The sequence below is a fragment of the Mesoplodon mirus genome, assembly GCF_964341445.2.
Source record: "Mesoplodon mirus genome assembly, chromosome: 11".
Lineage (NCBI taxonomy): Eukaryota > Metazoa > Chordata > Mammalia > Artiodactyla > Ziphiidae > Mesoplodon > Mesoplodon mirus.
Window position 1 is genome coordinate 49,217,887 of NC_138987.1, and position 109,079 is coordinate 49,326,965.

General features: G+C 37.8%; 1 protein-coding gene across 3 annotated transcripts; it reads right to left on the bottom strand.

Moving 5' to 3' along the window:
• Window positions 1-9,300: 9,300 nt before the first annotated feature.
• YAF2 (YY1 associated factor 2) lies at window positions 9,301-75,242 on the bottom strand. 3 transcript variants are annotated; one of them, XM_082635028.1, is made up of 5 exons: window positions 75,007-75,234; window positions 74,436-74,561; window positions 50,623-50,694; window positions 10,872-11,024; window positions 9,301-10,081 (listed from the first exon to the last, which is right to left on the bottom strand). In XM_082635028.1, the coding sequence occupies exons 1-5, from the start codon at window positions 75,030-75,032 to the stop codon at window positions 9,844-9,846; spliced, it is 615 nt and encodes a 204-aa protein (XP_082491154.1). In that variant the 5' UTR covers window positions 75,033-75,234; the 3' UTR covers window positions 9,301-9,843. The 3 variants fall into 3 exon arrangements, 2 of the variants coding, with proteins under 2 accessions (XP_082491154.1, XP_082491155.1); XM_082635029.1 differs by lacking the exon at window positions 50,623-50,694 and having other exon boundaries at window positions 75,007-75,231; XR_014295260.1 differs by lacking the exons at window positions 9,301-10,081; window positions 10,872-11,024; window positions 50,623-50,694 and adding exons at window positions 50,707-50,755; window positions 72,472-72,849 and having other exon boundaries at window positions 75,007-75,242.
• Window positions 75,243-109,079: the final 33,837 nt, after the last annotated feature.

Sequence of the window (109,079 nt, forward strand, 5' to 3'; positions counted from 1 at the left end):
TATTTTGCGGGATAAGAGGTTAGCTTGACCTGGGTCACTTTTTGCTTATGCATGTGAAAATCATAAGCAGACCTTAAATAGTTCCCGAAAATTGGTATGAGGTAACCACTAACCAATTCCCTTTCATTTAAGAAAAGTCTAGTAGGGGTGGGCAAAATGGGTGAAGCGGGGGTGACTTACCTGATGGTCCAGTGGCTAAGACTCTGCACTCCCAATGCAGGGGGCCCGGGTTGGATCCCTGGTCAGAGAACTAGACCCCGCATGACTCCACTAAAGATCCCGCACACGACTAGGAAGATCACGTGTGCCACAACTAAGACCCGGAGCAGCCAAATAATTTTTTTTTTTTTTAAATGGGTGAAGAGGGTCAACTGTATGGTGATGGATGATAATTAGACTTGTGGTGGTGATGACTTTGCGGAGTATATAGGTGTTGAATTATAATGCTGTACACTTGAAACATATAATAAAAAATAATTTAAAAAAAGAAAGAAAAGCAGTTGAATACTCAACGTTTGAAGTTTACACTGCAAAAAAAATGAAAAGAAAGGAAAAGAGAAAATTATAATATTTTAACCAGTCACTGTAAAGAATACACACTCACAGTCTTCACAGAATATACCCCTGAGCCTCATTCCATATTTTGGTTTGAGTGCTCCCAGTTTGCTGTCTTTTTGGTGTACACACAATAAGCATTTACTAATAACTATGTAAGTGACTCATAGGTTTTACTTCTGTTTTTTGTGAACTTTTGACTGTAGCAATAGTAGCCCTAGAGTCTAGGGTGTGGTAAGAGAAGTAATTCCAGGCTGAGGAATCAGGCTCTTGGGTCAGGGAGCTGTGAGAAGTTTGATATCACCAGTTAAGTGATTGCAAAAGAGGAGAGGATGAGCTATAAGACTAGAGGTTGAAGGGGCCAGATATCGGAACGCCTTATTTAGTACACCAAGGAGTTTGAACATAATCTGGCAAGGGGTTTGAACGTAAAATGGTGAACCATTGAAGGGTTTTTAAATTAGGAAATAACATGATCACATTTGTCTTTTGGAGAGCAGATTCTGGCTGCAGTGTAGAGGCTGGGACAGATTGAGATTGGAGCCAGAAAGCAGCTACAGTGCCAAAAAGTGAGGGAAAGGAGGCTTTAAACACACACACACACACACACTCTCTCTCTCTCTCTCTCTCTCTCTCTCTCTCTCTTCATGGAGTAAAATCATGCTGTTAAACTGTACAAATCGCAGTTGGAGCTTTGAAGAGTTTGGCCATGAGAAACAAGATAGGGAAATGCTGTATAATTAGTGGTAGTTCTTCATTTGGAATCCCTACACCAAATAAGTGCTGGCTCTGTGACCATGGGAAAGTCACTGAACAAATTTAAGCCTCAGTTTCTTACCCTATAAGGATTAAATTTCTTGCCTTACTTGACAAAAAATGAAAACTAGCATGCTATCAAGCTGTGAATAGAATGAAAACATAACACTTATTCATTCAATAAACATTTATTGAATATATTCTACATGCCAGACAAGGGGCTATTCTGTACTGCCCCCAAAACTGGAGATAGGCAAGTAAAAACCACGACAATATGAAGTTAATCCTTTCACTACACCTTACAATTCTTAGAGAAATAAAGATAAACTTAATGAGGTACAAAGATGGATAACAAAAGCATTTATAAGAACAGAAAATAGATTTTCAAAGAGAAAACTAAAGGATATGGTACCAAGAAACTAGAGTAAGAGCTAGCACTCAAAGTACGTTTAATTTAAAGAGATGCTAACTACAATTGCTTCTATTTCAACAAACTAAATTTAATGAAAATAAAGAATAATTTAATGACCCAGAGATTATTAAAGTACTAGAATGGCAGTATTCATTTCTGTGACAATATATGAGAAGAGCATATCCGGAAGAACAATCATCCATTTACTTGACATCAGGGTTCTGGACCATATCATCCCTTTACGTTCCTTTTAATCCTGTAATTAAAAAGGAAATTCTGTTGAAGAAATATGTAAGGCATTCCAAAAATAGAAATGATTTTTGTATTACCCACACACTGTCCCAACTGGTTATCCTGGAGTATAAGGAGCTGTGTGAATACTTCTGATCATTTCCAGGATTCACACATTTTGATATTCCTAAAATTAATTGTAAATTATTGAAAATATTTTTTTGCCATAATGGTTAGGCATTTCTTTCACTTACTGTGTGTATGTATGTGTTCTTAAGTCTATTTTTTCATCTCTAGACCACCCTCTTAATTCTCTAGTGACAGGCTGGCTACATCCAAATTTTTAATCAATATTGATCATCTTCCCTTCATTCTGTCAAAAAAGGTAAATTTAGGTGGACAAAAAGAAATTTAAAAGTAGCAACATTAGTTGTTTAAATTATGGAGATAGAGACCTTCTCCATGACCTGGAAAACTCTCGGATTCAGGATAATCCAAATCTCAACAATCGTATATTCAAAAGATTAATCTTGATTTTTCATATGGCTCCTAGTACAGGCTGAATATATGGTAGACATTCAATTAATGAGTTTTGGGGTTTTTTTTAATGTCTTTTCCAAGACACTCTAGAGCAAATTTAGGTCCTGCTCAGCATTTCCTTCCCAATTCTACCTTTTAGTACTTCTTAAAAAAAAAAAAAAGACATCCTGTGGGGGAAAAGGTAAATTCTATACCTTTTCATAGTAAAGTTCAAAGACTTTTTAAGATAATTTCCACTTTATAAAGGTCTATGCATAATCTAACTTAATCCTGATAACAATTATACTTTATTCTTTTAACAAACAAGGAACCTGAAATTCAGAGAAGTTTGTTAACCACATGGCTAATAATGAAGATCCATAATTCAAACGGAAATCTTTGAGGATCCAAAGTGCATGTTTGTTTTTTCCCTTATACCATGCTATCTCACTGTGAAAAAATAAATGCTAAACTGAGTGATGCAAATTAAAAGTAAAAGCAAAAAAGAAAAAAAGATGTTATATGAAAATCTCTTAGATTGGTCTTGGGGATTAAAACAAGTTAAACTTGAAATCACAGAAATACAAATCACGGGGTTTCCCTGGTGGCGCAGTGGTTAAGAATCCGCCGAGGGGGATGGGGGTTCGAGCCCTGGTGCGGGAAGATCCCACATGCTGTGGAGCAACTAAGCCCCTGCGCCACAACTACTGAAGCCCGGGTGCCTAGAGCCTGTGCTCTGCAACAAGAGAAGCCACCGCAATAAGAAGCCTGTGCACCGCAACGAAGAGTAGCCCCCGCTCTCCGGCAACTAGAGAAAGCCTGCATGCAGCAACAAAGACCCAATGCAGCCATAAGTAAATACATTTATATTTAAAAAAAAAAAAGAAATACAAATCAGATTAGTTGCAGAGCACAAAGAATCAGAAATTTACACTAAAAGTGAAAATCATTCTCTCCTCTTGTTGGCCTCTAGTGAAATTTCTTCATTTTTCACAGTCCATTTCCTAGAGACCTTGTTGGGCTGGAGGAAAAAGTTGGAAAAGTATGTTGTCAGTTGAAGCAAAGAGTATTTCATTTTAAGTGTTCATTCAGACTAGTAAATGTGGCAAAAGGGTAGGGTAAGGGGGAAGACGAAAGAGTAAACTGATCCTCTTCATGCTCAAAAAACTCAGCTATAGATCGTTAAGATTAGAAAAAAAGTGGCAGTGGAAAACTAAGTGGGGACACCTTAACTCCTAATCATCCTAGAATTCAGCTAGTATTTCCATCCACAAAGGAGAGAGATTATGAAGCGGGCAGAGTGGGGAGGGAAAGAATGAATATCCTATGGACCATCCTTACATTTCTTCCTGGTTCAATCTTCAGGAACCCTCCATTCCCATTAATAGATTATAACCTATTATTGTTCTTTTTAAAAAATACTGTCAGTGAAATTAAAAGCTAGATTTACAGGGAAATTTAGTCATGGGGAAAATTAGAATTAAAACATATATGCACAAGTTCACCAAAACCTGCCATCAATCAAGGTCATGATTATAATAATATTAAGTAACAGATAAGTCTCTGGACCCAGATTCCCCAAAATTGAAAAATGAAAATAATTAAGAATTCTGATACTATTACACTTCAGAAATACAGTACTTAGTTGAAAAATAAAATCAGAATTCTTGTTATCTATATTCCTTTCTGTATAGAAGTTACATCCTAAATAGTCCTATGTTATGTTTGGTTTTTCTTTTTTTAAAAATATTAATAGGTTTTATTATTAATAGGTTTCATATGTTGAAATGGTTTTTCTTTTCACGTCTATATTTTATTTTTAATAAAGTAAAAAAAATTCTTTTTCTTTCTAATTAAGTTAAAGTGTCCCTTAAATTATTTATCTTATCCTATACTGGAAACATCATAGGCTTTTACATTTTCTCTTATTAAAGACCAAAAGCTACCTCTTGGACCTAAGGCCAGATCACTCTGTTTTTTAATTCTGAAAACAGCCTACTTTTCTTTTTCTTTTTAATGCTTTCACTACATTTTTGTCCTTTAGGAGTCTTCTTCTCCCAAACTGGTTTTATACAGTATCCCAACTCTTCTCAATCTTGCTGACTCCAAGTGAACACAGGCTAATTTCATTGTTGCTATTAGTCTGAATTAAAAGAGGTTAGTGAAAATAATACATATACAAAGTCTAAATTAGTAAATCTTGGTACCCAGTTTAGTTTCTGAATTCTCTCGATAAAAGAGTTAATGAATATATGAAGATGAGATGGTAGCTTTCATCCACATTCCCTACTTCCAGGTAAGTCAGAAGATCCAGGTTTACCTGCATGTAATTCAAGACCTGCCAAACTTGTGTATTATTTCCACTCCTCAGGAATTCCAGTTGGATCCATTTTACTGGATCCTTGCACTGAAAATTTCACATTGGGGCTTATCCTCACAACTAAAATAAAGCAGTTTTTTGAGATTTTTTAAAAAAGTATTACTATTTAGCCTTATGTACAAAAGAGATTTGAGGAACTTTATAAGAACACAAGGAAAAACGTAAGTAGATAAAAATTGTAGTTAGATGAAGTTAAAAATGTACTTAGATGAAGAATAACAAGTTCGAATATGGATATGCAGATGACTGAGTTCTACATAATTATTAACAGTATGCCTAATTTTAATCTGAGATTTCCCACAACTAAAGCAAAAACTGAGGACAATCGATGATTTGCATTGTTCACAAGAAAAAGGTAAACTGATTTCTCAGGTTGAAGTAAAGCTTTTCCTGAAACAGGTCTGAATAAATTTCCTCATTTGGATTCTGAGTGATGTAATGTTTCCTCAATATCCTCACAAAAAGGCAACAGGAGACCTCATTCAGCTGTTCACTAATTTTTAAAAATTAGTGTAGGAAAATGATAATCTCACATTACATGCCTTAAAGTCTTTAACTTTTGAAAATTCAAACTGGAGTAATGAAATGGTAGCTGGCTAAAATTACTAGTGACACCCAACATTATCAGCTGCAGCTATCAAGATGAGATCCTAACATCTCCACTGTGGACTTACAGTGGATACTCAGGCCAAGCTGAATTTTCTAGGGGGAAAAAAAAAAAAGGAAAAAGAAAAAAAAAAAAAAAACAAAAAACGGTGGCAAGCACTCCCTCTTCTGTTACTTCTGTATCTTATATGTATTTTTATTGTTGAAATGATGGCATTTGTATTTACAGATCTCTCCTCTAAGATGTGAGTTCCACATCTTTGTCCTCTTTGCAACCAACCCCCAGACCAGTGCCTAGCACACAAAACATACTCAATAAAGGTTCACTGAATTGAAAACTGACATAAAGAAAATCTAGATCAGGAAAATACTGAAAGTATTACAGCAGTCAAATAGCTACTACAGTCTACAATTCCTACTGATGGGGAGGAATGAAATCACCACTGAAAAACAATTCAGAACATGAAACATGTCCCAGAGAACTAAAAGCTTTCAGAGCTCTACTTGATTTTTCTATGTAAGTACCTAGTCTTATCGTGGCATTTCATATGCTCCAGAATTGGCCCATTCCACAAAGGCTGGAGTATCTGCACTGGCTAAACACAAAGCCACATTAAAAACATAACATTTAAATTATCTGGGCTAGCAGGGCTGTGCATTCAGGAAGGTAAAGTGTTCATATAATTCAAGGTAGATCTCTATGACAACTTCTAAAAATGAACTGGTTTTGAAGAAAATCCTTTTGTAGTGATTACACATATTGCTGCTCTAGTAAACAGTCTACTAAACACAACTGAAAACTTAATGACTGAGTCATTACAAAGATGATTTATCATAGCATGTTTCTAAAATTTTCTCAAGAGACCGAGATGCTATACATTCTATTTGTTCTCTCTCTCCCTTCTGAGCGATTCTTCTCTATCATCGACTACAACACAATGCCCCATTTTCTAATTTCTGCTACTATCTTTGCTTTTTCTCCTTCCTCCTCCCTCATTTTTTTCCCATTTCTATCCTTCCTTGCCTTTGTTATTAGGGCATCTTCTTTTTCATCACTCTCAATAGCCAGGGAGGGTGTTCTTTTCCTTCTGCTTTCACAAATGATCAGTCACATCCTGTATTCTGCAATCTTCACTGTCTCTTCAGCTATTTTTGTCACTGATGACTTTTCTACACTTCAGGTTTTCTACATTTCAGTTGTTCCAGACACCTGCAGGTGCCTGTGGTTGAAGAGGGGAGCCAGTGATAGTAAGTCGATTATGATTATGATTTATGATTACCCTTCTTACACACACATTCACTCTTCTGTTTGCACTTAATTTTCAAAGTACAGTACAGAAATTTCTATCAATGGCCCAGTTCCTACTTCAGGTCTTCAAAAGATTCCAGAAAAGAGATGTGGCAGACCAAGAAAATAAGTAAAATAAGGGTTTCAGTGGAAACTAAAACGTCTAGACCACTCAGCATGAATGTATATAATATGAATAAACTATATTCTTTTCAGGCAATAAGAACTTCTTTCTAAAAGAAGGGTAATAAATGTTATCAACTTAGAAAAGCAAAGGTTTTTCTTCCTTTTTTAATGTTTTCACTTCGTCTACAGTCATCACTATAATTTTAGGAAAGCATTTAATAAAAATAAAACCTTTAAGTTACTAAGTCAACTATTTCTACTGTGTAATATAAAAGGTTTAAGAATATGTATTCTTGTATGCCTCAAATTATATCTTCACTCTTACTTATATCAAAATAAGCTAATAAACTCTGAAAAACATCCAAATGCTCTTTTTGTATAGAATTTGGCTAAAAGAACCCACTATTAAAACCATAGGGTAAGTTGATGAACCAGAGCTAAAAATATACCCTAAGCCCAGGCTCTGAATCTTTTTGCATATTTTAACATTAGGTGTATTTATGGAATTTGAGTCTGTTTCCTGGTTTGGAAGTGTATTTGAGGTAGGGTGAAATGAAGACAGGTAAAGATAACTGTGATTAATGAAAGGAAAACAAAATATCAAAGTAGCCAACTCAGCTCATTTCTCCTGTCTCATACTGCATACCATCAGGTTCTTTAATTATAGAAAGACAGCTGGTCTGGATCAGAGCAAACATCTGATGTAAAAAATTCAGTTTAACCTACAGAACACAATTCCTTTCGGGCATCCAAGAAGGCATGAAAACAATTTTTGTTAAGGAAAAAAATATGTTTCTGTAATGGGATTTTACCTATAAAGATAGTAAAGGCTCACATTTACTGAGCATAGAGTATGTGTCAGGTAGTTGTTAAGAATTTTATATGGATTGACATTTAATCCTCCCAACAACCCTATGAGTTAGATATGATTACCATTATCCCTGTTTAATAGACGGGAAATGACCTTGAATGACTTACTCAAGCTCACTTAGGTTCTACAACAGAGATTCAAATGCCAGCCATCAGTTAGCATTCTCAAATTCCATGCTGTCTCCCTACTATTTAGAATGACTATGCCCCGTTCAGGTAAAATCCCATCTTCTGTCAGATTTTTCTCTCTTGCAGTCCATTTAAAATATATCCAGAAAGTATTTGATCATCATCATAAGACCCAGTACCTCCAAAGAGTAATTTTGACTTAAAAATTAGAATATTTTCCCTATTACAGTTAGTACTTGTAGTTTTTACTATGTCTAAAAATGAATATATATGTATATATATATAAAACATTTGGAACATGTGAAAAATAAAATAAGAGAAAAAATTTTTCATGTTTTAAAAGAACATACCAGTCATTTGGGGTTCCACTGAAAGTATCTTAAAAACAAATAAAATTCTTTCATTTAACAACACTAAAGAATGAGGTATATAAATGTTTTAATCACAGACTTTTACTGTATGCAATTAACTGTATTTCACAACTTGCATCTTACAAAAAAGACAGTACCATTGTGCCTGTAAAAAGTACTGCAATTAAACAGAAAATTACATTACCACATGAAACCACCAAATATCACAACTGTCAGGGTCTACAGTTTTATTTCTTCCTTCAAATGCTATCATGATGTTTTTATGTGATATTCTGTAACCAAGTTATGATTTAAAGTTCATTTATAGTTCAAAAGTCTCCTATAGGTGAATACATATTAAACAAATGGCTAAGAGAAAGCAGGAGACCCTAGAATTTAAGTACTGTGTGGTTTCTAAGTTGGATTTTTAGAAACAACAAAAAACACTTTTATTAGTTGTAAACAAAAATGCAAAATCTGTAGTCATAAAAATATTTTATTGGTAAATTTACATAATAGTAAGTGGGGCTGTAAATACTTCTTAAATTTTAGGATATTGATAAATGCATAAACTGGCAATTGTTTCTGAAAATAGGGTACTATAATTTTTATAAGAATTGTTATATTTAATAAGAGGCCAATTAAACTGATTAAAGATTAGTTATTTCTCAGTTCTGTGCAACAGTTCCCATTTCTGTATTAATTAGATTCACACTTCTATGACCCTGGATAAGTTTGGGGCAAGGAAACAGTGATAAAACTATTAAGTTAAAGCTTTTCCAAAACTGCAGCTTTCAAAATATGACAGGTTTCTTCTCTTCTGTTTTTGCCAAATGCTTATAATTACTTGAATTTTAATGTTCTATATAATACAGAAAATACCAGTGTTCAATGACAATAGCACTAAATCTGAATTATAAAGCCAAGTAATCAATGTTTTATTGTTTACTAGTCTGCTAGTAAACATTACAATAAATGAATGTTTTGAAAGATAAGCAAAAAACCCCCCAAAAAACAGATAAAACCTAAAACATAATTCAGGAACAATAATTTAGTAAAATGTGTCAAAAACATTGGCAATGGTTCATACAAATTCTTTATTTAATAACCATCTTCCTATTTAACCACACCAAGTACCAGCAGGTGTATTTAAGAGGATAACCATTAAGAAAATTCTGTTGTATCAACAGCTGATTAAGTTGATTTTTGACTTGTATACATATAACTATTTGTTTCACAATTCTCAAATAATACATATTTAGGCAGCTTGCACTATGTTATAAAAATTTAAATTCGTTACATGCCAATAGTAGAGAATTCAAGAATTATGTGTTAGAATTCACTAAACTAAAAGTGAAAATAGACTTACCAATAACACTGCATAATGAGTAATTCAACCACATTTTCATGGCACCTTTAACTGTGGAGACCAAAATGTTAAGTCTGGAAATGTTTGGTAGGCATAGATTGCAATAAAATCTAACAAATTTCTATTTTATGTAAAATGCAAATTATGGATTGTGCATGAGTATGTTTGTCATGAAAATGTGGTACTTCTTGGCATAATCTGTGTATTTGCATGGTATGACAGAAGTGACTAGGAAATTGGAGAAAATAAACTTTAATGAGATTCTCCGTTCAATGATGAGGCTTCTCCTCTGGGTGAAGATGACCTGGACATTCCCCTCTCTGTGTTATCAGAACTGGAGCCACTCTGACTGTGTTGATCTGCAGAAGCAGCACTAGATGCGGGCGGTGACTTCGTTTTCTCCTTAAAGTCTGTAATAATGACTGTCAGATCTCCAACGGTAACTTCCAAATGTTGAGCACTACTCCGATCCACATTTTTCAATCTTGGCCTAAACACAAAAGATGATAAAATTTTAAACTAGCTTTTCTCTCTACCAACTTTCTGAGCATGTAATGCATATTAAATTAGGTAAAAATAACAAAACAAATACATCTATCTTTAAAGCTCTATATTCATGTGTAACTAGCCACAAAAATATAATTAAATGTTTGAAATCATTAACATTGATCAAGCCAATCATTCCTGAATCTTCCTCAACATGACAAAAAACTCTGAGAGTAATGTTCTCTTAAATGTGCTTTTATAGCTTTATCATAATTTTGCAGACAGCTTATCAATTTTACTAAAATAAATGTTTTAGAACAGCAGTGATATAGCTGAATCACAGAGGAAGCTGACAACAGCTAAGGTTGAGTTATATGCAGGGCTGTTACTCCACTGATGTGCACTTATGTAAGAGCGTCATGACTGTCTGTTCTGCCTGGACCCATGACCATTTTGATTGGTTAAAGCTCATGCAAATATCTGTTCAGTATTGTGAACATCACTCCTGGCTTTATGAGTGAAAAACAAACATTTCAAACACAAATGTCTTGTAATCTAGTAAAACAAAAACAAAAACAAAAAACAGCAAGTGTCCTCACACTTAAGCTTGTATTTGTGGCCTCTGTGTTTAATTTCTAATATACCTTCAACTAAGAAAAACACTTTCATGATATAGTAAAAGAGATGAAATCTTTTATTTCTACTTTATATACTTTATATATTGATGTTAAAAGACAGTATTAAATGGTTAATTTTATTACGTCAAAAGTGCCATTAAAACACTCTAAATTTACCTGGTTTTCTTATGACTGTTCTTTTTGCTAGTTGTTTCCTTTTCACTTTTTTCTTTTTCTACTTTATCTTTTTTCTCTTTCTTTGACTGTGTAGGGGGCACAAACTGCTGAGTAACCTGCTGTGCAACCAACTGGGAGACAGGCCGAGGTTTCCTGTGTGCATGTTAAAAAGAAAGTTTTTTTTATTACTATAATTTAAGAAAGTATTTTTTATGCGAGAATAGCTCAAATTATGAGAATAGATATATGATTTCACATATAAAAATTTCTCATATGTAAGGTAATTCAGATGTGCAATTTAACAGATATATATATATACACACACATACATTACTGTCTTTCCTATCCAACAAAAATAGAACTATAATAACAGTTAAAAGTTATAGCCCAAGATATATGGTCAAACCATTAAAATATAACTGTTACATAAATCGACACAAAAATTATTAAAAATGTATATCAAACTGTGCTTATGGGGAAGCACACATATAAATAAACACGAATTTTTAAAATTAAACTTGAAAGTTCACACTGAAATAAAAGTTAAATTTATCCCTCTTCTCTCAGAGAAGGAAATACCTCACCATCTGTTACAATGGCTATTCTTTTCTTTAAAATCTTTCATTTATTCACTGAATAAATATTTGAGTGTCAAAATTTCTCACTTCTTACTGCTCAAATCTTTGAGGTTCCTTATGTATCCAGCCACAATTTCACTGTGGTTTTTTGACCTTGGAGATCTGTCCAGTCCTTTGAGACTTGCCTAACTTACTCACTTACTCAATAGAAAAACATTTATTGAGAACCTACTGCAGAAACTGTGCCGAGATAGATGAAATGTTGCCTGACTACAATCTTTGGTACCAGTTGTCACTTTTGGTACCAGTTGTCACTTTTGGTACAAGTTGTCACTCTATTAGCCCAGGGTCAAGGATGCCTCCAGCTTTATGGTTGAACGTGGACAGCTGAGGTCAAGATTCAAAGTAAATGGTCTCTAAGTTCTTAAAATGAGAGAGAGAGAAAGACAATTGAGGAGGGAAAAAAGGTGGGAAGGAAAAAGCAAAGAAGAGTAAGATAAAAATACATTTAAAAAAATACATTTTAACAGATGGTCTATAAACAACTGTAATCTGTTGCTTGGAAAATCCTGACCCTACTTTGGTCAGTAGAGTTATTAAAAAATCTTTTCCTTTGTTTCTCTAAAGCAAGACAAAATAGAAAGCAAAGAGAAAATACTGCATAATCTAGGATTCAAAGCTGCAAGGAGGAAACCTTTGAAGGAGGAAATAGGAAACGCAGTAAATAAAACATCTTAATAGACGGGTACTGAATTTTGTTTAGAACCTACAGAGTCTGAAATACAGGAAGGATATCCAGGAAAGATGTCCAATACACAGTTTAAAAAGCAGGACTGACACAGATACCAGGGTCAGTGATGTAAATTAAGAGTTACACAAATGAAAATGATATTGAAAGTATGGTAATTAATGGCTGAGCTTGTTAAGGAAATGAACTTTAAAAAAAAAAAGGACTAAAGTAGTGATTCTCAAATTTAAGGTACATCAGGATTACTGGGAAATCTCGTCTAGCTTGCTTAGCTCTGCTCCCAGGGTTCTTATTCAGGCCTATTTAAAATTTGCATTTCTAAATAGCTTCCAAGTTAAGGGGAAGCCTGTGGTCCAGCCACCACACTTAGCAGAGAAGCTTGAAGAAGTGCAATATATTGATACTATTGCAGCATAAAGTTTGAGATGGAGAGCAGGGAGTGGCAGAGAAAAAAAAAAAAAAGGCTGGACAGATAGGAAGGAACCCGACAATGAAAAGCAAAGGAGTCTGATTTACCTTTAAAAGACAGCAGATCACTGAAGAAATTCAGACTTGAATTTTACAGAGATTACTGGTAGCAATCTGGAGGGGAAAGGTAGCACAGAGGCAGGGAAAGCTGCTTTAATAGATCAGGTAAAAATAAAAAGGGCTTGAACTAAAAGGAAGCAGCAGTGGGGTTATTTAAAGACAGGCTGAAGAAGCAGAATCAAGGGGACGTGGTGACGAATTAAACGTGCCTTTCTCACTTCTCAACCAAAAAATATTCCTTTAGCAAAACATACAGAAATTCTTGTTTGTCCTCATGTAACCAACGTTCTGTGGATGAAATCAAACAAAAAATAAAGTCTCAGATGTTGATAAATGTTACGGAAAAAAATAATAAAGTAAGGAATAGAGGGAGTGTTAAGGAAGGAGTTACTGTCTGTTTCCTCATCTAGGATATACACTCCACAAGGAAAGGGATGGCTTCAGGTTTATACACCACTGGATAACTAGTACCTAGCACAGTACTGAAAAAATACTAGATATTTAATATTCGTTGAAAAATGAATGAATGATAAAATCAGGTTTAATGAGGAACGAAGATGTTTTAAAAGACAAGGAATACTGTCTCGATGCTTACTCACGGACCAGGATCAACCACTCACTACACAGACGTAAACAAGCAGTGAAAAGTAAGAGCATCAAGAATTAATTCCTCTTTTAATTATGCTGGAATATGGAAAGAGAAAGAAAGTTCAAAGGTGTGACAGGTTGTGAAAAGGTTTGGTTAGACTAGTGCCTGGTGAACAGTGAGTCACCTAAAATTAAGAGTCACTCCAAGCTATACAATGGAATTGAGGGATAGTCATCATTTGTCTCCTAAGGTATTATGGGTCTCTGAATGTCTTCCTGCCATAACAAATGAAGGTTTGACAACATCCTTTATTATAGTTTGTACTGTCGTTCCCTTCGTCCCAAAATTTAATGCAAAATGAATTTATAAAAATGTTAAACTAAATTACAAGAAAATTGCGAACATTAAAATAAATTTACATTCTAGAGTAGAAATCCTGAAATTCCTAGCAATAAGTTGACATTAATTATTTAGAGGCCATTATCACTAACTTAAGATATATAATAATTTATATTCTCTTTATTTAGTGCTGCCTTTTTTAAGTAAAATTGAGTATTTTTCTAGGTTTTTCTAGATTCATTAATAACCTCAGTACTCAGTGCTGTTTTTCCCATAAGATGTAAATGTCTTAATCATGGATTCTCTGATCAGCTTTTTAGGAATACAACGATTGTGTTGTGGTTAGGTACAGAATATTTTTATAACATTATCAATCACTCCCCCACCCCTCCAGCATTTGTCTCCAAGTTGGTGCCCATCAATTATGTGACACAGTTCCTCAATCACTCCCACTTTTATGTGAGAGAAGGGATAATCCTAATTCCCCAGCTTCATGGATCTTACAACTGCTGCCAAGTCTTTTTCATATTTAACAGGTTTTCTCTCTCCAGAATCTTCCTAGAATCATTTTCCCTTTTTATATGGCCCATAAATCTGAAAATGAGGGAACGCCCTGGTGGTGCAGTGGTTAAGAATCCACCTGCCAATGCAGGGGACATGGGTTCAATCCCTGGCCCGGGGAAGATCCTACATGCTGCAGAGCAATTAAGCCCGTGCACCACAACTACTGAGCCTGTGCTCTAGAGGCCACGAGCCACAACTACTGAGCCCGTGTGCCACAACTACTGAAGCCCATGCAGCTAGAGCCCGTGCCCTGCAACAAGAGAAGCCACCGCAATGAGAAGCCCGTGCACCGCAGCAGAGAGCAGACCCTGCTCACTGCAACTAGAGGAAGCCTGCGTGTAGCAACGAAGACCTGATGCAGCCAAAAATTAAAAAAAAAAAAAAATCTGAAAATGAAAGCATATCAGTACAGCATGATTTGCTCCATGAAACCACGAGGAGAGTTAAATAAATTAACATTTTTTTTAAGATTTATTTACTTATTTATTTTTGGCTGTGTTGGGTCTTTGTTGCTACATGGGGGCTTTCTCTAGGTGCAGCGAGTGGAGGCTACTCTTCGTTGCAGTGCGCAGCACAGGCTTCTCATTGTAGAGCATCAGCTCTAGGTGTGCGGGCTTCAGCAGTTGCAGCACGTAGGCTCAGTAGTTGCGGCATGTAGGCCCTAGAGCACAGGCTCAGTAGTTGCGGCACACGGGCTTAGTTGCTCCACAGCATGTGGGTTCTTCCCGGACCAGGGCTCGAATCCATGTCCCCTGCATTGGCAGGTGGATTCTTAACCACTGCCCCACCTGGGAAGTCCCTAAATTAACATTTTGAAACAAGTTATGAATCTAGAATTCTTCTCAGTGGTAAGAACAAAATACTCAGTAAATGTACACTCTCTTACAAGGTAAAAACCAATACAGAAAGAACAATTAGCTGACCTGGTCAGGTGAGAGACTGCAGTCTGGAGACAAACTAGAAGACTACCACTTCATACTATAAACGATGGTGCTGGTCATGTTGGGTTTGTGGATTTTATAAAATCTAAGCAAAGGTGTCCCTTTGGACAAGTGGAAATGTGAGACTAGTGCTCTGATAAGCAACCAGTAATTTCTGTATGTGGCATTGTTTGTGGTTGATTTTGTTAGTTTTTAATCACTAACAAATTTTCTATAGTGGTTCTCTTCTGCCTCAAGAAAAATATTATTTTTGTTTTTCAGTAGTTGTTATGTCTTTCTCTCTCTTTTTATCCTAAATTTTCCTAAATGTGTAGTAATTCATTCTTTTTTCACTTAAAGATAACAACTTTGCTCTTCTCTTCTAGGATTATTTGATCTGGTTCAACTTTGGGAGAAAAGAAGCACAAAATATGTGTTTCCATGAAGCTTAACTATTGAAATAAAGTTCTCTGCTGCTCTCTAACGGCCTGAATGAGTTTTAAAGATTCTTCAACGAAGGCAGGAGGAACACAGCTTATGACGATCTTTGTACCCTATCATAAAGTGACTCACCTTCACCATGCTCTATTAAAAAGAAAGCCCTCCTAGCTCTAGGGATCTTAAAAAAGTTTAACTGTGATCCTTTTTCTACTTAGTGAGAAAAATCTAGAGGATAGTAGGGAATTTTAGAGGCGGGAGATAGTTAACTTAGGATATAAGGGGCAGGGTATTATTTACAAGGTGTGCCTTTTTTATGTTGAGCGATTTGTCATTCATGATTTTGACAGTACCCCTACAATGCTAAAGGTTCTGCGATAAGGAGGACAAAAAGGTCATCCAGTGCTATCCAGACATATCCCAACTGCACTCTATTGTCATCTACTTGTTCACATACGTCATTATTAGCTGTAACTTGTAAAATATGGTGTTCCAAAATTTTGAGATCCCTATGTGTCCCTACGTATCCTTCATAAATAGTTCAAACAGACTGTCTGTGTAAAGTGTGGCAGGTCTGTTGACTTACTGTGACATGAAAAAAGGGGGGGAACATTTCAACAACCATTTCCGGTTAACTATTATTCATCAGATATAGTTTCTAACTGTGTGTCTCCCCTCCACCCCACAACAAAAATCCTGTATGCTAAATACTATAAGAAAAATGTTTTAAGCTTGATTAACCTCATCACAACAATTTAGCTTTGTCAAGTTGGACAGGCAAAACAAATACGATACAAAACCATTGCTGATTCTTTTCTAAAGGAGGCAGCATTGTTCGTAGCTCAGAAAGAGGCAATCTGCTTCCCAACACTAAAATATACATAGTAAATTGAAGCAGTATAAATCTCAATGAGTTAAAAGGCTGAACTAAACCCAAACCTGTTGTGAGTCTGCTAATACACTGCTAACAAAAGTCCAGAAATCTAACCAAGCAAGATTTTTATAAGCAAGCCCCCGGTTTGACAAATGTATTACACACTTAACACGTGTCAGGCACTAGATAAGGTGCCGGAGACTCACCATGAACAAAACAGACACAGTGCTCACCCTCACAGAGTTTGCTTAGTGCATGGGATAGAAGCCGCACAAAAGGAAACTAACTAAATAAAAGTAACTTTTGTCAGAAGCCCTAAGAAGGAAAAAACAGTGTGCTGTGATTTTAAAAATTAGACAGAGGACTTACTACAGGGTGGAAAGCACTTTAGTTCATGTTTAAACTGTCAGCACACCAAGAAAAACAGCCATCACCATGGGCTGCCACCCCCCTTTTAAGTCATTTTATGAATAATTTACAGAAATAAGAAACAAAGGAACAATTAATATTAAAAATTTTAATAAGACTTTACAGTGTAGTTAAACCCAATTTTTTATTCCATTTGAAGGTATATAGACCTGATATAGATTAATGTAACTAATTCCTCATCAGCTGTTAGGCCTAATCCTAGGAACATATCTAATCTTGTAAACAGTGAGTGATTCCTGATTTCAAATACATCTCTAATAGACTGTGGCTTATCTTTACTTCCACTTCTTGCACTTGCATCATCAAAACACTTTACTTTGAAAACCCTGATGGCTCACAATTTTTTGAAAAGGGGACAGCCATTCCTTGTTCCAAAATTATCAAACATTGCCATTTCCAGACTAGGTATACATCCCTACCCTTCAGCATCTGTCCACTTATGAATCGTATCAAATAAATTTTGATGCCAAATATCAGTGAAGATGAAAGAAATCCATCATTTGTCCTAATCCTAGGATAAAACAAAGATGGTTCAGGTTCACGGTCACAAAATACTGTATGATAAAGTCCTTTCTGTTGAATGACTATTCACCTCGTGAGAAACCATATTCCCTTCTTAAGTTCTTAAAGATACATTGTTCACGTAACGATTCTTGACTTTGTGGAAAAACTCGTTCAGGATATTCTCATTTGAAGGTTCAGAGAGCTCTAGCACCATGCAGCCTATTAACAAGCATGAAGGGCTGTAAGTTACTCAGCATGAATTCCCTGGATTTCTCCTCCCCAGGCCCTGGGAAGTGCTTTCTATGGCCTGGCCTGCTCAATGTATCTTCCCTTCCCAGGATTCCTGAGGTAGATCTTATCTGATAGATCCATTTTTGAGATTTTGTGATGAAGAATCAGAAGGAAAGGAAGTTAGGAAGAACCGCTGAAACAGGGTTTGCTTTGTTGTGGGGCCTGGAGAGGTGTGAGGAGTGTTGACTTGGGGGCCAAACTCCTCCGGGAGGGCAGAGGTGGAAGAGGGAAAATGATGGCCAAAACGTGTTGCTGGTGCTACGTGACTTTTTTCAACGGCTTCGAGAAATACAAATAAAGGATCTGCTACTTTATTTTGAAATGGTAAAAAAAAAAAAAAAAAAAAAAAAAAAAGAGTGAATTAATCTACAAAATAAATTAATGAGCTTTAGTGGTCGTCTTCCTTCTGTGCACGTTAATATTTGGTGCATAGGACACTTATTTAATGGGTTATTTAATATTTTAAAAAGAAATGTGCATCACATATCTGTGGAACCCCTGCAGCAGCTCTGCAAAGTCGTGGTCTTCTACGCTCTTCTGCAATGCTGTTGATCTTTTTATGGCTGTGTTCTATTTCCCCATCTGGACTCTAACCCCTACGTGGGAAAAGATCACATCTTGCCTGTTTCTGTATCCCCAACACCTAGTACAGTAGATCTTACGTGTATTAGATGCTCAATAAATGTCTCTTAATATTAACAATTATAAATACCAGTTAAATATGATGCATAAATACAACTATAAATCAATTGTGTAAACCCCTGATTTAACTAGGTGCCAACTTTCAAGGATTCACTGTCTTGAAAAATTTGCTGATGTCATTTTGCTTTTGAGCCATTTACTTCCTTTTTCATGAAAATAAATGAAGGGCTTAAGGTACGACTGCTTTCCATAAAAACTGATGACTGAATCAAAGGATAAAAGAGGCCTTTCTAAGTGGTTTTCCCCACCTCCAAACAATGAAATAATCTACTCTGATAAAACCAGCACTATCTGACTTACCAGCAAAACTCAAATGTTACCTACACTAGTGATACTCAAATGCTTTCTGTTATTGTTTCTGCAGTAGAATCACCATGCAAATAAAATCTTACGAGGAATCTCAGTGTATAAAACTGAAAACAAACTAACTTCTATTGAAGCTGATGTGGAGACTCCACAGCCCCCATCCGCTCAGTGCTCATCCGTGCATCTCCCAGTTAGCCCTGAGGTGTGGCTCTGAGAAAAACAGTTCAAAATCTGCTGACCCAAGGTATTCACACTAAACTAATTAAATTTACACCTCAGGTTCAATGCACTCTTTCTCGTCACTTGCCTTAGTTTGCTTATAGAATGCAGTGAATAGTATCCTTCAACATTTCAAGAATCTATGTTGAGTATTTTGAAGCGTTCTTACTCCAAGGTCTACATACATTTAATTTTCAACATCTAACACTTCCGCAGACGCCCAGAACACAATTTTCCCTAAACTCCTGGGAGGTGGTGGCAGGAGAGACTTGATTCCTTGGCAGCTACAGAGATACTTTCTGGTAAGTACAGACAAAATAGATGACTACATCAGCTTTATACAAACTAGGTTGGAGTGCTCAGCAATTAAGTCTCTGAAAAATCCCTCAAATCATTGAACAACATCACAGTCCACTTCATTTGAAAGACTAAGGACATGCTCCAGAGCTACAAACAGGTCATACTCAACCTTTCCTTCCCCTTAGCCAAATAAAAATCAAGTCCTTTCACTTCTTCTTCCATATGACTGGAACAGTTTCCCTCATCACTCCCAGGAGCACTGCTCTCGCCTAACCCGACAGCCACCTCTGCGCTACCTCACTTGCCTCCTTGTCTCCTCCCCTCCAATCCAGGGTTACTCTTCCTTACATTCATTTATTTAACAAACATTTACTAAGCACTTACTACGTTCAAACCACTGTTCTAAGCACTGAGGAGAGAGTACTGAACAAAACTTTTATTGTGCTCTGTTTATTTATTATGGGGTGACCTTGATTCTTATTTCAGAGAAAACAGAAGCTATTTAATTAACATTTCTACAAGCTGCCATCCATGCCCATACACTCTAACTTCCCTCTCCGTATTCCTATTTAAGGCCATGACTCTATATGCCAACTGGATCCCTTCTCCAGGACACCACTCCTGCTACTGGCCTCTTGCTCTCCTGCTCCAACCATATTTCCTTCTCTAAGTTATCCCTGTCAGCATACAGACACATTATGATAGTTCTTACCTTAAAAGAAAAAAAAAAGAAAACCCATCCCTACTTCCACATCCCCTTCTAGCCACTGCCCCATTTCTTTGTTCTCTTTTCCACAATAAGCATCAAATGATTTGTCTATACTTACTTTCCTCCCTTCTTTCATGGGCTCACCTCAATCAGGTTTTTGCCCTGACTGGACATTCTACCAAAAGTATTTCTTTCAAGGTCATCAACAATCACTTTACCATATCCATTAGTCAACTGTAACTCACATCTCGCTTGGTCTTTTCCAGCCATATTTTACAGAGTTTATCATGCTTTCCCTCCTGCAAAACTATCTTCACGAGCCTCTAGAACACCACACTCTTTCGTTTTTCTCCTGCCTCACCTGCTATTCTTTTTTTTTTTTTTAATTTATTTTTGGCTGTGTTGGGTCTGCATTGCTGTGCGCGGGCTTTCTCTAATTGCGGCGAGCGGGGGTTACTCTTTGGTGCAGTACGCGGGCTTCTCATTGTGGTGGCTTCTCTTGTTGCGGAGCACCAGCTCTAGGCACATGGGCTTCAGTAGTTACAGCACACGGGCTCAGTAGTTATGGCGCACAGGCTTCAGTAGTTGTGGTGCGCAGGCTCAGTAGTTGTGGCTAGCAGGTTCTAGGGCACAGGCTCAGTAGTTGTGGCGCATGGGCTTAGTTGCTCCGTGGCATGTGGGATCTTCCCGGGTCAAGGATCAAACCCATGTCCCCTGCATTGGCAGGTGGATTCTTAACCACTGCGCCACCAGTGAAGTCCCACCTGCTATTCTTTTACAGTCTTATTTACTGGTTCCTTCCTCTCCTTCCCAATTTCTAAACTTTGGAGGGGCCAGGACTTAGTCTTCAGGTATCTCTTTTATCTACACTAACCCTCTAGGACAGGCTACTCAAAGTACGGTCCATCAGTCCAACTGAGGGTATCAGTACCTGGGAGCCTCATAGAAATACAAGTTCTCAGAACTTGCCCCAACTACGGGTATTTTTACGCAAGCAAAAGCTTGAGAAATGGCTGCGCTAGGTGCTCTCATTCAATCCTTGGCTTTAAATACCATCTGTACAATGGTTCTCAGCCTTGGCTCCACGTTAGAATTAACCTGTGTTGCTTTTTAAAAATAATTACACCTAGGGGGCTTCCCTGGCTTCCCTGGTGGTGCAGTGGTTGAGAGTCCGCCTGCCGATGCAGGGGACATGGGTTCGTGCCCCGGTCAGGGAAGATCCCACATGCCGCGGAGCGGCTGGGCCCGTGAGCCATGGCCGCTGAGCCTGCACGTCCGGAGCCTGTGCTCTGCAACGGGAGAGGCCACAACAGTGAGAGGCCCGCGTACTACAAAATAATAATAATAATAATAATAATAATAATAATAATAATAATAATTACACCTAGGAAAAAAGAACTTAAATTTTGCTAAATCTTATAAACTATATATTTAAACTGAAATTAATAAATTGAACATTAATTTTAATAATGAAAATAGTGTCTGAATAATCTTTTCTGGGTATGAAAGTTTTCCTCAAGGACATACATACACGCACACACACACACATACAAAAACCCTCATGTTGAAACATATGAAAAAATGTGATCCATACGATCCAGCTATTCCACTCTAAGGTATTTATCCAGAGAAGGAAATACATGACTACACAAAGACTTGTACACAAATGTTCACAGCAGCTTTATTTGTAGTGGCCCAAAACTGAAAACAACCCAAATGTTCATCAACAGCTGAATAAAGAAAGAAGTTCATACAATGGAATACTACTCAGCAACAGAAAGGAATGAAGTACTGATACATGCAACAACATAGGTGAGTATCAAAACAATTATGCTTAAAGAAGCCACATAGAAGAGTACACACTGTAAGATTTCATTTACAGAATTCTAGAAAATGCAAACTAATCTACACAGAAAGCAGATCAGTAGTTGCCTAGTGACTGAAGATGGGAGGGAGGGAGGGATAGTAGGGAAGAACTGAAAAGGGGTACAAAGAAACTTCTGGCGATGATGGGTATGTTCACTACCTTAACTGTGGTGATGGTTTCACGGATGTATTCATCTGTCAAAACTTATCAAATTGTACACTTTGTGCGTAGTATATCGTATGTTAATAATACCTCAATAAAAGCTGTTTAAAAAAATGTTTAACCTAACCACTAATCAAATTAAAACAGGAATACCTGAGCCCCACCCCCACGTTAAACAAGAATATACAGGGGTGGGACCAGGCTCAGAAATTTTTTGAAAATTCCCAAGCTGATTATAAAGTGTAAACAAGGTTGAAAACTACTGATCTATACGCTACTCCAAAATTTGCATCACCAGCCCCAGTGTCTCCCCTGAAAGACTCCAGACTTATATAACCAACTGCCTACTTACATCTTCATCTGGATATTCAGTAGCAACTCAAAATAACTTATAATTTTGATTGCTCCCTCCTCCCATTCTTCCATTCTTTGACAGTCTTCCTATCTTAATAAATAGAACTCCATTTTTTCAGTTGCTTTGACCAAACACTTAAGACACAATATTTCATTCCCCACTTTCTCACACCCACATCTAATTCACCAGCAATTTCTCTCCACTCTACCTTCAAAATATGTCTAGATTTGGATGATTTCACACTACTCCCACTGATAACCACCCTTGCAATAGTTATAAAGATAACTAACGTCCCTGACTCCTCAACTGTTTTGCTACAGACTATTCTCCCACAAAGCAGCCAGTTGATCCTTCTAGGTATAAATCAAATTATACCACTCCTCTCCTAAAACAGTTCAATGGGTTCCTCCTCCCCACCCAAACCCCTTCCCTAGTTATACTCTGGCAACCAGAGTATATGGCAACTCAGAAGAAAATCCAAAGTTCTTGCTCTAGACTGCAGCCCTACATGATTGAGTCCCTCTTCCTACCTCATCTCCTATACTCCCCCCTCTGGAACCCTCTGTTCCTGCAGTCTTAGTTGGCCAGGGCTGCCATAACAAGATACTGCAGAGTGGGTGGCTGAAAGAACAGAAATTTATTTGCTCGCAGTTCTGAAGACTAGAAAGTCCAACATCAAGGTATGTCGGTGTTCAGCTTCTGGTGCCGAGTGCTCTCCTCCTGGCTTGCAGAAGGCCTCCTCACTGCTCCTCACATGGCAGACAGAGGGAGAGAGATCTTTTTCCTCTTCTTAAAAGGTCACCAATCCTATCCCATTAGGACCTCATCCTTATGACCTCATTTAACTTGCATTGCCTCCTAAAAGCCCTATCTCTAAATACAGTCACACTGGGGATTAGGGCTTCAATATACAATGGGGGGTGGTGGGGGGCAGTATGTGTGTGTGTGCACAGTGTAGTCCACAGCACCCAACCTAATTGGCCTGTGCCTGCCTGGGCGTTTCCCCTGTCATCTCCTCTGCCTACTCACTCCCTCACTTCTTCCAGGTCTCTGTACACATGCCAACAGTTAGGGAAATCCCTCCTAACCTGACATAAAGTAGCACTCTCCTCTCCAACTCTACTCCCCTTCTCTGCCTATTCCTGTCTCCCTCATTATGCTTTCTTTTCTTTTTCTTTTTCTTTTTTTTTTTTTTGCGGTACGCGGGCCTCTCACCATTGTGGCCTCTCCCATTGAGGAGCACAGGCTCCGGACGCTCACGGGCCCAGCCTCTCCGTGGCATGTGGGATCTTCCCAGACTGGGGCACGAACCCGTGTCCCCTGCATCAGCAGGCAGACTCTCAACCACTGCGCCACCAGGGAGGCCCCTTATTATGCTTTATTTTCTTCAAAGCATTTGTTTTTACTTACCAAATTATGCATTATTAGTTTATTGCCTGTCTTCTCCTACCAGAAAATAATACAAGCTGACTTTCACCCCCATAATGTAAACAGATACCTTTTTCTTGTTTTATTTTGTTCAACGCTGTTTGCCCTCTTCCTGTGGCATAAAAACAAAACACATCCTAATGTGTTTTTAATGGATGGGTGAATATGAAACCCTCCTACTCAAAAATTTCCAGGGACCTTAGGTGATCCTACAGCAGTTTCCCAACCCTGGCTGCACATCAGCATCACAGGAAGTCTTTTAAAAATTACAATACTTGGGCCCCAACCAGACCAACTGAATAAAATTCTCCAGGGGTATTTATCTGGAGATAAAAATACCTGAAAAATCTCCAGGTATTTTTCAAAGCTCCTCAGTTGCTCTTGTGCAGCTACTGGCCTACAGAATAAGATCCAAGTGCTAGCTAAACTGTCAGATTTCTCCAAGTCAGACCCTAGGATCTGTCAAGTGAAGCAAATTACTGCATTTCACCTTGTAATACTTTCCTAACGTACCCAGATCCCATCTCTTCCAAATCGCATTATCTACTCTAGCCTACATTCATCTCTCCTCTCTCTGAAACCCTACAGCACATGGACTGTCTCCGATAACCATAGTAAATACATATATACCATGAAGTATAGCTTAGTATACTTAGTATAGCTTAGTCCCGTTTTAAACTACTTATATGTATATTTTTAATCCCCCACATGTGCTACGCACATACTGGACACAATAAATACATGTTGAATAAAGAAAGTTTGTTCATAAAATTATTTCCCTTTTCAATTTGTACTAAACCTGAGAAAGGGTGCATGCTTGAATCTTTCCATTAAGAGCCACTTAAATCAGTGGTCCCAAACCTGACAACAGATTGGAAACACCTGAGGAGCTTTTAAGACACTGTATCCTTGTCTGGACCCCACCTTTAGGAGCTGTGATTTATATAGCCTGGGATAGAGCCCAGTTATCCTTTTGTATTGATAGTTTGGTTTTTCAGTTTCTAAGGTGTTTCCAATGTGCAGGACAGCTGAGAACCAATGACTGAAATGCATCAAATTCAGAAGCTCTACCTTTTCTAAATATAGAGATTTGGCAGCATTAAAAAGATGTTAAGTTACAGTCTACAGAAAACAGCACTCATATTTTCCAAGCCTTTATGATATTGATGAACTCCTAGTGTACTTACTGATCAAAATGTCTATTTTAAGCTAAAACAAGTCTAATCCAGAGATTAATTTTCTCTTTTATGGTCCAGCTTCCCTTCTAGTAATCTGTATTTAGGGAGGACTTACTAGTACAAGCAATTTTTCTTAAGTTTCTCTTCTTCCCTTCATTCATTTACTCATTCATGAAAATGTCTATTGTGGCAGGCAGCCTTCTTCTAAGATGTCCCCAATAATCTCACCCCCTGGTATTCCTGTTCTTGTCTCATGTCCCTGGGAGTGACTGGACCTCGTTAAGTGCTTCTAAGGAATAGAATATGGCAAAATTGATTGATGCCGCTTCCAAAATCAGGTTACCAGAGGACTCTAGCTTCCATCTCTCTCACTTTTTCTTGCCTTGTTGTGAGCGCCTCTGTAAAGTGGCCCACATGACAAAGAAGCCTCTGTTCAACACCCAGTGAGGAAGTGAGGCCTGCCAACAGCCACCTGAGTAAGCATGGAAGAAATTCCTCTCCCACCAATGCCTTTAGATGACCACAGCCCGTGAGAGACCCTGAGTCAGAAGCCCCAGCTAAGCTATACCCAGATTCTTGGCCCACAGAAACGGTGAGGCAGTTTATGTTTGTTGTTTTAAGCAGCTGAATTCTGAGGTAATTTGTTATGCAGCAACAGATAACTAATATACTTATTGACACCTATTATATTCCAAGTATTGAGATGTCATTCTTCGTTACAGAAAATCTGATACCCATACTGGAGGATGGGCTCTCTGAATCTTTATATATTACATAGAGGTTATGGTACTGACTTAGCTCACCAGGGGACTACAACAAATCACCCATCAGATTAGAGCACCTTCAGCGTGGGACAAGTTGTCCTGTGCTTGAGGTTACTCAAGTAAATACTTGATTTGTTCTTCACTTAATGTTCTCATACAGCTGTTCCAACTGGTATTTCTTTTCACTCCTTTGTAATGTTCACCTTTATTCTGTGCTGTCAGTTATTCTTGTTACGCAGTTTACTTTGTGTTGTCTATCCTTACTCCTTGCTCTAGTGCTTTTCCTCTGCTTCTTGGCCTGGTGTGGGTAAGACAGTGGTTTTCAGAGTCATCACCAGGCAGCAGTACTGCTCCTTTCATTTTTCTCTCTCCTTTACCTTTTACCAGCCAGACCTGTTACTTATGTAATAATCAGATCTGTGGCTGTTTTAATAACTGCTCCTGGAACAGCTCAGCGCCATGTTTTCAAAGCCTGGTTTATGTACCACCAGTGGTCCCTGTCATCTGCCTGCTCCACAGGCAGCCTGGTTTAATCATAAATTTAAAAGGTAAGATCAATTATGATTTTTCACTGAAAACTTGTTATTTTGTAATGTATAATCCAAACTCATAAAAGTTGTTTTAGCTCATAAAAGTACAGATGAAAATAATTCCAGAAATGCCAGAATTCACTGAACAGGGCTTCATTAGAATACAGAATGTCAATCAGTATGACAGGTAAGTGAATCTGCAAGTATTGATGTGTATGCACAAGCACTTGGAAAAGAAAAGTATGAATGGAAAGCATACTGATAAATATCTAAAAACTGTTTTTTTTTTTTTTTTTTTTTTTTTTTTTTTTTTTTTTGCTGTACGCGGGCCTCTCACTGCTGTGGCCTCTCCCGTTGCGGAGCACAGGCTCCGGACACACAGGCTCCGCGGCCATGGCTCGCGGGCCCAGCCGCTCCGCAGCATGTGGGATCTTCCGGGATCGGGGCACGAACCCGTGTCCCCTGCATCGGCAGGCGGACTCTCAACCACTGCGCCACCAGGGAAGCCCTGTTTTTTTTTAACAAACCAGCATCCTGTCACCTTTCATAATCACAGTATAATCCTCTTTCAAATAGTGGCATGAGCATTAAAGCTTTTAAATTATTTTCAAAAATATAGTACTTTTCTGGCAAACCAAGTAAGTTTTTATAAAACAAGGGCAAAATATGCTCTTTGATGTAAAATCAATGCACTCTGTCACCAAAAACAGGTAAGTCAAAAACTACAAAGGCAGAGTTCACAGTTGTACTCAATATCAAAAATATTATAAAGAGAAGCTTTTTAAAAAAAATTCACAAAGTCAATGACATGTTTAAAGGGAAAGGAGAAGGCATAAATTCTTGTAATATATGATATAGTTGGGCATTATATAATATTAATAGCATACAATATAGCAGAGTTAATACTATTACATGTGCATGCTAGCAGGTATTTTTGTTTCACAGTTGGAAAAAACCATAAATGTGAAAAAAATCAAGCAGTTCTTACATCATTATAGACAACCTATTTCAGAGAGAAATGATCAATGATTTTGTTTGATTTATCACTGACATCCCAAGCTACAGAAAAGTTACTTCCAGTAGAGTGAAACTATATTAAAAACTGTGAACCACAATGTCAGCTGCAAAAGGTGGGTTGGGGTCAGTACTGATAGAACACCAGCTATTTGTGTAGATATCAAGCTATAAAAGAGATTGCAGTTGACTGCCTAACCTACACGTTGCTTTAGTGTTCAGTGTATAGCTGGCAATCAAAAATACACCTCCCAATTTTGATTCAATGTGATCAGAATGGTCATAAGGTTTTTTGCTATACAAAGAAAACATTACTGAATATACTGAATTTTCCACCTTAATATAAACTGTTGCAGTAAAAAGTATTTACATTTCTTTAAGAAACTGGTAACATCTGAAATGATCATTTCTATGATTTCTAGAGACTTGCTCAAGTAGTATATGTATCTGAGCAATATGTTTAAAGTCTTGAATAGCATGAATATGTTGATTTAGGGTACAATACAATAAATTTAATTTTTAGTTTAAGAAAAAGCCAAATATGGTATATGGGGTTGATCACCGAGAGATTGACTTTCCCACTAAAAATAACGAGGAAGTTAATTAATATTACATTTACCACTGACTCGATTTGAAATATGCAAACTTTCAGCATTTTAGTGAGACAAAGTTGATCAAGAGTCTGAGAGTTCAAGAAACAGCTTAAGATACTATCTGTAATTTTGGGGTCATGTTCAATTTTAACATCCAGAATTATCTGAGCAAGCCAGTGCTTGTTACCATTTCAGCAACCTATAATTGTAAGTTAGCAGAAATTAAGCAGGAAAAGAAATATACAATAGGGGGAACCTGATCTAGAGTTCAAGCTCACAAGCCCTATAGAACATCCAGTAAACAACATCTCTTTCACAGATGTGACTTATTATAAATAACTATTAGTCTTACTTAAAATCTCATTTCTCATTTATAAAACCATAACTGTGAGAAGTAAATATTGTGGGGAGTAAAAGTTGTGAGCATGAAAATACATTAACACATTGTCTTATACATAATAAGTATTAACAAAGAATAAGAATAAACTTATTTTTTCTTATTCTTTAGAGGTTATTCAAACAATTGAGTATATAAAAAATCTGAAAGCTAATATGTGAAGGTACTACTAAAATATGATTTAGGAACACATCCTTATAAGAGTTTAAGTTTTTCATACTTTGTCATCTTCAAACAAAATGGTAATGCTACACTATAAAATCCCAATTTGGAAAAAACTAAAAGCTATTTGGTTTATTCACTTCACCTCTGTGTTTCCCAGTTCCAGAGCTGGGTTAGACGACTGCTGCTAGCCTCCAAGATGGTCTCACATCTCTTGGCATTCATGCCCTTGAACAGGCTCCTCCTACAATGAACAGTGCTAATTTGTACCAACAGACGGATACTGCAGAAATGGCTATAAGTGGGACTTTTGAGGCTAGGTCATAAACAACACTGTGCCTTCTATCTTGCTCACTCTTGATCACTCACTCTGGGGAAGCCAGCTGCTATGTCATCAGAACATTCATGCAAGCCTAGGGGGAAGTACACGTGGCAAGACACTGAGGCCTCCTGCCAACAACAGCCAGTGTGAGCGCACCGTCTTGGAAGCAGATATTGCAGCTGAGTCAAGCCTTCAGATGACTGAAGCCTCAGTTAACATCTTAATTGCAACCTCATGATAAACCCAAGGCCAGAACTACCAAGCCAAGCTGCTCCCAAATACCTGACTCACAGAAACTGTAAGAAAATAAATGTTTTGGAATGCCATTACACAGAAATATATAATAAATCTGTTTGCCAAAAATCCAGGTGAAAAGACAGTGGTTTCTGGTGTGGGAAAGGGGAACATGAAAGAGGGAGAGGAATGGGAATAGACCTAATCAAAGTGAACAGAATAAAACAATGCAAAGTGTTAAAAATGTTTTAGGCTGTTATCTCTAGGTTTCAAAGATCATTTTAATTTTCTTCTTTGTCCTTTTCTATATTGTCCACACTTTAAACAATCTATCTTACTTTTTAAAATAAAAACAGAAATATGCTTTTTAATTCTAAAAACTTTCTAAATTTCATGTGTATAATCTTATTAGGTAATAATCTACTTGAAAATAACTGAAGGTCAACTGTTGAGATCACTACTGACTTTAAAGCTTCACCTATTATTTGTAGTGAGGTGGATGGACCTAGAGTCTGTCATACAGAGTGAAGTAAGTCAGAAAGAGAAAAACAAATACCGTATGCTAACACATATATATGGAATCTAAAAAAAAAAAAAAAAAAAGGTCATGAAGAACCTAGGGGCAAGACGGGAACAAAGACACAGACTTACTAGAGCACGGACTTGAGTGGCATGGACGTATATATACTACCAAATGTAAAACAGCTAGCTAGTGGGAAGCAGCCGCATAGCACAGGGAGATCAGCTCGGTGCTTTCTGACCACCTAGAGGGGAGGGATAGGGAGCGGGGGAGGGATAGGGAGGGTGGGAGGGAGGGAGACGCAAGAGGGAAGAGAGATGGGAACATATGTATATGTATAACTGATTCACTTTGTTATAAAGCAGAAACTAACACACCATTGTAAAGCAATTATACTCCAATAAAGATGTTAAAAAAAAAAAAAGCTTCACCTATATGCAAGGCACTGTGCTAAATGTAAGAAGAGACTAAAAGATGAAGATGACATGGCTCCTAACATCATGGAGCCTCAATTTAGTAGGAGAAACTGTCAGGAAGAATTCAATTATGGCCTAGAACATGGTATATTCTCAAAAAATATTTGTTGAATAAATATGAGGGGTAGGAAATACTAAAAGAGCACACCTACAGTTGGGAGAGTCAGAGTGGAAAAGAAACGTGTCAGGAAAGCCTTCCTGAGGAGCTGGTAAGTAAAGTGAGCCTTACGTGTAGAGACAAAGGTGGAACGGCAAGTTGGAACCAGGCTATGGAGAGTTCTGACAGAGTCAGTGGTCTGGAGTCTGGATTTCATTCTGAAGGAATAAGGAGTGATCACAAGTTCAATCTATATGCTATTCTCTCTAGCATGTTTGAAATTTTACATAATGTTATAGAAATAGAAGTTTAAAAGTTGAATCTTTTTTTGAATCCTCACTGCTGACAATGCAAGGGCATCAGGGTCAGACTGGAAGCAAGGAAAATCATTAAGAAATCATTACTATAGTTGAGAGAGAGGCGGTAAGTGTCTAAAGTAGGGCTTTAGGGGCTATGTGAGAGAGCATATGTAAGGAAAATACTCAGAAGTCTCTTTGGATTTGGGGGTGTCGAGACAGAGGAGAGGAGTAAGCAATGACATCAAGGTTTACAACTGATGCCTAAGGGCATGATGATGCCACAATATCAGAGACATACTTAACATTTCCTATTTGGCCTTACATATGTATATATGTACTAACACATACATATATCCAAGTTATCTATATATTATCTGATGTTTAAATGTTACATACATTATATATTACAAAAAGTATATACAATATATAACATTTGCAGCAGATATAAGATCCTTAGAAATTTTATTCTTATTATGTTTCTTAGGTTAATATTAATATTAGATGAGATTTCATAAGTACCAACTGATGGTATATGCTACAGATAGACAGGGAAGGTAAACAAACCCACTCTAAGTATCAGAAGAAAATTATCCTAGTATAAGCACATTTTGTTGATAATTCATATACAAATAAGCAGTTCAAGACAAAAAATAGGTTATATAATATATATATCACTGTAGCATATACTTTCTAAATAATAAAAACAGCTACATTTAATTTTGAAAATGTTAATCACAAATTGTGATCAAAATTGTCTGTTTTAATATATTATACAATGCCATACAATTTGCTTTTGTCATTTTCTTTAGATTGTTTGTTGTATTTAATTCAAGATGCCTACAGTCACAGAGATCTCATTCTAATTTAAAGAATGTTCTTTTAAAGATACCTATCCTGTAATTAGAAAGATTTTAAAAATATTGAGCTCAGTAATATAAATCACTGCTAGTCTGTTTCCTTTTCATTATACTACATTTTTCAGAGGCATAAGTAATCAACAAATGGTTATTATCTTCTGTCTGCTAACAGAAGATTTAATTCATCCTTTGTAAAGTTCTCCAAAATTTGGATTAATGACTATATATGAAGTTTAGGGCAGAATATCACATTTCTTAGAATAAAAACAGTATTCTGAATGTAAATAAATATTCACATGTTTGCCAAGACAGATTTAGCTCTAATCAGTTAAAGTATATCACAAAATAGTAAGTGACCAACTTAAGTTGTACAGAAGTGAACTAAATTAACTTAGAATGAATGGATTATAATGATATATGCCAAAATAACTGAAAAGGGGAATTTAAGGTTTAATGATAACATCAAATATAAAGAAACATGCAACAAAAAAAGAGGCTTACCTAAAGTAAGAGAGGGTAGGAAAAGACTACAGAAGGAATTTCTAGTGATGAACAGAGTCCTGATTTAGGAAAGACAAATGTCCTCTACTCTTAGCATGTCTCAGCCAAACACAAGTGAACTCCCAGCTTCTCTTTCCAAAGACAGTAAGGAAACCAGTTCAGGATCCTCTATCTCTAATGATCCTAAGAGATTTAAGTTAAATTTACTTTCCAAATCAGCTGAGGAAATAGTTGTAATTTTCCGTTCCATCCCATAGTTCCCCATCTGATTCATAATAGCCAAAGCTTACTTTAGCACACAGAGCTAAAACACAAACGTATGGTTGAAATGACAAATTTATAAACACAAGTAATCAACCAGCAGGCATAAATGACTACTTCAGATCTTTGCTTTTTGATAAAAGGAAAGTATAAGGAAGAATAGAAGTATATTAGGCCAAATGAGATAAATAAAAAAGAAATTTGAGAAGACAAACTTAAAATCTTACACAGGATTACAACAGTTAACACGTACTATGTACTAATAAATGGAAGCTATGTGCAGAAATTTTTGGTGGACAAGGCCACAAATAAATTTTACTAAAAAACACTGCCACTAAGTTAATATAGACCAACAATGACTACAAATCAACTCGGTTTTTAAAAATTACATTAACTTTCTATAAAAGCACTTTCTTAACATAGAATTTAATGTTATCATAGTTATCAACTATATTTAGCAATTCACTAGTAATAGTTCAGTACAAATAAAAGATATTATCACATTAATATTCAAAGTTAAATGTAGTCAAAATGAACATTTAGGACCTGTGCATCTTATTGTATGTTAATTACTCTTCAATTAAAGAATTATTGTATGTTAATTACTCTTCAATTAAAGAATTAAATGTAGCAAGACTTTAGTTATGAGTAACTGAAGGTGAAATATTTAGATAAAATTGATTTTTCCAGCTAACTAAAATATACATTTCAAAATAACAAATCTTTTTTATTTTGTTCCTAAAATTTATTACATGCTTCACTGCCTCAGTAAATAGTATAACATATAAAAGCTATTAATTTTTAAAAGATGTCTTATGTGTGCCAAGGATCATACTAAGCTCTTTACATTCACTAACTTATTTAATTTCAAATTCCTTTTTATATGACAAGAAAACCAGGCTCAAAGTGTTTAACACATCTGCAATGATCATATTCCAAGTCATACTCAACTCCAGGTCTGCCTGACTCTAAAGTCTGTACTTTTATTTTTTTTCCTAGCTTTATTAAGGTGCAACTGACAAAACTGTATATGATTAAGGTGGACATGATATTTTGATATACGTATACATTGTGAAATGGTTACCACAAACTAACATATCCATCACCCCATGTCACCTGTTTTTGTGGTGGTGAGAACATTAAAGATTTACTCTTTTAGCAAATTTCCAGTATACAATATTACTAACTACAGTAACCATGCTGTACATTAGATTCCCCAGAACTTACTCATCCTGCATAACTGAAACTTTGTACTGTTTGACCAACATTTCCCCATTTCTCCCACCCCCAGGCCCTGGAAGCAACCATTCTACTCTGCTTCTATGAGTTCAATTTTTTTAGATTCCACATATATGTGACACCATGCAGGATTTGTCTTTCCACAGCCCGTACTTTCAACATGTCACAAGGCTGTGTTGTCTTGCTTACTCAGAATCACCTTTTAGAACCTCATGCAGCATGTTATTCTGGAGCCATTAAGATGTTTTGGGACATCTGCCCTTATCTGAAATGGCAGTTCCAGAATGCTGTCTCATTCTAGCTGGTGATTCTTTTCTCTCCTGTCTTGGCATCAGCTACCACTTCTCCGTATATCTGATTTGGGCAACCTTAGTCTTCTCAGTCACAACTCCAAGCCCCAAGCTGCTTCTTTTTTTTTTTTTTTTTTTTTTTTGCAGTACGCGGGCCTCTCACTGCTGTGGCCTCTCCCATTGCGGAGCACAGGCTCCAGATGCAAAGGCTCAGCGGCCATGGCTCACGGGCCCAGCCGCTCCACGGCATGTGGGATCCTCCCGGACCGGGGCACGAACCCGTGTCCCCTGCATCGGCAGGCGGACTCTCAACCACTGTGCCACCAGGGAAGCCCCCCAAGCTGCTTCTAATTTAATATCTACCATAATCAAAGAAGAACGGAAAATTGCCAAGAATAAGATCTTATCAAATTGGTGATCATATTCTATACAATTGTTTTACATCACTGTTAACAACTGTGACACATAAAAATTGCATGAAGCAGAATACGGTTTAATTCTTAAAGCTGCATACAGCACTCCAGAAGCTAATGGGGGAGATGTGGATGATGAAGAAGAGGTGACTACAGGGCTCCCTAACCCCTCTGCAATTAAAGCAGCTCTGGGGCTTCCCTGGTGGCGCGGTGGTTGAGAGTCTGCCTGCCGATGCAGGGGATGCAGGTTCGTGCCCCGGTCTGGGAAGATCCCACATGCCGCAGAGTGGCCGGGCCCATGAGCCAGGGCCACTGAGCCTGTGCGTCCGGAGCCTGTGCTCCGCAATGGGAGAGGCCACAACAGTGAAAGGTCCGCATACCGCAAAGAAAATAAATAAATAAATAAATAAATAAATAAATAAAGCAGCTCTGCTTTCACTTTATTAATTGGGGCTCCAAACAAAATTCTATGAGATTTTTTAAAATAAATTTATTTATTTATTTTTGGCTGCATTGGGTCTTCGTTGTCGTGCGCGGGCTTTCTCTAGTTGCAGCGAGCGGGGGCTTCTCATCACAGTGGCTTCTCTTGTTGCAGAGCATGGGCTTTAGGTAAGCGGGCTTCAGTAGTTATGGCACGTGGGCTCAGTAGTTGTAGTGCATGGGCTCAGTAGTTGTGGCTCGTGGGCTCTAGAGCGCAGGCTCAGTAGTTGTGGCACACAGGCTTAGTTGCTCTACAGCATGTGGGATCTTCCCGGACCAGGACTTGAACCCGTGTCCCCTGCACTGGCAGGCGGATTCTTAACCACTGCGCCACCAAGGAAGCCCTATGAGTTTTTTTTTTTAATGGGAAACTATTAAAATAAACTAACCAAAAATACTGTAGGACTGTGTTTGTGGAAATTACTGAAAAATGGCTGAAAATTCAACAAGGTGGATAGTTCTTGAATCTAGTAACTGAATGCCCAGAACAAAGCACTGAATGTTATCCCAAGGGTTTGGGGATTACTTCAATATCATGCTTCTCTAATTTCTGTAACTTTTAGCACATCTAGAACAAAGTTAAATAATACTGATGAGAATTTCCTTGCCTTGTTTCTAATATTAATATCACTTAATTTCTAATATACCTCCATGAAGCACTTTCCTGATTATGGTTTTGAGGTGCATATTTTAATTATGTTATGGTTTTATTAAAGACTGTTTCCAGATTTTTTAGGAGAATGTTTTTACATTTTTAAACTCAATTAATTGAGGTTTTTTGTTTTCAGGTTTGAGAAGGTTTCATGGTTTGGTTTCTAGTTCTTGCTTTTTTATTAACTTAAAATTTCATTGTAGAGTGTATGGTTGATAATACTTTTTTCCTCCCAGTTTTCTTTCTAGTACTTACTTTTGAAAATGTCACATGGGGAATTAAAAAGGTGTCGTTCTTTTTACAATAACAAAGTATGATATATTATATCAGATTTATTGACTACATAATTCAGTCTCCATATCTCATATTTAATCTCTCTGATGTGGCAAGGACTGAAAGATGTTTTAAAGTCTCCCATTACTGTTACATTTCTTTCTCTTCCTCCTTGAATTTACAGTTTTCACTTTAAACACTTCAATGCTTCATCTTTGGAAAATAAAGATTTGTGGTTCTCTTCATATTGGTAACTGTATCCTTGATTATTACAAAGGGCCTCTCTTTTTTTTCACCTGATGTTTACTGCTTTTAATTCAACATTGTCTAGCAATACCATCCAATGATTTTTTGTTTTTATTTGCCTAGTATCTTGTTTTGACTATCCATTTACCTCCAACCCCCTTAGTAATTTTGTTCTAGATGTTTCTAACATCAAGTGTGTAGCTGGGTTTTGTGTTGTATCTAATCTGAGTCTTGCTGAACAGCTGAGCTTGTCATGGGCTTCTATTGTTTTGATAAGCACATATGATCTTGTTTCTATGTTTTCTGGGTCTGTTTTTCCTTTCATGCTCATTCTTTTTATCTTCCATCTTTTGCTACACAGTTATTCACCTATTAAACAAATGTTTACTGAGCACCTACTATGTGCCAAGTACCATACTTAGTGTTAAGAACACAATGGTAAACAAAAAAGTTAGCTACATACATACAATTACAAACTGGTTTTGTTCTTCCCCACCCCACTCAAACACCATTAGCAATTCTAACAGGAGTGGGCATAGATAAGGCTCCCAAGGAAGACTGCTCGCATGACCTGACATGCTCAGACTTAAATAACACAAAGGAGGTGCTCCAATGAAATAGTGGGAGAAAGAATTATATTGGACAGAAAGTAAGCAATGAGTGTACAAAGGTGGCAAAGAACTCGGTGGGCTATAGAAACTGAAGGAAAGGCTGAAGGATATTGAGCAAGGGGGAAGAACTACATGAGATTAAGAGGTAGAAAGGTCTTCAAATGGGCCAAGTTAAAGAAAGAATCTTGGCTTTATTTTAGGTACAATAGGTATCCTGAAATACTTTTAAATTTTAAACGTAGAGAATGAAGCGTGACATGTATGGAACTGAAGAGACCAAGTAGTACACTATCAGAGTAGCCCTGACAGGAAACGGTGGTGACCTGGAGTAGTTGGCAAATGGTGAAGATGGATCCAAATATTTTAATCAAGGTAGTACTATCACTCTTCCTCTTACCCTTCTCCCAGTTCTGGAGTTATGTGGTCTACTTTTAGACCTATTCAAGATTACTTTTACATATAGTATAATTTGGTTGTTTATTAAAAACACACGCTACATAAACTCATTCATTCAGTAAATATTTATCAAATGTTTATTACTGCCAGGAAACATTCTAGGCATGGGAATATAGCAAGGAAAAAAAAATCCCTAGCCTCGCAGAGCTTACATGTTGTGAAATAAAATAAAACTAAGTCTTCTTTATGTATCTCATTATGTCCTACCATAATATTCTAAATCGGTAACATTAAAGCATTTTTTGATGTAGTATAGTCATTCATTCACTCAACAGACATTTACTAAACACCATCTATGTACCAGGTCCTACTCTACAGGTATACAGAAATATCCCCTCATGAGCACACATATTAACTGCTAGAGATAGGCACACACACACACACACAAAATATATATATATAAAATTTATCTGTATTATTATAAACAAGCATACACATATATATTATTACATGCGTGTATGAGTAGAAGGTAGGAGTAGAAGAAAAATAAAGCAGGGTATGGGAAGAAGCACAGAAGTGCTATTTTTCTGCAGGGAAATCAGGTAAGCACCTCTCATGAGGTTACTCTTAATCAGAGTCCTCAGTGAAGTGCAGGAGGAAGCCATGCAGGTATCTAGATGTGAAACAGTCCAGGAAAGGCAAAACCGACTGTAAAGGCCCTGAGGCAGAAGGCTGGTAAGTTCAAAGAACACTAAGGTGACCAAAATATCTGAACTGCAATGAGCGAGAGAGAAAATGGTAAAATCAGTCTGAAGAGGTGGCCAAGGACCAGACCATGCAAAGCCTTCCTTTTCTACAATGGAGATAACTTGGAATTTTATTCTAAGTAGGATGGGAAATGAAGTAGGATGTGAAGGATCTGAATAGGAGAATAACATGATCTGACTAAAGTTAAAACCAAAACTACTTGGCTGCCCTACTTAGAATGGTCAAAATCTAGAACACTGACAACACCAAATGCTGGAGAGGATATGAAGCAAAAGGAACTCTCAGGGGCTTCCCTGGTGGCTCAGTGGTTGACAGTCCGCCTGCCGATGCAGGGGACACGGGTTCGTGCCCCAGTCCGGGAAGATCCCACATGCCGCAGAGCGGCTGGGCCCGTGAGCCATGGCCACTGAGCCTGTGCGTACGGAGCCTGTGCTCCGCAACGGGAGAGGCCACAACAGTGAGAGGCCCTCGTATCGCAAAAAAAAAAAAAAAAAAAAAGGAACTCTCAGGTACAGTCACTTAAGAAGACAGTTTGGTAGCATTTTATAAAACTAAATATACTCTTACCATACAATCTAGCAAGCGTGCTCTTTGGTATTTACCCAAAGGAGTTGAAAACTTATGTCCACACAAAAACCTACATATGGATGTTTACAGCAGCTTTATTCATAATTACCAAAACTTGGAAGAAACCAAAATGTCCTTCAATAGGTGAATGGATAAACTGTGGTACATGCAGACAATGGAATATTATTCAGTGCTAAAAAGAAATGAGTTATCAAGCCACCAAAACACATGGAGGAATCTTAAATGCATATTACTAAGTGAAAGAAGCCAATCTGAAAAGGCAAATACTGTATGATTCCAACTATATGACATTCTGGAAAAGGTGAAAGTATAGAGACAATAAAAAGATCAGTGGTTGCCAGGGGTTGGAGGAGGGAAGGATGGAACAGGCAGAGAACCGAAGACTTTTAGGGCCGTGAAGCTATTCTGCATGATGTTATAATAGTAAATACATGCCATAATATATTTGTCCAAACCCATAGAATGTGTAACACCAAGAGTGAATCCTAATGTAAACAATGAATTTTGGGGGATAATTATGTTTCAATATAGGTTCATCAATTATAACAAATGTAGCACTCTGGTGGGGATGTTGATAATGGGCAAGCTATGCAAGTGTGGAGGCAGGGGATATATGGGAAATCTCTACCTTCCACTCAGTCTTGTTCTGAACCTAAAACAGCTCTAAAGAATAGTCTATTTTAAAAACAAAAACTGATTGCTTTAAAAGAGTGAATATAAATGGTATGAATGACATATCCCCTTGCAAAACAGTCTGTGGGACATATTAAGGTAATGTCCTTCTTATAGTTTCCCAAGTCAATCACATTTAGAGTTTGTGGTCCACAAGGCAATGCTTTGAGACATGAAGATCTATAATTAAATTCTGGCTCTGCTACTGAATGACTTCTGCTCTTATGTAAGTCACTTAACCTTTCTGGACACTGCTTTCTCGAGAAAATAATTACAATAATAATAGTCATTCTACAAAGGGGTTTGTGAGGATCAAATTAAAATGAGCACTGGAAACTTTTAAAAAAGATTACCTGGCTGCTATTTAGAGACCAGATGGTAGGGGAGCAGAGAGTAATCACAGAAACCAGTTAGGAACTTACTACAATAGGCAGGTAGGAGATGATGGTGACTTATATTAGGAAGGCAACAACAGAGTGTGGAAGAAGTGGCAGAATTCCAAATATATTTTGGAGGTACAACAGACAGGATTTGTAGGTGAATAGGAAGTAAAGGATAAGAGAGTGAAGGGAGAGAGAATGTGTCATCAGAAAGGAGAAGGAATTTGGGGAGAGAAATCTAAGTTCAATTTTGCACATTAAGATTGAGACACCTAGGACTTCCCTGGTGGCACAGTGGTTAAGAATCCGCCTGCCAATGCAGGAGACTAGATTTCGCGCCCTCGTCCGGGAAGATCCCACGTACCGTAGAGCAACTAAGGCCATGCACCACAACTACTGAGGCTGCGCTCTAGAGCTCGTGAGCCACAACTACTGAGTCAGCGTGCCACAACTACTGAAGCCCATGCACCTAGAGCCCGTGCTCCGCAACAAGAGGAGCCACCGCAATGAGAAGCCCGCACACTGCAACGAAGAGTAGACCCTGCTCACCCCAACTAGAGAAAGCCTGTATGCAGCAACGAAGACCTAACGCAGCCAAATATAAATAAATTAAAAAAAAAAAGATTGAGATACCTAGAAGACACGAAGTGGAGTTGCCTAAATAACTGTCTAATGTTTCACACTCAAAAAAGTGGGAGATGTTTACATCTAACTTATTGAAAACACTCACTGTTTTACAACCACATCTTAAACATGCATATGGTAAATAGCAAGACCTTCCAAATGCCAGTATCAGTGAAACTATTATACCAACAGATGATTAAAACAAGACAGACATGGTTTTAACCCTTAGTTAGTTTACAGTTTAGTGTGAGAAACAGAAAAATACACAATTAAAATATATGCACTATGGGAGAAGTCCAAAATGGAGGAAGAAATTTAGGCAGAGATAAAAACTACCTTAATATTACCTATAAATAACACTCATGCTGCACTCACTACGCTGGGTGACGTGCACTGACCATAATGGGTATTATGAACATAGAAGGGTTAGGAAGAAGATAGAATGGGATTGAGATTCTACTAGAAGGGAGATGGAGTAACAAAGAGGTAGGTTAAGAAAGACTGGAAACTCCAAACAGGTACGAAAATTAAACAAAAATTAAGACAAGAAAACAGGTAGCCCAGGAAACCCCAGAATCTGAGCATTTATATATTCAGAGACCAAGTAATCTCATGTTATAAGAATAAAGTTTGGCACTCTTTGATATAACTTACAGAAGATTGTTCTGCTGGTACTGGGACACATGGATAACCATTAGAGGTTACAAATTCATTTACTGAGAATAATCTTCTTAAATGTCCCTCATCTAGGAAAGATGAAACCAAAAAGCTATTAAAATGTCAAGTCACATGTCTTGCACCTTAGTTATGGCTTTATTTTGCAGTATGTTCATTCTCAAACAGTATCAACTAGGGGAAAAAATGGGTTGATTTGAAAATCTCCAAGCCCTTAGTATCTTAGAGAATGGATACTCAATCCCCATAAAGTAAGATGTTAGATCTCACCTCATAAAAAAGAAGTCTGCATGTAAGGAAACCTTCTGCTTCAGAGCAGTGACTCTGAACCAAGAAAGGAGAGGTCTGTTACCCTGCTGGGGTGAGGGAGCTAACAATGACAGTAATGTGCAGTCGACCCTTGAACAACAGAGAGCTGAGGGGTGACCACCCCCATGCAGTCAAAAATCTGAATATAACTTATAGTTGGCCCTTTGTATCCAGGGTTTCTGCAGATCCATGGATTCAATCAGTGGCAGACTATGTAGTACTGCAGAATTTACTATTGAAAAAAATCCACGTATAAGCAGACCCATGCAGTTCAAAGGTCAACTGTATAATGCTACCTACTATAGCCCATGTAGAAGATCTGAGTCTGATATTCTGATGAAAGGAGGAGCTGATACTCTGATTAAAAGCTTATGGGGGGCTTCCCTGGTGGCGCAGTGGTTGAGAGTCCGCCTGCCAATGCAGGGGACACGGGTTCGTGCCCCGGTCCGGGAAGATCCCACATGCCGTGGAGCGGCTAGGCCCGTGAGCCATGGCCGCTGAGCCTGCGCGTCCGGAGCCTGTGCTCCACGACGGGAGAGGCCACAACAGTGAGAGGCCCGCGTACCGCAAAAAAAAAAAAAAAAAGAGCTTATAGGAAGGAAACTTTACAATTTATCTAAAGAAATTATGTAGGCCTGGATATGAGAAAACATTACAGAAAGACCTAAATGGTCTGTCAAATTTAGGAATGCATAGTAGGGTTTCAGGTTACCAATGATCAATAGTAAAGCTAAGCACCTATGAACAGGTGAAGCAATAAAAGAAAAAAAAATACTCAAAGCATCTTTAATGAGAAGTAACAGATGGAGAACTATATAAAACCACATGTTTTTCAGATGCTCCAAGTCTGCACTGTATAATACAGAAGCCATATGTGGGTCCTGAGCACGTGATATGTGCTAATCTGAATTGAGATGTGCTCTAAGTATAAAATACACCCCAGATTTTTAAGACTTAATATGAAAAAGATTGTGAAATATCCTGCTAAAAATGGAAAGGGTAATATTTTAGATATATTGAGTTACATTTTAATTTTTTAATTTGGCCACAAGAAATTTTAAAATTATATATATAACTCCTTTTTGTGGCTTGCATTATATTTCTGTTGGACAGTGCTGTTATAAATTAGTCATGTTTAATGTGAAGACTTAAGTTAATATGACTATTTTTAACATTTTCATTGAATTTAATAGTTTGTTCCTTTAGTACTAAATTCCTCTTGGGTACATCCTGAATAAGATGATTTTAATGTGAAGAACAATGACAGCTTACCAGACTGTCCAGAAAACAGACTGAATCAAATATCTGGGGAGGGGCTTGAGCCAGAAGGATTGTTCCACCCAATGTTAACCAGGCTCTCTTCATGTTATCTCTGGCAAAAGGGTTACACAGTAAGAAAGAAGCACTATGTACACATAGAACAGGATTTGACCAATAGTTTAGCCAAATCCATCCAGGATAACAATAAACTTTGTTTTAGGATTTTTCTCAATTACAATCCTAGTGTTAAACTTACAGTGTAAGATAAATATCTTTCACTATGATTTATTCAAGCTTACCCATTCTCAGCCATTTTCAGATATTCAAATTCACCCTTTGGGGAAAGAGCTCACCTAATTTCAATTTGCTATAAAGGAAAACACACCTCTCTCATTATGGTGAAAGGAAATAACTGTATTACTTTTTATGAGATACCATGACAGATTTTAAAAGATAGTGGAATTCTCATAAACACTAATACCATCTGGAAACATTCCATGGTCCATCTGGAAACTTAAAAAGAATGTTGTTTTAGAAAATTAAGAATTTCACAAACAAGATACAGAACATAAAACTTTTACAAGATAGCACTGACTCAAAGACAGAGAATGCAATAGCTGAGAAAAACAACTGAACTATCCCAATATTAGAAGACTACTAATTTTAAAAAAATGTATTGGACTCAGCACAAAGAAAATTATATTGGATTTTAGAGATCCAATATTTCCTACAGATTAAAATATTTCTCAAGTCAGAATTCTTTGGCACAAAACAATTCAAGACTTCATATATAATTCTCAGTCAAACTGCCTTAGACTTTGGTCATCAGTTGAAGAAATGGAACCAGTGGGAGATAACCTAGATGGCTTAAGGAGAACTTTGGGCTCAGGTGTTAGTTAATTTGAGAGCGAAGTGTCAAAGTGCATTCATTTCAACATCCAGGGGTCTACTAAGCACAAGGTATTAAACTAAGTTTTGGAGATATAATGGTGAACAAGCTACAATCTCTGACCATTATAGAATTTACTCTCTCATAGTTTTGTAAAAGAATAAGAAGTAGGATTGCTATCAATATTTCATTGCCCATTTCTCTTGCCCCAACTCAAGACATTTCCCCCTTCTCCTATTTGTATATGGAGGGGAAAGGGTGGGGATGGAGACGCAGGGAAGAAGAGATAGGGACATAACATACTGAGTTAAAAGTATTTTTCTCATCTCTTTCCCTGTTCAACTCTTAAAGACAGAGGGTGAAAGCACCCTATCCCCAGCACCTAACCCAGGGTCTGGCACTTACCTGCTGCTCACTGTCTCAGAACTAGACTAAATTACAGCCATTTTGCTAGGGCCACTGCTTTTTTCTTTTTCTATATAACCAATACCAAGAATAAATAAAGATTAAAACAATAAAGGTCTATCTTTCCAGTGTTTCCTTTTACAAAAATAAGCATATACATACATTAAGTACAGATGTTTAAAAGCTATAATGTACATATTACTTTACTTATATTACTTTTATATTAAGGAAAAACATGCAGTTCCATAAGCTAGTTTCTTTTACCACTATCATTAAGATCTCTCTCACCTCCCAACCCCATCCAGGGGTAATAACTACCATGAGTTTGGTGTAAATGAGATCATATTGTATGCATCATTCTGCAGTACCTTTTCCTTGCATTTATGAGGTCTCTCCATATTTATAAACATCAAAAGGTGGCATGGCGTACTGGACTCTGGAGCCAGGCCACTGAGGTTCAATCCTAGCTTTGAATCCCAGCTCTGCTATCTACTACCTATGAGAGTACGTAGGGTTATTTACCTCTCTATGCTTCAGTATTCCCATCTATAAAATGGAAATAATGACAGTACCTATTTCTAAGTTCTCATGAGGACTAAAATATTTAATGTTTATAAAATTCCTGGGCATAGACAGTAGAATCTGTTTCTTAAATTTAAAAAAATCACTGACAATAACCTAATCATAGATCTAGGTAATTCTTCATTAAATAACTTTTATATCTTATTTTATTTATCCATGCCTCTTATTGTAGACATTTAGATATTTTTTCCAAATGAATATCCCTGCATAAATCTCCCTGGGCAAATGTGCGAGTTTCTCTAGACTAATACCTTGAATAGTAATTGCTAGATACTAGGTATGCACATTTTAAATTGTGTAACACTTATCTGATCCGGAGCTTTGCAATCTAATGAGGCTAAGCATATTCTCAGTCCAATTTCCAGTTTCCCTACAAATGAGGCTAAGCATATTCTCAGTCCAATTTCCAGTTTCATCTGCTGTGAATTGCCTTACTATCCATTGTTCATTTTATTTGTATCACCTATAGTACCTCTTTTGATCTTTACATATTCTTGACACAAATCCACTGGACATTACAGACATTACACATATCTCCCAGATGTGACATTATGTTTTAGTTTGGTTTATGATACCTTACATTAAACCTAAGTTTTTCTTTTTGAGGTAGTCAAATCCTTGATGGTTTTTTATCCTTGAAGGTTCATTCTTTTTTTCTTGACTTGTTAAAGAAGGCCTTACATATCCTAAAGATACATATTCTTCTATACTTTCCTCTTTTTTAAAAAGTTTCTCATGTTTAGTGTTTAATTCAACTGGAATTTATTTCTGCATATGGTCTGAAGTATAAATCTAGTTTTCCCCCATATAGAAAAACCAATTCAACAGTCCACATTTTCTTTCCCTGCTGATAGAAAATGCCATCTCTAGCACCTACCAACTTCTCAAATATATACGGATCCATTTCTGAACTCTCTATTCTGTTATATTAATCTGTCTTTTCCTGTATTAAGACTATACTACTTTAAATACCATAAGGCTTTACTTTTCTTTGAGGTATAATTATATAAAGTATACAAGTACTCAAGTACTACGTACAGCCTGATTTTTAAATATGTACTATACCCCTGTGTGATCCAACTCAGACCAAGACATTAACATTTCTCATGCTCCAGGACGCTCCTCATATCCCTTCTCAGTCAGTACCATGCTTCCAAGATAACCACTATTCTGATCTCGAGCACCACAGATTAGTTCTGTTTTTGAGCTTCCTAGAAATGAAATCATACAATATGAACTCTTTTGTGTCTCACTTCTTTTGCTCAACATTTAGTCTAGAAGTTTCATCTCATGTTGTGTGCAGCAGTTTAATTTTTTTCATGCTATGTAGGATTCTATTCTAAATATCATAATTTTAAAATTAGTCTAGATATCCAACAGTGCAACTCCCTCTTCCGTGTTCTTTTTCTTCTTTCAGAGCTGTCTTGGTTATTCATGTGCCTTTACTTTTGTATATGAAGGTCATTTTCCACCAAAAAAGAAAAAAAAATCCTACTGAGATTTTTGTCTGAAATTACATATAAATCACAGAGAAGTTAATTTTTTAGCAATATTTATACTTCCCACTAATAATTATAGTATATCCTTTTATTCATGTTTACTTTTATGTCCTTCAATAAAACCTTGGGTACTTTATAGAATTTGCTGTAAAAGAGGTATTTTTCATTTTCTAACTGGTTGTTGTCAATTTGAATACTGAGCTTGTATCCAGTAACACTGAATTCTCTTATTAGTACAGTCTGTTGATTTTTAAAAAAAATTTTTCTAGGGATATGTTCATCTCACTTTTCTTCTTTTCCAATCCTTTTGTATTTTATTTCTATTTTTTTCTTATCTTATTAGTAGAGATATACTTGTCTTATTCCTGACGTTAAAGGGAATGTTTCTAAGGTTTCGCCATTAAGCATGACACTTGCTGTTTGAAAGACAGCCTTAACTGGAAGAAAAAAGTTCATTTCTCTTCATGGTTTGAGGGTTACCTTTTTAAAAAACATTAATGAGTGCTGAGTTTTATCATATACTTTTTCCAAATCTTTCAAGATTTTTTCCCTAAATCTTATCATATAAATTACATTGATATAATTTTCAAATATTGAACTATCCTTACATTCTTATCCTAATTAAAAATTTTCAAAAAAAAATAAAATAATAAAATAAAATTTTTATCTCTGTTCATAAATGAGATTGAATGTAATATATATTTTTCCTTGTATATTCTTTTCAGTTTAGGTTTCAAGGCTAAATTTGTCTGATAAACAACAGGGCAGCTCTCCCTCTTTTTCTATTATCTGGGTCAGTTTGTATAAAATTGGGATTACCTGTTCCCCAAAAGTATATGTGAAATTATGATTACAAAATCACAATTAAAACTACTCCTTCTGATACTACTTCACACCAATTTTAGGATGGCTTTAATCAAAAAGAGAGATAATGAAAATGTTGGTGAGGGTGTAGAAAAACTAGAACCTTCATACATTGCTGGTGGGAAAGTAAAATGGTACAGCTGCTCTGGAAAACAGTCTGGTAGCCCCCCAAAAGGTTAAACAGGGTTACCATAAACCCAGCATTCTACTCCTAGGTATACACCCAAGAGAAATGAAAACACATGTTCACACAAAATCTTTCACACAAATGTTGGTACCAGGAATATTCATAATAGGCAAAAAACAGGAAAAAAATCCAAATATACATCAACTGATGTGGTATATCCACACAATGAAATACTATTTGGCCATAAAAAGGAATGAAGTATATTGATACACGCTACAACATGGCTGGACCTTAAAAATATTATGCTAAATGAAAGAAGTAAACCACAAAAGGCCATAAACTGAATGATTCCATTGTGTGAAATGTGTAGAACTGGCAAATCTATAGAAACAAAGAGTAGATTCGTGGTTGTCTAAGGCTTGAGGGTTTGTGGAGAATTGGGACTGACTGCTAATATGTTTGTGGTTTCTTTCTGAGGTGATGAAAATATTCTAAAATTGACTGTGGTAATTATTGAACAATTCTGTAAAAATATTAAAAACCATTAAACTGTACATTTTAAATGGGTAGGTGGTATGATTTATGAACTATAGCTCAATTAAGTTGATATTTTAAAAAATTTCTTGGGGAAATTTACTATAGCTTCAATGTCTTAGTGGTTTTTAGTTTCTATGGATTTTCTTTTTCTTGTACAATTTTTGTATGATTTTTTCCCTAGAAAACAGACCATTTCACCAGGTTTTTAAAATTTATATACACATAAATTAATAGTGATTTCTTATGGTTTTAAAAATTACAATTACTATTTGTAATTATATCCCATTTTATAACTTTGTTATTTGTGTCATCTGCTTCTTGGTGAGTACTTCCAGAACTTAATCAACTGAAAAGAACCAGCTTCAATTTGAATGAACATTGCTACTATTTCTATTGTTGATTACTTTCTATTTCATCAAATTCTTTTATTTTCATTTCCTCTTTCCTTCTTTCTTTGGTTTTACTTTTTACTTTTTTTAGTTTTTTGAGCTGTATATCTGGGTCACTTATTTTCTTTCAACCTAATACATGCATTTAAGGTTATACGTTTACCCCTAAGCACCACTTTTCTTATATCCCTCAAGTTCTGATACAATGCTTTTGTTGTGCTTCAGTTCTAATTATTTCATAATTTCCACTATTTTTTTTAATCCTTGAAAATTCTTAGTCATTTTTTTCGTCAATATTGCTTCTCTACCATTCTCTGTATTCTCTCTTCTGAAACTCTAATTAGAGATACGTTGGAGCTTTTCAATCTATTCCTAAGGAGTCTTAGTTTTTCTTTTCTATTTTTCATCTCTTTATCTCCCTGTGCTCTAGTCCTGGAAGAGTTAACCAGTTTTATCTTGAAATTAACAACTTCTCTCTTTAGCTACATCTAATCTTCTATTTTGCCCAATGATTTTTTAAAAATTTATTTATTTTATTTATTTATGTTTGGCTGCATTGGGTCTTTGTTGCTGCACGTGGGCTTTCTTTCGTTGCGGCGAGCGTGGACTACTCTTCGTTGCAGTGCACGGGCTTCTCACTGCGGTGGCTTCTCTTGCTGTGGAGCACAGGCTCTAGGCACGTGGGCTTCAGCAGTTGTGGCGCACAGGTTTAGTTGCTCTGTGGCATGTGGGATCTTCCCAGACCCGGTATCGAACCCCTGTGCCCTGCACTGGCAGGCAGATTCTTAACCACTGCACCACCAGGGAAGTCGCCCAATGATTATTTTATAACTAGATATATTTTTCACTTTCAAGATTTCAATTGGTTAATTTATATATCTACATATCTTTTTTTCTTGATTATTCTTATTCAATTATAATAGAATACGCTCTGAATAATAAAAAAGGAATAGATATACTTTAATCTAATATACTTTTAGGTGAAATGTTCTTTGAAAAGTTCTCCATTATAAAATTCTTCTTTAATGTCAAAAAAAAATACTTCTTAAGGGCTCTCTTGACTGCTATTCTACCGAATGTTATCCCACTGTGCCTACCTGCATCAAGGCATGGAAAGAATAAGTCCTATTATTGCCATTTTAGAATTAGAGAAACTGAAGCACAATAAAGTTTTTTATAAAATACTTTCTCCCTAACTTTTCTTTGAAAAATATCAGAGCCACAGAGAAGTTAAAAGTACAATGTATACCAGCGTACCCTTCACCTAGATTTAAAATTGTTAAAATTTTCCAGATCTGCTCTCTCTCTCCTTTTCTCTCTCTTTACATACACATATCACCACATCCTGATACCCACACATTTTTCTTCTGAACTCATCATGATATTTCACTTCTAAATATTTCAGCATGCATCTCTAAAGAACAAGTTCATTCTCATACCATATCACACTAAAAAAACCAGGAGACTGAAGAGTCAGCAGATTCAAACACTTAAATCATCTGACTAACTGTTCTTCATTTTGGCTTGTCTAATTAGACCTGAAGTGGTTGTCTGGTGATTATTTAGAAGTGACACTCAATCTGTCAAAAATCATTTCCTTCCTTCAGTGACCTTGAAATCAGATTTCGTTTACTGCTTCATCAGACAGGTATCTGAAATCCAAGCATTTCTGAAAAAATCAAGCAATAATCTTCTAAGATATTTCAACCTCAAAAATCAAGTGTACTACTACACAGTCTTAAAGTGAATACAATCGAATTAACACTCTCAAAGCTATACATTCTTTTCTAATGTGCAATGGAAGTTTATAGTGTATTAAACAATTATAATTTCACTATACCAGCTTTGAAGGAAAAAAGTTGTTGTTCTTAAGAAAAATATACAGTACAAACAGGATTGATTAGCCAAATGAACCTGTTTTATAAATGAAAAAACTGGCAAGTATATTTGTGATTCTACATGAAAACTAATTTTTCAATGGGCACGATTTAATCTCAGTCACTAATGTTAGGAAGTAAGATAACAATAAAATCCTATCCTTGCTCTCAAAGACCATACAAGTCAGCTTAAGAGTTTTACATCAGAAGAAATAACAATCAATACAACCTGAAGCTAATATTTAAAGCTAAACTGTGTCATACAGATAAGAATTATACCTACAATCACAGAAATATTTAAGATGAAAGTACAATCAAATAATAGCTAATAAGAGAAGCTACTATGTGTCACTAGGCACTGTTCTAAGTACATTCCAAGAATTAGTTAATTCAATCCTCATAACAATCTCATTTTTCCACTTAAGAAACAGAAATAACTTAAGAAGCAGAAATAACAGAGATGCCAGCATAAAATGATTTATGTAAGGAGTAGGACCTGACCTCAACCTTAAAGTATAGAGAAGAAGAATGAAAAGAGGGTCATTTCAAGAAAATGGAAAAGCACAAGCCAAAGCATAAATATGAGAAGTATCCTGGTAAGACCAAAACAAAAGTTTCAAATTGAAGAAATTAAGGCTGGATAAATAGGATGGGATTAGATTATGGAAGGCCCTAAGTACCCAGCAAATGGATGAAATTTTATAAACAGCAAGAGCACGGCACCACTACAGGTCTTTATGTGCTATAAGTGGCCTTTTAACAATGGTAACCTGGTAACAATGCAGAATGAGTGAGAGAGAAATGGGAAGCAAGGAACTCTGTCCAATTCTAACATTTACATAAATAAATCGGGTTGGTACATGAGGAATCACAGAGCTCACAGTGAACCAACTATGTCACCCCATCACATCAATAAGCCAATCCATTATGAACAATGAAGTGGTAAGTATAATTGCAACATACCCTGAATTATTTCCAAATATACCTTCAATGAAATTAAAAGGTACACTGAAAACTAGGTCAGTAAGAAACAAAACTATTCTTGCTGTTTACTACTATGCCAAAAGAATCTGGCCGAATTTGACATAAGCAGAAATTTTACAGTACAAGTATCTACTTCAATAAAACAAACATCACGAATAAAGGAGTTAAAATAATCCAACATATAGCTTCCTCACACTGCTTTAGAACTCTTACACTATTTATCAAAAGGTAATAAATATATAATTTTTATAAACAGCTATTATGTAAATGTATACTTTAAAATTAATGTCACATTTATTCATGTACCCGTTAAGCACTAGGTATTTATCATCCATACAATAAATTCTATAATCCACATCAAACTTATAAAAAGAGGCTATCCCAAACAACTTCCTCTCTTTGTAATTAAATGAACTCCTAAAGAGAAGAAATGTGGGAAAAAAATCTTAAGTCTGTGAAAACTAGATTACTTACCAGCAACTTGAGTTATCCTATTGGGTCTTTTCCCTCACAGATCCACCTCTCTTGCCCTTCTGTCCAGCATGAGAATCTTCCTGATGGGCATCCACTGGAACTGAGGGGGCATGCAGTACAGACGCATATGTAAGAAAGTTGGGGGGAGGGGATTTGGGAGATGCTAGAGACATGCTTCAGTGTGCTTGCTTACCTTCCTGAAATTGGAAATTTCAACGGTCCCTTGGTCCTCGAGGCATTCACAATAACTTCAAAGAATGTGGATCTGTGGAGATTACCCAATAGGAGAACTCCAGTTACTGGTAAGTGATCCAGCTTTTTCTTCTCTATCAGAATAAGAAAATTATTTAAATTTATTTGAGATTATTAATACATGTAGAACTACAGGGGACAGAGTTGTAAATTCATCAGATTATTATATATGAATGCACCAAAGTAAATACAGAAACAATGTGCTAACTATGAGGTCAACAGAAACTTCTGGCATTATCAGAAGCACAAGGAAAAGAAAATGATCTGAATGGTTTCATTTTAAAATCTCCACTGTAACAACAGCTATATTTTAATATATAAAAAATCAGCTATCAGACTATTCTATCTCACTAAAACACCACCATCATTTTTTAATATTAGTAAAGGATAATTAGCTGATCAAAATCTACCATTTCTTAACTAGCCATTGTCATTAACATTGCTTGAATTTTGGTGTAGAGGCCACCACAGTGGATTAACAATCTGTAAGACTTCAGATAAAAAGCATCAATGCAATTCCCATTCATCACTCAATAAGTCTTTAAAACAACCATTTGTCACCTACAACAAACCAACCACATACACATATATAAGTATACACATATATAAGTATGTCCACACACACACAAAAAGAAAAGTATGCCAGGCCACTGATAAACAATGATGCCGATTTTAACGTAAATAATTGTACAAAGTAGTACAGTAATATTTTTGATTAACTGTTATATTTTTTATTTTTATAGCAATAAATTATTTTATTTTTTCCATTTATTTTTTTTACATCTTTACTGGAGTATAGTTGCTTTACAATGTTGCGTTAATTTCTGCTGTACAACAAAGTGAATCAGCTATACGTATACATATATCCCCATATCCCCTCCCTCTTGCATGTCCCTCCCACCCTCCCTATCCCACCCCTCTAGGTGGTCACAAACCACTGAGCTGATCTCCCTGTGCCTATGCAGCTGCTTCCCACTAGCTATCTATGTTACATTTAGTAGTGTATATATGTCAATGCTACTCTCTCACCTCCTCCCAGCTTCCCCTTCCCACCCGCCCCCCATGTTATACTTTTTAAATTGGACCTGTCATTGAAAAAAAACTATTTCTAACAGAAGAAAAGTCTCCTCAACAGAACTTTATTTCAGGTTCACATGAAGACTGCCTTTACCTTCAACTCAATACATATTAATCAGGTACATGTTCATTTTAATGTGCTAGAGCAGTGATGACTTACTTCAAACACTAATTCTTACTGAAGATACAGATACGTTTCAGTTATAGTCTTCCCTGCTACCATTATGCTCCTATTCAATAATTATCCCCTACCTTCAAGAAACATACGGTTTCATGGATCTTCGTTCTATGGAAAAAATTAAAGATAATGTATAGTTTTTCCTTTGTTTTAAGAGTAAACAGGATAAAATGGTGTATAAAATCATTACTCAACAAAAACAAACTGAAAATGTAATTCTAATGAAAATCTTAAAGGGTCAATCTTGTTATAAGGTAATATTTGTATTTAGTAAAGGTTGACAGCACCATGTCAACTGATTTTTCCTAGATTCCCACTTAAAGATAGAAATTGTTTTGGACAAATTATATCCATTTTTATATAAATCTGAGTTTTAAAAAATAATAGTAATTAATGCATTAGCTTTTTTGTTTTTTTGGATGAGTTAGCATCCTTTGTTTTTATTTTTTTCACTTTTTTTTTAACATCTTTTTGGGAGTATAATTGCCTTACACTGCTGCGTTAGTTGCTGCTGTATAACAAAGTGAATCAGCTATACGTACGCATATATCCCCAAATCTTCTCCCTCTTGTGTCTCCTTCTCACCCTCCCTATCCCACCCCTCTAGGAGGTCACAAAGCACCCAGCTGATCTCCCTGTGCTATGCAGCTGCTTCCCACTAGCTATCTATTTTACATTTGGTAGTGTATATATGTCCATGCCACTCTCTCACTTTGTCACAGCTTACCCTTCCTCCTCCCCATATCCTCAAGTCCATTCTCTATGTCTGTGTCTTTATTCCTGTCCTGCCCCTAGGTTCTTCAGAACCTTTTTTATTTTAGATTCCATATATATGTGTTAGCATACAGTATTTGTTTTTCTCTTTCTGACTTACTTCACTCTGTATGACAGACTCTAGGTCCATCCACATCACTACAAATAACTCAATTTTGTTTCTTCTTATGGCTGAGTAATATTCCATTGTATATATGTGTCACATCTTCTTTATCCATTCATCTGTCAATGGACACTTAGGTTGCTTCCATGTCCTGGCTATTGTAAATGGTGCTGCAATGAACATTGTGGTACATGACTCTTTTTAAATTATGGTTTTCTCAGGGTATATGCCCAGTAGTGGGATTGCTGGGTCATATGGTAGTTCTATTTTTAGTTTTTTAAGGAACCTCCATACTGTTCCCCATAGTGGCTGTATCAATTTACATTCCCACCAACAGTGCAAGAGGGTTCCCTATTCTCCACACCCTCTCCAGCATTTACTGTTTGTAGATTTTCTTTGATGATGGCCATTCTGACCGGTGTGAGGTGATACCTCATTGTAGTTTTGATTTGCATTTCTCTGATGATTAGTGATGTTGAGCATCCTTTCATGTGTTTGTTGGCAATCTGTATATCCTCTTTGGAGAAATGTCTATTTAGGTCTTCTTCCCATTTCTGGATTGGGTTGTTTTTTTGACATTGAGCTGCATGAGCTGCTTAATGCATTAGCTTTTAAATGACCCATTCAGGCAAACAGTGGCACTACACAGAACTCAATTTCTAACTGTAATACAGAGATAAATGCCAAAAGGGCCATCTAGTTAACTAGATTCCTAATTAACATCTATTCCCTGAAAAGTAATCAAGTACGTGGCATGAAGGTTCTCCGTGTTTGGGTTGATGCAACAGATACAGGAGCAATAATCCAAATATTTTATCCTTATGGTATAAGCTAGTATAAAAGTTGTCATTAAGAACTAAATTATAATATACAATTTTAATTTATAGCAACACATGCAGTCTCCATTTAGACTCAGATCTTATGAACTGAAAATAAAACCAAGTGCATTTTAAAAAATAATTTGAGAATCAAAATATCTTGAAAATATTATAAGGTAACCAAAAGGTTCACTTAAGAGACCAGCATTCAAAGCTGTTTGTTGTTGTTGTTATCATAGCATAAGCTCAACTAAGATGGATTTTATCAGAACAGCTGAGAAAAGAAATTCCAGAAATTAGGGTACTCTATTCAAAAGTATCCTCTGTAAGCTCCAATAATTGTAACGCCCATCCACAGAAAGGTACTCCTTAGTAATCAAGAACCTAATCAAGTGTTTCACTAATGAGAATCTACTGCATAAAATCAATTTGAACTTTTGAAAAAACTGTTCAGAAAAAAAGAGTTAGCTAACTTTCACTTCCACTACTACCCATTAGTTTAGACATTATATTTTGGCCGGAAGCAACTTAAATTACAACTGGTTTTGTGATTCCAAGTACATTATTTTCTAACTTTCAATTAAGATTTAAAATTCTAATGCAAGGTATTATAGCTGTGGAAAGTTGTTCGTGGTAAATCCTGGACTTGAAATCCTTTAGCAGTGTAATAAAATTCAACACTATACATATATTCACACATATTTCAGTGACATTATTGATGGTTCATAAATATGGGGGGATGTGTGTACCTCAGTTAACCAAAATAAGGTCAAAAGTGAATTATACACTTACTTACTAAATAATGTTATTTACAGAAACTGTCATCCTTTTTTGCTCCTTAAAAGCTCATCAGATAATCCGTTTCTTAATTAAATTTTCCTTTCCTTCAGACTTATCCACTACTTAGCTCTACATGAACACATAAAGAAACAAACAAAAACAGTACTATTTTCTTAACATAAATTAACCTAAAATCAAGATGGAAAAAACTGTATTTATCTGTAAAATAGCAGAACGTACTTCACAGAACAATTGTGAGAATTAAATTAATAAAAGTTAAGTAATGCATTTAAAAACCATGCCTGGAATCTAACCATATATCAAATTGTAACATAACCACCCAGAAACGGAATTATTTTCAAATGATTTTATATATCTTTAAAGAACTATTTAAAAAATTCTAAGTTTAGAGATTTAGTGTTTGTATTAATTTTGGTACTGTTGGCTCTCTTTATCCAGGGGCTCTGCATCCACAGGTTCAACCAACCATACATCAAAAATATTCGGAAAAAAAATTCCACAAAGTTCCAAAAAGCAGAACATGCTAACAACTATTTACATAGCACTTATATTGTATTAGGAATTATAAGTAACCCAGAGATGATTTAAAGTATATGGGAGGATGTATGCAGGTTTATGTTTAACTCCTACACCATTTTAGTAAGGGACTTGAGCATCTTCAGATTTTGGTAACCAAGAGGGTCCCAGAACCAACCCGCCATAGATTCCAAGGGATGACTGTACTAGTATTTTGAAACTATACTCTTTATATTGCAAGATAAAGAAAATAAGTAATTTATGGTATTGATTAGGACTCACGATGTGCAGCATGAAAGAGATATAAAACACATGAATATTGAAAGTGCAAATACCACTTATACAAAAATACATATAATTTGGAAATAGTTAAGAAAACATTCTAGACAGTAGTTACTAAGTAAATCACTATCATTATCCTACCAATATATAAATTATATCTGCTAATATTACAAAATCAGCCATTCTATTAGATTTACTAGTAAAGAAAGCTCCTCAGACCGTTAAAGTTGCCAGAAGCATTTACACAAATCATTTTCCATGTTCCAATACCTGATTTTTATTTATAAGCTAGAATTTTAGAACTGCAACTGCTGACAAATTCTAAAAGGAAAGTATGAGAAAAATAGTACATATTCATGTTCTTGACTGACATTAGACAGTAAAGGTACTAATATTCAATCTGTTCAGAAAAGCTGAAGTGGAGGGATGCCAGCAGGTAAGCTCTAGGTCCCTAGAACCCCTGCTCTGGACAGAACAGCTCTCCATTTATCTATTTTATATTTTGGGTTTCCTCCATAAGCTTCCCTTTCAGGGAAGAATTCTGCAACCACCACAAAAAGTTTTAAACTTTAAAGGACCGTGTGATGAGCAGCCTTTTAAGATGGTCCACAATGATCCTACCTCCTGGTATGCATGCCCTTCTGTAATCTCCTCCAAGTATGGGCTGGATTTAGTGACTCACTTCTAAGGAACAGAATTTGGCAGAAGTAATGGATGTCACTCCCAAAATTAGGTTATAAAAAGACAGTGGCTCCCGTTTTGGTGACTTTCACCCAGATATCTTGCTTTGGGGTAAGCAAGCTGCCATGTTGTGAGCAGCCCCATGGAGAGGCCCACATGACCAATAAATGAATGTATCTGGCCAACAACCAGAGTCCTGAGGCCTGCCAACAGCTGGAAGAAGGTATTCTAAGGCCTGCTGACAACCCTGAGTGAGCTTAGATGTGGATCCTCCCTCAGTTGAGCCTAAGAGATCCTGAGCCAGAATCACCTGCTAAACGGCTTCTGAATTCTTGACAAGGAAGGAAAGAAGGAAGAAAGGAAGGGAGTGAGAGAGGGAGGGAGGGAGAGAAGATAATAAATGCTGATTGTTTTTGGCCACTGAGTTTTGTGGTAACTTGTTATAAAGCAACAGGTAACTAATACGGAAAGCATTACAAAGTAATTAGTATTAAGCTAAAAGTTGCAAAGTGAATATTAATTATGTTCCTAAAAAGGAACTCACAGAAAATATGAGTTAATGGGTGGGGGCCCAATTTGGAATTTGGTTCTTGGTTTTTAGGTCCAAAAATTCAACCTAAAGCTAAAGCAGGTAAGACTCAACTGAACTATACCAACCAACCTCCTCAAACTGATTAATAAATCACACGCCACCTTCCAGGGCACTTCCTTCCCAACAACTCTGGATGGAACTGAAGCATTACAAAGAATTGCATAATGCACACAGTCTAAGTGTGCAGCAGCCGTGAAAACTGGTTGTTGTGTCTACAAGCTACTTTTTTTAATTGAAATTTTTTAAAGTTTAAGATGCAGTTAACTTAAATATAAAGAAGGCTACATTACTACCACTCCAGAATAAAGCACCATTCTAGCAACCGCCAAATAACATCTCTCACTTCCTACCACCTCCTGTACTATGCTAAACACTAACCAGTTGGCTGTGTGGTTTTTCTTTTTATATCATTTTATGTTCTAGTCATTCTTCCTAAGGATACCTTAATCACATTAATTGATCTTCAACAATATTTTGATCTTCCTAATTTGACAAATACCCAAGTCCCATAATTAAGCACATTTTATAAACCATATCTTAAAATGGGATACTTCTGTAGAAAAGTAATATCCTCTATTCTTAATAGTTTCTAGTTCAAGGAAACATTTTCCTGATCCTAGTCCAAAATGTGAGAAGCATTAGTCCTTCACTAGCTAATCATAGTTAGTATCCAAGTTAAAGATTGGTTGACCAAAAGGTTCATTCGGTTTCTTCCATAAGATGGCTCTAGCAGCACTTAGTTGTCTTTAACTTCATTCGAAACAATTTTGTTAGACTGTATGTGACAGCTGTCATATCAGCGTGCATTTTAAAAAAGACTTATCACATAGGTGAATTTCTGTGTAGACATTTTAATATTGAAGATGGAAGAAAATAAGCAACATTTTCGGCATATTATGCTTTATTACTTCAAGAAAGGTAAAAATGCAACTGAAACACACAAAAAAGATTTGTGCAGTTTTCTGAAGTTTCATGCTGGAGATTTCTCACTGGACGATGCTCCATGGTCAGGTAGACCAGTTGAAGTTGATCAAATCGAGACATTAATTGAGAACAATCAACAATATACCACGCAGGAAATAGCCAAATTAATATCAAAATATCCAAATTAAGCGCTGAAAAACATTTGCACCAGCTTGGTTATGCTAATCGTTTTGATGTTTGGGTTCCACGTAAGTTAAGTGAAAAAAAACCTTCCTGACCGTATTTCCGCATGAGATTCTCTACTGAAACATAATGAAAACATTCTGTTTTGAAAACAAATTGTGACAGGCAATGAAAAGTGGATACTGTACAATAATGCGGAACAGAAGAGATCGTGGGGCAAGCGAAATGAACCAACACCAACCACACCAAAGGCCGGTCTTCATCCAAAGAAGGTGATGTTGTGTATATGGTGGGATTGGAAGGGAGTCCTCTATTATGAGCTCCTTCTGGAAAACCAAACAATTAATTCCAACAAGTACTGTTCCCAATTAGACCAACTGAAAGCAGCACTCGACAAAAAGCATCTGATATTAGTCAACAGAAAACACATAACCTTCCATCAGGATAACACAAGACCGTGTGTTTCTAAAACTGTTACAGCTTGGCTGAGAAGTTCTGATTCATCCACCGTATTCACCAGACACTGCACCTTCAGATTTCCGTTTACTTCAGTCTTTACAAAATTCTCTTAATGGACAAAATTTCAATTCCCTGGAAGACTGTAAAAGGCACCTGGAACAGTTCTTTGCTCAAAAAGATAAAAAGTTTTGGGAAGACAGAATTACGAAGTTGCCTAAAAAATGGCAGAAGGTAGTAGAAAAAAAGGGTGAATATGTTGTTCAATAAAGTTCTTGGTAAAAATGAAAAACATATCTTTTATTTTTACTTAAAAACCAAAGGCACTTTTTGGCCAACCCAATACACAAAAATAACAGCTAACAATACTCTGAATGCCAACAATTATGTCAACACGATAAGGAAATCAAACTTTTACTTTGCAGTTTCAAATTCTTTTTCTCACCTTTTCTAACCATAATATTAAAATTAATCTAACGAGATTCTAAGCCCTGTATTAATTTTCAAATCAATTCTTAATAACTATCTCTAAAACATAAGTGCATATTCTTGATGTACAACAGATTTATTTATTTATTTTGAAATAAATTTATTTATTTTATTTTTATTTTGGCTGCATTGGGTCTTTGTTACTGCACATGGGCTTTCTCTAGTTGCAGAGAGCGGGGGCTACTCTTCACTGCATTGCGTGGGCTTCTATCGCGGTGGCTTCTCTTGTTGCAGAGCACGGGCTCTGGGCATGCAGGCTTCAGTAGTTGTGACGTGCGGGCTCTAGAGCACAGGCTCAGGAGTTGTGGCGCACGGGCTTAGTTACTCTGCGGCATGTGGGATCTTCCCGGACCAGAGCTCGAACCCATGTCCCCTGCATTGGCAGGCAGATTCTTAACCACTGCGCCACCAGGGAAGTCCTGTAAAACTGATTTATAAAACAATGGCAAATTTTTCTAATATAATAATTTCAAATAGTCTGAAGTCAACAGTAATAGTGTAACCTACTGACTATATTCTAAATAATAACTTTGTTATTCAGCACTCATAAAATCTGAATTATGGATATTAAGTTAAATGAACTTACACTTCTCAAAAGAGATAACACACAAGTGGGCTTATTAGAGCTTGTCTAGCATGGCATTAAAAGGTCACAAAATTATTTTTTGTCTTAAAAAAATTCTGAATCATGGGGCTTCCCTGGTGGCGCAGTGGTTGAGAGTCTGCCTGCCGATGCAGGGGACACGGGTTCGTGCCCCGGTCCGGGAAGATCCCACATGCCGCGGAGCGGCTGGGCCCGTGAGCCATAGCCGCTGAGCCTGAGCGTCCGGAGCCTGTGCTCTGCAACGGGAGAGACCACAACAGTGAGAGGCCCGCGTACTGCAAAAAAAAAAAAAAAAAAAAAAAAGAATCTGAATCATGGATCACATCAAATCCAACATACTCCACAATGACTACCACTTTATAGACCAAATATACTGTACAGTTTTATGAAAAGTGCTGTGGTTTGCTTGGTTAGCTGACCTAATGCTATGATTCATTCCTTCTAAAAACAGAAGATAAGGACTTCTTCAAACTATACACGCTCCCTCGCAATTAACTATGCAGTTTTCCAAGAAAGCGTTCCAAGTTGTTGTACTTACCACTTAAAAAATTCTTGATACCAACATGGACCCAATTTTTTAAATTAATTCTATTAATTTCTATAACCAGGAGTTACCCGTAAAAGTAGAGGCTTGGTGATATTTAGATAAGGATGGTCTAGATCATTAGAGCACGCTTCCTTGAAACAAGTTAGTTAGTAACATAATTTTACTCACCTCCTGACCTACCATTATTAATCTCCTTTATTAGATATAATTTAGAACTGTTGTAACTACCATGGAAAGCTTAGTGCAAGCACTATGCAGGATTATAATCTTGTTACAATTTAAAATATAAATGCTAATGCAACACTTGTTAAAATAAACATTACAAAGAATGCAAAGGAAAAATTAAGATTCTGATGAAAGTAAAAGCCATTTGCCATGGCCAACCACATCCCCTCCTTTTGAAAATATTCTCTTCCCTCTATTCCCATAACATTACACTCTCCTGGGCTTCTCACTTCCTACTTAATTTTTCTTTCTCCTCTATTTCTTTCTTCATCTTTGTAGGATGCTCTTCTTTCACCACCACAAAGAAGTGATGATGTTTCTCAAGTTTCTGTCCTAGGTTCTCTTTTCTCATGCTGTTCTATCTACTCTCTCCTTGATCTGACTTGATCTGTCTCACTCCCATGGCTTCAATTTGGTCATGTATGCTGATGACTAACAAACATGTATTTATAGCCCTGATCTCCTTCCTAAGCTTAAGCCCCACATATCCAACTGCCTCATAGATCCCCCTTCTCAGATTTCTCTCAGATGCTTGAAATTCAACAAACCTAAAAGTGAACACTACCTTCCCCAAAACCTGTCCTTCCTCTTGTTTCCCGTCAGTGACAAGTACCACCATTTACCTAGCTGCATAATTAAGCCAGAATCCTGGGATTTATCCTCGATTCTTCCCTCTCTAAAACCCAAATTCCTATCCCTCACAACCATTTCCAACCATCCACCAAGTCCTATATATTTTCTACTAAACATATCTAGAATCCATTCACTTCTCTCTCCTATTGGCATTATCTTTGTTTGGGCCACTACTGTCTCTTGCCTAGACTACTGCAATGGCTTCCACCAAATGGTTTCTCTACCGCTAGTTAAGATTCAACACAATAATCACAGCTTAGAATAAAATGCTACTTGCTGTGGTTTCAACTATGCATTGTATCGATGACAAAAGAAAACATTTTTTAAACTGCTGAAAAAGTTGAGTATGAAGGTAATTTAGGTTGACACAGGTTCTTTTATGAAGTAAATGGGCACAATTAGACATACTCTACCCAACTCACAGGCCCATGAAATGAAATGAAATGATGTAAATGTTCCTTAAAAACAAGTGGAAAACAGTTTAAAGCAACAACAGAATCAGATAAATGATAAAGAGACTTTGCAGTTCAGTTAAGCATTGTCAGTACCTACTCAAGACACAATGACAGACACTGGGATTTTTTATTAATATCATTTACAATTATTACCACTATTATTAACTAAAAACTATGTTAAGTTCCTTACATCATTTATCACATTTAATCATCACCACAAAGCCCTATGGTTATATGACCATAAATGGCATGGTGGGGATTTAAACTAAAATGTGATTCTGTACCAGTCGCACTACTCTCAAGATTACAGTTCAGGGAAGGAGAGAGAAACAAAATGAAATATTTTCAATACACTATGTAAACATAATCAACACATTTTGCACAGAATGCTTTAAGAGTAATTGAAAGGGCATTCATTCTGGCCTATGGATAAAGAAATGCTTCTTGAGAGAGATGATGTCTTGAGCAATCATAAAGAATAAGAAAGAAACTGTGGAGAATAAGAGAGTACAAAGCAGAAGAAATGATATAATAAACAACAAGACACTGTGGCCTAAAAAACACCATGACCATGCCGTCTGACCATCCAACCTTGAAAGCAGACTTACTCTTTAACTCTGACAAATAGTTAAAAAAAAAAATGCTGCTTTTAACTATTCAATTCTTAAGTCTATATATACTGCTCACCACTATTACACTACCAAAGTACTTTCTAGATGTAAAAACTTTTACTGGTAAGGCCCAAATGTTTATGTGACAGTACACATCAGCTTAACACACACACACACACACACACACACACACACACACACACGAAGGGAAGAGAAGAAACAGGGAGAGAGGGAGGGAGGAAAGGAGGGTAAGAGGGTGAAAATATCCCTGAAGCGATTTGTGGAAGTATTATTTTTTAGTAGAAAACACTTATTCTTATGTTCTGGTTTTGTCAGTCACCCACTAGAACCCACACATTTGACAACAGGGACTGTTATATACGGAAGTCTATTATTATATTACCACTCGTGTATTTGACTGTTTCAGCTAATATTTTTTGAGGACTTACTGTATGCCAGGCACTGTGCCAAGTACTTTACAAGAATTATCTCATTTAATCCTCACAACAATACTTGGTTATTATTATCATCTCCATTTTACAACTGAAAAAACTGAGGCTCAAAGTTAGTAATTTTCACAAGTTCACACAGCCAGCAAGTGGTGAGACTAATATATAAGCACAAATAGTTGAGCTCCAGAATCAAAACTCTTCACCACTATACTACATAACTGCAAGCAACTCATAAATATCGACATTCTTTTCTTTTTTCTTTTTTGCTTTCCATTATCATGAGTACACATAAAAAGTAAAAACAAATACACAGTGGAAAAATAAAACTAGATATATTTTCCTGCACTAAAAACATGTAGAATGAAATCCTACATAAGTGGAAGATGGCAAGACTACAATTAAAATGTAAATTACCAAGGAATATTACAGAAAAGTGCTGTGTGAACCAGAGACATTAAGTTTACGAAAAGTTGGCAACAAGGGAATACTGAGCAAATTTGATAACCACATTCATATAGGTGATGAAATAGCCTTAAGTTTTATCAAAAAGTACAATTTGGGGCTTCCCTGGTGGCGCAGTGGTTGAGAGTCCACCTGCCGATGCAGGGGACACGGGTTCGTGCCCTGGTCCGGGAAGATCCCACATGCTGCGGAGCGGCTGGGCCCGTGAGCCATGGCCGCTGAGCCTGCGTGTCCGGAGCCTGTTACGCAACGGGAGAGGCCACAGCAGTGAGAGGCCCGCGTACCGCAAAAAAAAAAAAAAGTACAATTTGATGACATTATGAATTTAAAATATTTTTCATCTGTAAGTTGTACTGCTCATTACTCATCTAATCAATGATTATAGAGCCCTGGGCCTTACCAGCCTTGGTCTTAAAAAAGAAAGCAAAATGTCTAAGAAGATGGGTGAGAAAAAAGGAAAGGAACAGGGAAGGAGGGAGAAAGAAAAAAGGTTTTTCAAAGGAAAAAGCTTCTAATCTCCCCACCACTATACAAAACTCATTATTAGCTCTTCCCTTTGAAATGTGAGGCTAAGAAGTCCAGTCACAATTAATCCAGCCTGTGCTGAGCAGAATTTGAGTGGGAGAAGGCTAAATGGATGGAACAGGGCAATGATTCTCAAAAAAAAAAAAGGTTTTAATAGCAAAACTCATTTAGGAAATAAAAATTAAGAGAAATCCTAACAAATAAAACATATAAGAGCATAGATGCTCTGGCTGAAATGGAGTGTGGGAACATAAAGTCCCACTTGTCTGCTCCCATTGGCAGCCACTGAGATAATTTCAGGAGATCTCGGGGCTCCAAAGAGCACAATTCAAAACCTCTGGGCCCTTTTGAGGGAAGGACAGCTCTCTCTACGCCAAGAAACCTGTTACTTGATTCTAACTGGCAAACCCACCTCCTCCTTACTCCCTTATTTCCTGCAACTTGCTCTCTCACAGGAGGCTTCCCAAAGCTGGCCCTGAAAGAACAGTACGGTTAAAGGAATGGATGGCTGTGCGTTCAATGCTGTGCTAACATCTCTCTGGCCTGAGAGATGTTATGATGGTGGGCATTCTTATTTTCCTCCTTATACTTTAGTAGCTTCAATGAACATGTAATACTTTTATCATCAGAAAAAGAGTTATTATCTTAAAGAAATAAATAATTCTATCCCCCATGCCCAGGTTACTTACATTCACACTTGAAACTACTACTTTATTCAGATTTACCTAAAACAGGAAAGATTTTCTAGTAAATAAAGGAATGAGAACATTTTAGAAAGTAGGCTAGGAGACTCTGGGCCCTGGGTAGACAAAAAGTAAATTAAAAAAAGGATGGAGAAAGATGAAAAAATGACCAAAACAACTTTGCCTACTTTGCAAATACACATAGAGCTCTGCTTCCTGAGCAACTACTTCTCTGGCATTGAATATTATCTATTTGCTGCTGTTTCAGGTTGATCATTGCTAGTATATACTATAAAGGATGATATTGTGTAAAAGAACCCTGATCAGACTATAAAATACGTAAAGGTGAAGTGATTTAGCTCATGTCTAAAAACTGTCAGAGAACTGTACAAATTTTTTATCATACACACACATTCACATACACACATACAGTCAAATCTGTAATTTGTTATACTATTAGAGATTCTTAGAATTTATATCACAAATAAAAGAGGGAAATAATATTTACTGGGATTTTTCTCCTAAGAAATACTATGATATCAAAGAAGTCAAGATATACAGCACAATAAACGTTATTGTAAAAGACGTTAAAATGAAGTTTGACATTTTAACTTCAAAAATATTTCTTAAAATAGAGAAAACAATTGACCGTCATTTTGTTTTTCATTCACTATAGTGCTAGCCCAGATTTTAACATAAGTTCTTATATCAGTTGTAAGTAGTAGGTTTAATGTTAGAAGTTTTCAAGATGTAGAGCACTAGATGCAGGTATAATGAAATTTACAAGAAGAAATCCTTAAGAAGTTACTTGCTACAAATTTGAATGCTACCACAGCAAGGTGATAAAAAGGACTTATAAATCCAAACATTTGAATCTAGCACTAACCAGCTATTGACCTTGAACAGCTCAATCTTTCCAGGTCTGTTTTCTTACTTGTCATGAGGCTACTAAGCTAGAGCCATGAGTTCCAACAAATAGAAAAGACCTCACCCAGCAGATTGCTATGCATTACCTGGCAGTTCTCTAAGACTGCAGCACAGCAAGAATCCTCCAGAGTTGAAAATCCCAGATGAAAGTGTTTGGAAACAATAGTGGCCTCAACAATTTCAAAAGTTTAAATACCAATATCTCTACCCCATACCCCTCAAGATCTTCCCCCTGAAAATTATCTTATCTCTACCATTAAGGTTTCAAGAAATAAAAAATAGCCTGTCTCAGAAAATGACTAAACACTTTGGAAGCTCTTAAAAGGTTCCTTCCAGCTCTAAAATTCTCAGTAATTCTGTAAATTTCCATAATAAACAACATTACAGAACAAAATGCCTACTGAATCTTTTAAAACAGATGATTATCAACCACAGGTCATATATAACAAAAGGTAGAGATTTTAGCAATCATGAAAGCCAATAAACAAAACAGTTAAGTGTTCAGTAAATATGTTAAATGAATGATTTAGTTTCAAAGTCACAATGACATAATAATATTTTACACACTTGTAAAACCACTAACATTACAAGTTATAAAAGATAATTATTTAAGGAAAATGTGTCTTTAAAAAAAAAACACACCTAAGGTTTCACTGAATGAAAACTTGATACCCCACAGAATGCTAATCTTTCTACCAAAGTATGTTGGCCAGATATCTAACCTTGAAGGAAAGAGGAATAAGCAAAGAAACCTAGAATAAGCATTCTTAAGAATTAATAAGAATTCTAGAATTTTGTTCACTTCTGATAATTTATATCAAATAATTCACACATGTATATAGGAGGGTTCTTTTCCAAATAATGACAGTATCAGAATTCCAACTTTTTCAAAGCTTATTTTAAAAAAGTAATAATAACTTTTCCTTTCTAATACCTATATTCCTCTTTCAACAAACCTTTACTGAACACCTATTATTTCCCAGGCACTTGGTTAAACATCTTCAAAAAAGATAATGAAAAACTCATATTCCTCTTAAGAAACTCATAACGAGAGTAAATGCATACATCTAACAGAACCATAGTATGCTAAATGATAGAATAAAGGTAAGCATCACAAATTGACTTTGAGGAACTACTCATTCCAGGAAGAAAATACAGCCATCCTCCCCTCTCTGGTTAATTTGTCCCACTGAGAGAGAATACTCAGCTTCATGAGAAAGACAAAATCAATTCTGAGTTTATGACGAAATGCTGAAGTTAGATAGAGATCACAATCAGAGATATCAACAAAAAACACAAAGGAATGCAAGTTTGGGATGGGCTTAGGAGAATGTCACAGGGACTAGATATGTGAGCTGGATCTTGAAGAATAAGCAGTTAACGAGGAAGGCAAAATAACAAATTCTAGAAAGATATCAATGACTAATCTTTTTAGCTTGACTGAACAATTAGAAATAGTAAAGAAACACAAGATGAGGGAAAATTCCTTTTTTTTTGAATGTCTGCCTATTTCTATAGTTATATAGGTGTCTGCTAATTTGTACAACTGATTTATCTTTAAAAGTAACATGTTCATAGATAAAATAATACTGTCTCAATCATAAGGTAAAATTACTTCATTTGAATTATAATTAAATTTAATTCATTCCATTAATTTTAAATTCAGTGTAGTTCAAACAAATGCAAAATCTGAATTCTAAACTATTTTTCAATTAAACAATCTCAAATACTACAAATCTATGTTTAGTATATTTTAGTTTTTGAGAGGCTCTTGACATCAACTATTTTAACTTTAAATATCATTTAATGGAGAACCCACAATTTAATCAAGTAATAAAATATATTTTATAATATGCTGTACTCTTTCATGACTTCAGTAGTTTAGGAAAAATACTTTTCATTTTCAGCTATACTATGTAAATTTCAGTAATCTAAATAACAAGACCTAAAGAAAAGGTTGTGAGGTAATAAATACACAATTTTCCAAAGTTATACCTTAAAAATGCTAAGGTATTCATGTACAATGTCATCCTTGAAATAATGCTACAACATGAAACTTACATAATGTTATATGTCAATACAAAAAATGACAAAGCTAAAAATGTTCTAAAACTGAGATAAAAGTTATATTTTCTCTTGTATACATACATGCTTTTGAGAATGTGTATAAGAATAAAATATGGTAAGACGTACTAAGTTCTTTATGTTTTTATTTAATCTTCAAAATAATCAAATAATGTGTTATAAAAATACTATTCCCATGTTTAAATACTCAGAATCACTCATCTCAGTTACTCATCTAACTGTAAAAATTATGCTTTGAATCAAATAACACAGTATCAAAATATGAAGCAAAATTGTGAAAATAAAAATAATGCTGAATCAATAAATACCTACAAATTATGGACAAAATAACCTGGTAATATTGTTACAAATATAATCTCAGAAGTTATTGGAGGGCTTCCCTGGTGGCGCAGTGGTTGAGAGTCCGCCTGCCGATGCAGGGGACACGGGTTTGTGCCCCAGTCTGGGAAGATCTCACATGCTGCGAAGTGGCTGGGCCCGTGAGCCATGGCCGCTAAGCCTGCACATCCGGAGCCTGTGCTCCGCAACGGGAGAGGCCACAACAGTGAGAGGCCCGTGTACCACAAAAAAAAAAAAAAAAAAAAAAGTTATTGGAAAAGCAATGCCAGGTGGCAAATAGTAACAGTCAAATTTAAAAGAATATTAATTGACAAAGTTTAAATGCCTACAATGTTCCAGGTACTTTACTAGCTTCTGGGGATACCAAAGTGAGTAAGACAGTCCCTGCCTGGGAGAGCAGGCAAAAATCTAGACAGTACTGCGTTCTCTAGAAATAATTATACACACATATACATAGATACACTGAATCAACATGATAGTGGGGGTGGTGCAGGCATGATTGTAATCGCAGAGGATTTCTTTTAAGAAGTACCATCTGACAGAAATACTTGAGTGCTGATGCAGCATAGGATTGGTTGGGATACACAGCAGGAACTGAAGTTAGCAAGGCAATCTAGGCATAGATTATTATGGCCTTGAACACCATGCTCAGGAGCTCAACTTTTATTCAGTAGTCACTAGAAAGGTCTCAATTTTTTTTTTTAATACAGGGAGACCAACATAATCACAGAGATTTCAAAAAAATCCTGAAAATAATGTTAGCAGCATTCTGGAGAAGAGACCCATTTGTCCAATAATTCATGAGAGAAATGATACGGGCTTCTAAATTACAGTGACATAAATTGTAAAAAGGAAAGATTTGAGAGCCAAGCCAAAAGACTGGACACGAGGGATGACGATGAGTTAGAATCAAAGTTGAGAAAAAGATAGTTTCTAGCTTAGGTTAAAGAAAGTTTATGCCCCATACAAAATAAGGAATAGGGAAAAGAGGTCAAGTTTGGGTAGGCAGAAATTGATTTCAGATATGTACAAGGAAAGCTAGGAAAAAGGAGTGTAAGAGACGTCAAGGAAGGAGAATTTCAATTTTTAAAAAAGGCTGCCAACATCATGGGCTTCCCTGGTGGCACAGTGGTTGAGAGTCCGCCTGCTGATGCAGGGGACACGGGTTCGTGCCCTGGTCCGGGAAGATCCCACATGCCACGGAGCAGCTGGGCCCGTGAGCCATGGCCGCTGAGCCTGCGCGTTCGCAGCCTGTGCTCTGCAACGGGAGAGGCCACAACAGTGAAAGGCCTGTGTACCTCAAAAAAAAAAAAAAAAAAAAAAAAAAAAAAGGCTGCCAACATCAAATACTACTGAGGTGACATGGAAAGAAGACTGAGATTAGGTCCCTGAGTTTAACAACTAGGTCACTAGGTTATATCAGAGCTCTCACTCAACAAAGGATAAAGGAAAGGGAAAGAATGCCTGCCGAAGTAAACCTGCTGTAAACAGAAACCAAAGCTAATAAGACTCTATGCCAATAGTGCATAAACTTTTTGGTCTCAGGATCTCTTTATACTCTCAAAAGTTAAAAGAGTGGGGCTTCCCTGGTGGTGCAGTGCTTGAGAGTCCGCCTGCCGATGCAGGGGACATGGGTTCGTGCCCCGGTCAGGGAAGATCCCACATGCCGCGGAGCGGCTGGGCCCGTGAGCCATGGCCACTCAGCCTGCGCGTCAGGAGCCTGTGCTCTGCAACGGGAGAGGCCACAATGGTGAGAGGCCCGCGTACCGCAAAAAAAAAAAAAAAAAAAAACACAAAACAAAAGTTAAAAGAGCTTTTGTTTATTTAGGTCTTATCTAAATCAAGAAATAAATTACTATATCGAAAATAAAAACTGATAAAAAAAAATTTTAATATACATTATTTCATTTTTTAAAAATCATATTTTAATATAAATAATATACTTTTATGAAAATACCGTATATTTTCCAAAACAAAGATAACTGTGTAAAGAGTTGTAATTGTATATTTTTAGCTTAGTGGTACTCAACTACCCAGCTTAATAGAAGACATCTGGATTGTCATATCTCCTTCTGCATTCAATTTGTTGCAATGTGTTGTTTTGTTTTAAGAATATGAAGAAAATTTCGACTCCCACAAATATGTAGTTGAAAAAGGGAGGAGTATTTTTATAGGTTTTCAGATAATTGTGGATATTCTTCTTTGATACTAAATAAAAGCACGACAAAGAGCTGTTTCTCAAACGTTAGTTGCATATAAAATCTGGAAACACGTCAATGAAGTTCTCATAGTGTTCCCTTAAAATCCATTAGTTTATTTTATACTTTGAGTGGATTATCTATGCGTGGTTTTGTAACATCATACATTGGTTACTGGGAAATACTGGTTTACTGAGTTATGCAAATTTTCCAAATGTTGACAAACCACATGATAAAATATCAGAAATTATATTCATTGATATAATCATCTGATCTCATCTTTAAACTACTAGGAAGCTCTTAAGCTCACTGTAGTGGTTACAAGTTTTCAAAAATTCTAATTTTTACTTGAAAGCTCAATTTTTATCATTGGCAACAAATATTATCAATTGTTTTCCCTGAACTGACAAACTTACTGTGTTCATTTTTGAGAAAATTGCTAAATATCCGAGTATGAATAACCACAGTTTGCCAGGCATTCTCTCAAATAAAAATAATGTTCTATGAAAAAAGCTAGTTCTGCTCAAAACTCAAACAACTACAAACAACTACAGAACTGCTCTCCCGCAGGCTCAACCACGCTAGTTCGGTACGCAGCAGGAGTGCTTGACTTGTACTTCCCAGTTCATCAGACAGAATATTAAAAAAGACACAAGACTTGCTAAAATTAGTCATTTTTACTGCTTCGTGAACAATATTCTTAAGTGAAACTAGCATTATTTTTACTGCATGTGCATGGTGGTGAAGATTATGATGAATACAGCAATGTGGTTCCGCTGCTTTGATTTATGCTAAAGAGCCAGCAGTTTTACTCACCATTGCCTCTGCACCACCTCCTCAAGTGTCAACACAGTGAAAAAGGCAAATAACATCTTAGTATGATTATGAACTCCCTAAAAGGTCCTCAGGGACCCTCAGGGTTCATCAGATCACACTTTGAAAACCACTACTATCCAAACACTAATCACTTTCAAAATTTCTCTTAAACAATGAACCTGTGTGACTACTCTAACCCAAGATGTAGAAAGAAAAACAAACCAACCAACCTCCTAGAATAAGGAGTCTCTGAACAACACCTGTGTGGTAGCTGGAAAGGCTCCTCAGGTAAGGGAGGCTCAGAACTCTGCATTCTGAAAAACAGACTGACTGAGATGGTCCGCAATTCTTTTCTCACATTCCCACACCAAGGGTCTAGGAGAATCTGTGCCAAGCCTCAAATTAGAAGACAGAAAGCAAGTATGACAAGACAACAATGATACTGGAAAAGAGTTTTATCAGATGATAACTCGTTTAAGTTTCTTCAAAATGTGAATTTTATATTGTTTACTTCCATTTTATAGAAGCTGAAATAACTCATTCTTTTTAACAACAGTCAGATCCTAACCATAATACTTGTTCAATTATAAACACTATTTTTTTTAAACAAGAAAATTTCACCTCTTCAGCTCACACATAAAGATTTGCTAATACTACCTCATGTACAGAACTGGTTACAATTCAAAGTGTTTCTGAATTCACAGCAAATCATAAAATTTTACAGAAGAAACAAACATCTACTTTGCCCACCACTGTATGTCTAGTACCTAGCTCAGCCCTCGTACAAAATAAAACGTTCAATAAAAACTGCTGAATGTTGAAGGGGTTGAAATGGGGTAAGAACTCACTGCCAGACTCCTAGTATAACACCTAGTACTCTTGTTAATATGTGAAATCTTTCTCATCATTCTCTAACATCTCTGAGAAACCTAAAGGGACTACTACAATTTATCCTGAGAAAATATAACATTACCTGTTACGCTTGAAATTACATTTGAAAGCCTGCTCTGGACTAGGTGTTTTATAGGTTCTCATTTAGATCACAGTTCAAAACCAGAACAAATAGCTCCAACACTTTCATTTTTAAGTATCTGCGATCTGAATTAAGCATTAATTTCTATTCCTATATGAAGCAGCAATAAGATACTAGTCTAACTCAATACACTGACTGCACTACCCTCACACACACTATACTAAATATTTCTTTTTCTCTGATGATTCAGAATGGTTCTTGATTTCTTAAAGTTTCTTAGGTTTATATTTGAGACACTTGTTGCGTTAAAAGAATTTCAAATATAAAGATGAAGGAAATTGTGTAGTACCTTTGAAAATAATTGTCACCGTAACTTTTTCATTTTTAATTTTTCCTGTCAGTTTGACATTTATCATTGATTCTTTCACAAAAGCACAATGTAGAAAACTTTCAGTTTTGAACTATCTAGTTATTTAGATTCTAGATTTTTAAAAAGATTAGTCAAATTTAAACTAATTAAGGCCAGCAAGTACAAAATTAAAATTCAATCAGAGAAATGGCATACACTTAAAGAATATAATTTATCAATTTAGGAATTGAAGCTACTTCAAATCACATTTCATTTTGAAATACTGCTATGAATATAACCTCATTTCATTCCATACAGTTATTCTGCAGAAGAACATGACCTACCAGGGATATTGCCAAAGGAAAAGGTCATCTGTTGCAATATAAAGGATTTGAATTAGATATCCTTTAAACAAAAAAGACTGTCAGAAAGACTTTAAAGGGAGATCATGGACTCCATCTTCTCTGGAGGTTTAAAAAGAAAAGATTTTTCAAATTTCTGGGATTGGCTTAGACTTGGCCTCACATTTGGTGACTAAGACAAAATCAGTTCAAAGGTGAGTCTGACCCAAGGGATTCGAGTCCTGTTTGTCAGTCACACAAACAAGTAACTAGCAAACTGCATCCCTCTGCTCTGCAGCTATCCAGTCCCTGCTTTAGTAATTGCCAACCTTATTCTTGAAATTACCCTAACTGCTAATTAACATGTCAGTCGTAGAGAATTATTTCTTCCAACTACTGAAACTTTTGCTTCTCCAGTGTTATGTAGCCCTTTAATCCTGTTTTTCTAACATTACCAGAGAGACAAATATTCTGTGGTGCAATCAATATCTGCCCTGTTAACAGTGCCCTGGTCCATTGTTCTACCCAAACATGGATTCCACTCTGAATTTCAGAAACAGCGGGAGAAAAATAACAGGTAACAGAGAAATTAGAGCTCTTAGGTTTAACTTAGGGCCAAAATCAAAAGAGAAGAGACAAATTCAGAGAGAGTAAGGAAGAAGCTGAGAGGGTCGTAGTGTAGAACACTTACTTTTAGGAACAGAGTGTCCCTTAGACTTCTGGTGAGTTGCCCAGAGCCTCTTCAGTTTCAATCCAAATGACAATGCTTCTCTGAGTCCTTCTCAAGTAATGTTTCCACCACTAAAAATTGGATCTATAAGAGCTCAGATGTACTGGTAAGAAATGTCAGGGGCCCCCATGGGGGCCTCAAGCCTCTTTTAAACTAGGCCCACTTCTCTGTCCTGGGCCAACTCCCCTGTGCACTATATTCCTTCTTCTTCCAGGTGCCAGGTATTCGGCCTGTTTCTTCTCTTCTGAGCTGCCACCACCTACTCTATTTCTCAGGGTTCCTCTAACCCCAAGACTGGCTGTGGAGTAGGACACCAGCTTCCCCCCTTCCTTGCTGTCCCTGCAAATAAACATATAGGCTCTTCTAGTTTCAGTATTTTTCTAGTGGCTACAAGAAAATAGAGAGGGAACAACAAAAAGCAACAATATCGCACCAGAGATTAAGATTATAAAAACTGTCTCCACATTAAAGTTCCTGCCTTTTCTGAAAATTGCTTACTGAGCGTTTAAAAAAGTACAAAATACTAACATAGATATACAAATATAATCTAAGCCAAATCCAACCTTATATAGACTTAGAGATACAGAGATACTCTGCTTTTCAAAATACTTAAATCACGGGTCCAAAAATAGTTACCATTCATTTTAGCAAATGGTACTTTTTTCTTTTTAGCATGTTCTGTTATATTCCCTTGAATTTAGCAGCTGTTTGAAAATTTGCTTTTTAAAGGACATCATGAAAATATTTAATATATTTTATCCAATGTAATGAGAATTAATATACGAAAAGCATATTGTGGTTTACAAAAAGACAGGTATGTCAAAAGCAGCTAGCTTCACTCAGCAGATCTTAAAATTTCAAGTTTTTGACAACCATTTATGTGTTCACATTTAAAAATTTAATGAAATGCTGTAAATAGTGTTTAAAAATCTGGATATCTCATTTTAGGAATCTAACTCCTACTAAATATATTCCTCTGTTACTATTGTATAGCCCTTTTTAAAAACAACAGTATAACGCATTAGTATTCTCGTGATAATCCAGTTTCTAACAGACTTTAATCAAGAGTATATGTCATCTAAATATTAGGCCATAAATCACAGTAATTAAGTGCTGGCAGATCAAGAATGCCACAGACTTTGAATTTCCTGAATGATTTTCTTTATCCACTTAATACACTTAAGTGGTTTTTTAAAAGACTCTTATCATATTGTAAGCTTACAATAAAATAAAGACCAAAAATAAGCAGAGATCATTTTACCCCATTTGTATAGTCTAACAGATTGCCATTTAATCAAACTAAAGATATTCAGACACGTTCAGGAAAAATGTGTCCCTGTGACTGGGCTCACCTCCAACTACTTATTTATACAATATTAGAGAATTTGGGATTAAAAACACTACACAAACCCCTGATCTGACCCTTCCAGACGTCTATGTAAAAAAAAAAAAAGGAAGCTTAATCTGTTGTGGATTCTATAATCAGATACTTTTTTGAAGAACGACATTAAATTACATCTTTTGCTCCTAAAGAGGATTTCACGGTTTTTCTTTGATTCCTGCACACTAACACAACAATGCAGCCAACGTTATTACATCCGGACTGTGTGGTGGGGAAGGGGTGGGGGGCGGGGGGGGGCATTACACCCAGCGACACGAATTAAATCGCAGTAGCTAATGCCTCCCTTAAACAATTTATTCTCTCTTGGCAGCAAAAAACGTTCCAGACTCTTCAATTACCCCTCACCGCAAAGCATCGCTTGGGTCGCGATCAATTTGACCCAGTTCCTATCGCGGCCACCACCTCAGGCTCGCCTCCGCCCGCCGGGTATGCCAGTGTCACGGGAGGGGGCGGCGGCCGCTGGGGCGTCCTCGGCGCCGCGAGCCGGTGGGCGGGCGCCGCGCGGGGCAAGCCCGGGACTCACCGGGTGGAGGTGCCCTTCCGCACATCGCACATCATGCACTTGAAGGCCTCGGCGCTGTTCCGGAAGGTGCAGACGCTACAGTCCCAGTAACCCTCATCCGAGGACGGCTTCGGCTGCCGCTTCGGCCTGCAGGACACAACCCGGACACGACGCGGCGCGGGGTCACCAGCGGGCCGCGCCCGGGCCCCGCGGCCGCCCCCGCCTCGCCCCCCGCCCAAGTCCCGCGACCCCAGCCCTGCAGGCCCCCAGCGCGCCAGGCTCCGGCTCGAAGGGGGAGGGGAGTCAGGAAGGCGGGGGCGTGAGCGCGGCCGCAGTAGCAGCAGCTGCCGCTGCCGCCGCCGTCGCCGCCACCGCCGCTCGGACACCCCGAGCTGCCGCTCCGGCCGCCGCCATCGCGACTCCATTGTGGGGCGGCCGGCGCCGGCCCCTCACGCGGCAGCGCTCGAGCAGCGGCGGCACCGCCCCCGTTTTCGCCCTGCTGCTCGGGCGGCGAGCAAGGCGGCCGCCCGAAGCCCGGCGCAAGGGCCCCGCCGCCTGCACAGTCCGGGCCCGGGGGCCCGGGCGCTGTTACCTGGTGGGGCTCTTCTTGTCTCCCATGGCTTGGCTACAAACGCACGCCGAGAGTCGCCGCCGCGGCCGCTCTATTTGTCAATAAGGAGGATAATAAGACGGACGGAAGCGGGCGGGGGAGGAGGGAGGGGGCGGGGAAGGCCGCACCGCCGAGCTCCGGAGCCGCCGCCGGATCCCACGCAGCCTCCAGCTGTCGGGGAAACTCCTGCCTGGGCCACGTGACCCGCGCCCGCCAACCAGCGGCCGCGCCGGAGACTTCAAACGAGGCCAGCGCGGCCCAGCACTCGCGGCGAGTTCGCGGGCGGCCGCGTGGGGGTGGCCGCCGCAGCCTCAGGCGCGGTCACCGCCTCTCCCCCCGGTGCCGCCAGCTTCCTGTCGGCATCCTGGGAGCCCCTCCAGCGAGAGATGCTCTGTCATCCTGCGCGAAGCCTGGTCCAAGGCGGGGGCCGGCGTTCAGAGGTCATCCCGACTCCGGAGCAGAGTGCGCGACTGCGGTCTCCAGGTAGAACCGCTTTCCGGGCCTGGGCGGTCCTTGGCGTCTCAGCCCCAGCCCGAAGGATACCCGGGGGCAGACGGCAGCCAGCAGTGAGCGCCATTGCTAGGTGCCTTAAGCCACTTGGTTTTGTGCACACGAATGCTCTACCAAGTAGGGATTGTCGCCCTTAATTTGGAGGAAACGAAACCGAGGCTCGAGAGGTTAGGTGACTTCCTCTATATTACCTAATTAGAAAAGGATAAAGCCAGGAATCTAACCCTGGTTTAATTCCAAATGCGCTCTTCTCGCCTCCCAGGCCTCTACAGTATCTGCTTTAAAAAGAAACAACAACAAAAAACCCTCATAAAACCTTGTTTCTTCTTTGTAAATAACGAGATTGCATGTGCCCTGAACATTGTTAAGAAAAGAACATTTTCCTCCCAGGTCTCGTTACCTTAGCGTACTGGATGCCCTCGTGTTGTACTGGACTCTGGCAACCCATCCAACTGGTCTCTGAAGCTCCAGCCCCACCTCCTCAAATCTATTCAGTAATTCACAACCAGATTAATAATAAATGCTGGTAACATTATGTCACCACGCTGATCAAGAACTTTGCTAAGGCTCTGAGACTCCTTAGCCTAATAACACTTTTTACCACTATGTGCTGGCACTTTGTAAATCTCTTTACACAAATGCATGTTTTAAAGGGCTCAGAGTACTATGCAAATTTTCTCATCAACTAGCCTTTCCCTACATTTGAAAGACAAGGAATTTAGGGACCAGGTTAAATGTTTTCTTTAATGAACTGGCCAGGATTAGAGCTCAGGTACCCTGTCAGTCTTTCACCAAGTCATGCTTTCTTTCTTTCTTTTTTTAAATTGAAATATAGTTGATTTACAGTATTAGTTTCAGGTTACAGCATAGTGATTCAGTATTTTTACAGATTATACTCCATTATAAATATACAAGATAATGGTTATAATTCCCTGTGCTGTACAATATATCTTTGTTGCTTATCTACTTTATACATAGTAGTTTGTATCTATTAATCCCATACCCCTAATTTGTCTCTCCCTGCTTCCCTCTCGCCTTTGGTAACAAGTTTGTTCTTTATATCTGTGAGTCTGTTTCTATTTTCAAGCCCTGCTTTCTGATTAACCAAATCAGGTTTGCAATCTACAGCCGTTTCTGAACTCATCGCACCATCTGTGTTTTTTGCAAGCATCGCTTCTTACGACTCAGACCTCAATTCAGAAACCCAGAAACCATGAGGAATATGACTGAGGAAAGCATACAGAGATCTAAGGCCTAGTCTTCAATCTCTCAGTAATGTAATGGTAAATTTAGGTAAGTCACTTCCTTTTTTCCATCTGTAAGATAAAGGAGTTAAAACTCTTATCTCAATTCAGGTCCCTTCCAAGTCTAAGGTATTGTGATGTTTTTAAATTTCTCAACTGGATGGATTATCAAGGAGGTTAACAAAAATTGGCCTACTTGCAAAAGTGATGGCAACAAAGTATTTTTAAATCAAAAGAAAAGCAAATGGAGCACTCTAAAAATCCCCAACGTGCAAATCACCATTTTGCTAGGCTATAACATCCACCATTATAAAGTAAGCTCCACCTCTGAATCATAAATTCAGGAAGGGCAGGAACTTTTATTCATTGTCTTCATCACTGCGTCTCCAGCCCCTAGAATAGTCTGACACATAGTAGGCAGTCAATAAATATTCTCAGAATGAATACATTCACCTGTGTCACAATTCTACAGTGAGGTATTTTTTTTTTCATACCAGGATTTACAGCCTGTTAAGCACATTCCGGGCAGTGGATCATCAATCACTGCTGAAATTTACAACTTCCAAACTGTACTTTACAACTCTGCAACGGTAGTCCCTGTAGAAGAACCAGAAACCCATTTTCTGCGAAGTACCAAGGCACATGCCCTTGCATTGTACCCGCTGCCTCCCATTTATTGGTGCTTACCTTAGAAAAACCCCTTCCTGTACTAGGCTTCCATGGAGACAGAGATACAGGAGCTACTTCACCACAAAAATCACACCTTTTTCCTAAAGTGTTTCTTACCTGTCTGGAAGAGTGGCTGGCGGAGAAGAGAAAGATCCTTGTCAGTAGATGGTGCAGGTTCTTACCCATTCGTGTATCCTTTTAGTACATCACCAGAGTTCAGTACTTTAGACATGCAATTCACTAGGGTCACTTGTAAAATGGTACAGCTTAACAATAGTTTTTAACCATTTAACAAGAAATTCTTGAAGTTTTCTAATGCTATACCTTTTAAAAATTAAAATAATCCCTGGATTCCTTAGTGGTCCAGTGGTTAGGGCTCCACGCTTCCACTGCAGGGTGCCAGGGTTCGATCCCTTGTTGGGGAACTAAGATTCTGCAAGCCACATGGCGCAGCCAAAAAAAAAAAAAAATCCGTGGGCCATCAATATAATAATATTAATTTCCATTCTCTTATGCTTCCGAGAATGGTAGAGACTGGAGAAGTTACTGAAATGTGCATGGGCTCCTGCACATAGGATTCTGTTCTCTGTGGAAGTGGATAAAAAAGATTGAGTGCACCTGTCTTATATCAAGAAACTGACCTTGGATCCCAGAGACCCCAGGCTGTTCTGATTAGTCCTGAGTTTATATCAACAAGGCAAGCATAACAACAGCAATAAAAACTATGTATTAAAGTTTTGTATATAGTTATTAGGCAACAGGAGCTATTACCTGAAATGAGAAGTACCATCTTGTTTATCAACTGGAATTTGAGGGAAAAAATGGTATAAATGAGGCAGAAATAAGCTACAAACCTTCCCTGAAAGAACTCAAAATGAAGTACAACAATAGCAAGCTACAGTTGTAAAACCAATCACATTTTAAAAGGTTGATTGGTTTTTGTTTAGTCGGTTGGTGTTTTGTTTTGGTTTTACAAAATGGAGATACCTTTATTGATGTTTGTTGGTCATAAAAATTATATGTTACCAGTTGTATTAGCTTCTGGGGTGCCAAAACAGAATACCACAGACTGGGTGGCTTAAGCAACAGCAATTTATTTTCTCACAATTCTGGAGGCTGGAAGTCCAAGATCAAGGTGTCAGCAGGGTTGGTTTCTTCTGAGGGCTCTCTCCTTGGTTTACAGATGGCCGCCTCCTCTCTCTTTCTTCATCTGGTCTTTCCTCTGTATGTGTGTCCTAACCTCATTTTCTTATAAGGACACCAGTCATATTGGAGTAGGGCCTAACCTAAGGACCTCATTTTATCTTAATTACCTCTTTGAAGACCCTGTCTCCAAATACAGTCACATTCTGGGGTACTAGGGGTTAGTGCTTCAACATGAATTGGGTGGGGGGACAGAATTTACCCCATTACACCAGTGAAAAAGTTCAGCAAAGATTTTTTTAAATTAACTTATCCAGCACATTCTTGTAACACTACTGATACAGATTCACAGTCCTCATCTGAAACCCTTAAAGGCTGGATATGTTTTATAAGTAACACATTTGGGATTTTTCAAAAGGCAGTATGGTCCAAAACTGTGTAATTACCTAACACTCCACGTGGGTTCTGAAACAGTGACCTATAATCAAATGCATTAATGTTTCGGCAAAACATATAAATATTCACACTAAGTGGAAAAATAAAGTCTATAAGTTACTTCACATCAGTTCTACTCAGGTTTTACTGCTAAATTATTACAGATCAGGCAAAATGTGAAAATGCTTTCAGTTTTCAGTGCTTTTAGATTACAGAACTGTGGACAAAGGGTTGTGGATCTGTAAGAATTTGAGGATGAATTCAGATTGAAAAGGTGACCCAAAATTTCATTACTAAATGCTCAGTGGTCCTGCCTTGATTTGGTTGCTGAAATTTGCATTAACTTTTACTTTTGGACATTGAACTACTAAGAGGTGCTCTCAAGAATATTCTGGGTTGAAGACACGTCTTTCCTACCCTCACAGTATACCAGATACCCAGTTTTCCCTTTGTAATCAGGATCAATCTCTCCATCCAAAAAAAGCTGATCTGCTGGCTCAGTAGCATGAGGAGCACTAAATGCCCAACTGGCAGTTTCATCTTCCAATCCAGTAGAAGAACCATGTTGTTGCCCTTTTGGAAGCATTCTTAACCCAGGAATCAAGATCTCCAGATCAGTAGTTTGATGTTAGGAGGATGGAAAGCAAAAATTTTGCAATCAGGTTTTTATGTATAATAGTGAGAAGAGCCACTACCACTTTCATCTTTTTATTCCCGTGTTTAGTCTGGCTATGGGACAGACAGCACCACACACTGGGCTCTGATTCAAAGCATATATTGCATTTTAAGATGTAAGATGTGGATGATGTAAGATGTGAAACCACATTCTTTCTGGATGTTGTCTTTTTTTAATTTATTTATTTTATTTATTTTTGGCTGCGTTGGGTCTTTGTTGCTGTTTCTCTAGTTGCGGCAAGTAGGGGCTGTTCTTCAGTGCGGTGCACGGGCTTCTCATTGCGGTGGCTTCTATTGTTGGGGAGCACGGGCTCTAGGCAAGTGGGCTACAGTAGTTGTGGCACACAGGCTCAATAGTTGTGGCTCGTGGGCTCTAGAGTACAGGCTCAGTAGTTGTGGTGCATGGGCTTAGTTGTTCCGCGGCATGTGGGATCTTCCCAGGCCAGGGCTCGAACCCATGTCACCTGCATTGGTAGGCAGATTCTTAACCACTGCGCCACCAGGGAAGCCCTGGATGTTGTCTTTAAACTGACTGAATCTTGAGTAATCCACTCCACGGTTCTATCCGGCCAGGCCCTTAATCAGAAGCAGTGTTGTACAGAATAGAATGAAAATGAATAAGGCATTTTGTGAGTCCATGGACGGTGGTGCCAGCAGAAGCATTATAGGCAGGGAGGGCAAACCTATATTATATATATATATATATATATATATATATATATATATATATATATATATATACACATATATGTGTGTGTATATATATATATACACATATATATATGTGTATATATATATATATATATATATATATATATATATATATATATACACATATATGTGTGTGTATATATATATATACACATATATATATGTGTATATATATATATATATATATATATATATATATATATATATATATATATATTCCAGTGAAAAGATCTCTGTCATCTTCCATGAGGGAAGTAGTCCAATATAATTAACCAATCAGCAGGTAGCTGGTTTGTCCTTCCAATGAAGGGTGTCAAATAGAAGACCCAGTGTTGGTCTGTGCTGTTGATTAGTTAGGCACTCAGCAGCGACAATGTAACAAGGCTACAAGGTCAGCCTTGGTGAGCAGATAATATTGCTGAGCCCATGCAGAGCCTCAATTTCAGCCACATGGCCACTTTACACATGGGTCCATTGAGAAAACACTAGGGTGGCTGGGGACAGTGGCTTACAGACATCAAGAGAGCGTCATTTTGTCCACCTGATTACTGAAAGCCTCCTCTTCAAGTGATGCCCTTTGGTAAGAATTTGCATGGAACATAAATATCTTCATATACCCTGTGCCTGTTCTGAGAGGTCTATCCATATACCTCTTCCCCAGACCTTCTTGTATCAATTTTCCAACCTTGTCCTCTCCAAGTCCCTGACAGTCCAATCCAAATGTTAGCAAGTGCTCACAAATCACTGAAGATCCATACTTCTGATCATGTTTCAGTCCAGACAAGGTGGACAGTCCAATGTGTTGCTCTCTATTATGCTCGTTAAGAGAATTTCCCTCCACTACTGTCCTCCAGGGCCACCTCTCCATTGGAACTGTAATGATACAGCCATCCAGCTTGATGCCAGTATATCATGAAGAACCATTTGTAAACCAGTCCTGGGTTTTTCACCTTCCTCCTCAATAAACCAGTTATAAGAAACTCCCATAAGGCTGTAAATATAGATTGAAAGAGAGGAAGAGTCACTGTTGAAGGACACTTCATGCAATTACTTGTGTCTTCCATCTTTGCTCAAATCCGATATCATATACAATTTCCACTTGATGATAGATTGCTGCCAAGCACAATCAGCCTTATCATTTGGTGGTCCAAATAGCACTCATTTCATAAAAGGAAGCTCAGTCATTATGGTCACTTGATGTCCCATGGTTAGGCATTCAGTCTCTACCCAGGGCTAAATAGCAAGACTGGAGCTCTTCCTAAAAAGGAGAATAATTATCTAAAAAGGGAACATGGATTTTCTCCAAAGCCCTAGCGGTCTGCGCTGTGATTTCCCTTTGGTGCAAAGGATATCTGCTTACTACGTAATGGAGTGAATATATGTACAGCTATTTGAGTATTAAATATCACCATTCTTATAGATATTTTTTCTTGTTAAAAATTTTTCTTGGGGGGCTTCCCTGGTGGCACAGTGGTTGAGAGTCCTCCTGCCGATGCAGGGGACACGGGTTCGTGCCCTGGTCTGGGAAGATCCCACATGCTGCGGAGCGGCTGGACCCGTGAGCCATGGCCGCTGAGCCTGCGCGTCCGGAGCCTGTGCTCCGCAACGGGAGAGGCCACAACAGTGAGAAACCCGCGTACTGCAAAAAAAAAAAAAAAAAAAAAAAAAAATTTTCTTGGGGACTTCCCTGGCAGTCCAGTGGTTTGGACTCTGCGCTTCCATTGCAGGGGGCATGGGTTAGATCCCTAGCCAGGGAACCAAGATCCTGCAAGCTGCACAGCACAGCCAAAAAAAAAAAATCTTTTTGTTAAAAATGTTTTCTTTGAACTTACGGTTACTGAGGGGAAGGATGGGGGAAAGGGATAGTTAGGGAGTCTAGAATTGACATGTACAGATTGCTATATTTAAAATGGATAACCAACAAGAACCTACTGTATAGCACAGGGAACTCTGCTCAATGTTATGTGGCAGCCTGGATGGGAGGGGAGTTTGGGGGAGAATTGAATACATGTATATGTATGGCTGAGTCACTTTGCTGTGCACCTGAAACTATCACAACATTGTTAATCGGCTATGCTCCAATATAAAATAAAAAGTTTTAAAAAATGTGTTCTTTAATCTGCTGGTCTTCAGTATTTTGTTTTGGTTTCTATTCTCATTATTTTATGTTCATTTTTCCTTATGTTTTCCTTCTTTTGTTTTCTACAGATACTGTCTTTTCAGTTGCTCTTTTCCAAGTTTTTCTCTTTTATTTTAGTTTTCTATTTGACAGACTTTCTTCTCCTTAGGTTTCCTATTCTTTCCCAACTCCACTTTTATCCCTGTATTTTCTTATTAATTCTGTTTCATTTCTACTAGTTCTTATTAGCTCCATTTTAAGTTTGTAACACATGCCCCTGGGATAAGTTTTTTATATTTATCCTTATAGATCTTACAGAAATTCAATGGCGAAATTTACAGTCTATGAGAATATTTAATGTAGTTTGGTGGGATTAGCTGTTGAGAAGGTCATAAGTTTGATATTCCTAGCAATCAGAGTGTTCAAAACTGAAATAGTCTTTGTTAACTGCAGTCATACTGCATCACTAACTGTTGGGTGCCCTCACACATCTGCATCTTTAATATGAGAGGAGTGCAAGGAAAGCAACTCCATGTGCATATCCTATAACCAAGTAAGTTAATGGTGTTGTATTTATTATAAAAAGGAGCATGTTAATAGACTCCACAGTTGTAAAGATTTCATCCTCAATCATATTTTAAGTAATTTGATAGGCTTCCAATACAAAATATAAATACTATAGCTACACTTAGAACCCCTAGTAAAGTCTAATATATTTTAAACATTTTTATATTAACATGTTTGACCCAGAAAAGTCTACTGTAACATTTGAAAATTTTATTAAGCGCCCCAAATCTTTCTGCCAATAGCACAAACACAACTGCAATGTCAAATTTCTCACTAGTGAAAGTAATATTTTCCTTAGACATAATCTTGGAGACATGTTTAAGGAGAAACTTCAATATGCTGTCATATATCTTCATATGAAATTGATTGAACTAGCATCAGTTTTTGCAGTAATATAAATAAAACTCCAGCAATTCCTACAAGGATTTCTTGCAGCAAACACATTGCCATTTAAACAGTACATTTCATTAGTATATTCTCAAAACAAAAGTATATCAGTAATATACTTAAGTAACATATTTTACATGTTATTTATTGCTTCACATTTCTCAGATTAAATATACTTTTAAGTTTTAATATGAATAAATTTTGACAATAAGCAAAACAAAACTGTTTGCTTAACCAGTGGTTAAGGGCATTATCCATAGGCAGTTTGCTTGAATTCAAATTCTGGCTCTGAAAGTTACTAGCTGTGTTACCTTGGGCAAATTACCTAACCTGTCCCTCAGCTTTCACATTTATGAAATGGAGCTAATAATATTAGGTATTTATAGGATTATTATGCAGGTTAAACAAGTCGATATATGTAAAGCCTTTAGAAAGGATGCAGTTTTTCTGAGGTAACAACAGAATGGCTAGACCCAGACTAACAGTTGCTAATCGCAGCTCTACAATTTACTACTGCCTGGTTAACATTGGACAAGTTATTAAACCTTTTAAACGTACCTCAGTTTCCTCATCTATAAAATGGGAATGATACTAATACTTGCCTCGTAGAGTTATTGTGGGTTGATATACATAAAGTACTATGGTTAGTACACAGTAAACTATATATAAACATTTCTTTTTACCAGCAGGTGAATGCCAGTGAGGGTTGAAAGCCCTAAAAACTTAATGGAACTTTGAGGCAGCCCATCCTCCCTGGACCCACTGATACTCCTATGTGGTAGCCACGCCAAACGCAGGGATTTCTTCTGCTCAGGGTTCCCTGTGCACTTCAGATAACTAGAAGTTTATAGATAATAAAAATTACTTATCTTTTAGATGAAAACAACAAGGAGAGAGGTATATAATCAGCTGAAGGTTGTAACATATTTGAGTTGGCTCTGGTTTTCCTACTCTGGAACTGTTTTTAATCTAGTTGTTTTTTGGTATCTAAATATATGTCAAATGATTTATCATTAAACTTCTCTGGTCCTCAATTTTCTTACTTGTAAAATGAGAGGATTGTACTAAAAAATCTCTCATGTCCCTTCCAGGTATAAAATTCTAAAATTCTAGCATTCTATCCACATAGTGTGGTCTGAGAGAGAGAGATGGAATCTCAATTGCTGTTTGAATCAAGTCCATAGCTCAAATACCACTCACTGTTGGTAGCAGCTGCCTAAACTGTAGGTCTCTACAAATCCTATAATTTCTTGTTATTATGGAGAAAAAGTATCAAAGTTAATTGGAATGTTTATAATGTATGTATTTCCATGACTAAATTGCTATAAAACCCTTGAACTACTTTGGAATAACAATTTTATAGGTTTGAAAGTTTCTAAAATCCTTAAAAATCCAACCTAAGTTCTAAGTTTAAATGAGGAGATATACATATATATATATGCACACACATATATATTCTTCACACAGTTAATACACTTTACAAACGCTAGATGTGATTTTTTAAAATAATTTTATTTATTTATTTTTGGCTGTGTTGGGTCTTTGTTGCTGTGTGGGCTTTCTCTAGTTGCGGCGAGCAGGGGCTGCTCTTTGTTGCGGTGCACGGGCTTCTCATTGCGGTGGCTCCTCTTGTTGTGGAGCACGGGCTCTAGGTGCATGGGCTTCAGTAGTTGCAGCACACAGGCTCAGTAGTTGTGGCTTGTGGGCTCTAGAGCACAGGCTCAGTAGTTGTGGCGCATGGGCTTAGTTGCTCCGTGGTGTGTGGGATCTTCCCAGAGCAGGGCTTGAACCTGTGTCCCCTACATTGGCAGGCAGATTCTTAACCCCTGTGCCACCAGGGAAGTCCCTAGATGTGATCATTTTAAAAAATCAAACTTGTCTTAACTTATTTTAACAAAAGAACTTTATAACAGTTTATGGAGATAGAGAACTCTGGTTATTTAAGAAGCATATAGAAGTCCTTGATCCTAAACTGATATCAAAGCATTTCTATGTGATAATATGTCCAAGTAAGATTTCATGCATATGAAGTCATGCCAGTTGCTAGGAGGATAAGCAGCTTTACTTTGATGGTTTTGAGTTTCCACATTTGCTTTCAGCTCCTCTGCTAGTGGCATATACTGCACGCCCCCCCAACTCCCAGATAAATTTCTCTGGTGTTTTTAATAGAAAGGCATTTTTTCCACTGCCTTTTAGTTTTATCAGTTAGCAGAATAACTAATCTGTTGGCAAAATTTGTTTATATATTATTATGGCTCTTAGTATGTCATATAGTGGTTAATTCTATAGTATTCTTTAAAATATGGCTTGGGTTTATCATTGCAATAGTATGGTGATCCACTTACCAATGCATATTTGAAAGACAGCTTTTGGTGCAAAATCACCTTGTCTTTATCACACCTTGCAAAATGTTTACGTTAGCACATCTCCTCACATACTGTGCAGTATCTGTGTTGATATTTTTCATGTTTCTCGATCATATACTTATTGTTTCACTAATCACCTCAGTTGATCTACAGGATTATTTTTTTTCCTTCAAGCTTTATTGAGACATAATTGACATACAGCACTGTATAAGTTTAAGGTGTACAGCAAAATGGTTTGACGTACATACATCACAAAATGATTACTGCAATAAGTTTAGTGAACATCCATCATATCAGAGAGATACAAAATTAAATAGAAAAAAATGTTTTCCTTGTGATGAGAACTCTTAAGATTTACTCTTTTAACAACTTTCATGTAAATGTACAGCAGTGTTAATTGTATTTACCATGTTGTACATTACAGCCTTAGTACTTATTTATTCTGTAACTGGATGTTTATACCTTTTGACTGCCTTCATCCAGTTGTGCCTCCCCCATCCCTCGAACCTCTGGTAAACATAAATCTGATCTTTTTTCCTATAAGTTTGTTTGTTTGCTTGTTTGTTTTAGAGGTATAATTGACCTATAACACTATATTAGTTCCTGTCATACAACATAGTGATTCGATATTTCTATACATTTCAAAATTATCAACATGATAAGTCTAGTTACCATCTATCACCATACAAAAATATTACATAATTATTCACTGTATTCCCCACACTGCACATTTCATACCTGTACATTTTATTTATTTTATAACTGGAAGTTTGTATCCCTCAATCTCTCTCACCTATTTCTCTCCTCCTTCCACTGCCCTCCTCTCTGGCAACCACCTGTTTGTTCTCTATATCTGTGAGTTTGTTTCTATTTAGTTATGTTTGTTCATCCATTTGCTTTGTTTTTTAGATCCCACTTATAAGTGAAATCATACAGTATCTGTCTTTCTCTGTCTGACTTATTTCACTTAGCATAATACCCTCCAGGTCCATCCATGTTGTCGCAAGTGGCAAGGCTTCTTTTTTATGGCTGAGCAATATTCCACTGTATATATATGTGTGTGTATATATATCTCACATTTTTTATCCATTCATCAGTTGGCGGGCGCTTAGTTTGCTTCTGTATCTTGGCTATTGTAAATAATGTTGCTATGAATACTGGGGTGCATGTGTCTTTTTGAATTAGTGTTTTTGTTTTTTGTGAGTAAATACCCAGACATGGAATTGCTGAATCATATGGTAGTTCTATTTTTAATCTTTTGAGGGATATCCTTACTGTTTTTCATAGTGGCTACACCAATTTCCATTCCCACCAACAGTGGACAAGGATTCCCTTTTCTCCACATCCTTGCTAAAACTTGTTATTTGTTGTCTTTTTGATAATAGCCATTCTGGCAGGTGTGAGGTGATATTTGTGGTTTTGATTTTCATTTCCCTGATGGTGAGTGATGTTGAGCATCTTTTCATGTGTCTGTTCACCATCCATATGTCTCCTTTGGAAAAATGTTTATTCATGTACTCTGACCATTTTTTAACTGGGTTGGTTTTTTGATGTGGAGTTGTATGAGTTCTTTGTATATTTTGGATATTAACCCTTTATCAAATATATCATTTTCAAATATCTTCTCCCATTCAGTAGGCAGCCTTTCTCTTCTGTTGACAGTTTCCTTCGCTGTATGAAAGCTTTTTAGTTTGATGTAGTCCCATTTGTTTATTTTGCTTCTGTTTCCCTTGCCTGAGAAGGTATATCCAAAACATATTGCTAAGACCAATGTCAAAGATCATACTGCTTATGTTTCCTTCTAGAAGTTTTATGGTTTCAGGTCTTACATTTAAGTCTCTAATCCATTTTGAGTTAATTTTTGTGTATGGTGTGAGAAAGCATTCCAGACTGATTCTTTTGCATATAGCTCTCCAGTTTTCCCAACACTATTTATTAGAGAGGTTGTCTTTTCTCCATGGTACATTCTTGCTCCTTTGTGGTAGATTAATTGCCCATATAAATGTGGGTTTATTTCTGAGCCTACTATTCTGTTCCATTGATCTGTGTGTTTGTTTTTGTCCCAGTACCATACTGTTATGATTACTGGGGCTTTATAGTATATTTTGAAATCAGGAAGCATAATGTCTCCAGCTCTTTCTTCCTCAAGGTTGTTTTGGCTATTCAGAGTCTTTTGTGTTTCTGTACAAATTTTAGAATTATTTGTTCTAGTTCTGCAGTATATCTTCACATCTGTTTGTGTCATCTTCAGTTTCCTTCATCAGCTTCTTATAGTTTTCTGAGTACAGGTCTTTTACCTCCTTAGATAGATTTATTCCTAGGTATTTTATCCTTTTTGATGTGATTGTAAATGGGATTGTTTTCTTAATTTCTCTTTCTGATAGTTCATTGTTAGTGTATAGAAATACAACAAATTTCTGTATATTGATTTTGTATACTGAAATTTTACCAGATTCCTTGAGGAGTTCCAGCAGTTTTTGATGGCATCTTTGGAATTTTCTATGTGTAGTATCTTTTCAAACAGTGACAGTTTTACTTCTTCCTTTCCAATTTGGCTTCCTTTTATTTTTCATGTCTGATTGTTGTGGCTAGGACTTCCAAAATTACATTGAATAAAAGTGGTGAGAGTAGGCATCCTTGTCTTGTTCCTGGTCTTAGAGGAAATGCTTTCAGCTTTTCACCATTAAGTATGATGTCAGCTGAGGGTTTGCCATATATGGCTTTTATTATGTTGAAGTATATTCCCACCTTGTTGAGAGTTTTTATCATAAATGGATGTTGAATTTTGTCAAATGCTTTTTCCAGATCTATTGAGATGATCATATACTTTTTATTCTTCAATTTGTTAATATGGTATATCACACTGATTGATTTGCAGATATTGATCCATCCTTGAAACCCTGGGATAAATTCCACTTGATCACAGTATATGATTCTTTTAAGTGTTGTTGAATTCAGTTTGCTAATATTTTGTTGAGGGTTTTTACATTTATGTTCATCAGTGATATTGGCCTATAATTTTCTTTTTTTGTGTTGTCTCTGTCTGGTTTTGGTATCAGGGTGATGCTGTACTCGTAGAATGAGTTTGGAAGTATTTCTTCCTCTGCAAGTTTTTGGAATACCTTGAGAAAGATAGGTATTAACTCTTCTCTACTGTTTTTGACATTATATTTTACACCTTTTTGTTTTTTGTAACTCTTAACTATTTATTGTGGATATAGATGATTTTACTACTTTTGTCTTTTTACCTTCCTTCTAGCTTTATACATGGCTGATCTACTACCTTCACTGTATATTTGCCTTTACCAGTGAGATTTTTCCTTTCCTAATTTTCATATTCTAGTTGTGGCCTTTTATTTTCTGCTTAAAGAGTCTCTTTAACATTTCTCATAAAGCCAGATTTGTGGTGCTGAACTCTTTTAGCTTTTGCTTGTTTGTAAAACTTTTCATCTCTCCTTCAAATCTGAATGATAACCTTGCTAGGTAGAGTATTCTTGGTTGTAGATTTTTCCCTTTCATCACTTTAAATATATTATGCCACTCCTTTCTGGCCTGCCGAGTTTTTGCTGGAAAGTCAGCTCATAGCTGTATGGGAGTTTTCTCATGCATAGCTTGTTGCTTTTCCCTTGCTGTTTTTAGATTTATTTATTTTATTTATTTATTTTTGGCTGCACTGGGTCTTCGTTGCTGCACGTGGGCTTTCTCTAGTTGTGGCTAGCGGGGGCTACTCCATTGTGGTGTGCAGGCTTCTCATTGTGGTGGCTTCTCTTGTTGCTGAACAATGGCTCTAGGCACATGGGCTTCAGTAGTTGTGGCTCTTGGGCTCAGTAGTTGCGGCACACGGGCTCTAGAGTGCAGGCTCAGTAGCTGTGGTGCACAGGTTTAGTTGTTCCATGGCATGTGGGATCTTCCCAGGCCAGAGCTTGAACCTGTGTCCCCTGCATTGGCAGGCGGATTCTTAACCACTGCACCACCAGGGAAGTCCAACCCTTGCTGTTTTTAACATGCTCTCTTTATTTTTCATTTTTGCCATTTTAATTACAACATGTCTTGGTGTGGTCCTCTTTAGGTGGATCCTCTTTGGGACTCTTGGTGCTTCCTGGACCTGGATATCTGTTACCTTTCCTAGGTTAGAGAATTTTTCAGCTATTATGTCTTCAAATATGTTCTCTACTGCTTTCTCCCTCTGTTCTCCTTCTGGGACCCCTAAAATGTGAATGTTAGTATGCTTGATCTGCTCCCAGAGGTTTCTTAAACTGTCCTCATTTTTTAAAATTCTTTTTTCTTTTTTCTGTTCAGCTTGAGTGACTTCCACTATTCTGTCTTCCAGGTCACTGATCCATTCCTGTTTCATCTGAATCTACTGCTGATTCCTTCTAGCGTATTTTTTTTAATTTCAGTTATTATATTCTTCAGCTCTGTTTGGTTCCTTTTTATATTTTCTAACTCTCTGTTAGAAACTTTTAACTTTTTACTGTGTTTATCCATTCTTCTCCTGAGTTCTTTGAGCATCTTTATGAACATTACCTTGAACTCTTTTGGGGGTAAATTGTTTACTTCAAATTTAATTAGTTCTTCTTCTGGAGTTTTATCTTGTTCCTTCATTTGAAACATATTCCTCTGTCACCTCATTTTGCCTAATTTTATTTTTATGTATTTGGTAGGTTGGTTACATTTCCCAGTTTTTGAGAGGTGGCCTTATGTAGGAGATGTCCCATGGGGCCCAGAAGCATACTCCCTTTGGTAACCAGATCTCTGTGCTCTAGGGGTGCCCTCTATATGGGCTGCATGTATCCTTCTGTTGTGGTGAGCTGACTACTGTGGGTGGTATGGTAGGCATAACTGGTCCCCAGCCTGTTTGGTTGCCAGGCCCTGCCTTGTGCAGAGGCTGCAGGCCACTCATGGGCAAGGCCACATCCTGGCATGGCTGTCTGCATGGCCAAGGGAGTCCCATGCCTGGTGCCAGCCCGCTGGTGGGCAAGGCCAGGTCACAAGGCAGCTGGCTGCAGGGCCAGGGGTCCTAGAGCTAATGTTGGCCTGCTGGTGGGCAGGGCCAGATCCTGGGGCAGCTGTCTGAGGAGCCCAAGGTATCCTTGAACTGATGTCAGCCTACTGGTGGGTGAGGTGGGGGTCCATGGAATCACAGGGTGGTGCCAGCCTGCTGTTGGGGACACTGGGTCTTGACATGGCTAGCTGCAGGGCTGCAGTCGTCCCAGGGCTGGTTGGTGGGACTGAGTCCTGGGGAGTCCTGAGGCTGACTGTGGCCTGCTGGTGGTTGGGCTGAGTCCTGACATGTCTGACTGTGGGACCACAGGGGTCCCAGAACTGGTACCCATCCCCTGGGAGGGGAGGCCAGGTCCCAGGCCTAGCGCTGGCCCACTGATAAGTGAAGCAGGGTCCTGGGGTCTCTGGCTGTGGGGCACGGGGCTCCTGGAGCTGGCGTTGGACTGCAGGTGGGCAGGGCTGTGTCAGATGACTAGTTACGATGCCTTGGTTCTGGCCCACTGGTACGTGGTGCCAGGTCCTGGGCCCTCTGGTGGGTGGGACCAGATCCGGGGCAGCTGGGACTCAGGGGGTCCTAAGGCAGCTGGCCTGCTTGTTGGTGCAGCTGTGTCCCTCCCCAACTAGCTGCTTGGTTTGGGGGTGTCCCAGGACTTGTGTTGACCAGCTGGTGCATGGGACCAGGTTTCAGTGCTAATAAGCTAGAGGATGGATCCCAAAATGGCTCTTGCCACCACCAGTGTCCTGGTGGTAGGATAAGCTTCCCACAATGGCAGCTGCCAGCATCTTTGCCCCCAGGTGAGTCCCCATTGCCTCCTTACTCTCTGTGAGTCTCTCCAATAGCAGCCAGTTCATCTGACCAAGATTCCTTTCAAATTACTGCATCTGCTCTGCATCTCAGAGCGTGTGAGATTTTGTGTGTGCCCTTTAAGAGTTGAGTCTTTACTTCCCACAACCCTGTATCTCTCCTGAAACTAAGCCCTGCTGGCCTTCAGAGCCATACATTCTGGGGGCTTGTCTTCATGGTGCAGGACCCTGGGCTACGGAGATTAATATGGGGCTCTGACCTGTTGCTCCTTGGGGAGAACCTCTGAAATTGTAATTATCCTCCAGTTAGTGGATTTTCTACCTGGGGGTATGTACTTGAAGGTACTACGTCTCCACTCCTCCTACCCATCTCGTTTTGGTAGGATTATTATTATTATTAACTACACTTTTCATTATCATATATGTGATTATTTCTAAAAAATTATATTTCAATTTAATACAGTAAAATTCACTCTACTTTGAGTTTTGACTAATGCATAGAGTCACAGAACCACCCCAATAGTAAAGATGTACAACAATTTCATCACCTAAATAGTTTCCTTCATTCAGCCCCTTCGTAGTCAAACTTCCCCTCAATCTCTAACTCCTGGCAACTACTGATCTGTTCTCCACCCCTAGAGTTGCCCTTTCTACCATTTTATATAGATGGAATCATACAGATATATGTATATAGCTTTTTCAGTCCAGCTTCTTTCACTTAGAATAATGCTTTTGAGATTCATCAATGCTATTCCTTGTGTCAATAGTTTGTTCCTTTTTATCTCTGAGTAGAATTCCCAGGTTGTTTATCCATTCCCCAGTATAAGGACCCTGAGTTGTTTCCAAGTCTGGTGATGTGAATAAAGCTGCTATAAACATTTGCATGCAGAGTTTTGTGTGAATATAAATTTTCATTTCTCTTGGGTAAATACTTAGGACTGGGATTTTTGGGTCAAATGGCATTTTATGTTCAAATTTATAAGAAACTGCCTGACATCTTCCCAAAGTTCCATACCATTTTGCATTTCTACCAGCTGTGTATGTGAGTTCTAGGTGCTCCAAATATGCATCCGCACTTGGTATTGTCAGTCTTTTTTTTTTTTTAACTACAGTCATTCTTGTGAGTATATAGCAGCATCTCATTGTGTTTTCAATTTGCATTTCCTTTATGATAAACAATGTTGAGCAGTTTTTCATGGGCTTGTTAGCCATTTGTACGTCTGCTTTGGTGACGTATCTGTTCAAAACTTTTGTGCATTTTTTAAAATGTGGTTATTTTTATTATTAATGTTTTCAAAATTTTAGTAAAATATACATAATATTTAACTTTTTAAACCATTCATAATTATATAATTCACTGGTATTAAATACAATCACAATGTTGTATAACCATCACCATTACCTATATCCAAAAGTTTTTCATTATCCCCAACAAAAACTTTGTACCCATTAAACACTAACACCCCCTTTCCCCTACCTTCCCCTAGTCTCCAGTAATCTCTGTTCTACTTTCTGTGTCTGTTAATTTTCCTATTCTAGGTACCTCATATAAATGAATGTTTGTCCTTCTGTGTCTGGCTTATTTCCCTAAGCATAATGTTTCAATGTCCATCCATGTTGTACCATATATCAAAATTGCATTCCTTTTAATGGCTGAATAATATTCCATTGTATCTAATTATTGAGTTTAAAGAGCTCTTTTTACATTCTGTTTACAAGTCCTTTTCCATATATGTAAGTTGCAGATATTTTCTTGCAATCTGTTGCTTATCTTTTCATTTTCTTTGAGGTTTTTGAGAGAGGAAAAATTTTAATTTTGATGAAGTCCAATGATCAATTTTTTCTTTTAAGAACTATGGTTTCGATGTCATACCTAAGAACAGTTTTCCTAACCCAGTGTCACAGAGATTTCCTCCTATGCATTCCTCTAATGGTTTAAAATTTCGCTTTAGGTCTATGATCCATTTTAAGCAAATTTTTATATAAAGTGTCAGGTATGAATCAAGTTTATATTTTGCATGTGTATGCAATTGTTCTAGCACAATTTGTTGAAAAGACTAACCTTTCTCCATTGAATTGCCTTTGTACCATTGTCAAAAATTAATTGACCATATTTTTGAGGATTTAATTCTGGACTCTTTATGTTCTATTGATCTATATGTCTATCCTTTGGCCAAAACCACACTGTCTTGATTACTATAGATTTATAGTAAATCTTGAAATCAGATAGTGTGAGTCCTCCAACTTCTTTTTCAAAATTGTTTTGGCTATTCTTGTTCCTTTGCCTTTACATAAAAATTTTAGAATCAGCTTGCTGATATCTACAAGAAATCCTGCTGAGATTTTGATCAGAATGGGGGTGAATCTACAGATTAATTTGTTAAGAACTGACTTCTTAACATTTGTGGTTATTTTGGGATACAACTGTCTGATTCTAAATTTCTGCAACAAATCTTTCACTTCTACTAAATACAACCTGACATCATCTTATCATAGCTAACCTAATACAGATGTTTAAAATGAAGTTTTTTCTGCAGCAATCATTGTTTCCAGGTGATTTTATGTTGTAATAGATTACTCTCTGCTATTAAGTTTTAGTGACACAAAGCTATGGTCACTTTTTATTTATTGCTTTAGTTATAACTATTAAAATGGTGATTTTTTTTCCTTTAATTTTGTAACTGTTTCAATCTTTACATGAGCTAAAGTCTTATTGATTAATTGATTGATTGTGGTAAAATATACGTAACATAAAATTTGCATTTTAACCATTTTTAAGTATACAGCCATTTTTAAGTTCAGGGGCATTAAGTACATTCACATTCTTGTGCAACCATCACCACCATCCATCTCCAGAACTTTTCTCATCTTCCCAAACTGAAACTCTGTACCCATTAAATAATAACTCCCCATTTCCCCCTCACACACACCCAGCCTCTGGCAACCACGGTTCTGCTTTCTGTCTCTATGAATTTGACTGCTCTAGGTACCTCATGTAAGTGGAATCACATACTATTTGCCCTTTTGTGACTGGTTTATTTCACTTAATGTTTTCAAGGTTCATCCATTTTGTAGCATATGTCAGAATTTCCTTCCTTTTTAAGAGTAAAATATATATAGCACATTTTTTAATCCATTCATCTGTTGACAGACACTCAGATTGCTTCCTCCTTTTGGCTATTGTGGATAATGCTGCTCTGAACATGAATGTACAAGTATCTGTTCAAATCGCTGCTTTCAGTTATTTTGGGTATATCTCCAGATGTGGAATTGTTGGATCATTGTAAATCTATGTTTAATCTTTTGAGGAACCACCACACTATTGGCTAAAGTCTTAAAAGAAAGATATACTTAATTAACATTGCTTTTCATATGTTATTGCCAAATTTAAGAGGAATATTTATAAAAGAAGATGGATTTCAGATGACGATGGACAATAGTATGCCTCATGGGAAGAGTCAGGAAGAACCTACTGAGAGGAAAGATACTTCAACAAAGAATTTCTAACATTTCCTTGTACTTACATGACAACTAGAGCAGCAGTATGTTCACAGCATTATTTGTTTTCTAAAATTCTAATATCAGAGGTATATTCAGAATGTGGATTTTTAACTTTTTAAATTTTATTTGTTTGCAAAAAGAAAATCTGACATTCCAAAGCACTTAGCTCTGGAAACAGCTTTTGTACCAGTTTTTTTTAAATTAATAATTTCTTTAATAAGCTATTTTATGGCTTCATCCAGAATTTTCTTTTCTTTTCTTTCCTTTTTTTTTTTTTTTTTTTTTTAATTTCTTGGCCATGCTGCACAGCATGCAGGATCTTAGTTCCCTGACCAGGGATCGAACCTGTGCCCCCTGCAGTAGAAGTGAGGAGTCTTAACCACTGGATCACCAGGGAAGTCCCCAGAATTTTCCATAATGCTGTTTTTAAAATACTATGAGAAGCAAATAAAAGATACAAAAACTACAAAGAACTAAATGTTTATTTGTTAAGCCATGTTTATTATTATTTATTTATCAGACATTTTCCTAGATGCTAGGAATTTAAAACACTAGACCCTTATTCATTTAGAATATACTGCAGATGTTAAAAAAAAAAGACACACAGATAAATGAGCTAAATACAATCATGTCTTAGAATCAATAGTACTTATATTATTACCATGGATGGAAGTGGTGCCGAGTACCCACAAACTTTTGTTTGTGGAGAGACAGCTTTAGGAATGTGAGTACTACTTGCACATTGAAGAGAGTTTTAATTTCCTTAAGTGGAAACTATAGCTTTTAAGTCACCTTGGGCCCAAACTACACTGAGAGGTGAGATCCTTGGAACTAACGCATCTTTCTGCCTCCTTCTCTCTCAGTCACTCAGCGAGAGAACACTTTAGGAACCACGTCACTTTCATCTGGCCGGATCTCTCCTGAGGAACTCACAACACAGACCATGCACTGTTCTAATGAGTATAAGAGGAAGGCTGCAGAGTCTTGACAGAGGTCTAGACTTTAGCCTCATCAGGTCTGACACCATCAGAGGCCTTAGCCTGGAGCAGTGTTGAACCTCAAAGCCCATTGATACTAACATGCTTCTAATCTCTGTCATTTTCAATCACTCTCACAATGGCAAACCATAATCTCCCTCCTCCACCAGTATTTACACTCTGTCTTTTGAAGTACTGCTGTCATGCTACTGCTCTGTACTTTCCCCCCAATAAATTACTCTACCTCTGGTGGTTGCCCACCCATTCTAGCCCTTTTACTATGCCTTTTGGAGTGCTCCCCTCAACAACGAACTAACCAGCCAACCAAACAAACAAACCCTTTTCTAATGACACGGAGTTTCCTTTTTAAAGTGCTTTGCTCTTTGAATTGGCTGCTAGAAAGCTTAGAGCAACTTCTGTGAATGAATCCCACTTCCATCTCCAATGTATGATCTTATTTTTATTTCTCCTTTGCTTTATCTCTAAGACTTTTTAAAAACTTTTTATGTTTTTGGCTACGTCAGGTCTTCGTTGAGGCGCGTGGGCTTGTCTCTAGTTGTGACATGCGGGCTTCTCTCTGGATGTGGCGTGCGGGTTTTCTCTCTCTAGTTGTGGCGCGGTGGCACAACGGCGCAAGGGCTCAGTCGTTGTGGCGCGCGGGCTTAGCTGCCCTGCGGCATGTAGGATCTTAGTTCCCCAACCAGGGATCGAACCTGCATCCCCTGCACTGGAAGGCGGATTCTTTACCACTGGACCACCAAGGAAGTCCCTATCTCTAAGACTTCTTAAAATCTTTGCTATGTTTTTAACATCTTTGTAAAACCTCCGTAAGTACCTTTTAGAACAACATGAGATTGTAATACATGAATACTCTGGTGTTCACTTACTACGTATCCAGAATTCTATTACCTCTCATTCTTTACTAACAGAATACCAATTTTACTTGGAATATCAATGTGCCCCAGGTCAAACAATTTTGATTTTTCAAGCTCCTTTAAAGCTAGGAGTGGTCATTTGACATGATTTTAGCTAATGAGATGTAGACTCAAGTCTACTTCAGAGTTTCCAGAAAAACTATTGTTTTGCTATTAAAAGGGAAAGGCTCAACCTGGCACACACTTTTGCCCTTTTTCCTCTTCTTCCTTCTGTAACTAGAACATGATGTCTGGCATTACAGGAGCCATCTTGGTACGATGAGGTCAAAAGCCAGGTGCTAAGGATGGTGTCTCAAGAAGCAAGCATGATCCTTCTCTGATGATCTTGTAAAGTCACCTTACCAACCCTGCAATGCTTTTTCTGAGACTTTTTATTTCATAAGATGAAGGAATTCCTTATTTGCTTAATGTAGGTCGAGATTCTCTTACGTACTAGCAAATCCAGACCTAGCTCTTACATACCCTCTCTATTTCTGTCTCCCCCAGTGGATGTGCCTCCCCCAACCCATGCTTTCACTGGCTGCCTTCTTATCACACCATTTTCACTAGAAGCCTATGGAGAAGAGGTTGCTCCTCCTCATACCCCACAAAGCAAAGGCCTGAGAGGAGGAGTCATCTTTCTCTGCCTTTCTCTTTGTCAATTTTAACCATTATTCTTCCACTCTAATGCAAAAACACTTCCTTCTTCCAGGGACACACCACTGATTCCACCCTTTAACATTCCTTATTGCTATCATTATCCCACCTCCCAGAGAATCCCCCTCTATCTCACTCTCCAGCCCGAATTCCATAATCATTACAGACAGTTTCAATGCAAGCGTACCTCATTTTATTGCACTTTGCTTTGTCTGCGCTTTACAGATACTGTGTTTTTTACAAATTGAGAGTTTGTGGCAACCCTATGTGGAGCAAGTCTATTGGCACCATTCTTCCAACAGCATTTGCTCACTTTTTGTCTCTGTGCCACATTTTGGTGATTCTCACAATATTTCAAACTTTTCCATTATTATTATATTTGTTATGGTGATCTGTGATCAGTGAACTTTGATGTTACTATTGTAACTGTTTTGAAGTGCCACCAGCCACGCCCATATAAAGATGGCAAATGTAATTGATAAATGTAGTGTGTGTGCTGACTGCTCCACTGACTAGCCATCCCCCCATTTCTCCCCCTCCCCTTGGGCCTTCCTATTCCCTGAGAAATAGCACTATTGAAATTAGACCAATTAATAACCCTACAATGGCCTGTAAGTGTTCAAGTGAAAGGAAGTTGCATATCTCTCACTTTAAATCAAAAGGTAGAAATGATTAAGCTTAGTGAGGTAGGCATGTGGAAAGCTAAGATAGGCTGAAGCCTAGGCCTCTTGCACCAAACAGACAAGTTACTGCTACTTCAGTGAACACAGGAATGATAAGAAAGCAAAATAGCCTTATTGCTGTTATGGAGAAAGTTTTGGTGGTCTGGGTAGAAGATCAAACCAGTCACAATATTCCCCTTAAGCCGAAGCCTAATCCAGAGGCCCCAACTTTCTTCAATTCTATGAAGTCTGAGAGAGGTAAGGAAGCTGTGGAAGAAAAGTTTGAAACTAGCAGACGTTGGTTCATGAGATTGAAGGAAAGAAACTCTCCATAACAAAAGTACAGGTGAAGCAGTAAGTGCTGATATAGAAGCTGCAGCAAGTTATCCAGAAGATCTAGCTAAGATAAATAATGAAGGTAGCTACACTAAACAACAGACTTTCAATATAGATAAACCAGCCTTTCACTGGAAGAAGATGCCATCTAGGACTTTCATGGCTAGGGAGGAGAAGTCAGTGCCTGGCTTGAAAGCTTCAAAGGACAGGCTGACTCTCTTATTAGGGGCTAATGCAGCTGGTGACCTTAAGTTGAAGCCAGTGCTCATTTACCCTTCTGAAAATCCTAGGGCCCTTAAGCATTCTAAATCTACTCTGCCTATGTTCTATAAATGGAACAACAAAGCTTGGATGACAGCACATCTGTTTACAACACTTCTACTGAATATTTTAAGCCCATCGTTGAGACCTACTGCTCAGAAAAAAAGGTTCCTTTCAAAACATGACTGTTTGTTGACAATATGGAACTTCCCTGGTGGTCCAGTGGTTAAAAATCCATCTTGCAATGCAGGGGTCGCCAGTTTGACCCCTGGGAGGGGAACTAAGATCCCACATGCTGCAGGGCAACTAAGCCTGTGTGCCACAACTAGAGAGAAGCCCAAGCACCACGATGAAGAACCCATGTGCCACAACTAAGACCCAACACTGCCCAAAAAATAAATAATTAAATAGACTTAAATGAATAAAAAATAAAAAAACATGACTGTTTGTTGACAATACACCTGGTCACCCAAGAGCTCTGATGGAAATGTACAATGAGAGTAATGTTGTATTCCGGCCTGCTAACACAATATCCATTCTGCAACCCATGCATCAAGGAATAATTTAGACTTTCAAGACTTATTATTTAAGAAATACACTTCATAAGGCTATAGCTGCCATAGTGATTTCTCTGATGGATCTAAGCAAAGTTCATTGAAAACTTTCTGGAAAGGATTCACCATTCTAGATGCCATTTGGAACATTCATGATTCATGGGAAGAAGTCCAAATATTAACATTAACAGGAGTTTGGAAGAAGTTGATTCCAACCCTCACAGATGACTTTGAGGGGTTTAAGACCAGTGGAGGAAGTAACTGCAGATGTGGTGGAAATGGCAAGAGAACAAGAGTTAGAAGTGAGGCCTGAAGATGGGACTGAACTGCTGCAATCTTATGGTAAAACTTTAATGGATGAGGAGTTGCTTCCTATGGATGAGCAAAGAAAGTGGTTTCTTGAGATGAAATCTATTCCTGGTGAAGATGCTGTGAAACTTGTTGAAATAACAACAAAGGACTTAGAATATTACGTAAATTTGGTTGATAAAGCAGTGGTAGGGTTTGAGAGGATTGACTCCAATTTTGAAAGAAGTCCTATTGTGGGTAAAATGCTATCCAAACAGCACTGCATGCTACAGAGAACTTGTTTGTGAAAGGAAGAGTCAACTGATGCAGCAAACTTCATTATTGTTTTATTTTAAGAAATTGCCACCCAGGCTTCAGCAAACACAACCCTAATCAGGCAGCAGCCATCAGCATTGAGTCAAGACCCTTCACCAGCAAAAAAAAATTTATGACTCACTGAAGGCTCAGACGTTGGTTAGCATTTTTTAGCAATAAAGTATTTTTTAATTAAGATATGTACATTGCTTTTTTTTAGACATAATGCTCTTGCACACATAATAGACTACAGTATAGGGTAAACATAACTTTTATATGCATTAGAAAGCCAAAAAGTTAGTGTGACTCACTTTATTGTAACATTTGCTTTCTTGCAGGGGTCTGGAACTAAACCTGCGGTGTCTCTGAGGTGTGCCTGTACTGATATCCAACACCCTGATCTTGACGTTCCTTGACTTCCTTCAACCAGCCCTTTCCCAAAGCCACAGTCAGGACCATGTTGCCTCCTTGAGCTCCTCTATGTGTTGTTTTGTATAGAGATAACTCTTAGAATTTTAATGTATACCTAAGTTTTTAAAAGGGTAGTCCATTTTTTAATTAGCAAATTAATCCATTTTTGATGTTCACAGTTATAAGTTTGGAGAAATTTTACCATTATATTTATTATGTACATGTTTTCTTGTTTCATTTTATCCCTGTTTTGCTTTCTGTTAATCGGATTTTATTGATTTCATTTTTATTTTAACTGTTTAGGAGTTACACACTCTATTTCTATTTTGGTAGTAACCAATAAGGTTTTGTTTTACAGTTTTATTGAAGTATATAATTTATATGCCATACAATAAACCCATTGTAAGTGGATGATTTTTCAATAATTTTTTACAAATTTATACAATTGTGTAGCCACCACTACAATTCAGTTTTGGAACTCTTTCATCATCCTCTAAAATGTCATTATGTCCTTTTGCAGTCAATCCCCTCTCTCGCTCAGCTTCAGGCACACATTGATTTTCTATCTCCATAGTTTTGCCTTTCTAGAAATTTCATGTAACTGCAATCATACAATATGGAATCTTTGTGTCTGGCTTCTTTCACTTAGCATAGTAATTTGAAGTTCATCCACATTGTTGCATGTGTCAGCTGCTAATTCCTGTTTATTGTTGAGTAGTATTCTTTGTATGGGTATACCAGTTTTTTTATTCATTTATCAGTGAGTTGATGAATGTTTGGACTGTTTCCAATTTTTGGCTTTTATCAGTAATGTTGCTATGAATGTTCATGTACAAGTCTTTGTATAGACATATGTTTTCAGTTCTCTTGGGTAAATATCTAGGAGTGGAATGGCTAGACTATGTGAGATCTGTGTGTTTCCACTATTTGCCTCTTGGCATAAACCAAGAAGGGGGAGGACCTAAGCTCTCTGGCTACTTGTACTCCAACCAATATTTCTGACAGTTTCATTGGGCTCTTTCCTGCTCCCCCTGTACAGTCCTTCTGAACCTTTAGCATCCCTAAAACCTCTCCCATATTTTTTTAAGTTAATTAATTAATTTTATTTTTGGCTGCGTTGGGTCTTCATTGCTGCATGCAAGCTTCCTCTAGTTGCGGCGAGTGGGGGCTACTCTTCGCTGCGGTGCATGGGCTTCTCATTGCAGTGGCTTCTCTTGTTGCAGAGCACGGGCTCTAGCTGCGTGGGCTTCAGTAGTTGTGGCATGTGGGCTCCTTAGTTGTGGCTCACTGGCTCTAGAGCGCAGGCTCAGTAGTTGTGGTGCACGGGCTTAGTTGCTCTGCGGCATGTGGGATCTTCCCAGACCAGGGCTCGAACCCGTGTCCCCTGCATGGCAGGCGGATTCTTTTTTTGTGTGTGTGTGTTACACGGGCCTCTCACTGTTGTGGCCTCTCCCATTGCGGAGCACAGGCTCTGGATGTGCAGGCTCAGCGGCCATGGCTCACGGGCCCAGCTGCTCCGCGGCATGTGGGATCCTCCCAGACCAGGGCACAAACCCGCATCCCCTGCATCGGCAGGCGGACTCTCAACCACTGCACCACCAGGGAAGTCCCACTCCCATATTTTTAACAGTCCTCTTTTTTCTTTGTTTTGGGCTTTGGTTCTTTCCTCAAACTGAGTCCAACTACTTTTTTGCCTTGAGGGATGCTTCATAATTTTTGGCCCACCAAGAGCATCTTTACTGTGTTTTCAACACTGTCGTGAATTTATTTATAGTGTGACTGGTTGTGAAATTGGAAGTTCTGACCAAGACCATAAGATAGTAGATAATCAGATCCCAAAGTGAAGTGATAGACTCATATACAGATTTTCAAAGCAGGAGATTGAAAAGCAGTTAGGAAACTGACCCACAATGAAGGTATAAACAGGTTAAGAAAGTAGAGGAGGGAGAAAATGTGTGGAGAGATTTTTTGGGGAGAGCTACTGCCATAATGTTAATTCTACTCCTGTCCTACAACCCTCCACTCCCTCCTCCCCTCAAGCCTAGCCAGAGTAGACTTCAAGGGACCACTGGAGAGCTTGATATGTGTTCCCTGGAGTTTGAGAAGCACGTTGGTCTGGCATCTGCCATTGGGCTGGGGAGTCTAGGCAGAGCCACAGAGAGATGTTTCTGCTTTGAGAAGTAACTGAATTCCTTTCTGACACAAGCCAAAGTGCACAACCATCAGGGATGAAGTGTAGAACTCTTGGGAGGAATATCAGCCAAGGGTCATTTTAAAAGCATTCCAGGGACTTCCCTGGTGGCGCAGTGGTTAAGAATCCGCCTGCCAGTGCAGGGGACACGGGTATGATCCCTGGTCCAGGAAGACAACTAAGCCCATGAGCCACAACTACTGGGCCCACGTGCCGCAACTACTGAAGCCCACACGCCTAGAGCCCATGCTCCACAACAAGAGAAACCACCACAATGCAAAGCCCGCACGCCGCAATGAAGACCCAACGCAGCCAAAAATAAATAAATAAATTTTTTCCAAAAGGTGTTCCAGTGCTTCTGCCATAGGAAAAGGAGACACCCTCTCAAGAGGGGGTCTGTGTGAGTGGGCTGAGATTCTAGAGGAGAAGTAGCAGGGTCCACTGAGGAAAATGAATTCGTCACAGCACATGCAATTGGATAAACACAGCAAAGGACCTACAGAACACCCATGAGAGAGTCCACTTTGAACACCTGCAAGGCCTAGAGAGAAGGAGGTCACTTATAACAGTATCTATCAAATGAGAACTTTCTGTGTCCCCTTTCTTTTCCTCTGTCTTTGTGGCCCAACCCTCAAGGGACCATAAGTTATGAGTAGCACGCTGAGGGAGGAAACACAAAGAAGGAAAAGAAAGTCATGACATCTCCTCTTTCACGTGTCAGGAGGCCTGCCTGAAGCTGGCCCTAACTGTAAGAGAAGAGAGGATTTCATTCCAAATCAATTTTAGAATTATGATTCCTGAAAAGAATTGACCATACTAATTTCCATATTCAGACTGTGTTTGGTGACTTAAAGTGAACGTAAGAGTCTATTTCCAAAGAGAGACCAAGAGAGTCTTGAGGGCCTGCTGGAGATTTCAATGGGGCAACAGAACTACTTCCCTCACTTAATAAGTTTTAAAGGGATAACATAGTTCATCAATCATAACCTTACGTTGAGCTTGTTAAATGATATGGTTACAATTTTTATATCTGTTGTTTAGAGGGACTTAGAATGGAGGGGATAGATGATGTTTTCACAGTCCAAGTTTTTCACCTCTGAAATCTTGTATTCTTTTATTTTGGTTTCCAGATATAATTGTCTATTTTCCCAGTATTCTTATTGTTTCTTCATATTCACTTCTAGACACTAGTCAATTAAATCTTGTGTTTCCCAGCTTGGGCTCAGCTTCTTTTCCTTTGCAGCCAAGATGTTCTAGTGCATTATTTCAACTTGCCATCCTATTTCTACCCCCTCATCTTTTTTTTTTTTTTTTTGGCCACACTGCACGACATGTGGGATCTTAGTTCCCCAACCAGGAATCGAACCCATGTCCCCCCCCCTGCAGTGGAAGCTCAGAGTCCTAACCACTGGACCACCAGGGAATTCCCATCTACCACCACATCTTTGCAGTGATTCTGCTATCTGCCTTTTCTGGTGCTATACACAGGCTGCTGAGCAATACTGCAGAAACCATTTAAACCCACACCCAGCAAATTCTTACTCTCCCATCTCAGCTGAGCTCCTAGTACTTCTTTGCAAAATACTTATACATTTTTCTGGGCCAGTTTCCTTTTCCATCCACTTTAGTAGTTTTTATAATTCTTTACCACTCATTTCAAGCTCTGTGCTCTGAATGAATTCGTATTTTATAGAAAATACTGAAGCAATGTTTGTGAACAAGCTCTCACTTTCTCAGCTTCATCTACAAATTTATTTATAGCTCCATCTCTTTCTCTAGTCCCTCTAGTGTCAAGTGGAGATTACTTTCCTACTGACTCAGTCTATTTTGTTTACTTGTGTTCTGGGTCAGTGCACATGAGTAATCAGGGGATCTTGTTAAAATGCTGATTCAGCAGGTCTGGAGTGGGACAAGAGATAGTGCAGTTCTGACAACCTTCCAGGTGATGCTGATGTTGCTGGTCTGCAGACCACACTTGGAGTAACAAGGCTGTTGTTTGATACCCTCTCATCTCCTTTATGCTCTACCAATTAATTATCTTTCCTCCCTGATTTAATTTCAAACTCTCTGTACTGGCTCTTCAGCATATAAAATGCTTGAATTTCTCTGATCTTAAAAAAAAGTCTCTTTCCAAAATCTTTTCTTCTTAGGGCATCACTGTCTCACACCTTATCTTCTGTATTTGTTATCCATTGCTGCCTAACCTATCACCTTAATACTTAGCACCTAAAAATAACTGTTTCTGGGGCTCAAGAGCCCCAGAATGGCTTAGCTAGGTCCTCTGGCTCAGGTTTTCCCACAAGACTGTAATCAAGATATCTGCTGGGGTGACCGTCATCTCAAAGCTTGTCTAGAGGAGGATCCACTTCTAAGTTCATTCATCTGGTAATGACAGGGTTTAGTTCCTTGCAGGTTGTTGGACCAAGGGACTCATTTCCTTAGTGGGTATTGGCTAGAAACCTCCAGCGTTCTTTGCCATGTGGGCCTCTCCACAGAACAGCCCACAGCATGGCAGATGGTTTTCATTGGAATGAGCAGAGTGTACAAGAAAGGGTGAGCAAGGCAGAATCTAGTCTTTTTGTAACCCAATCTGGGAAGTGACATTCTATCGCTTTTGCTGTATTCTATTCACTAGAAGCAAGCTGCTAAGTCCAGCCCACACTCAAGGGGAGGAGGTTTCACAAAGGTATGGATACCAGGTGGCCATTTTAGAGACTGTCAGCCATACCCTCATAGCCAAGCCTCTTGAGAAAGTCTGCAATTGCTCTCCCCATTCTGTCAATTTTCATTCACTTTTCAAACCTTTAGATTTTGGTTCCCCCTTTCACTGCTTACTAAAGATGCCCTAGTTGTCAAATCCAAAAATTGTTTCTCAACACTCACCTTACTTGACCTTTTACTTAGTTTTCATAGCACTATTCTCTCCTATTTCTCTTCCTATTCCGTGAACCAAATCCTTCTCAATATCCTTCCTAACTTGTCCTCATCTATGCATATTTTAAACATAGATGTTTCAAGTTCCTGGGCCTCATCTTCTTTTCACTCTATATACAGTATTCTCATGTTCACCTCCAGCTTCCCTCATCACGTATACATGAGTGTACTAGTTAGGGTTCTCCAGAGAAACAGAACCAGTAGGAGCTGTATATGTGAGATTTATTATGGGAATTGGCTCACGTGATCCTAGAGGCTGAGATACACCACAGTGTGTCATCTGCAAGCTAGTAAACCAGGAAAGCCAGTGGTATAATTCAGACTAAGTCCAAAGGTCTGAGAACCAGGAGAGACAATGTTGTAACTCCCAGCCTGAGATCAAAGACCTGAGAACCTGGGGGCCACTGGTGCAAGTGGCAGGAGCCCAAAGGCCCCAGAAACAGGAGTTCTGATGTCTGAGGGCAGGAGGAGGTGGGTATCCCAGCTCCAGAAGAGAGAGGGAATCTGCTCTCCCTCTGCCTTTTTGTTCCATTTGGACCCTTGATGGACTGGATGATGCCTACCCAAATGCTCATCTCTTCCAGAAACATTTTCACAGACACACCCAGAAATAATGTTTCACCAGTAATCCTAGCAGACATTAGCTTAGTCAGTTCGACACCTAAAATTAACCATCAGTGATAATGCCAAGAATTTTCTTTAGAACTCCACAACAGTATTTCTGACTTCCGGCTGTCCCATAAACATCTCAAACGTGAACTCATCCTTTCCCCCAGATACATTTTTCCTCTTGTTTCTCATATCCTGCTTAATGTCACCACAATCTACCCCACTGCCCACACTGGAAATCAGGAGTCATCTTAGAAGCTTGGCATCCTGTCACCTTCCACATCCACATCTAAGTCTTGTTGCTTTTACCTCTTTAACATCTTCTGTATTTTAGCCATTCCTCTGCTTGGTCTAGTGCCTTTGACTCCCTCTGTAATTTCTTCACATTGTAAACCCCACGAGGACAGGGAGTGTAACTTGTTCACCTCTATGGCCCTAGTACTAGCCCAGGTAGTATTGTTCTTGCTAAATATTCCTTGTCTGCTTGATTAAAACTAAAATTTAAATCTGACTGTGTTATTCTAACACTTAAAGGTCTTTAATGACTTCTAATTACTTATCTAAACTCCTTAGTATCATATAAAATATATTCCCTTATTCAGATGTGTAATTTGTTTGTATATATAATAGATACCCTCAGATGCCTAAATGTTTTAAGGTCTTTAATCTGCTTTTGCATTTTTTTCTGTCACTTCCCTCATTATTCAGCTGTCACTTCCCTCATATTCATTATTCTACTTCTTATGCTATCATTGTGCTTTCTATTACCTGCCTTGTCTTCCTTTCTAATCTGTTGCTTCTGTGCTGCCACAGGCAGGGAAAACAGAGACTGACTGAAAATCCAAAGGGTTGTTTTCTGGGTGAAGTTCATGAACACTAGTGGACAAAAATTATAATTTCTCATTTGGTTTATTACAGCCTTCCCCCTATTTCCTGCTTCTTGGTTATAATACAGAGATGAGAGGTTGTTGGCTGAATGTCTTTTAGACAAGTTAAGGTATAGTAATATATAGCAATTTACAGAAACAAAAATTATGGGCTTCCCTGGTGGCGCAGTGGTTGAGAGTCCGCCTGCCTATGCAGGGGACACGGGGTCGTGCCCCGGTCTGGGAGGATCCCGCATGCCGCGGAGGGGCTGGGCCCGTGAGCCATGGCCGCTGAGACTGCGCGTCCGGAGCCTGTGCTCTGCAACGGGAGAGGCCACAACGGTGAGAGGCCCGTGTACCGCAAAAAAAAAAAAATTATATGTCAGCTTTGCATATATTTTCCATGTGGGAGAACCATCCTATTAGCAAATCGATAATCCAGTACTTAAATCTGAACAAATTATAAGTGGCTCTCTCATTCATTCCATTTTCTTGCACTTTACCCCCAGTCATTTTCTACCATCCTACTTTTCTATCATAGCAATCTCAAGCATAGAATGGTAGGTGTAGGGCAATGTGTATAACCGTAAAAGAGAATCCTAAAGAAATCTTAATGTTTTCCATTTCCTATTTCATAATTTTTAGTGGAGAGATCATGTGAAATCAGCCTATCCATTGGCAGATGGATACCTTATCCTGCCTGTCCCCATATAACTTAAATGAGAATATTATTTAAATAAGTATATCACTAATGCTTTTTAAAAGGGGCCCATCATAAGCTATTTGACCCTTGCCCAAAACAAAAGCAAAAACTAAGTACACCGGACAACACTATCTGCAGGTGAGCTGATTAGCACTGCCAAAATAGAGCAAATATTTAGTCATTAGGAAATACCTGAAATGACAACACTCTTAAGAGCTGTCCATTAAACCAGGTATATGTGAAGATATAGACACATGAGAAAAGCAAATAAATAGATATGGGTAATCCTTTAGAAGTTCTCCATCAGAATTAGCTGTGAGAGCCTGGTGTGGAGGAATGCAACAGAAGAAGCTTCCGTTTGAGCTGAGGTTTGTTTATCCTACTTATCTGAAGTCAGAGCCAATAACCCCAATGATCCCAAGAATGGTGATAAGTGTTTTTCTACATTTAGAGAGAGCCAATTGGCAGAACCTTTGCAAAAGGGCCAATACCTTCTCTTAGTAACGTGATACAGATAGGGCTCTTCTGATTTAATCCTGGGGGGTCAGGTGTCTTGAGTTGTGTCTTATTAGCAGAGAGAGATTCACACTCATTCTCATGCTTTCTGGCTCAGGCTGCTACAGCACATCTTTGATGGATTCCACAAAGACATTTTTCTGTGTGTGTGCTCTCTTTGATTTGATTCTTTTAGCCCAAGCAGATCTAAATCTTAAGTATCTTTTAGATCTCTGCTCGTTCTATCTCTACTAGTTTTTATTGTTTCGTTTGGGCAACTTGGTTTGTGTCCTTTGCCAGTTACTGATTCTGCTTTTGCTTTATTTCACTAGATCTCATTGGGCACCGGCTTGTGCCCTTCTCTGTATCTGGTTTCAACCTCTGGCTACTTTTGCTTTAATTTTTCCTTAATGGTCTGTAGAGACTTCGATCCGTCGTGCAACACAAGATACGGAGAGCTACATTAGAACAGTGTAAACTGGTTTATCAGCCCCTATGACCTCCCATCTTCTAAAATGATTTTATTTGTAGGCTTTTTAGTTGAAGCTTGTTTACAAGCTTGGATTATGACCCGTAAGCAAGCATCTTGTAATGAGGATGGATAGAAAGTAACATTTCTTCTCTCAATTCCCATCCTTTTGTTTATAACATGAATTGAATGCTGAGTATCCATAGGAGAAAGGGTTTCACTTGCCTTTAGAAATAACTTGGAGCTATTATTCCCCAAAATGAATGCAGATTAGTAGC

Coding starts and splice junctions, on each gene's coding strand:
- YAF2 (XM_082635028.1), bottom strand. CDS start 75,032: ATGGGAGACAAGAAGAGCCCCACCAG. Junction 74,562..75,006: donor GACAAGAAGAGCCCCACCAG/GTAACAGCGCCC, acceptor TGTGTCCTGCAG/GCCGAAGCGGCAGCCGAAGC. Junction 10,082..10,871: donor AACAGTCATAAGAAAACCAG/GTAAATTTAGAG, acceptor TTTTGTGTTTAG/GCCAAGATTGAAAAATGTGG.